Source organism: Oncorhynchus nerka, linkage group LG20, assembly GCF_034236695.1.
Source record: "Oncorhynchus nerka isolate Pitt River linkage group LG20, Oner_Uvic_2.0, whole genome shotgun sequence".
Lineage (NCBI taxonomy): Eukaryota > Metazoa > Chordata > Actinopteri > Salmoniformes > Salmonidae > Oncorhynchus > Oncorhynchus nerka.
Genome location: NC_088415.1, coordinates 80,858,672 through 80,986,327, shown reverse-complemented (window position 1 = coordinate 80,986,327; position 127,656 = coordinate 80,858,672). Strand labels below are relative to the sequence as shown.

The 127,656-nt window shown below is 42.9% G+C and overlaps 6 protein-coding genes across 6 annotated transcripts; 4 read left to right on the top strand and 2 right to left on the bottom strand.

Annotated features, from left to right (window-relative positions):
- The first annotated feature begins 10,036 nt into the window (after positions 1 to 10,036).
- zgc:153615 (uncharacterized protein LOC777747 homolog) lies at positions 10,037 to 30,607 on the top strand. The gene is made up of 7 exons (XM_065005846.1): positions 10,037 to 10,143; positions 12,646 to 12,758; positions 21,975 to 22,092; positions 22,348 to 22,551; positions 28,538 to 28,661; positions 28,957 to 29,050; positions 29,373 to 30,607. The coding sequence occupies exons 1-7, from the start codon at positions 10,114 to 10,116 to the stop codon at positions 29,422 to 29,424; spliced, it is 735 nt and encodes a 244-aa protein (XP_064861918.1). The 5' UTR covers positions 10,037 to 10,113; the 3' UTR covers positions 29,425 to 30,607.
- Positions 30,608 to 31,692: 1,085 nt separating this feature from the next.
- Positions 31,693 to 33,283, top strand: zmp:0000001127 (interleukin-12 subunit alpha). Its single transcript, XM_029621051.2, has 6 exons — positions 31,693 to 31,827; positions 31,925 to 32,011; positions 32,142 to 32,201; positions 32,373 to 32,489; positions 32,690 to 32,734; positions 32,928 to 33,283. The coding sequence occupies exons 1-6, from the start codon at positions 31,729 to 31,731 to the stop codon at positions 33,081 to 33,083; spliced, it is 564 nt and encodes a 187-aa protein (XP_029476911.2). The 5' UTR covers positions 31,693 to 31,728; the 3' UTR covers positions 33,084 to 33,283.
- A 1,704-nt stretch (positions 33,284 to 34,987) lies between these two features.
- LOC115103218 (zona pellucida sperm-binding protein 3-like) lies at positions 34,988 to 39,146 on the top strand. Its single transcript, XM_029624005.2, has 8 exons — positions 34,988 to 35,394; positions 36,923 to 37,035; positions 37,115 to 37,218; positions 37,499 to 37,676; positions 37,855 to 37,972; positions 38,052 to 38,137; positions 38,394 to 38,626; positions 38,908 to 39,146. Exons 1-8 carry the CDS (start codon positions 35,014 to 35,016, stop codon positions 39,144 to 39,146), a joined length of 1,452 nt encoding a protein of 483 aa, XP_029479865.2. The 5' UTR covers positions 34,988 to 35,013.
- Positions 39,147 to 48,226: 9,080 nt separating this feature from the next.
- Positions 48,227 to 50,141, bottom strand: arl14 (ADP-ribosylation factor-like 14). The gene has a single exon (XM_029624004.2). The coding sequence runs from the start codon at positions 49,255 to 49,257 to the stop codon at positions 48,643 to 48,645; it is 615 nt and encodes a 204-aa protein (XP_029479864.1). The 5' UTR covers positions 49,258 to 50,141; the 3' UTR covers positions 48,227 to 48,642.
- A 5,457-nt stretch (positions 50,142 to 55,598) lies between these two features.
- Positions 55,599 to 118,965, bottom strand: LOC115103216 (protein phosphatase 1L-like). The gene is made up of 4 exons (XM_029624002.2): positions 118,075 to 118,965; positions 61,272 to 61,446; positions 58,471 to 58,632; positions 55,599 to 57,794 (listed from the first exon to the last, which is right to left on the bottom strand). The coding sequence occupies exons 1-4, from the start codon at positions 118,471 to 118,473 to the stop codon at positions 57,442 to 57,444; spliced, it is 1,089 nt and encodes a 362-aa protein (XP_029479862.1). The 5' UTR covers positions 118,474 to 118,965; the 3' UTR covers positions 55,599 to 57,441.
- A 3,572-nt stretch (positions 118,966 to 122,537) lies between these two features.
- LOC115101813 (otolin-1-like) lies at positions 122,538 to 124,638 on the top strand. Its single transcript, XM_029621286.2, has 3 exons — positions 122,538 to 123,176; positions 123,385 to 123,474; positions 123,718 to 124,638. The coding sequence occupies exons 1-3, from the start codon at positions 123,101 to 123,103 to the stop codon at positions 123,897 to 123,899; spliced, it is 348 nt and encodes a 115-aa protein (XP_029477146.1). The 5' UTR covers positions 122,538 to 123,100; the 3' UTR covers positions 123,900 to 124,638.
- Positions 124,639 to 127,656: the final 3,018 nt, after the last annotated feature.

Sequence of the window (127,656 nt, the reverse complement as noted above, 5' to 3'; positions counted from 1 at the left end):
TATACATGGCATTATGACCAGCGCTCTCGAGAATAAATGCTATTGGCTAATTTCGGTTGACTGGTCTCTGTCCATTTTATGCAAATAAGGATCTTACTATGATCAATTTAAATAAATGCTGTATAGCTTTAAACTCCTGATCTTTGACACTATCTCTGACCTCCCAGAAGGACACTAAATATATGTTCAAAGACCTTTTCACATCAATGAATACATACATTTATTTAACCCACCACCATCCAGTATAATACAGATTTGTTCATACATTAAAGTTAATTCTCATTAAATGATTTCCCCCTTTTTATAATGTCATAAGTCATCAAATTACCGGCTTACACCGTGAATCTAATTACCGTGGTTAAGGAAGAGTGTTGTTAACCTTTCTGGTTATACCCTTTTTCGGCAAGACAGATCTTCCAAAGGTGGGGGAGTGGCAATCTTTACCAAGGATTACCTTCAGTGCTCGGTTGTCTCCACCAAGTCTGACCCCAAACAATTTGATTTGCTGGTTTTAAGCATTAAACTTTCAAATAGTTCTTTGTTGACTGTTGCTGGGTGCTATTGTCCTCCATCAGCACCGGCCTGTACCCTAAATGCCCTAAGCTCTCTCCTGGCCCCTTAGACTAAGTCTGAATTTGTCCTGCTAGGTGACCTAAACGGGGATATGCTTAAACCACCTGACCAAGTACTAATTATTACCAATCCCACAAGGTATGACTCCAAACACCCAGAAAGGCTACTCTCCTCGATGTTATCCTCACAAATAACCCTGATAGGTATCAGTCTGGTGTTATCTATAATGACCTTAGTGATCACTGTTTTACAGCCTATGTTCATAATGGCTGTTCAGTGAAACGACCTGTCCTCATTTGAAATAGACTCTTGTTAAAAAACTAATGAGCAAGCCTTCCTTCATGAACTGACCTCGGTAAAATGGTATAGAATCAGCTTGATCCCCTCTGTCGAAGATAGAGTGGTATTGTCAACAAACACTCCCCCATAAAGAAAATGAGAATTAAAAACAGGTTCTGCACCTGGTTCGACCGTGATCTTGCAGAGTTACTCCACCTTAAGAATTGCATTTGGCGAAAGGCTTGGCACACGCATACTCAGGCTGACTGGCTATCGTTCAGGCAAATTAGAAATAAGTGCACTCAGGCTATCTGGAAGGCCAGTTCTCTCTGTGGGTCTAAACCCAAGAAGTTCTGGAAAACGGTTAAAGACCTGGAGAATAAACCCTCCTCCTCACAGCTGCCCATGTTCCTTAATGTTGATGATATGGTTATTACTGACAAGAAGCAGATGGCCTTTTAATCACCCCTTCATTAAGTCAGGATTCCTATTTGACTCAGCCATGCCTCCTTGCCCGTCCAGACACAGTGTTTTATTCACTGCTTTAGCACACTCCGCCAACCCTGATGTCCTAGCCGTATCTGAATCCTGGCTTAGGAAGGCCACCAAAAATCCAGAATTTTCCATCCCTAACTATAACATTTTCCGACAATATAGAACTGCCAAAGGGGGCGGAGTTGCAATCTACTGCAGAGATAGCCTGCAGAGTTCTGTCATACTATCCATGTTTGTGCCCAAACAATTCGAGCTTCTAATTTAAAAAATCCACCTTTCCAGAAACAAGTCTCTCACCGTTGCCGCTTGTTATAGACCCCCTTCAGCCCCCAGCTGTGCCATGGACACCATATGTGAAATGATTGCCCCCCATCTATCTTCAGAGTTTGTACTGTTAGGTGACCTAAACTGGGACATGCTTAACACCCCGGCCTTCCTACAATCTACGCTATATGCCCTCAATCTCACACAAATTATCAAGGAACCTACCAGGTACAACCCTAAATCCATAACCATGGGCACCCTCTTAGATATCATCCTGACCAATTTGCCCTCTAAATATACCTCTGCTGTCTTAAACCAGGATCTTAGCTAAATGTAGTGGAAATTCAGTACTGAGAGAGACTTGGTCTTAGTCATTTCTTTAATCGATCATCTTTATTTAATATAGATTAATTATTGCAATAATGAGACCGTCAGTCCACCAGTCTTGACTGACTGCTGTCAGGCTGAGAGTCTAGACTTTACAGATGATGCACAGTTTTATATAGCTGATACCAAGATTGCTTAGTCAGTCACTTCTAACCTTCCCATTCACCATCTTAAATAAGCATGCCCCATTCAAAACATGTAGAACTAAGAACATATCGAGCCCTTGTTTCACCCCAGACTTGACTGCCCTTGACCAGCACAAAAACATCATGTGGCGTTCTGCATTAGCATCAAATAGACCCTATATCCATCCTGCCCTGCCTTTATAAAATCTTCGAAAGCCAAGTTAACAAACAGATCACTGACCATTTCGAATCCCACCGTATATTCTCCACTATGCAATCTGGTTTCAGAGCTGGTCATGGGTGCACCTCAGCCATGCTCAAGGTCCTAAACAATATCATAACTGCCATCGATAAAAGGCAGTACTGTGTAGCCGTCTTCATCAACCTGGCCAAGGCTTTCGACTCTGTCAATCACCGCATTCTTATCGGCAGACTCAATAGCCTTGGCTTCTCAAATGACTGCCTCGCCTGGTTCACCCAACTACTTCTCAGATAGAGGTCAGTGTGTCAAATCAGGGGGCCTGTTGTCCGGACCTCTGGCAGTCTCTTTGGGGGTGCCACAGGGTTCAATTCTCTTGCTGCTGGTGATCCAACATTAAACTGATTTTGCAACAAAGCCTCCTTCACTCATGCTACCAAACATACCCTTGTAAAACTGACCATCCTACCAATCCTTGACTTCGGCAATGTCATCTACAAAATAGCCTCCAACACTCTACTCAGCAAACTGGATGTAGTCTATCACAGTGCCATCCGTTTTGTCACCAAAGCCCCATATACTACCCACCACTGCGACCTGTATGCTCTCGTTGGCTGGCCCTCACTACATATTAATTGCCAAACCCACTGGCTCCAGGCCATCTATAAGTCTTTGCAAGGTAAAGCCCCGCCTTATTTCAGCACACTGGTCACCATAGCAACAGCCACCCGTAGCACTCGCTCCAGCAGGTATATTTCGCTGGTAATCCCCAAAGCCAACACTTACTTTGGCCGCCTTTCCTTCCAATTCTCTGCTGCCAATGACTGGAACGAATTGTAAAAATCACTGAAACTTGAATTTTATATCTCCCTCTCTAACTTTAAGTATCAGCTGTCAGAGCAGCTTACCGATCACTGTACCTGTACACAGCCAATCTGTAAATAGCACACCCAACTACCTCATCCCCATATTGTTATTTATCGTCTTGCTCTTTTGCACCCCAGTATCTCTACTTGCACATCATCATCTGCACATCTGTCACTTGTTAATGCTAAATATAATTATTTTGCCTCGATGGCCTATTTATTGCCTTACCTCCCTACTCTTCTACATTTGCACACACTGTACTTAGATTTTTCTATTGTATTATTGACTCTACGTTTGTTTATGTGTAACTCTGCTATGTTTTTGTCGCACTGCTTTGCTTTATCTTGGCCAGGTCGCAGTTGTCAATGAGAGCTTGTTCTTAACTGACCTAAAAAAAACAAAAGACCTGTCACGTTCTGACCTTTATTTCCTTTGTTTTGTATTTATTTAGTATGGTCAGGGCGTGAGTTGGGTGGGCAGTCTATGTTTGTTTTTCTATGTTTCGGCCTAGTATGGTTCTCAATCAGAGGCAGGTGTCATTAGTTGTCTCTGATTGAGAATCATACTTAGGTAGCCTGGGTTTCACTGTGTGTTTGTGGGTGATTGTTCCTGTCTCTGTGTTTTGCACCAGATAGGGCTGTTTTTGGTTTTCCACGTTTATTGTTTTTTAGTGTTCTTGTTTATCTGTTTTTATTAAACATGAGTCAATATAACCACGCTGCGTTTTGGTCCTCTACTTCACCACAGGAAAACCCTGACAAGACCTACTAGTTGATGCTTATTTATAAAACCCTCTTAGGCCTCACTCCCCCCTATCTGAGATATCTACTGCAGCCCTCATCCTCCACATACAATAGCTGTTCTGCCAGTCACATTCTGTTAAAGGTCCCCAAAGCACACATCCCTGGGTCGCTTGTCTTTTCAGTTCGCTGCAGCTAGCGACTGGAACGAGCTGCAACAAACACTCAAACTGGGCAGTTTTATCTCAAACTCTTCAAAGACTCAATCATGGACACTCTTACTGACAGTTGTGGCTGCTTTGTGTGATGTATTATTGTCTCTACGTTCTTGACCTTTGTGATGTTTGTGCCCAATAATGTTTGTACCATATTTTGCTGCTACCAGGTTGTATTGCTACCATGATGTTGTGTTGCTACCATGCTGTGTTGCTGCCTTGCAATGTTGTTGTTCTAGGTCTCTCTTTATGTAGTGTTGTCTCTCTTGTTGTGATGTGTGTTTTGTTCTATATTTATATTGTATTTGTTTTTATTTTTAATCCCAGGCCCCCGTCCCAGCAAGAAGGCCTTTTGCCTTTTAGTAGGCCGTCATTGTAAATAAGAATTTGTTCATAACTGACTTGCCTCGTTAAATAAAGGTTAAATAAAATAAATAAATAAAAATGATCTCCAAGTGTATATGACATGATACACTTCCAACACACATTTTTATACCATTCTGGTCTTGACTTTATCACTCGGAGGTGGTTTAGTCAATTGTTCAGTGAATTATGCTTGTGTTATTTTGCCAAAATAATGCCTAGGCTTTAGCTCAGCGGACTTACAGTTATGTTTTACAGTAACAACCTGGGTTTATACCCGGATGGACTTTTCCCTCTTCCCTTCCTTCAATTCCACATTTTGTCCACTATGGGAGAATCTGCATACTCCTCGCATCCTCTCGCTTTGCTTCCTTCTCAAAACCCATTGGAGGAGAAGGTCAGAGGGGCGGGACCTATGGATTTTCTCATCTTCTGGATTTTTCATCTCCTTTTGAGGAGGTGAGAAGAAAGGACACAAGGAGTATGCCATTGAGATTCTCCCTATTTTTAATACCGGTCTCTTTGTCTTCATTGTCACCTCCAGTCTTATCATTTCCCTCCTGATGATACTGCTTGACTGCACGGAGGCCCCTCTCGTTCACCCCATTCTGTCCACCACTATATATTTTCATATCTACTCTACAGAACACACACACAGACAATTGAACATCGCTGTGTCGTCATCCCTGGAATTGAGTCACAAGAACTACGGAACATGAAGTGTCTTTGAAAGTCTAGCATAGATCAGGGGTTTTGGTCTTCATGTATCTTTACTTGGAAGTCTTGAATGTCAGCTGGTTAGTTGCCGTAGGGCTTTGAGTCTCCGGCTCTAGTGATCCACAACGGATTCTGGAGATGACTGATATCCTTGGGCGATCACACTACATCTCTCCCTGTATCGTCCAGAAGCGGTCTTTACATCCGGCTCAATGGTTTCACTCTCGGCTCATCGCTGTCCCTCGGTGAGTTGGCATTTCGATCACTAGTCTCTTCAGAAGCAAGTGTGTCTCTCAAATGACTGTGTCTCTCAATTGACTGTAAGTACCATTTTTTTGTGTTATTTTTGGCATGGGTAATAGATATATCCTGTGATAGCATGTCAGAATTACATTATATGGCTCCATGATACTCGCATGGTAATTTGATTGTTTACTGACCGTTCTCTGTCTTTGAGTAACACTGTCGTAGCAACACTACCGGTTCTCTGTGAGCCATCACTCTGAAGGGATGTTTAAATACAGTATGTTCAGATGGAGATCCGGTCAGCTTTTTGCTGCTCTCTCAACGTCACATTAGATGTAATCACGTATGGGGGCCTATTTGTGAGCGACGTATGATGTTACACAAATGACATCAGAGCCTAGTGTAAACCTTTGCTGTGTTGCCTAATGAGAACATTTGCATACCAAAAGCACTCCTTTATCCATCCATCTTCATCCTCTTCCTCTCAGGAAAATGGGGGAAAGGTTGGAGATAAGAATTGACCTCTATCCCAGGCCTGCCTCAGGCCCCAACCAAGAATTCAGCCCCACCCCCATGCTTGAACCAGGCTCTTTCCATAGTCAGGGTCATTTAATGGAGGACTTTGACATGGATGTAGAGGAAGAGGGCTACAGCAAGAAGGTCACAGGGCAGTGGTGCGAGTGCAACAAAGATGCATGTGAGGAGATGGAGGAAGGAAGAAGAGAAAAGGGCAGAGGCAGGATGGTTAACAGTCTGAGCTGGGCTGAGGAGCTGCAGGACATTCTCATTCCTGTGGCTGAGGCTAACTGTCAAAGGAGAACAAGCAGATCATTAAACATTACTGTAAGTGCTCTCTCTCTCTCTCTCTTTATCTCTGTGTTATGATGGTGGTGATGAAAGGTAGAGTGTGTGTGTGTGTGTGTGTGTGTGTGTGTGTGTGTGTGTGTGTGTGTGTGTGTGTGTGTGTGTGTGTGTGTGTGTGTGTGTGTGTGTGTGTGTGTGTGTGTGTGTGTGTGTATGGATTGTCCAGTTGATGGCACTGTTTGTCTTTTAGTCCCTTCCACTCCAACACAGACTGAATATAACACAGCATACCTCAGCCAGCCAGTGATAGAATAGAGTAAGCAATTAGCTGGAAACTGATCCATCCTTTGACCAATCAGAGGTCATGAGGAAGTGGGGTACCATTAAAGAGTGTTGTGACATATTTATCTCATCACTGGGTTTCAATTGTACCATGTGGACTAGCATTTCCTCTAAAACTCTTTTATAGTCACAGTATATCGCTAATAGATGAGGGGAAGTGATGGAGTATGACTCATAGGTTCATTTGTTTAATCAGACACAGTGAGCCACTGCTGCATAGTGACACAGCAGCCTCCGTGTGCGTGTGCGTGTGCATGTGTGTGTGAGTGTGCGTGCGTGCGTGCGTGCGCGTGTGTGCGCGCGCGTGTGCGTGTTTGCCTTCTATGTGTCTTATGATTCACTACACGAGGAATGATGGTCAAGAAAGAAGAACAATTCTCCAGGAGGAAAACAAGCAAAGTGTACACTCAAAAACATACAGGAGCAGTCCAAAGTTTGGACACACCTATTAGCCTGGTCTCGCCACCATTGATTTTGTTTGTCTTCCATTCACTCCCATCCGAATTCTTTATCTATCTCAAAATGTCCTTGAATTTCTTCCTTCACATTTCTTCATCATGCCATGTTTCTGTGTCACGCTCTATCAATCATGGTGTTCCCATGGTGGAATGGAGAGATAGAAAGATGGAGGTATAGAAAGACAGAGAGATTTGAGTCAGAAAAGGATATTCATATGATAGGTAAGATACATAAAAACCTCTATGTAACTGACAATCTCTTAGAAAAAAATATAAACTATTCGAATCAAGACTTAAAAATCTCTAATAATGGCACAATCTAGAGGGAATATTGGAACATAAATAACGAAATTACAGTTAACAGAAAATGTAAGCTTAGTTCAGTATGCATTCATGTTTAAAATGTATTATAGAAGAGACGACGGCAGAGTCATGTCTTAATTGTAAAACTAACAATGACTCAATAATCCATGGCCTTCTGGGAATGCTGTAAGGTCAAAAAGTTATGAGCCGAGTTAGAAAGTTGTCTGTCAGAAGTATTCCAATGTAAATCTACTTTTAATCCGTCTGTCGGTATATTTCAAGACATGGCATATGAGGGTGCAGTGAGATACCCGATGGGTTGGACGATTCTGTTCTCGTCAATTCTCTTTAAAAATATATATCCTTAACTGTAACTCTAACAAATAATATGCTTCATTATCTAAATATTGAAAGGGTGTGGGCAACAGAGAGGAACAAAATGGTGCAATTTGAGGAGATAGGTGTGAAAACAGCTGGGTCTGGGTAGGTTTGATGTATGTCTGTTGTATTTTTTTATATCTTTCTTTAATTAGGCAAGTCAATTAAGAACAAATTCTTATTTACAATGACGGCCTAACCCGGTCAAACCCGGACAACTGTGCACCCCCCTATGGGACTCCCAATCACTGCCAGATGTGATAGAGCCTGGATTCGAACCAGGGACTGTAGTGACACCTCTTGCACTGAGATGCAGTGACTTCGACCACTGCGCCACTCGTGAGCCCTTTTACTTGTGTATGTTTTGTAATGTTAAAAAATGTAAGAAAGAAAGAGGGGAATGGAGGATACAGAGAAAGAGAAAGAGAGAGATGGAGGAGCAGATATCAGGTATAGAAAGCAGCAGCCATGCTAAACAGTCACACAGAGGAGAGTAGTGGAGAGCGCCTACGTCTTTCCATCAGAGGAGAGTAGTGGAGAGCGCTTACGTCGTTCCATCAGAGGAGAGTAGTGGAGAGCGCTTACGTCGTTCCATCAGAGGAGAGTAGTGGAGAGCGCCTACGTCTTTCCATCAGAGGAGAGTAGTGGAGAGCGCCTACGTCTTTCCATCAGAGGAGAGTAGTGGAGAGTGCCTACGTCTTTCCATCAGAGGAGAGTAGTGGAGAGCGCTTACGTCTTTCCATCAGAGGAGAGTAGTGGAGAGCGCCTACGTCTTTCCATCAGAGGAGAGTAGTGGAGAGCGCCTACGTCTTTCCATCAGAGGAGAGTAGTGGAGAGCGCCTACGTCTTTCCATCAGAGGAGAGTAGTGGAGAGCGCCTACGTCTTTCCATCAGAGGAGAGTAGTGGAGAGCGCCTACGTCTTTCCATCAGAGGAGAGTAGTGGAGAGCGCCTACGTCTTTCCATCAGAGGAGAGTAGTGGAGAGCGCTTACGTCTTTCCATCAGAGGAGAGTAGTGGAGAGCGCCTACGTCTTTCCATCAGAGGAGAGTAGTGGAGAGCGCTTACATCTTTCCATCAGAGGAGAGTAGTGGAGAGCGCCTACGTCTTTCCATCAGAGGAGAGTAGTGGAGAGCGCCTACGTCTTTCCATCAGAGGAGAGTAGTGGAGAGCGCCTACGTCTTTCCATCAGAGGAGAGTAGTGGAGAGCGCCTACGTCTTTCCATCAGAGGAGAGTAGTGGAGAGCGCCTACGTCTTTCCATCAGAGGAGAGTAGTGGAGAGCGCCTACGTCTTTCCATCAGAGGAGAGTAGTGGAGAGCGCTTACGTCCTTCCATCAGAGGAGAGTAGTGGAGAGCGCCTACGTCTTTCCATCAGAGGAGAGTAGTGGAGAGCGCTTACGTCTTTCCATCAGAGGAGAGTAGTGGAGAGCGCCTACGTCTTTCCATCAGAGGAGAGTAGTGGAGAGCGCCTACGTCTTTCCATCAGAGGAGAGTAGTGGAGAGCGCCTACGTCTTTCCATCAGAGGAGAGTAGTGGAGAGCGCCTACGTCTTTCCATCAGAGGAGAGTAGTGGAGAGCGCCTACGTCTTTCCATCAGAGGAGAGAGTAGTGGAGAGCGCCTACGTCTTTCCATCAGAGGAGAGTAGTGGAGAGCGCTTACGTCTTTCCATCAGAGGAGAGTAGTGGAGAGCGCCTACGTCTTTCCATCAGAGGAGAGTAGTGGAGAGCGCCTACATCTTTCCATCAGAGGAGAGTAGTGGAGAGCGCCTACGTCTTTCCATCAGAGGAGAGTAGTGGAGATCGCCTACGTCTTTCCATCAGAGGAGAGTAGTGGAGAGCACCTCCGTCTTTCCATCAGAGGAGAGTAGTGGAGAGCTCCTCCGTATTTCCATCAGAGGAGAGTAGTGGAGAGCGCCTACGTCTTTCCATCAGAGGAGAGTAGTGGAGAGCGCCTACGTCTTTCCATCAGAGGAGAGTAGTGGAGAGCGCCTACGTCTTTCCATCAGAGGAGAGTAGTGGAGAGCGCCTACGTCTTTCCATCAGAGGAGAGTAGTGGAGAGCACCTCCGTCTTTCCATCAGAGGAGAGTAGTGGAGAGCTCCTCCGTATTTCCATCAGAGGAGAGTAGTGGAGAGCGCCTACGTCTTTCCATCAGAGGAGAGTAGTGGAGAGCGCCTACGTCTTTCCATCAGCTGAGCAGAATCTCTCCCTTCCCTCTATCCATCCCGCTCCCTCCCCCTCTCCCTCTTCTTCCCCCCTCCCTTCTGCATGTAGCTGAGACATATGAGTGGGTCTCCTGGGTCTGGCTCACTGCAGTGTATGGAAGGGTAGGGCTGCTGCCTGTACAATGTGCTGAAGAATGGTGCACCAGGAGAAACGTGTTTACCAGGTGTGTGTTTGTATGGTGTGTGTATGTTCTTGTAGTATAATGTGTTTACATGTATTGAAATACTGTATGTTAGGTTCATATAGCTATGTTAGGTTAATATAGGTATGTTAGATTAATCTGTGGGTTATGTATTTATGTGTGTGTGATTGTATCACACCAGGGTGTGTCCGTGGGTATATTTGACAAGATTGCACGTCTATTTCCGACTACATATATTAGCCTGTAGTTTTTGGTTTGCCATCCTGTCTGTGTACATTTCTGCTGTTTACGTTGTTTGGAGGTGTGTATTTCTGTGTATGTGCTAGGTGTATGTGTACGTGTGAGGTATGTTCGTGTTTCGCCTAGGTGGTGTGTACATTTTGGTGTGTACATTTTGTACAATGCGTGCGACTTTGTTTGAGAGTATGTTAATGCCATGCTTTTTACAGTTAAGACATTCAGTATCATATACCAAAAACATCATACAGTGTGTGTTGTTTATGTTTCATATGTGGTGTAGATGTAGATGTGGTGTAGATGGTCTATCTACCCAGTAAGACAGTACCTGGCTGTGTGTAGATGGTCTATCTACCCAGTAAGACAGTAACTGGCTCGGTCTCCAGTGTGAGGAGACTAGAGGGGGTGGAGCGTTGGCTGCTTCTTCTACAATGGGAGCGTCCATCTGTGATTTATGACGTTACATCACAGCACCATCTAATCACTATGTGTGTGTGTGTGTGTGTGTGTGTGTACACAGCTGATGTGGCACAGTCTACAAGTGGGCTTGAGGAAGTGTGGGTAGAGTCTAAATGTGTGTGTGTGTGTGTGTGTGTGTGTGTGTGTGTGTGTGTGTGTGTGTGTGTGTGTGTGTGTGTGTGTGTGTGTGTGTGTGTGTGTGTGTGCGTGCGTGCGTCTGTGTGTGTATGTGTAACATACATGTGTGCATACGTGTGTGATGTCCCAAACTGTGAGTGGCCCTGTGTTAGGAAAATTATGATTAAATGACTGAACAAATCATTTTAAATGGAACTGTAACTAAGTAAACTTATACTCTGTTTTATTATATCTGATTAACAATATGAGTTCATAAGAAGGGATTGTGTGACACAGACAAGGAGTAATTAAAGTTAATGAACACCATTCCAACTTGGAAGAAAGAAATGGGTTGTGGATTAAGTAAACAGATAAGGTAGTTAACCTATGGTTGAACAGACGAAACTTAGCTCTGGGGTGTTTTAGATAAGGCTGTGAGTGCATTCCTAGGTTTGCTGTTAATTAGAACTGTCAGCTAAGTGGTGATCGATAATGTTGAGGGGTCAGAAGTTATTTCAGTTGTGTTGTGTGTCCTGTGTATGTGCTGGGGGGGTCAGAATGAACTCAGCTGTGTTGTGTGTCCTGTGTATGTGCTGGGGGGGGGGGGGGGGTCAGAATGAACTCAGAATGAACCTTTAAAGTTCCCTTTGTCTCGGTCTGGAGGAGGAGATTCTGTTAAGCAATGAAATGACGTCATGTTATTGTATATAAACTGTTGCTCGTGGTAACGTGGCAGTGCGCGCCGAGAATAAATTATGTTACCTATTATTGATAAGACCGGTCTCTGTCTATTTTATGCAAACAAGAATCTTACAAATTCTCATAAAATAGATTAAGGGAATTCAATTAATGAAAACACATTGGTATAATTAAATTACAGCAACACCTGAGGGATGTGGGCGCAGTCACAGACTGTAAACATAAAATCTGGAAAGGAAAGTCATGTTTACTGTTGCATGATGCATTTCCATTGGACCTCTATCTGTGTGGTTGCAGAAGCAGGCCTCTATGAAGAAAGGATCTGTATGTCAACCTAAAAGCTATTTGAACAGAAAGAACAGAAAAATAGAGATACAGGTAGATCAAAAAGTAGTCAGACATGGGAGATGGGACAGACCAGGTAAAGAGAGGAAGAGGAGAGAGTATATGAGAGTTAAGATGACACAAGATATTAAAGACGAGGACAAAGAAAGATGAGATAAAATCAATGCGAGGTGACTGGACATTCATCTCTGTGTGTGTTCCGCCTGGCTGCGTTGCTCTTTCCCTTCTCTCCACGACTCACTGAGTCCGCAGTGATTTAGCATCCCAGCCAGTCAGACTCCATTAAAACGCTCCATCCATCCCTTCTTCTTCATCCTCCCTCCATTCCTCCACCCATCTCTTCTCTTTGTGTGCTTGTATGACCATACCCCAACTCTACATCTCTCTATTCCCTTGGTTTAAGCAATAGTATACTAAGTGCTATTCGTTGTTATACTGACTATAGTTTTCACATTTTATTTAATTGGCCCACCTACTATATATTTTAATGTTTTAGGCTATATTTTAATGTTGTCCAGTCATCTTAGTTTTCTATGCCTCTTAAAAATGCCAATGAATTAAAATCCTTCGTCTTTATCATTGGGTTGATGCCTGTTTTTATCATCAGGATTTTTACTTCAGATTTATTGTGGTATTGTTGTATTTTCTTCGATATGCCTCCACTAGGCCCAGAGGAATGACAGAGAGTCCATCAGGCAGAAGCTAGCCTTTGGCAGTTTCTATGACGACGAGGAGCCAGCCATCTACACCAGCTGCAGCAAGAATGGCATTTCCTCCCGGTGGGTTTGTCTGATGGTGATAATGCATGAGTATACCAGATAGTGTGCGTGCATGTGTCTGTCTGCTTGCTTGTGCTCTTTATCTGAAATAGGTTAGGTTCATTTGGAATTTGGAGTTTAATATAGTGTGTGTTGTACTATTATGAAATATGGGATCGCCTATAGTTTTAGGACAGTTTTAGCTGCTGCGGTGTCAGTATGCGATAATAGCGCCATACTAAAAATATTGAGTCAGTTGTGTTGCACCCTTTCCACCACTAGATGGTGTGATGCTGTGGAGCTCAGTGAGTGGTTGACGTACTTTCTAGCGGAAGAGAACTAGGCACAGGTCTAGGATCAGCATTCCTTCTGTTAAAAACTGATAATCGTCTCTAGGGGTAGCCTCATTCTACTCCTTGAATAGAGAGCAAGAGGGTAGAAAAATCAATACACCCCACTCCCTATTTTTTAAATTTTTGGTGCGGGACCATTCTGGTCTACTTATTTCCCCAGGACAAAACATCTCAGGGGCGAACGAGAGGGGACAATAAGAGAGTGAACGTTATTTATAATAAGGTTTACATGGAGAAAATCAGACCTCTCTGAAATAGAAATGGATAGCCCTCCCTTCAGCAAAATATATTTTCCCTAAACCCTCCCTGAAGCTTAAAAACAAATGACCCTCCCCTATACAAAAAATAATAATAAAACATCAAGTGGATAGCAGAGAACATGCTTACCGTTTAACCTCACTTCTTAGACAGACCAGAGCCGTAGATATGCAGTTTTAGAAACTGTTCTTTATCCTGTAAGCATTAGATGGCAGCGCACAAATTTTGATAGAGCAAAGAACTGCAGGCCAGAAGGTTTTGGGTTTGCAGACAAACCATGGACAAGATTAGGGGTGGAAATATCTCCTTTATAGTAAAAGCATTGCTTGAATCTATCATCGTGTTTGCAGGTCCGAGAAAAAAATAGCCTTTTATAAAAATGTCATGCAATTCTATGCCATGTACATATTAGCTGATTTTTTAAAATTACCACACAAATTATCGAAATTACAGGCTAAGAATGGACGGAGAGATAGGCCTGTGTGTTCATTTGATCATATTTCTTAATGCCAAATCAGTGTGTCGTGTTTGCAACGAAACTGTCCCTTTTTGCAAATAATTTAATCTGAGACGTCATTAGGAATCTGAGCATGGTACTTTAAAAAATTAGGCCTATCTTTCCACCCCACACAGAGTAGGCCTACTGACGGAAACAAATGTAAGCATTAACTGCTGGCTAACGTTACTCTTCTTCTGTTGCTTAACAAAACAAGAGAAGGTCACAAGTGTTTCCCTGAAAGCTGTCTGGGTTAAAACATACTCCAGGCCTGTTGTACAGGAAGTGAATACCTTAATGATAGTGACATAATTATAATACTCCCAAGCAAAGTCCATGTTTTGTCTCCTCGGCTATAGAAGGTTGTAGCTCAGCATCTGAAAGAAACAAAACAAAATATCCCCATATGCATCCGAGTCACGTCTTACCGGGGTCTTTTACAGCTTGTTTCTAGCATAAAGCATTGCGGGCTAAAGCACTAATGAGATCTGTTTTATTTTCTTCAAAACTAACAAGGGGTAGGCCTGTACATTTTAAAATGTTCTTTAACTTTACAGCCCTTCACCGACAAGGAGGTAGGCCATTTAAAGAGTGTATGGCGGGTGGAGGTATTGACCGACAAATCTATGGATATAACAGTTTATAGCCTAATTTAATCTGTAAAACAGGTAGACCGACCTCATATTTCGTAAATAGGAAGAAACAGGCTCCAACACAAAGCCCTCTTGTCGTTAGTAAAGTCTAACTAAAATTAAGACAGTTTAAATGAATTATGCCTACTGGAATTGGACTACTTTCAGCACCATGAGCGGTCCATTTCGGATTCATTGTGCTGCGGCTGCTGCTTCAAGTTTCAGCACCACAATGTACGTTACTGAAATCTGGCTTAATTGTGAGGTCAATAACTCTGATAAATGCATCAATGGCAAGAAACATCTTGTTTTTATTCAAATCAGTTTTAGTTAGTAGCAAGCTATCAAAGTAGTTATCTTCACCTCTCCTTCTCAAACTGAACAGAACATAGGCTATAGACTAGTCTGCACGCAAGATAGTGCATTTTTTTTAGACTAGGCCTAATCATCAATTATTTTCTGGAGAAGCCTTTGACTCTACTCCTGAACTGCAACCGTAGGCCTATAAAGCACAGCCATTGGTTAGGCACAGAAAACATTTTTTTTGATCAGGAAGAGCAAACAGGCCAGGGCTCAGGGTTGTAATGTCCAATGCAGCCTAGTTTTATTTACACCATCCTAGCAGCTATCTTAGAAATACAACTTTGCTCTGTGCTTCTCCGAGCATGCACTTCGTAGCCTATAGGCTATGGATCATTTGATTGAGACCACACTAAATAGCCTATAGGCTATGGATCATTTGATTGAGACCACACTAAATAGCCTATAGGCTATGGATCATTTGATTGAGACCACACTAAATAGCCTATAGGCTATGGATCATTTGATTGAGACCACACTAAATAGCCTATAGGTGCACATGATAGCAGAGAATCAGAGATGAGGGGCGGCATTGGGCACACATCGATATAAATATCCTAATAAGCAACTAATTCTAAAACACTGAGAAATATAGACATTCCATCAATTACAATTACAAAATACTAAACCCTCCCCTTGACTGAAATGTAATAAGCGATGACCCTCGCCCATTTTCCTCCAGGTAACCATGCTGTAAATTCCAATCCCTCCCTAAGTAGACCAGAGCCAGGTGTTACATCTCTCACGTGAGCATGCTAGATATTATGGAGGATCCATAAACACACAGGAAAAGCATGTACACAGAACCAAAATATAAACACAACAGTTTTGCACCCATGTTTCATGAGCTGGAATAAAATTTCCCAGAAATATACCATACGCATAAAAAGCTTATTTCTCTAAAATTGTGTACACAAATTTGTTTACATCCCTGTTAGTGAGCATTTCTCATTGGCCAAGATAACCCATCCACCTGACAGATGTGGCATATCAAGAAGCTGATTAAACAGCATGATCAATACACAGGTGCACCTTGTGCTGGGGACAATAAAAGGCCACTCTAAAATGTGTAGTTTTGTCACACAACACAATGCCATAGGTGTCTCAAGTTTTGAGGCAGCGTGCAATTGGCATGCTGACTGCAGGAATGTCCAACAGAGCTGTTGCCAGAGAATTGGATGTTTATTTCTCTACCTAAGCCGCCTCCAACGTTGTTTTAGAGAATTTGGCAGTACGTCCAACTGGCCTCACAACCGCAGACCATGTGTAACCACGCCATCCTAGGACCTCCACATCGGGCTTCTTCACCTGCGGGGTTGTCTGAGACCAGCCACCTGGACAGCTGTTGAAACTGAAAAGTATTTATGTCTGTAATAAAGCACTTTTGTGGGGAAAACCTCATTCTGATTGGCTGGGCCTGGCTCCCAAATACCCTCCCAGGCCCACCCATGGCTGCGACACTGCCCAGTTATGTGAAATCCATAGATTACGGCCGAGTGAATTTATTTCAATTGACTGATTTCCTTATATGAACTGTAACTCAGTAAAATCGTTAAAATTGTTGCATGTTGCTTTTATATTTGTGTTCATTATAATTACCAAGCCATTGAGCGAGTTACTTCCGGGCAACAACAGAACCACTGGCCTAAGGGTTAGGGGGAAGTTTGGGATTGGCCCTTTGTCTGGAAGCAGCAGATGCCTTTTTTTAAATGTATATTCATGTCAGAGTGTTAGTTTATCCTCCCTGAAATGAGTCACTTAAGCGGAGAAAATCCCACAGGGGGAGACAAGAAAAGGTATAGAGAAAGAGCTTCCCGGAAAGCTACATTGTTTTCTCTGTTTTTCACCCAGTAACAGTAACACCAGAACTTCATTCTAAAGGGCAAGACGAGAGTCATTGACTGTAAATGGCTGAACGGGGAAGCATACAGATCAAATCAAATCAAATCAAATGTATTTATATAGCCCTTCGTACATCAGCTGATATCTCAAAGTGCTGTACAGAAACCCAGCCTAAAACCCCAAACAGCAAGCAATGCAGGTGTAGAAGCACGGTGGCTAGGAAAAACTCCCTAGAAAGGCCAAAACCTAGGAAGAAACCTAGAGAGGAACCAGGCTATGTGGGGTGGCCAGTCCTCTTCTGGCTGTGCCGGGTGGAGATTATAACAGAACATGGCCAAGATGTTCAAATGTTCATAAATGACCAGCATGGTCGAATAATAATAAGGCAGAACAGTTGAAACTGGAGCAGCAGCACAGTCAGGTGGACTGGGGACAGCAAGGAGTCATCATGTCAGGTAGTCCTGGGGCATGGTCCTAGGGCTCAGGTCCTCCGAGAGAGAGAAAGAAAGAGAGAATTAGAGAGAGCATATGTGGGGTGGCCAGTCCTCTTCTGGCTGTGCCGGGTGGAGATTATAACAGAACATGGCCAAGATGTTCAAATGTTCATAAATGACCAGCATGGTCGAATAATAGTAAGGCAGAACAGTTGAAACTGGAGCAGCAGCATGGCCAGGTGGACTGGGGACAGCAAGGAGTCATCATGTCAGGTAGTCCTGGGGCATGGTCCTAGGGCTCAGGTCAGTTGAAACTGGAGCAGCAGCATGGCCAGGTGGACTGGGGACAGCAAGGAGTCATCATGTCAGGTAGTCCTGGGGCATGGTCCTAGGGCTCAGGTCAGTTGAAACTGGAACAGCAGCATGGCCAGGTGGACTGGGGACAGCAAGGAGTCATCATGTCAGGTAGTCCTGGGGCATGGTCCTAGGGCTCAGGTCCTCCGAGAGAGAGAAAGAAAGAGAGAAGGAGAGAATTAGAGAACGCACACTTAGATTCACACAGGACACCGAATAGGACAGGAGAAGTACTCCAGATATAACAAACTGACCCCAACCCCCGACACATAAACTACTGCAGCATAAATACTGGAGGCTGAGACAGGAGGGGTCAGGAGACACTGTGGCCCCATCCGAGGACAGATGTAATAAGCATACAGCACATGCACACACTGATCGATGTAATCTTCTCACACTGACTTATAAATACTCATCAGCTCATAGCATAGTGCAAACACACAAAAACAAATGCACAATGTCACTTAATAACCTGCCCAGGGACTGTGGTTGAAAATGAGCCGGGCTGGCTAAAACCGGCACTTTTACTGAAACGTTGATTAATGTGCAGTGTCCCTGTAAAAAATCAAATGAACTCAAACTTCAAATGACACAAATGTCACACACTAAAATACTGTGCATTCACACGTAACCACTGAACCCACAAACCCAAAGCATACTACACCCACACACTAGGTTTATGAGTATAGACACACAAGGTTACGCCATGCCTTCAGAAACGGCAAGTCTCTCTGACGAGTGAACTTGAGTACCTACACCTACACATTTTCCTGGAAAAGTGGTTGGTGTTTATCCTAAATAAAGGGGACCGCCCCTTTTCAGTCCAGTTTAGGGAAGTGCTCATCTGTCTGTGGTCAAGCTACTGGAAATAAAGAAGTGTTGCCTCTTTCTGTCCACTGTTCCTATTGAACATTCTCTAGTCACATGACCCTTAGTGGAGGTCAAAGTGTACCTACCGGTACATTGTAAAGTGGAAATTCCAATGCTAACAGGCTTTTAGGGGTTGAGTGCGGTTCCTATTCCTACTTTGAAGCAAGGAGTCTAGGTTTCAACCAAATTCTCACATCTTGTTTAGTGAGAGCTTCTTGAATGAATGACGTATGGACTGTTATGATAACTGAAAGTCTTGCTTACTGAAGGTGACTGAGAGTCTGTTTGACTCGTCATCACTGTGGCTGAAAGATTTAAATGGTTCCAATTATTATGTAATTTTATGGGTCTGGTTGTTTAATTTACCTTTTTGTTATTGCTTGTGACGATATATGATGTTACCAAACGAAACCGCACAATGCCCAAGGTAACATAGTAAACAAAAATCCGGGACACTCAAGATAGTGTAATATGTTACTGTTGGCATGGTTGCATAAGACAGAAGTTAAATACAGCAAACTTCTAGCAACCCAAAAGTTGTGTGTTCGAATCTCATCATGGACAACTTTAGCAGTTTAGCTAATTAGCAACTTACTACTTTTTAGCCACTTTGTAACTATTTAGCATGTTAGCTAACCGTTTCCCTAACCCTAACCCTAACCTTAACCCTTTAACCTAACTCCTAACCCTAACTCCTAGTCTAGCTAATTTTATCCACCTAGCTAATGTTAGCAACAACATTTCGGGAATTCCTAAAATATAAAATATCAAACGTATTGCCAAATTCATAACATATTATATGAATTGCAATTCGTAACATATTATAGTTAATGGATGATGGACATCCACAAATTAATACATACCATACGAAACATAGCATATCATACTAAATGGAGGGAGATCAATTCACGTTGACTGTGTTACGTTTACCCCTGAGTCCAGGTTGCACACAATCCCTTCTGCCCTCATTCACTCCCCTGTGTGGATCTGAGTGAAGGGAAGGGGAAAGGGGGATACCTAGTCAGTTGTACAACTGAATGCCTTCAACTGAAATGTGTCTTTCGCATTTAACCCAACCCCTCTGAATCAGAGAGGTGCGGGGTCGCTTTCTTAATCGAAGGCTATGTTGTCGGGGGCTAACTGCCTTGTTGGCAGATTTTTCCACCTTTCCGGCTCGGGGATTCAAACCAGTGACCTTTTGGTTACTGGCCCAATGCTCTTCACAGCTAGGCTACCTGCCGCCTCCATGACTGGGTTACTGGTGTAAAAGCAATAGCTCCACCTTTCATGTTTTTTGAAAGTCAGACCTCAGATTAGCAAAGGACAGTGAATGAAATGCAGCCAGGATTTGTAGAGGTTATATGGATCAGGGGTGGGGTTATATGGATCAGGGGTGGGGTTATATGGATCAGGGGTGGGGTTATATGGATCAGGGGTGGGGTTATATGGATCAGGGGTATGGTTATATGGATCAGGGGTAGGGTTATATGGATCAGGGGTGGGGTTAAATGGATCAGGGGTAGGGTTATATGGATCAGGGGTGGGGTTATATGGATCAGGGGTAGGGTTATATGGATCAGGGTAGGATTATATGGATCAGGGGTGGGGTTATATGGATCAGGGGTGGGGTTATATGGATCAGGGTAGGGTTATATGGATCAGGGTAGGGTTATATGGATCAGGGGTGGGGTTATATGGATCAGGGGTGGGGTTATATGGATCAGGGGTAGGGTTATATGGATCAGGGGTGGGGTTATATGGATCAGGGGTGGGGTTATATGGATCAGGGGTAGGGTTATATGGATCAGGGGTAGGGTTATATGGATCAGGGGTGGGGTTATATGGATCAGGGGTAGGGTTATATGGATCAGGGGTGGGGTTAAATGGATCAGGGTAGGGTTATATGGATCAGGGGGTGGGGTTATATGGATCAGGGTAGGGTTATATGGATCAGGGTAGGGTTATATGGATCAGGGTAGGGTTATATGGATCAGGGTAGGGTTATATGGATCAGGGTAGGGTTATATGGATCAGGGGTAGGGTTATATGGATCAGGGTAGGGTTATATGGATCAGGGGTAGGGTTATATGGATCAGGGGTGGGGTTATATGGATCAGGGTAGGGTTATATGGATCAGGGTAGGGTTATATGGATCAGGGTAGGGTTATATGGATCAGGGGTAGGGTTATATGGATCAGGGTAGGGTTATATGGATCAGGGGTAGGGTTATATGGATCAGGGTAGGGTTATATGGATCAGGGGTAGGGTTATATGGATCAGGGGTGGGGTTATATGGATCAGGGGTGAGGTTATATGGATCAGGGGTAGGGTTATATGGATCAGGGGTAGGGTTATATGGATCAGGGGTAGGGTTATATGGATCAGGGTAGGGTTATATGGATCAGGGGTAGGATTATATGGATCAGGGGTAGGGTTATATGGATCAGGGTAGGGTTATATGGATCAGGGTAGGGTTATATGGATCAGGGGTAGGGTTATATGGATCATGGGTAGGGGGATCAGGTAGGGTTATATGGATCAGGGGTAGGGTTATATGGATCAGGGTAGGGTTATATGGATCAGGGGTAGGGTTATATGGATCAGGGTAGGTTATATGGATCAGGGGTAGGGTTATATGGATCAGGGGTAGGGTTTATGGATCAGGGTAGGGTTATATGGATCAGGGGTAGGGGGTAGGGGTTATATGGATCAGGGGTAGGGTTATATGGATCAGGGGTAGGGTTTATGGATCAGGGGTAGGGTTATATGGATCAGGGGTAGGGTTATATGGATCAGGGGTAGGGTTATATGGATCAGGGTAGGGTTATATGGATCAGGGGTAGGGTTATATGGATCAGGGGTAGGGTTATATGGATCAGGGGTAGGGTTATATGGATCAGGGGTAGGGTTATATGGATCAGGGGTAGGGTTATATGGATCAGGGGTAGGGTTATATGGATCAGGGGTAGGGTTATATGGATCAGGGTAGGGTTATATGGATCAGGGGTAGGGTTATATGGATCAGGGGTAGGGTTATATGGATCAGGGGTAGGGTTATATGGATCAGGGTAGGGTTTATAGGGTTATATGGATCAGGGGGTAGGGTTATATGGATCAGGGTAGGGTATGGATCAGGGGTAGGGTTATATGGATCAGGGGTAGGGTTATATGGATCAGGGGTAGGGTTATATGGATCAGGGTGGTTATATGGATCAGGGTAGGGTTATATGGATCAGGGGGGTAGGGTTATATGGATCAGGGGTAGGGTTATATGGATCAGGGGTAGGGTTATATGGATCAGGGGTAGGGTTATATGGATCAGGGGTAGGGTTATATGGATCAGGGGTGGGGTTATATGGATCAGGGGTGGGGTTATATGGATCAGGGGTGGGGTTATATGGATCAGGGGTAGGGTTATATGGATCAGGGGTGGGGTTATATGGATACATTTGGAATTGAGCGATTATCTCGCCCCCTTGCTTCATCTAACTGTATGCCTCTCCCTCCTGCTCTCCTTTTTTCAGGCTGTGATTTGATTTTTCAATCTATCTCTCCCCCTCTCCTTTTCTATCTCCTGTCTATCTCCTGTCCCTCTCTCTCTCTCTCTCTCTCTCTCTCTCTCTCTCTCTCACTGTCAGGCCTCAAAGTGGTGTGAATCTGCAGGTGTGTTTTGTGAATGACAGCAACAGTGACAAGGACAGCGATGCAGAGGACAGCAGGACAGAGACCAGCCTGGACACGCCTCTGTCACCTGTGGTACACGCTAAAGATGTAGATGTGTGTGTGGCGTGTGTTCTCATTCACACAACTGATACTTTGGAACCTGACATAACAGGACTTAACAGGAGAAAAATAAGCTAATTGACTGTGGAATGTGTGTGTGAGCACACACACCAATGTGTTTGGGTTTGATGACTATGAAGTATGCATGTATTTACATTACAATCTATGATTCTGTATAACTAGCACGTGTATGTGTACTTACTGTGGTGTATGTGGGCGTCCATCCAGAGCAAGCAGAGTTCATCCCTGTCGGACCGGGACACGGGAGAGGAGGACTCAGACCCCCTGGAGGATTGTGGCTTCTGGCGGGTGCAGCGGCGGCTCCAAGAGGAGGCACGGGTGGCCCTGGCGTTGGCTCGCCCTATGGCCCGCATGCAGGTAGAGGTGGAGAGACAGATCCAGATCCACCGCCGCTCGCCTGTCGCCGACCTGGTCAGTGTGTGTGTTGTAGACCTGTCATTTCTGATAAGTTGACTTGGCTGGAGAGAGAGGACACTTGAGGCCATGGTGCAGTCAGAATAACACATTTAATACCTAGGGTGGTGTAGCGGTCTAAGCCGCAGCTTAAGGCACACATGTCTAGTGTTGACATAGGTTAGAATCCAGGCTACTGCCATTTGACACAACCTCTATCTTTCCCCATGTCAGAAAAATATGTATTTAGAATTATTCTGGGTACATGCATTTACATGAAATATGCAAGATGCGAGATCAAGTTACATCTTAGATGCAAGGGCATAGTACAAAATGAATAGCATGGTATTTCCGTTTACAGTTGTTGGTGTTAAAAGCACTTGCTAAAAAGCCCTATAATGTAATGGCTAAGAAGCCAATTATTCTCAAGATCAGATGTTGGTTGAAATGAAACTGATACCACTTTCAGTCAAACAATGAGAACAATGAGACTTTTTCATGTTTCCTGGTACAGAGAGTGAAATTCTGCCGTCTCAGCCAGTTCCAGATTGGATTGTCATGAGTTCCTGAGGCCTTTGAGAACTCTTTCCTGTGTGATCTGAGGCCCAGGGTGATGGAAAAACACTTGTACTTCAAACCATTTGAACTTACACTACCGTTCAAAAGTTTGGGGTCACTTAGAAATGACCTTGTTTTTGAAAGAAAAGCACATTTTTTGTCCTTTAAAATAACATCAAATTGATCAGAAATACAGTGTAGACATTGTTAATGTTGTAAATGACTTGTAGCTGGAAACGGCTGATTTTTAATGGAATATCTACATTATTGTACAAAGGCCCATTATCAGCAACCATCACTCCTGTGTTCCAATGGCACGTTGTGTTAGCTAATCCAAGTTTATAATTTTAAAAGGCTAATTGATAATTAGAAAACCCTTTTGCAATTATATTAGCACAGATGAAAACTGTTGTACTGATTAAAGAAGCAATGAAACTGGCCTTCTTTAGACTAGTTTCTTCTGAAACTCGTCAGTCTATTCTTGTTCTGAGAAATGAAGGCTATTCCATGCAAGAAATTGCCAATGAACTGAAGATCTCGTACAACGCTGTGTACTACTCCCTTCACAGAACAGAGCAAACTGGCTCTAACCAGAATAGAAGGAGTGGGATGCCCCGGTGCATAATAAGAGGACAAGGACATTAGTGTCTAGTTTGAGAAACAGACGCCTCACAAGTCCTCAACTGGCAGCTTCATTAAATAGTATCCGCAAAACACCAGTCTCAACATCAACAGTGAAGAGGCGACTCCGGGATGCTGGCCTTGCTGGCCTTCTATGCTCGGAGTCGGGAAGCAAGTACAGGGAGTGAGTGTTTTAATAAATAAAACTATAAACACAAAACGCAAACAACGCCCCAACATGAAACAGAGTCAATAACACCTGAGGAAAGAACCAAGGGGAGTGACAGATATAGTGAAAATAATCAAGGAGGTGATGGATTCCAGGTTAGTGTCATGAGGTGCTGGTGCGCTTGACGATGGGGACAGGTGTGCGGGATAATCAGCACCCTGATGACCTAGAGGCCGGAGAGGGAGTATACGTGACATATTCCATTAAAAATCAGCCGTTTCCAGCTACAATAGTCATTTACAACATTAACATTGTCTACACTGTATTTCTGATCAATTTGATATTATTTTAATGGACAAAAAACATGCTTTTCTTTAAAAAACAAGAACATTTCTATGTGACCCCAAACGTTTGAATGGTAGTGTATGTGCAAGCAATTAACGTATGAGCAAGCAATTAACTTATGAGCAAGCAATTAACTTATGAGCAAGCAATTAACGTATGAGCAAGCAATTAACTTATGAGCAAGCAATTAACGTATGAGCAAGCAATTAACTTATGAGCAAGCAATTAACTTATGAGCAAGCAATTAACTTATGAGCAAGCAATTAACTTATGAACAAGCAATTAACTTATGAGCAAGCAATTAAGCAGGTTACTCTTATTATGATTGCAAACAAAGATAATTAGGATATGGTATCCGGATTGGATTGTCCTCCGTCCTCAGTATGTGTGACTTGTGTGTGTGACTATGTGTGTGTGACTATGACAGTGTGCGTGTGACTGTGTGCGTGACTATGTGTGTGTGACTATGACAGTGTGCGTGTGACTGTGCGTGCAAGAGGCCTGACAGGCAGCCGGGGCGGGACAGTGCGTTTATTAGCCTCAGCTGGTCGACCTAGTAATTTACTGGACTAAACTTTGTAGTCGACTTAGTGCTTTTTTGGAACAAGCTTTAGCACTTCTAAGAAATTGGTAGTTACCTAGATGTAATTTTTATATTTTCCCCACCCAAAGATTGTGGTGAATGAGTTGTAAATAGGACCATACAGTCATTGTGTGTCAGACCGAGCGAATTCCCCCCTGACTGGAGTTTTACTGAACTGTTGATGTGTATGTCAGTACCTAAACAAACAATGGTGAGATGATGGCATTTAACTCGCCCCGGTCTAAAGAAACTGCTCTAAGATCAGTATAACAGAAAGGATTGAATTATTTGCATATAGAGTGCATTCAGAAATTATTCACACCCCTTGACTTTTTCCACATTTTGTTGTGTTACAGCCTGAATTTAGAATGGATTAAATTGAGATGTTGTGTCACTGTCCTACACACAATACCCCATAAAGTCCAAATGGAATTATGTTTTTATTTATTTACCAATTCATTAAAAATCAAAAGCTAAAATGTCTTGAGTCAATAAGTATACAACCCCTTTATTATGGCAAGCCTAAATAAGTTCAGGAGTAAAAATGTGCTTAAGAAGTCACATAATAGGTTGCATGGACTCACTGTGTGCAATAATAGTGTTTAACATATTTTTTTACGACTACTTCATCGCCACACCACACACATACAATTATCTGTAAGGTCCCTCAGTTGAGCAGTGAATTTCAAACACAGATTCAACCATAAAGACCAAGGAGGTTTTCCAATGCCTCGCGAAAAAGGGCACCTAATGGTAGATGAGTAAAACATAAAATAAAAATCAGACATTGAATATCTTCCATCATCATGAAATTATTTATTACACTTTGGATGGTGTATGAATACACACAGTCACTACAAAGATACAGACGTCCTTCCTAACTCCCTTGTCAAAGAGGAAGGAAGCCGCACAGGGATTTCACCATGAGGCCAATGGTGACTTTAAAACAGTTACATGTTTTAAATGGCTGTGATAGGAGAAAACTGAGGATGAAACAACAACATTTTAGTTACTCCACAATATTAACCTAAATGACAGAGTGAAAAGAAGGAAACCTGGACTGGAAAAAAGTATTCAAAAACATGCATCCTGTGTGCAATAAGGCACTAAGATAAAACTGCAGAAAATGTGGCAAAGAAAATGACTTAATGTCCTGAATACAAAGCATTGTGTTTGGGGCAAATCCAACACAACACATCACTGAGTACCACTCTTCATATTTTCAAGCATTCTGGTGGCTGCATCAAGTTATGGGTATGCTTGTCATCAGCAAGGACTAGGGAGTATTTTAGAAATGGAATATAGCTAACCACAGGCAAAATCCTAGAGAAAAACCTGGTTCATTCTGCTTTCCAACAGACACTGGGAGACATTCATCTTTCAGCAGGACAATAACTTAAAACATAAGGTCAAATATACACTGGAGTTGCTTACCAAGACGACATTGAATGTTCCTGAGTGGTCTAGTTACAGTTGTGACTTAAATCGGTTTGAAAATCTATGGCAAGACTTGAAAATGGCTGTTTGATGATCAACAACCAACTTGACAGAGCTTGAATAATGTGAAAAATGATGTGCAAGTATTGTGCAGTCCAGGTGTGCAAAGCTCTTTGACATTAGAGAATTTTGTGCGTAAAATTGACAACAAAAAAAGACAATTAAATCCATTTCAATCCCACTTTTTAACACACAAAATGTGGAAAAAGTTGGGGGTGTGAAAGCACTGTAATCACCCTAACCTCAAAGGCCCAAATACAGTGCATTTGGAAAGTATTCAGACACCTTCACTTTTTCCACATTTTGTTACGTTTTAGAAATTTGTGCGATTTAAAAATATATATATATATATTTTTACACTGAAATATCACATTTACATAAGTATTCAGACCCTTTACTCAGTACTTTGTTGAAGCACCTTTTGCAGCGATTACAGCCTTGAGTTTTCTTGGGTATGACGCTACAAGCTTGGCACACCTGTATTTGGGGAGTTTCTCCCGTTCTTCTCTGCAGATCCTCTCAAGCTCTGTCAGGTTGGATGGGGAGGGTCGCTTCACATCTATTTTCAGGTCTCTCCAGAGATCTTCGCTCGGGATCAAGTCCAGACTTTGGCTGGGCCACTCAAGGACATTCAGAGACTTGTCCCGATGCCACTCCTGCGTTGTCTTAGCTGTGTGCTTAGGGTCGTTATCCTGTTGGAAGGTGAACCTTCGCCCCATTCTGAGGTCCTGAGTAGGTTTTCATTAAGGATCTCTCTGTACTTTGCTCCGTTCATCTTTCCTTTGATCCTGATTAGTCTCCCAGTCCCTGCCACTGAAAAACATCCCCACAGCAGGATGCTGCCACCACCATGCTTCACTGTAGGAATGATGACAGGTTTCCTTCAGACGTGATGTGTCACGAGTCCGACCGAGGGTGGCTTCCCTTCCCGGTCGGGTGGCGCTCGGCGGTCGTCGTCACCGGCCTATTAGCTGCCACTGATTGTCTTTCCTCCCCCTCCTTGTATGTTTATTGGTAGCACCTGTTTGTAATGATTAGTTGGGCTTCTTTAGACAGCCGGCCCGCCTGTTTGTTTTGCGGGATTAATTATTGTAACCTTCGGCTCTGTAGTAGAGGAAACGTGTTTGTTCCTGGTCATGCATTTTTCAGTTGTACATTTTTCATTCCCCGTGTTTGGGCCCGTTATTATTGTGAGCACCCTGTTGGTGCAATTAAAGAGCACAGCATTGCACTCTCTGTCTCCTGCGTTTGACTCCACACCCACGACACCCGGAGCATTACATGATGCTTGGCATTCAGGCCAAAGAGTTCAATCTTGGTTTCATCAGACCAGAGAATCTTGTTTCTCATGGTCTGAGAGTCATTTAAGTGCCTTTTTGCAAACTCCATGCGGGCTGTCATGTGCCTTTTACTGAGGAGTGGCTTCAATCTGGCCACTCTACCATAAAAGCCTGATTGGTGGAGTGCTGCAGAGATGGTTGTCCTTCTGGAAGGGTCACCCATCTCCACAGAGGAACTCTGGTGCTCTGTCAGAGTGACCATCGGGTTCTTGGTCACCTCCCGCCCCCAATTGCTCAGTTTGGCCGGGTGGCCAGCTCTAGGAAGAATCTTGGGGGTTCTAAACTTCTTGCATTTAAGAATGATGGAGGCCAGTGGGTTCTTGGGGACTTTCAATGGTGTAGAAAGTTTTTGGTACCCTTCCCCATATCTGTGCCTCGACACAATACTGTCTCTGACCTCATGTCTTGATTTTTGCTCTGAAACTAACTGTCAACTGTGGGACCTTATATTGACTGCTTTTTGCCTTTCAAAATCATGTCCAATCAATTGAATTTACCACAGGTGGACTCCAATCAAGTTGTAGAAATAACTCAAAGATGATCTCAAGGATGATCAATGGAAACAGGATCCACCTGAGCTCAATTTCGAGTCTCATTGCAAAGGGTCTGAATACTTACATAAATAAGGTATACATGTATCTGTTATTTATTTTATTTTTTTGCAAAAATTCCTAAAAAAAACTGTTTTGCTTTTTCATTATGGGTATAGTAGATTGAGGATAAAAAAATAAATACAATTTTTTAGAATAAGGCTGTAACATAACAAAATGTGGAGAAACTCAAGGCTGCACTGTATGTTGCCTTGTTTCTCTCTAAACATGACTGTACCTAATGTTCCCCTGCTTGTCTAGTTAATGTTCTAACCTTGTCCCCATGTCTGTTTGTGTGCAGCTGCCCCACCTGCCCCATATCAGCGAGGGTCTGATGAAGAGGAGTCTGAGGAGGGGAGACATGAGGGACATGAGCCTGGGCCAGCTTCAGGTCATCACCAACGACCTGCACTCGCAGATACAGAGTGAGTACACACATGTACGTATGCACACGCACCACCGGAGGCTGGTGAGGGGAGGACGGCTCATAATAATGTCTGAAATTGAATGACTGGAATGGTATTAAAACCCATAGAATGCATGTGTTTGATACTATTCCATTAATTCCTTTCCAGCCATTACTATGAGCCCGTCCTCCCCAATTAAAGTGGCCCCAGCCACCTGTGGTACACACCCAATCTACCTTTCATCACCACCATCATAACTCTGTTGTTCCAGGGGCTATGAGAATGTTAAGATAACGTTGTGGTGACGTTGCAGGCCTGAATGAGGAGCTGGTGCAGTTGCTGCTGATGAGAGATGAGCTCCATGTGGAGCAGGACGCCATGCTGGTGGACATAGAGGACCTGACTAGGTGAAGATCATATTGTACAATACTGTGAACATAGAAGCACACACACATACTATACATGCATTAAAAACACACACACACACACACACACACACACACACACACACACACACACACACACACACACACTTGTGCACCAACATCACTAATAGCACCACCATTAGGCCTCTGTAGTAACCTTAGTTCTGGAGGTCAAATGGCATGGAAAGTCTACGCTAAAATACAATCTTCTGAAAACAAACTAGTATTTTTTTAAAAGGATCTAATGATGATTTTTCATGCATTCTTTAATGTAACTGTTATCTGTTGTTCTTTCTTGTCACAGGCATGCTCAGAGCCTCCAGAGACACATGGCAGAGAAAACCCTCTCCAAATAAAACCCATAGTCACCTGTCCCCATCATCACCTATGTCACATGACAGCCAGAACCAACTCAGAGCAGTGGTCAACAACCCTGGTCCTGGAGACCAATAAGGCATGCAGGGTTTTGTTCCAGGACAGCACTTTCACACCTGATTTAACTGATTAATACATTTGATGACTAGGCAAATGGTTGATTCAGGGTTGTTTTAGTGCTGGAACAAAAGCCTGGATATGCTTTAACTCTCCAGAACGAGGGTTGTTGTCCACTGCTACAGAGGGACCAAACCCAACCGGGAGTCATACAAATCCGGGCCCCAGTCATAAACCATGTGTGGTAGTGACAGTTTGATCACAGAAGATGACTAGGGTTCTGTTTGTTGCCCCGCTCAGCCAGTCGTGGTGCTTTGTAGAATACTAAACACACATAGCTGTTTGTGCTGTTGCTAAGGAATTAGCTCCTAGGCTTCCCAGTGTATAAACATTGCGGCAACTACACAGATCTTGTATGAATAATTTATACACACAAATGGATGTAGTACAGCTGTTGTTGCATAATTCCACCTGTTTAAACATTCTGATGTATTGAAGCTTTACTGGTTGATCCTTGATTTTGCCAAATGTTTACAGACAGATTGCAATGACCTTACTTTTGTCTGCACTTTAAATTAAATGGAAGATAGGAGTCCTTTTGGTGTTTTTTGTGGCAGAGTTCAAATAATGGGGGTGCTTAACTAATATTGATACCCATATGTTCAAAATATTAACTGATTTTTAGGGCGCGACCAAAGGTCAGTATGTAATTCGATCCCTGCTTTGTGACCCAAATGCTACTCCACAGAAAAACAAATTATTTTAAGACAAAATATTATTGACAAAGTCAAATCTCAATGGTTAAGAACTAAAGATGTCTGAGCTGACTGTTCTTGACACTGGTAAAGTGATAGCTGGTCGGTCCGGACTAAATAAAAAACCCGTTGCTGAGCAGGAAAGAGACTTGGATGCCTTGTGGCCTGGTTCAAGATGGCATCTTTGTTCAGTATTATTAGTCCATCTTCAGCATTTAGAGAGTGTCATTTTCCATCAGCTCTTTTTATTTATTTATTATTCTCTGTCGTATTATACTAAGGTCCTTCAACTGTATTATGCTGCATTCTGAAAATGTTTTGTGTACAGAGATTAAAATTATAGATAAACGTTTGAAGTGCGTGTCTTTATTAGTTCAATGTTGTGTTCTTATGGTCAGTATTGATAGCCATCTGAACCAGTTCAACTGACAGTAGATGAGACAGTCCAAATGAATTAATTAATTGTACAGAAGGATGCTTGAGGGACCTAAGAAGGCTACATTAGCCTACATGTGCCTTGTAAATATATATAAACACATAAAACCTATAAATACAAACCAAACTACAAATTGGATAAGGTTAGGGTAGCCTACTAGCTATTTTCTTCTACGGGTGTTAACAATTACATAATTAAATTGGTATTAATGCTATGACATATCTGAATATAGGCAAGTGACTGTTGCATGTGTGTGCAAAACAGGCAGTTTCTTCCCTACTTTCTCATGTTGCACTACAATGCTCCAAACACTTATGTTATTGAGTTTTGGCCATAGTGAAAGCCCATACTGAATCATTACCTAGAACTAGGCCTAGCCAGCCACTAGAGAGCAGAGGAGGCGACCACATATTTTCTACCAAACTGTGAGAAACTGCTGTGGTTATAGTGGCCACAAAAAAAAACATCTAATACAATCAACTCAACTGCAGTTAATGTTAATTCCAGTTCCACTCTGGGAAAACGTTTCATTATATTGATATCACTGGCATCTAGGAAAATGACACACTGTGACATTGTTACCTGATTTACTTTCAATTTATATTTTCAAACATTGTTATTGTGGTAGGGAATTCCCTGCTCAGGAAAGTATAAAAACACTGAGAGATGAAGCAAGACACACAAAAGAATTAGGATAAACCAAGGATATACATTGTTACTACCATGATGCCAAACGCCAAGCTTTGTGAGTAATCTATAGCCTATATCTCTTTCTCTTCTAACAAAAGTATTGTTATTAAGTAGGTAGCCTATTTATTATTTGCTTAAAGTTAGAATAGGTCAGGTTATCTGGGAATATTTTTTCCTGCATGAGAATATTGCAAAATCATCTAAAAATTATTGCCATATTATTGACAAATGTATTTGTATAGAAAGTTTAAGTTTTAAGTATTTGTTCTACGTTGTTCTTGAACCTGTCAGATTTTGCCACTTGGCTGCTCTTGGTCGCGCTCACTTGTTCTCTCTGGCACGTGAACATGTCCAGCTCAGTGGTGTCGCGCAACCACCCGATAACTGACAACTGTCTTACTACTGCGCAAACACTACTTTGGAACATCACGGACGCACTTGCACAGGTGAGACACAGGCACATTTTCCAATACTGTTCTTGATGGTAGACTATTTATTTAATTCATATCTGCAGCCTATTCATTGAATTCGTATCAACACTAGGAACACCTGTTCAAAGGAATAAACTGCACGGACCAGGGTATGGAGTTGAACACGAGAACACAGACGGTGCAAGTGTGTGCGCCAAAGGTAAGAAAAATAACCCCATTCTGTGATCTGTATTCAATTTTTTCAGACAATAATGTGAATTTCCCTATATAAGGCTATATAAGATCAATGTTGAAATCCTTTGCTGAATAATCTATACTTTGTTTGACAGACCAAAAGCACTCAACAGCACTCAACATGTTCCAGAGTGACAAATGTAAAGTTTGATCAGGTAGGCTATTTGCAATTGTCTATAAATGACATATTACTGTTGTTGCCCAGAGCAACAGTTTTTCCCATAAGAAATGGCATGTTTATTTACAGTCTAAAGGGGGCAAATCTAACACACTGTCTGCCTATATTGGTAACTTTTTACATGTCATTTTTCCTGTGTATCACATAGGACAAGTGTCTGAGGAACATTGAGGAGGATCTGCGTTGTTATAGCGACATGCTACAAGCTATTGACCCTAAACTGCTTGGACCCAATGTGCTGCAGAGCCTCGGAGAGATTAAGGAGGTAAAATATGGGAATAACTATGCCAAAATACTGGCATGGAGAGGACATGACCTAAAAATATAGCCTTTTGAGATATTTCTAACACAACCAGTTTTGTATACGAAAGTCATTGTAGCTGCAGGTTTAGGATACACAAGTCTACTGACATATATTGCCTCTTCTCTCACCCTTTCATTTGCTTTCGTTTGTTTTTTAAACAGAACTGCTTCCCCTCATCTTGGTTGGGAGTCTGGTCCTCTCAGCAGGTAAGCAACCGTGACTAACATAAAGAGGCCTTTCACCGACTAAAATTAGCAGGGATTACATTGGGATGTGGGTGGTGGAATTAATGGTCCGTAAAATATATCCTAACCAAATATGGTCATTTGTATGTCAACTGTGTGTAACCAAATAGAGATAAAGTTAACTTGACACAGTGTGCACTATGTTTCTTTTCAGGATACACAAGGTTGTAGGCCTACTCAAGGTACTGCTGACCACAATTCCTTTGATGAAAGAGTACATTTGTGTAAAGTGCTGAAGGGGCTCCAGGTTCGCACCGTAACCATCAACAGAATCATTGGATATATTCATGCTGGAGAACACGATATGTAAGTTGGACCTCATCATGGACCTGGCAAGCGCCTACGCTGTTGGAGACTAATTCCTCATCGCCATCATCGTCGTCATCACCATTCTCCCAAGGGAAAAATAATAGTTTCCATGACCATAACAAAGTTGCCTTGTCCTGTGGACAAGTGTTCTTTAATGTTATCATCAAATAACAGTCTGATTAAGCTATTGAGGATTTTGAATTTACAGTCAAATATTTATGACTTAATATATAAGTATTTAATCTAAGTATTTATTTGTTGATTTTTTTTAACTTGAAAAGCTAAATAATATTAAATGTGATATTTATTATCAACCTAATGGGTTGTATTATTTATTTGCCTAATTTATTATTTAAAAATATTTATTTTCTACATATCAATATAACTTATTTCAATGTTTACACAGTTTTTGTTTGAACATCTCCAAAATAAAATGCATTTAAGCAATTAATTAAAATAGCCTAATGCCAGCTGTTTTATTTCTCTCTTTGTTTTCATGGTATTTTACTCAAACTCTCTCTCTCTATCTGTTTGTATGTGTGTGTGTTTTGCAGTTTTTACTATCCTTGTGAGGACCAGAAGTCCTCACAAAGTTAGCAAAACAAGGAAAATTTGGACAAGTGGGGACATATCACCGGTCCCCATTATTTTCATTTTAGGGGTTTAGGGTTACAATTAGGATTAGGATTAGGGGTTAAGGTTAGAGTTAGGTTAAGGGTTAAGGAAAATAGGATTTTGAATGGGAATAAATTGTTTGGCCCCCACAAGAATAGTGTGTGTGTGTGTGTGTGTGTTGCCATATATGGTCAATACATTAAACTGAGTTAAATGATGGGAAACAGTAAGATTTATTTCCAGGAAAATACACAGTGGTAACCCCATATCACTGATTTGGGTGGTGCCCAAACCACCCAATATGCTCGTTCTTGTAGGTCTACACTGGTCAATTCACTTGGAATCATAGCCTACTGTAACTGTGTGGAATATGTGGGCGGTTATTTTGAGGCCGAAGTGAAGACCCGAGAGAAAGTTCAGAAACGACCATACATTTGTGTAGGCGTATAGATTAAGCAGACATGATGACATGTAGCTTACTACTAGGCCTTCCTATACTCTATTATCGGGGTGGGGGGTGGTATGGTTTTAACTGAACACAGCCAAGTGACTCCCTCGCATTGGTCCTTTTTTCACTCTTGAGAAACGTGAGCCCGCATGCAGTCGAAAAGGCTGAATGACACATTGTTCGAAAGTCAGATTTTTGCATTCGGTTTGAGCTCACAAATGGCCTAATGTTCGGCTATATTGGCCTATGTTCTTCCCATTATTAGTAGCTAGGCCAGGGCGGACAAGTGCAATAATAAGTTCTCCTTCGGTTAATAAATGTCTTACCTCAATACATTCAAACAGGTGTGAATTTATAAAGACTATGTTGACGAGGAATAACATGTCTATTTGTGGGCATTGTCGGATGTTTTCGAACGATAACCATGCTAGGTTTATGTGATGGGCACGAGGACAAGGTTGGTACATTAGACTGCACCGTCGGTGAAGGGGTGCAGTTGGTCAGCAATTTAATGGAGTTGAGAAGATGGCGAGTACAAAGCAGTCTATATTTTGTATATTTGTATTACGACATGCTGCCTGGCCATAACAGCCTACACAGACAAATATCAGTCATTTTCATTCAATGGAAATGTACCACTGACACCCAGTGGAAGGTGCACGGTACTGTCAAAATAAATTCATCAGGTTACACAGGACTTTTTCATCTTTAATTAGCGCTGATTTGACACAGGTGCGGTAACACCACCTGTTCTCAATGATTGGTCTATGCTTGGAGATTTTTTGTCATATAAATGTTTGTAATTCGGTTTAGGCAATTCAGTGGGTCTGCGAAGCCGCCAAACTATATTCAGACTGCAAGCGCACAAATGGAGTTTATGCAAACATCTCCGTGGTGGGTCGCGACCCTGCTGTCAATTTCTTTCCTCGCTGATTGTTATCAGCCTTTTAATCCTCGTGGTTATAGTTATAAAGATGTCAGTCAGGCCAAATCCTTTAAACCGAGTGCAGAGCCAACCAGTCCTCCTAGGCCGAGAACAGTCCTCGTGAAGTGCCACGAAGATTCTCTTGAAGTCGTGGTGAATGCTGACCTATTTGACATAGGCATTCTGGTGGACGGCAGCGATTTGCACCTAGGTTTCAATCAAATGGGTAGCAAGGGCGTTGAAGATTCTTGCAGTGCGGTTCCAACGGGGGAGGCAGAGTTTATCATCTTTGCCCAGTTGACCGCATGTGGAACCAAACTCGCAGTAAGTTTTTCGAAAATTGCAGCTTAATTTTAAGTTAATCGTGCCACAGTTCTAAGTAGGCTAATTAGGTTCACGTATTAAACAATTTACACAAGGCTATGGGACTCTTGCAGGGGGGCTGAGCCCAAGGGCTATCTAAAGAATGTCCTGAAACGCTTCCATGGACAGGAAGGTAGCCATGGACTCCGCAGCTGCAAATGGTTTCGTGAATCCATGGCAACATGGATAGAAAGTGGCACACCGCCCAAGGCCATGATAAACGCAGCGAAAAAGAAACGTCCCTTTTTCAGGACCCTGTCTCAAAGAATTCTTAAAAATCCGAATAACGTCACAGATCTTCATTTGTATAGAGTTTAAACGCCGCTTCCCATGCTTGTTCAATGAGCCATAAACAATTAATGAACATGCACCTGTGGAATGGTCATTAAGACACTAACAGCTTATAGATGGTGGATAATTAGTCACAATTATGAGAACTTAGGACACTAAAGATGCCTTTTTACTGATTCTGAAACACCAAATGAAAGATAACTGGAGTCCCTACTCATCTGTGTGAACGTGCCTGAGGACTGCGGACAGGGCCAGGGAAATAAATTGCAGTGTCCATGCTGTGAGATGCCCAAGACGGGGATACAGGATGGACAGCTGATTGTCCTTGCAGTGACAGACCATGTGTAACAATACCTGAACAGGATCGGTACATCTGAACATCACACCTGTGGTACAGGTACAGGATGTCAACTGCACGAGTACACCAGGAACGCACTATCCCTATCAGTGCTCAGACAGTCCACAATAGGCTGAGAGGCTGGACTGCGGGCTTATAAGGCAGGTCCTCACCGGCAACAACGTTGCCTATGGGCACAAACCCACCATAGGACTGGCAAAAAGTGCTATTCACTGACGAGTTGTGGGTTTGTCTCACCAGGGGTGTTGGTCGGAATCGCGCTTAGTCGCTGGAATGAGCATTACACCGAGGCCTGTACTCTGGCGCATGATCGATTTGGAGGTGGCGGGTCTGTTATGGTCTGGGGCGGTGTCCCAGCATCAGACTTAACTTGTCATTGCAGGCACTCAACGCTGTGCGTTACAGGGAAAACATCTTCCTCCCTCGTGTGGTACCTGCAGGCTCATCCTGACATGACCCTCCAGCTTGACCATGCCACCAGCCATACAGGAATGTCAGTGGTCTGCCATGGCCAGCAATGAGCCCAGATCCCCATTGAGCAGGTCTGGGACCTGTTGGATTGGAGGGGCTAGCACCCCCCCCCACACACACACACACACAGAAATGTCTGGGAACTTGCAGGTGCCTTGGTGGAAGAGTGGGGTAACATCTCACAGCAATAATTGGCAAATCTAGTGCAGTCCATGAGATTCACTGCAGTACTTAATGCAGCTGGTGGCCACACCAGATACTGACTTGATTTTTGACCCCCCTCCTGTTCGGTGACACATTATTCATTTTCTGTTAGTCATGTCTGTGGAACTTGTTCAGTTTGTCTCAGTAGTTGCACCTCTTCCACAGTTTATGGAGACGGAGCTGGTTTATTCCAATATTCTCAGCTATTCGCCTGCACCCTCTTCTGGTGTCGTCAGATTTGATTCGGCTGTGATTCCCATCGAATGCCATTACGGAAGGTGAGTTACCTGTAGTAAACATTGATGCCTAGTATTTTGATGATGGGTTTTTAAACACTTAAATAATGTGAATGTGTAGGAGGTATGCTGTTGACAGTGCTGCCCTGGCTCCCACCTGGATCCCCTTTGCCTCAACAGTGACTGCTGAGGACCATCTGCAATTCAGCCTCCGCCTCATCACGGGTAGGATATTTGTATTGTTCACTTCATTAACTTGTACATTTTCAGTTATTCATGGTCCTTAACCTTTTCACACAAACATGCACTCTAGTGTGCAAGTTGCCAGTGTAGTCCAGTGTCCATATTATCAGCATAAACCATTTGATAATGTTTGCATCAATCTCCTTTCAATGTGACTGGTGTATTATGAAATTCAAACCAATAACATTGGGTATTAAACACTAGTATAAGCATCCCCAAATGGCTGTCTGGTTGCACATGCTCATCCCCACCTTCTCTACAGATGACTGGCGCTCTGAAAGGGGATCAAATGCCTACTTTCTGGGTGAAACCATACACCTGGAGGCAGCTGTCACCATGGGTAACCACATGCCCCTCCGCGTGTATGTGGACCATTGTGTGGCCACGGCAACTCCTGACGCAGACTCAAACCCTAGACACAACTTCATAGAGTACTACGGGTAAGGTCATCTAGAAGGTATTGACTGGTGATGGTTGCTTCAGCTTGCCGTAGGATACATTTAATTTTTTCCGATGCTTGGCTGTTTGCTCAACTGTGGTTGGGTAAACAACTGTAGAAAGCCATCTAGTTGGCCATTCCTTTCCCTAAACACCTAGCTCCCTGTCTTGCCTAATTAGATGCCTTACTGACGCCCAGCTGACCGGCTCTAATTCACGGTACATGCCCAGGGTCCAGGATGACAAGCTGCATATCATGCTGGACGCCTTCAGGTTCTACCAGGAGGATTCCAATTTGGCAAGTGCCCACTCCTGTGTTAAGTCTTGTCATGTTCTGCACCTTGTTGGCCATTCTGATATCCATTCCGTCACCACAGATCTTCATCACCTGCCATCTGAAAGCTGTCCCCGCCATGTTTTCTGGGAAATCAAGGAGTCGCGCGTGCTCCTTCATTGAGAACAGGTATGAGATGGAGAATGGGCATCCTGCCTCTTGTTAAAACTGAAATTTTGTATGTAGGCTGCAAACATGAATGGTTTCTTCATTAGCACTGCCAGGGGATTTCATTCTGTACAATATTGACTGTAGAATTAGACCTTAAAAATTATTGTCAGGTTAACGGATGGATACTGTAAAGTATTTACTGTGCATGGCCTTAATGAGGGCAAGTTATTTAACTTTGCGCTGCAATCGAACCAGATCTTCTTTCTCATTCCAGCTGGAGGTCAGCAGATGGGAACGACCAGGTATGTATAAGTTGTGTAGTCTCCAAACGCTTTGCGGAGCCTACTGCCCCCATGACCAGAACCAACACCAAGACTACTCCCAAACCAAATTCATCCAGCTTCCGCATTCGCCCAGGCCAGAGCACAGAGAAGTTCCAAAAGGTTGAGCCCAGATCCAAAAAGCCTTACTCTGGTGCCTGGAAGAGGGGAACGGACACAACAGAAGGTGGGTTACGGATGATGCAAAGCCAATTGGAGGCAACCTAGATGCATAGCATGTTTACTATGTACTGGCTTTTGCTCCAGCCTATGCTTTTCTCCCATGTGATTTTTTTTTTTTTTTTTTTTTTTGGTTGCATGTTAAGATTAACGGTCCAGCAATGTGCTCTAGCTAGAATTCAGGAAAGCTTTTGAACACTTATTGAACTGTTTGAATGTCATTGTGACAACCAATAAATGTTTTCTAAAATTAACTCAAGGTTTAGCTAAATCAGAATTTTATTTCAGAGTGGGACAAGACTACCATCTTGGGGCCCCTGATTGTTGTCCCTACTCAGGAAGTTATCAGCTTGGCAACGGACTCCACGACACTCCGCTCAAAATTGACACCGGGTGAGACCTTAGACTTTGCGGCAGTCCATTCCAAAGAGCTGCAGGAGGCTACAGCAGACATTCTATGGGCACCGGTGGTACTTGCAGAAGTGAAGGCAGGAAATGCACGCATTCTGAATGAGGCACTGCTGTGAACACTGAGTCTTTCCAGTCACACAAGATGGCATCTCACTGGATTGAAGGGTGCTGTGCAGGAAGTCGACTGTGGAACTTGAATGCAATTCACTCTATGATGGCAATTGACCAACCCTTGGCTTAAACCACTAACTAAGTTCTTGGTCCTTTTAAAGAATTATGTGAATTCAAATTGTTTAGAATGTTGCTCATCTGCTGTTCCATTTCACATTACCATGGCCAATGCAAATAAAAACGTTACATCCGTAGTTTGCTTATTTGATTTAGTTTTTAGCTCTTCAATTTATGAGTTTGCATCGATGCTTGCCCCTGGATCATTAAGTCAAGCAATGGGTGTGTCAAATTATGGTTCTGGGGTGGTTTAGCGGTCTAAGCCGCTGCCTCGGGAGCACGTACACTGTTCTGCTGCCAGCATGTTAGTCTGACCCTCTGCTCTCAGCAGTCCTGTCATGTAGCAGGTATAAAATATGACTCGTCTGTAGCATAGGAACTGCAAGATTGTGAAATGCATGACGCCCTGCATTCATGACCAAGCGTGACGGTGCCATTTACCATATACAACTGGGCAAAATCTATTCAAATGCCCATCTAGTAAATACCAGTGGGAAACGACTCATCCCTGAGCGCTTAAGTCACCTAAGAAAATTCCCTGCTTTTCGGCAGATGAAAGAAGCAAAGCTTTAAGGTTATTGAACGACAATTTATTTACAAACGTGATGGCTGTACTTTAAGTTTATGGTTGCTGTTGCCCATTAAAGCCATTTTATGCTTTAAATGTGCTCAAGGCTCTGTAGGGAGGGTGTGATGAAATAGCAGAACCTCCGTAGACATCAAGTGCCACATTGTGTGCTTCCCAAATGTTGCAATGTGAATGTAACCGGTGTCAAATGGCTAGCTAGTGGGGTGTGCCCTAATACCGTTTCAATCGGTGACGTCATTCTGAGACCTTGTAGTTCCCCTTGCTCTGCAAGGGCTGTGGCTTTTGTGGAGTGATGGATAACGTTGCTCCGTGGGTGACTAGTGTGCAGAGGGTCCCTGGGGTGAGGAGAGGGACGGAACCAATACTGTTACACGTAGAGCTTTGACTTGATGGTGGGTGAGAGGTCCTGTAGAAACAAAATCACTAACAGTTCGGTGTAGTGCACGACGTATGAATGCCCTGACTTCTGCAGAGGCCGTATCACTGCCAACGCAGACGGATTGACAATAGTGAATGTATCCAACTGATATTTAGAACTTCCAACTGGTAATTTCCACCTTCCCACTTGGTTACGAATGCAGCATTAGCACTTGGTCTTTGGAGCGGACCCAGAACTAATTTGATTTATTAGGATACCCATTAGCTGACACCAATGGCGACAGCTAGTCTTACTGTGGGTTGACACAGGAAAAGACATTGCGGATTGACTTTACAATTTACATATTTAACATGTTTTTACATGCTATATATATATACAAAAGTATGTGGACACCTCTTAAAATTAGTGGATTTGGCTATTTCAGCCACACCTGTTTGAGAAGTATAAGATCGAGCACACCGCCATGCAATCTCTATAGACAAACATTGTCAGTAGAATGGCCTTACTGAAGAGCTCTGTGACTTTCTATGTTGCACCGTCATAGGATGCCACCTTTCCAACAACTCAATTAGTCAAATTGCTGCCCCGGTCAACTGTAAGTGCTGTTATTGTGAAGTGGTAATGTCTATGAGCAACATTGGCTCAGCCACAAAGTGGTAGGCCACACAAGTTCACAGAACGGGACCACCGAGTGCTGAAGAGCGTAGTGTGTAAAAATCGTCTGTCCTCAGATGCAACACTCACTACTGAGTTCCAAACTGCCCCTGGAAGCAATGTAAGCACAATAATTGTTTGTTAGGAGCTTCATGAAATGGGTTTCCATGGCCGAGCGCTACTCTGGACCAATGGAAATGCGTTCTCTGGAGTGATGAATCATGCTTCACAATCTGGAAGTCTGACAGGCGAATCTGGGATTGGCAGATTCCAGGAGAACGCTACATGCCCCAATACAAAGTGCCAACTGTAAAGTTTGGTGGGGGAGGAATAATGGTATGGGGCTGTTTTTCATGGTTTGAGCTAGGCCCCTTAATTCCAGTGAAGGGAAATCTTAACGCTACAGCATACAATGACATTCCAGGCGATTCTGTGCTTCCAACTTTGTGGCAATAGTTTGGAGAAGGCCCTTTCCTGTTTCAGCAGTACAATGCCTTGGTGCACAAAGCGAGATCCGTACAGAAATGGTTTGTCGAGATCGGTGTGGAAGAACTTGACTGGCCTGCACAGAGCCCTGACCTTAACTCCATTGATGAGATGGTTTTGATTGAGCTGTTTTATATAAACTGCTGTACATTGAGCTACCGTACCGCAAGAGTTTGGACTTCTGTTTTGAAGACATTGTTAATTTTTATAAAAGGTACCGATGATAGGTGTAGTGTTGCTTCATGCGTGGTATGCGTGAAGCAACACTAAACCCATCAGTAGGCTAGTGCTTGTCAAGCAAGAGCAAGGGGCACTGTGTCCCGGTTTTGTTGCGTTCATGCCCTTCCCATTGAGTAGTAGTTTGTAGGCTATGCATGTATCAATGTGACATGTAGATGGTTATCAATATTTGTTATTTCTTGTGTAGGCTGCTATTCTACTTGAAAATAAATCATGGGAGGGGAAAAAAATGGCCACGTTAGCTCCCGCCGGCGACACGACCGCAGCCTAATACCCAGTAGGAAACTTCCGTCGGCAGGCAGGTTGATACATCACTGGTGCACTGGTTGCAGTCTTATTGACTTGTCGTGCAGCCCAATCAGTCACGCAAAACGGTCTTGAGTGGCAACAATTCTGCCCAATTAGCTGATTGATTTTCCATACATGCGCGCGCGCGCGCACGCACGCACGCACGCACGCACGCACGCACGCACGCACGCACGCACGCACACACACACACACACACACACACACACACACACACACACACACACACACACACACACACACACACACACACACACACACACACACACACACACACACACACACACACACACACACGAGCACAGTTTGACACACCCACTCGCCCATATTCTGGTTGCCATATTGCGCCGCCTCTACCCATACTTGGAAGTAACGGGGCGTGTTTCTCTGCCAAGGCGTTGCTGACGCCTGCCAGATCTTACAACGCCTGGATAGAAGTTATTAATTATTATTATTATTAATCTGCGATTGCTACAGTCGTAGCCAAAATATGGGAACCCTTTTTTTCAAGTAACTGCAATCAAAATAACTGCAATCAAGCGCTTCCTATAGCCATCGATGAGCTTCCTGCACCTTTGTACTGGCAGTTTGGTCCACTCCAAACTGGACAAACTGCTCTAGTTCTCACAGATTTTAAGGGTGCCTTCTCCCAACTGCTGTTTTCAGATCCCTCCATAAATTTAATAGATCTGGACTCAGTGATGACCACTTCAGAACAGTCCAGCGTTTTGTCTTAAACCATTCCTGGGTGCTTTTTGAAGTGTGTTTGGGGTCATTGTCCTGCTGGAAGACCCAATACCTTCAACGGAGACGCAGCTTTCTGACACTGGTTCTGACATTGCACTCCAAAATGCCTTGGTATTCTCCTGATTTCATGATGCCATGCACACGTTCAAGGCACCCAGAACATCTCCGATTTCATGATGCCATGCACACGTTCAAGGCCCCCAGAACATCTTTGATTTCATGATGCCATGCACACGTTCAAGGCACCCAGAACATATCTGATTTCATGATGCCATGCACACGTTCAAGGCCCCAGAACATCTCTGATTTCATGATGCCATGCACACGTTCAAGGCCCCAGAACATCTCTGATTTCATGATGCCATGCACACGTTCAAGGCACCCAGAACATCTCTGATTTCATGATGCCATGCACACGTTCAATGCCCCCAGAACATCTCTGATTTCATGATGCCATGCACACGTTCAAGGCCCCCAGAACATCTCTGATTTAATGATGCCATGCACACGTTCAAGGCCCCCAGAACATCTCCGATTTCATGATGCCATGCACACGTTCAAGGCCCCCAGAGCATCTCTGATTTCATGATGCCATGCACACGTTCAAGGCCCCCAGAACATCTCTTATTTCATGATGCCATGCACACGTTCAAGGCCCCCAGAACATCTCTGATTTCATGATGCCATGCACACGTTCAAGGCCCCCAGAACATCTCCGATTTCATGATGCCATGCACACGTTCAAGGCCCCCAGAACATCTCCGATTTCATGATGCCATGCACACGTTCAAGGCCCCCAGAACATCTCCGATTTAATGATGCCATGCACACGTTCAAGGCCCCCAGAACATCTCTGATTTCATGATGCCATGCACACGTTCAAGGCCCCCAGAACATCTCTTATTTCATGATGCCATGTACACGTTCAAGGCCCCCAGAACATCTCTGATTTCATGATGCCATGCACATGTTCAAGGCACCCAGAACATCTCTGGACCTTCATGTCTGACTGTAGGGAAGGTGTTGTTTTCTTTGAAGGCTTCATTTTGTTTTGTGTAAACAGAGATGGTGTGCTTTACAATATAGCTCTAATTTGGTCTCATCTGTCCACATCAAGGTCTCTGGAGATGAACTTGTAGCCTTGAGATTGTCCATGCTTGGCTACAATCTTGTGTCTGACTTCTTCCTCAGATAATTCTCTGGTTTTATTTATTTTCTCTATGCTCATTGCGGTACATACAGTGACACAAAACAGGAGAATGAGTCCTTTTCTCTATTCAAACTGGTTGAATTAGTCATTTTATATTGCACCTGCAACTCACCACAACTGACAAAAATATTGTCCTGGCCATTTTAGGATTTCTTTGTGTAATTAGCTAACATTTAGAAAATTCTGATTTTTTGTTTTGTTAAACTGCAAACCAAAGATGTACATACAGTATGTGGATACCAAAATATTGTTTTATTTCAACAGTTTTCCGAAAATAAATGGTGCATTATTTGAAAAAAAGTGCAAGGGTACCAATACTTTTGGCCATGACTGTACATTATTATTTTTTTTTACCTTTAATGAACTATATGTAGCCATTGATTCTTGGATAATATAGCTTATAAATAATGACTTATTAGATCAACTGTATACACCATCAGAACCCAAAATATCATCTTGTTTTACTCCATTATTTGTAAACAATGAAATTGTAAACAAACACTGTATAGCTTCAAACATTGTTTAAACTATCATTTTCATCTCATGGATGGTCAGTCCTTGCATCCATAGCTTTATATTGGATTTCTCCAGCTTCAACCCTAAACTATTTACTCAAAAGGTGGCGCAGAATCTGTTTTTGTTTGATCTGCAGAATGCACCTTTAAGTCCTTGTCATGCAGGTTGTTGATAGCCTACGAATGGAGACGCAGCATTACTTCTTCCCATCGTTTCTACATTGCATGGAAGACTGGCCTACGCTGTTTCTAATCTCTATAGAACATTGGCCTGCGCTGTTTCTAATCTCTATAGAACATTGGCCTACGCCTTTTCTAATCTCTATAGAACATTGGCCTACGCTGTTTCTAATCTCTATAGAACATTGGCCTACGCTGTTTCTAATCTCTATAGAACATTGGCCTACGCTGTTTCTAATCTCTATAGAACATTGGCCTACGCTGTTTCTAATCTCTATAGAACATTGGCCTGTGCTGTTTCTAATCTCTATAGAACATTGGCCTACGCTGTTTCTAATCTCTATAGAACATTGGCCTACACTGTTTCTAATCTCTATAGAACATTGGCCTGCGCTGTTTCTAATCCCTATAGAACATTGGCCTGCGCTGTTTCTAATCTCTATAGAACATTGGCCTACGCTGTTTCTAATCTCTATAGAACATTGGCCTACGCTGTTTCTAATCTCTATAGAACATTGGCCTACGCTTTTTCTAATCTCTATAGAACATTGGCCTATGCTGTTTCTAATCTCTATAGAACATTGGCCTGCGCTGTTTCTAATCTCTATAGAACATTGGCCTACGCTGTTTCTAATCTCTATAGAACATTGACCTACGCTGTTTCTAATCTCTATAGAACATTGGCCTACGCTGTTTCTAATCTCTATAGAACATTGTTTCTAATCTCTATAGAACCTACGCTGTTTCTAATCTCTATAGAACATTGGCCTACGCTGTTTCTAATCTCTATAGAACATTGGCCTGCGCTGTTTCTAATCTCTATAGAACATTGGCCTACGCTGCTATAGAACATTGTTTCTAATCTCTAGAACCCTATGTTTCTAATCTCTATAGAACATTGGCCTGCGCTGTTTCTAATCTCTATAGAACATTGGCCTGCGCTGTTTCTAATCCCTATAGAACATTGGCCTGCGCTGTTTCTAATCCCTATAGAACATTGGCCTGCGCTGTTTCTAATCCCTATAGAACATTGGCCTACGCTGTTTCTAATCTCTATAGAACATTGGCCTACGCTGTTTCTAATCTCTATAGAACATTGGCCTGCACTGTTTCTAATCTCTATAGAACATTGGCCTGCGCTGTTTCTAATCCTATAGAACATTGGCCTGCGCTGTTTCTAATCCCTATAGAACATTGGCCTGCGCTGTTTCTACTCCCTATGGAACATTGGCCTGCGCTGTTTCTAATCCCTATAGAACATTGGCCTGCGCTGTTTCTAATCTCTATAGAACATTGGCCTGCGCTGTTTCTAATCCCTATAGAACATTGGCCTAATCTCGCTGTTTCTAATCCCTATAGAACATTGGCTATAGAACATTGCCTACGCTTTTCTATGGAAATTGGCCTGCGCTGTTTCTAATCCCTATAGAACATTGGCCTGCGCTGTTTCTAATCTCTATAGAACATTGGCCTGCGCTGTTTCTAATCCCTATAGAACATTGGCCTACGCTGTTTCTAATCTCTATAGAACATTGGCCTGCGCTGTTTCTAATCCCTATAGAACATTGGCCTGCACTGTTTCTAATCCTTTAGAACATTGGCCTGCGCTGTTTCTAATCCATATAGAACATTGGCCTGCACTGTTTTTACTCCCTATGGAACATTGGCCTGCGCTGTTTCTACTCCCCTTTGGAACATTGGCATGTGCTGTTTCTAATCCCTATAGAACATTGGCCTGAGCTGTTTCTAAACCTATGGGACATTGGCCTACACTGTTTTTAATCCCTATAGAACATTGGCCTGAGCTGTTTCTAATCCCTATGGAACATTGGTTTCTACTGTTTCCACTCCCCATTTAATATTGGCCTGCACTGTTTCTAATCCCCATGGAACATTGGCATGCGCTGTTTCCACTCCCCATTTAATATTGGATGCTAGAGTGCTTGTTCTAAACAGGTAGACAATTGTCAAGAATGAGAACGTAAAAACAACACACATGAAAATATACTTCTGGGTAACCAAGATTAGACTACCACTAAACGGGTGTCAGGACCGTGGAGAGCCAGTCACTCACGATCGCCGTCGTAGGCCTATATCGGATAGGCTTGTTGTAGTTGCACCAGAGTTATCACTCATCTACAACAAGACCGAACATAAACTGTAGCCTTTCGATTTCTTGGTTTATCATTACTGATCTTGAGTACAACTCAGACAACAAATGGATCTCTCCGTCCGCCAGCGCCAACTGTTTACCTGTAACAGTTACTGTATCTAATGACAACCCTCCAACAATTGGCCATTGGGTGCTCGCTAACGATTTAATAGCAGGCAGATAATTGCTCATTTGGATTTAATGCCCTGAAAGTGGACACTGAAGTGCACTCTAAAGGCACTTAGTCTTCGGATGATGCAATGAGTTGACTATTTCAACAAAGCACATTTTTAAAAGGCCCGTAGCCTAGATATGTATTCCAGTCAATACTATCTACAATGGTCTGGCGATGGTTGTTTTGAACCAAAAGAGAAAATTGACCAAAATTAACGCTCTATATGCATAAAAGGCCTAATTTGATAAACCACAACCAATTTTGTACCCTAGTGATGGAGGTCATCCGTTTATAATCAGACACAGAAATTAGATTACAAGCATTTGGCTCAGTGAGCTTGCTATGTAAACACGTTCGGAGAGACAATATGGATGACAATTCCAGATTCATTTTTCAACACCGCATGTTCAGATGCTACGGCTCACCCAGTGCCATCGATCTATGGTTTTGGCTCATTGCATATTGCCTCTAGTAAACTATAGCGTACGTCGTTCCAACCAACTTGACATGTTTACAATCCAAACAGAAGACTTCTAGCATTTTCTTTAAGAATAATGTGTCTTTATCTCAAAGGTCACACGCCGAGTTTGACATTTTTCTCCTTATTTGTTATAAACATTGGACATGCGCTCCGAAACTGTGGAGAGATCCTTTGCAGAGACGACCAAATATGCTGCGCGCACGGTAACGACAGTGTCGTCGTCGGCTGTTGCAGGCACACGGTTCACAGCACCTTCTACAACATCGCAATGGTTACGCGGAAACTCTCCGGGGTCCTCCTTTTGCTCCTTCTGTTTGCCCTGGGCTACTTCATCCAGCGGATTGCCTGCTCGAGACCCAGGCGACAGCTTGACAGCCATGATCCGCACCCGCTCCTGAACGGACGGATAACCGTATCTCAGGACCCGCTCCTGGAGAGCTACACATCGCATAGCCTTGCTACTGACCTAGCTCCCCCTGTCTCTCTACCCGCCTACGATGAGGTGAAGTACTTGCCAACATATGAGGAGACCGTGCGGGAGGGGGACAGAGGTCGGTTGGAGACCACGGAGCAAGCAGGACAAGAACAGGAACCGGACACGTCCACCTGCGCCTCTCCAACAGTATGTCATCGCTGAGAGAACCAGGCTAACTGACTGACTTCACTGTCAGCATAATGACGTTTGATAACTCTCACACGTGTTGTTTAGAGCCTATTATGTTAAACTAACACAGATTAATCAAATCGGTCACTCATGAGTGTTAGTACGCAAGAAGTGCCATATAGCCTTACGCAAAAATGTAATACGTGTGAAAGAGGCCTTAAATGTTTAGGTGGGAAAAAGATATAGCATGTAGGGAAGACATTTTATTAGATACAAGACATATATATTAGGTTATAGGTCTACATAAAAGATGAAAAGTAAATTTGACCATTTGGGGTGCGTTTTTACGCATTGCTCCCCAAAGTCCATAATGACATGTTAATTATTAGGTCTATAGGCGACTTAACATTATTTATGACCATATTTCTCAGAGGAAATAATCTGATACAAACGTATTAAATTTAGTTGGAAAAAATGTCATAGGCTGATTTAAAGTCAATTGAATAGCTTCGTGGATTGATTTCGTTTCCATGTAGTCTATTGCACTGTGACAACCTTTTCAAGAAACACATTGATCATAGTGAAATGTGATCTTCATCCGTAAACAATAAAAACAAATTATCATCATTTGTCAATAACTTTTGACATATCCTATCATTGCAAACATTACAAACCCCTTGACGTGACTGATTTTGATCGTAGATACTGCACTGTCTCTTTAATATTGTCTTGAACGTCCTCTGATGGTAGTTTGAGCAGGTGTGCCACCTTTTGGAAGCCCTCTATAAGCCCAGCACCGGTCACGGCAGAGCAGGGCTGAACGAACCAGTCCCGCTCAACGCTCATCGTCCTCAGGTGAAAGCGCTCTGTTATCTCCGTAACGGATACGGCCTCGGGAAGGTCCTGCTTGTTGGCGAGGATGACCACAGGCAGACCCCGTAAGAATTCACTCCTCAGGGCGTGATCTAGTTCCCGCCGGGCCTCGTCCAACCGGCGCCTGTCTGAGCTGTCCACCACGAACACCAGTCCAGCAGTGTCCTGATAGAAGCTCTTCCAGTAGTGCCTCATTGTATTCTGGCCGCCCACGTCCCACACGGTCAGAGCAACTGTCTCCCTCTTCTTCTTGGCTTCTATCATCTCCACATTGAAACCGATGGTGGGAACGGTATTGACCGATTCGTTATATTTCAGTTTGTAAAGAAGGGTTGATTTCCCCGCTGAGTCGAGACCCAATAGGAGAACTCGGGCCTCGGGTTGGGGTCTCGATCCCCGCTGTCCCATGTGTGGTAAAGCGTAACCCGACTACTTGGCAAAGACGCAAGTCAGGGAGAGGCAGTGATATCACTGTTCTCTGCCTCGAGCTGCGGTGTTTACCCAGTGCGTTGCCTTTCTGTTACCAGGTAAGCGATTACATGCTACCTATAAACCTTTCGTTCACCGATAAGCAAGGGTCAAAGTAGGTCCTATATGAAGCAAGATATGACTGTTGTTTGGTTAGGAACTTATCCACCAAATGAGCCAGTCTAGCGTGACTCAAATCAGTGCGCTGTTGACACAAACAATACAACAATGTGACACATGCGCAGGTTTGATAGCCTAATGTTTTTATCACACTTCACATGGTAAAATCCCCCATGTGCATGGTATTTAACCTGCTCTAAAGACACATTGAAGTGTCACCTCGAATGGTCTGACCTTTACGTAAAGTTGAACAAAGTGTACGCATGGAGACGAACGCACACACCCTCTATATCATCAGATAACAGTATATCATTATGTCATTCAGATGTACTTAAGGCCAAGGCAACCATTGGTTATGTCATGTGTAGCCTAGCCTATAGCTAAAATAATATATGGGCCATTAGGACACCATATAGAATATATTGCATTTTCCACTTCAATCTGACAGATACAGACACCTTAACTCACATTAAAACCATCAGGCAGGCAATATAACTTACATTATAGTTACATATCAAACAATGGAGAACAATTCCAAAGGTGTTTAGATGAAAGAGAGAGAAATAAAGAAATAACACATTTTTGCTTGGTTCTCAGTTGCTGCCTGTAGCCTTCAGGCCTAGTATTACATTTAAACTAACTGGTCATATTCAGTTGCAACACAATTTTACACTCAATTAGTGCAAATATGTACAAAAAGTATTTCAGCAGATTTTGTGCGTTTTTGTGTGGCTTAATAATTAGTGTGAAAATACAAAAAAAATTGTGTGACTTAATTCGTTGCAAAAGACACATTTTTCGACTTCATTCATAGGAAAATTCATTTTTTTAGGGGCAAACTTAGGAAAAATCTTTTGAAAGTTATTGGAGCAGTACATTTGGGGCAGTGCTTATTTTTGTCCCACATTTATTTATATATATAAAAAACGTTAACAACCCAATATTGTTAATCGACCAGGTTATCACTGAAATACTTATAATAAAATAGTAGCATTATGTTTTTTTTGTTTTTTATTTATGCCTATGATGTTTTCTATGCTTTGGGATACTGGTGCTATGTCAGATTTTATGAGGGTTGCCAGATTGGAGAAAAGCTGTATTTGCCAGTTTTTTTGTGGTATCGATACAGTTATTTGATTGAAGATGGGGATACATTTTCATGATGGGAAATTAATTAATCAATAAATGTGGGGAAACAGAATACCTGCAAAGAAAAACATGTTTAGTTTATATTCCCCTGGTGCAGCTGCATAGTATTTGCAACTATAACAAGTCTGGACTATGATCAATTAAGCCATATCATTGCAGTTGAACAGGTTCATGTAAAATAATGAATTATGTTGGTTTACACTTATGGCACTTCCAAGGCCGTTTCATGATGATTATTACCACCGTGTCAATCATGTTATGTACTTAGGCTATTGTAACAAGGCATTATAGGCCTACTGCCTCTGCCCAGAGGAATACTAGGCTTTCATGGTAATGGCCGTTAGAGTTCACTTTGCCACGTATGAGCCCTGTCTAGAGTCCCTGTTGAAGCTTTCACTTTTTCTGCTACGTTGGTGGCAGCGGTGGGATCACGTCCAGCTCATGCCTATTTATGTGATCTAGTGTTGGGAAGCATTCTGTTTTTCAACATTGTGTTGGGTGTAATTACATTGATACACTTAGTGAACAATGGTTAAGAAACAATGGGTGTGACGGATAAAAGTAGTAATTACAGGTGTGATCAAGCCTTACATCTAAGTTGCCCGAAGCTGAATGGAAAGTGCTTTGCCCTGAACAGTTATTCAGAAGAAAATCCTCTGTGACTGTCATTTAAATAAGTTAACTCACTAGTGTGGACCCAAAACAAACATATTTTACACATTTACAAACTACCTGTTTAAAGTGCTATTACAAACCATGGTGTTCTGTTATTGAAGCTTATAGAGCTAATAACCTGACAATGATCCACACCATATGGATAGACAATAATGGAAGTGTTTGTTATGCAGCAAAACACAACTATCCTTTTAATTGGATGCAAACCAGTAATATGAATCACTGTTGATCCATCCTGTTCTGTTCTAATGAGATGGATGTAGGAATTTCTACGGCCTAGAATGGAGTCAGGATGGACGAAGCTAGGTCCCTCTTGGTTTCTCATTGGTGAAGACTGAACTCAAGTTAGGGGTTATATGTCAAATTCCCCTATACCACTTTGCCCAACATCTTATACCCCTGAGGTTATAAATAAACATTTTTTTAAGGTGATATAACTTGTATCATTATTATAGGCCTGTGAAACCCATATCCCAATAACGGCTTTCAGACTGAGAATTTCTCACTGGAAATTGCTGCTGACATTGAACATAGCCTAAGGTTAGGGTATTTAATTCATTGTTACATGTTATACCCCATAGGTTGTAAATAAACCCCTTTTTAAAGTCATATAACTTGTATCATTATTATACTGTAGGGCTGTGAACCCCATAGCTGAATGGCTTCAGACTGAGCTTTTTTTATGGAGAGCAATTTCCGTTTTATAACGGGCGGTGTCCATTTATTTACAGTAGTGTGTTGGTTAATTATTGCTTTCTTCAGTGGAAATACAGAATGTGTATAAAAATGCCAAATATACCAAAAGCTAAATCAAGCAGAGATTTACGACTATTTAACCATGTTAATCATTACTGAAAAATGCAAACTACAAACATGTAACCAGTTATAGATAATGAAGACATGAATACATGACAACTAGATACAGATATTTGATAAATTATTCATGCAACATTCTAGGAGTTGGCTATAACATGAGTACAAACAATGTGAGTGTGTGTATGTGTGTAAATGTTCGTGTGTGTGTTTTATCATTTCCCATCATAAAAATGTATCCCCATTCCCCAATCAAGTATCTTCATCGATACACACAAAAAACAATTAAAAAGTGGAGCCTTGTAACATAGAAAACAGTATTGGTATATAAAAGAAAAAATAAGAACATAAGGCTACTGTTATATTACAATTATTTTGGTGACAACCTGGTTGATTGTGTTGTTAACGCGTTACTATTGCGTTTTATTGTGTTGTTAACGCGTTACTTTAAATATATAAATAAACGTGGGACACAAAAAAGGCAGTGTAGAACACCATTGACCATCATCTCTCTAACAACTTTCAAAAGATATTTCCGAAGTTTGCCCTCCAAAAATATATTTTCCTAATGAATGAAGTCGCACAAAAATGTGTATTTTCCTAATAATTAATTTGCACCAAAAAGTGTATTTTCACACGAATTAAGACACACAAAAACCCACAGAATCTGCTGAAATAGTTTTTGTACATATTTGCAAGAATTGAGTGTGAGATTGTGTTGCCAGATTACTTATGCTTGGTTTAAATATACACGTGATCTTTCCATACTCACTGGGCGCAGTTGTCAACTAATGTGAAATGTCAATGTGAAATCAACAAAAAATGTTCCCATGTCATTGGATTTAGGTTAAAAGCTGTGTGAAAAAATACGAAATTCCCTTAAATCCAATCCGTTTCCCACGCTGATTCAATGTCATCACATTTCATTATTTGGTTGAAATGTCATGGAAACAACGTTGATTCAACCAGTTTTTGCACGGTGGAATTTCTATCTTCATATTACTGTAAATGCCAAACGGTCCCATCAAGTTGCTGACTACAAATACAGCCCACCACAAAACAGAAATAGATGAGTGTATTTCCAAACTCAGGCTGGAAAGAGAAAAAATACATATCACAATCAAACCCTGGTCGTGTTGATTGATTTCGATGCAGTAGTAGGCTGGTAGCCTAAAAAGGTAAAGTCGAAGTTCATGGGTGTGGCTCCTGCCCTTGGCATATCTCTTCAGTTTTACTGATACCATTGTTTCCCTTACAAAAAAAGATTGCAGTCAGAGTGCAGTTTAACTGCAGTATGCTGAAAATACTGCATCCAAATAATACCACAGTCGACCGCAGTTACTGCACTTTTACAGTTTCAAAACTGCAATCTTTTTGTGTAAGGATTGCGATGAGAAGACTAGTAACATAAATAAATAAATAAATAAATAATAAGTATCTTTGCTGTAGTCATTGTGGACATAAATGTTCTCATCCACATGACGGCGGCATTGTTCCTTTTTCTGCCAGCAGGTGGCATAGGACTGCATTTATGTGCCAAGATAATCCACTTTATCGAGCCTATTATGAAGTCCGTTCCACAGGGTTTTAAATAGTTGACACCTGAATTGTGCTTAAATATGTTTTCACTGAAAACCTATGAAGCCTATGAACATACTGGTTAAAATGAAACTTGCTCATGCTGGATAACACGTCAAAGAAAATGTAGGATAAAAGTGCGCAAAGAACAATGGCACAATGAATGGACTAAGGCGACTCCAGAGTGGAGGCACCTGTTTAGGCTGTGCTTCCAAGCATGCATTTTCATCCACAAATGTTAGATTAATTAATGATAATACAACGTTTGGTGTATTAACCTTAGGACAGTGGATGATAACAATCTGCTGGATAACATGCACCCAGAGAGTAATCAATCCAATGTAATCATTTTTCTCACTGGTCAGTGCAATGTGGTGCGGTCAAGCACATCCCCCTGAAATTTCTCTCAACACTGATCTTCTGTCCACTTGAGAGAAACACCGCACAAGTACGTGGCGGCGATTACCCACGATTGCACAGAAGCCGAGAAGCACCCTACTAGAGAATGCTAAACTTTCTCATGAATAGAGACCAATTTAAAACCATAGATGTCACTATGTTTCAGGATCTTGTCCATTTCTCTCTCGGCTTCATCCAAACTCCACCCGTCGGGTCATCCATTACATATATGAGTCCCGTGTCCCGGCGGCTGTAGTGCCATGAGTGGGGTCGCGTACTCCTCTCATGAATCCCGGCGTCATACGAGAGGTCCGGCCTCTTCACCGTCTCTTGGAACCGGATAGTAAGGGCACGCGTGGAGCTTTCGTTCATTTTTTGATACACTGAATTGCGTTTCACGGGCACCTGAGCACCAAAGCACTGGAACAGCTCCCACACCTCTACTACAGTGGGCTTGGAACCGCGCTGACCCATTCTTCAAAACTAAGACCAAATTCACCTCAAAAGCAGATATGAGTCAGCTCAGATAGAGACCCTAATTGCAAACACCCTCAAAGGTCCTGTCTTTCCTCACTTGTGCTGTTGTTTGCTACACACTTGTCTCGCTTGGCCCAATGACCGAATACTTCTTATAGAGGCTCAGTATCCCAAATAATGAGCTTAGCTTTCCTGTAAGGCGGCGTTAAGTACAGTGACTTTGGTTTACGGAAAACCTGTTGAATGTTACCACACGTCTCTGGCATTTTGCACATTCGATAAGACTATTTTACCAATGTAGACCTACATGCTATTCTAAGGCCGGATCCACCTGGCACCGGCCGTCAGTTTTGACTTGGCCCCTAGCTTGCGCGCTGTCTAGGCGAGGCACGCCAGCAACTGCCAAGCCTCTGTAGCTAGTGGTAGGGTGTTTGGTTACTAGAGTTATAGCGCAGATAGAACTATGTGTGCCTGTGTCTAGCAGTCCCAGAAGTGTATCAACAACGTCATATGTTTTCTTTCTGGCTGTGATCTCACCAGCCCGAACATTCTTATGCTTGTTGTCATCATTGAGGATTTTCAAATAAAACCCAATCAATTGTTTAGTGTCATGACGTGACTGATGGGAAACGTATTCAATGTGTGACAATCCAGCACACTGGTGAAGCAAGAAACATGAATACAGAGATATGATTGTTCGTGCGTCATTGTGGTTTCTCACGGGCCCCAGAGAATAGTGCACAATACTGTTTCTTGGCGGCCATACTTGGTTTGTAGGCTACAGAAAGGTCACATACACATTGCCATACATGAATAAGCAACAGAGGTCAGACAAACCCGTTTATTAATCCCTTTGCTGTATTATATTTTCAATAAATTATTGGACCTATAATGTTAAAAAGTAATTTACTGTGTTAAATCACAGAGTGCAGTGGCAGCTAAATAGACTGTCTGCACAGTCTGTCAAATTGGCAGGAATAACAAACAAAAACAGCAACATTTGACATGGCTAAATAGACTGTCTGCATAGTCTGTCAAATTGGCAGGAATAACAAACAAAAACAGCAACATTTGACATGGTAGCATTGGATTTTAATACTGACAGACTGCATTCAGCAAATTCATACATTTTGTGTTTGGCAGATTATATGAGTGACTTGTTGGTGAACTGTCTACAACTGATGCTTGTTTCCTTATCAACATATGCATACTGTATGCACAGGTGAACAATAAACATCTGTGTATGTTTTGTTTTGACAAGATTAAAACTGAAAAAATAAGGCAATTAAGGTACATTGTGAATGATAAACGGTTTGCCACATCATAGGGCAGCAGGTAACCTACCCGTTAGAGCGTTGTGCTAGTAACTGAAAGGTTGCTGGTTTGAATACCCGACCAGACAAAATAAAACATCTGTCGATATACCCTTGCGCAAGGCACTTAACCTTAATTTGCTACAAGGGCACCGTACTATGGTTAACCCTATAAACAACACCTATTCGGTGTATATGATAATATAACATATATATATTTTTTAATTCAAATGATGTACCTATGAAATAAATTCCAAGCAGGTCACCCCTTATACAAGTCAGTATTCAATGTCCATCCACGTCTGAGGACTCCGGGAGATAAAAGAGGAAACCAGCCACTAAGGACAACAGTCCCCTGTTCCCTTCCAGTAGGTTTGGGTTTTGCTAGGACGTTGTGAATGGGGATGGCGTTGGGTGTAAACATCTGCATTTAGTTCCAAAAGTTGCATATTCGAATCCAGCGATAGAAAGCTGTTTTTATATTTTGGTTTTAAGCCTATCCCAAACCTTCATTCTGAAAGGTTCATGTATAACCGTAATAATTCTGAGTTAATGCCTAAACATTACCCTAACCTAAAAAATGTGGAGTTAAAAAAACCTTAAACACTTTGAAATTTGATGTTTGGAACAACTTCGAAATTTGACGTTTGAGAAACATGAATGAACGTCAAATTCTGAGGTGAGCCTGTGAGAAATTGTTGGAAATACAGTCATAATAGTAGTATTCAATACAGTAGCACACTTGTAAAACTAACACACGGGTGGCCATATTACTGTCAATTAGCCTTCCTGTTTCAGCTGTGTAGCCTTTAACTCAGTCGCCATGGGTAACGGTGCTTTAATAAGCAATCTGAGATGCACCTCCCAGTCTGTACGATTCCCATGATCGAAGGCATCAACACCTGAGTGCTAAAATCCACAGATCTTTCCTAAACACGGATAGGCTAAACAAATGTCCTATACAGGTCCAGTACCATAATACAGTAACTTAACATCAGCCCTGTTAAGACTATGTTGACGAAAAAGGCAATGGCTGGAACTAGATCAGGGTATAACTGATCCTGTATATGACCAAGAACATTTTTATGGGCCGATACGTAAGGGCTTATCATTCCACCAAAATGAAAAGTCTCAACAGGTGCTTATTCTTTTACAATTTTCTTTAGGACAGTATCAGTCCTGTGACAGCGTGCAGAGAACACTAGATCAGTTTGCTTTACTGTTTGAGTCAGAGAGTCATCTCAGTGATGAAGAAGAGGTGATCTCCAGTTGTGTGTTCGTGCTGAATGCCAATGTGTGAGACGGCAGATGGACGTGTGTATGTGTGAGTGTGTCAAGATGATCAAGCACTCCAGCTTCCGAGTTAAGGCCATAATTCAAGCAAAAATACTTCTCTATCCAGTCAGAAATGTCAAACAAACTACATAGTTTAGGATGTTGGTGTTGGTGTGGTTATACATGCGTTTCAAAGAGAATGCCAGGTATGCATGTTGCAACAGTTCCCAATCCTCCCCATTGATTGCTTGCTGCACTATCCATACGGGAGGAGAGTCTATCTATAACATAATAACCCCATCACAAACTTGTGACATCACCGCCTCTACTCCTCAGCCTTGCTCCCCACGGGGCCGCTCTTGAACTTGACCACCATGACGGTGATGTTGTCGGGGCAGCCGCGGTAGAAAGACTGCAGCACGATGCTCTTGGCACCGTAGTGCGGCTCGTCCAGGCGCTCGCGCACAAAACGCACTGCCTCCTCGTTGCTGAAGGCGTCCCACAGCCCGTCCGACGCCAGGATCATGAACTCGGGCTGCAGCTTGTCCAGGTCAAAGGTCAACACGTCGGGGTCGGGGATGACCACGTTGAGGTTCTTTAGGGGGTAGTCGCCCAGCGAGCGAGACATGGCCAGGATGCCCTGGACGCGCCATGAGCCGTTGAAGCTGATGAAGCCCCCTGGTGGTGAAGGAATGGAAGTGCAATGCCCTATGATTATACTCTCAGTAACTTTATTATCTCACACTGGGACATTGGTCATTGATTTTGTACACGGGAAAAAAGTGCAGATGGAGCAAGGGAATTTCTGTATCACAGTCAAATGACATATCTATATTTTTATAGATATTCTATTTACCAAATCCACCTCAGCATATCAGTGCTTCCTATCATTTGTCAGACCAAGTAATGTATTCAACTTCTCTTGCACTTCAAAAGAGGGCCAATAGGTGGTGAGTCAAGGCTACAATTCTGCAGTCTCTCCTTTTGACACTAATTCGTTCTAGTGAGTCCTCCTAGCGTGCCATTGTCATCTGCTCAAGTATGGGAAACATTTTATGTCGTCATGACGTTTTGCACTACCTTCCACAGCCAAGAAAATGGTATGTGTGTTTTGTTTCTGTGCTGAACACTAAGGGCCGGTTTGCTGGACACAGATTAAACCTGGTTCTGGACTAAGAAACAGTTCTCCAATTAAAGTGGTCTTTAGTTTATGAGTAGGGCTAATCTGATTCAGGAAACTCACCCCAATATGTGAGTTCACTGTGTTGAGTTTAGCTAGGTTTGACACAAACACATCTTTTTAACACCCCCATAGCGTTGTGGTGCTGTTCATCCATGCTGGTGGTCCGCTCACCTGCCCTCTTGATCCTCTTGCGCTCCTTCAGCTGGTATGGCTTGTGGTCATGTGACAATGCCACAGCGTTTCCGTCCTTGTCACACAACACGCCTCGTGAGTCCCCAACGTTGGCCACCGTCAGCTCCCTGTCCGATAGCAGGGCCACCAGACATGTAGTACCTGAGAGAGGGAGACAGAGGTGATATTTCAATTTAAAGGGACATTACATTCCAAAACCATAGATGATCTAAACAAGGGATGGCCTGGGACGGGGGCTCATCTTGACATTAGACTACTGTTATTATCTGAAAACATCTGAGTGTAATTAACCTTTACATGTTTTTCACCTGTGATTCTCATTCTCAGAATACCACAAGTGTATCAAAGTCCGCTAACCAACCACAATACCGAGAGCCATACTGTATTTCCATCACAGCTATGAAAGTCCAGGTAACAGGAGAAGGCCCAAATAACGTATCTGACAAAGGTCTACCTTTTCATGTCCTCCTCCTCCATTGAAAAATCCAGTGATTTATAAGGTACTGTTTCCAGTACATTCATCTAATCAATCTCTCAGGGCAACAAAGCAGCTTTGTGTACTCCGTGACACTGACTTTGTGTCTTGACCTTCCAAAGGTTGTCTCCATGGAGACATTTCACCCCCGCCATAATAAATAATACTACATTTGATGTATACAGCTTTACTTTTACAGACCAAATCTGTAAAAAAAAAAAAAAAAAGTACTTTACATTTCCATTTTAATTTTTTTCTCCCTTTAGGCATAAAGTGATTGGGATATTTTAAAGAGGGTCAACTCTGACCTGTTTTAACCCTTGTGTTGTCTTAAGGGTAAAAAATGACCCGCCACTATGTTTAACAGCAGAGAAAACTTGAATTTGATGACTTCTCCTAGAGTGCCCAACAGGTCGTATATCAGATTTTTTCAGATGTCCAGGAGGAACAAGATAACAATGATTTAGAAGAGGAGGAGGTATCTGAAGAAGAAGATGGGGAAGAATACAACCCAGAGCACGATGCATAATCTTCAGATGAAGAAGAAATCCCCCAAGCTGAAAGAGAGACAGTTTTGTCAAAGAACAGCAAAATAACATGGTCCTTGTCACAATATGACAGCCAGGGCAGGATGGAAGCACAAAATGTCATAAGGATGACCCCAGGGCCCACAAGACATGCAGTTGCCCATGCCCAGGACATCTACATCACACCAGCCATAAAAAAAAATCCTCCTGGAGATGACGCACAATCCAGATACGCTTGGAAGATGCAAGTCTACACAGGGAAGCCGACCAGTGGAGGCCCGGAGAAGAACCAGGGGATGCGGGTTGTGTTTGATGTGACAGAAGGACTGAGGGGGCACAATGTCACGTGTGACAATTTCTTCACCTCTTATGAACTCAGCCAGCAGCTCATAAAGAGGAAGATCACCATGGTTGGCACAGTTAGAAAGAACAAGCCTGAACTCCCCCTGCACTCCTCGCAACAAGGGGAAGACAGGCCTTCTCATCAAAGTTTGCCTTCACCCCCACCACCACTCTAGTTTCTTACCTCCCAAAGAGGAACAAGAGTGTGGTCCTCCTGAGCATACTGCACAAAACGGCTGAGATCAGTGATCGTGAGGACAGGAAGCCAGCCATCATCCTGGACTACAACCACAACAAAGGACAATCTGAACAAGTTGATTGGAATTTACAGCTGCAGGAGGATGACTGCCTGCTGGCCCCTGGTCGTCTTCCATAACATCATTGATGTGTCCTCATACAATGCCTTTGTGTTATGGGACCAGATCAACCCTACCTGGAGGCCTGATAAGCGGAACAAGAGGGTGTTGTTCCTGGAGCAGCTGGGAAAGGCACTTATAACCCCACACATTCAAAGAAGGGAGCGCCTCCCCCTCACAGCAGCCTCTGCAGCACTTGTGAAAGCTGTTCAGTGGGCTGAATCTAGTCCTGATCCACCTGAGGCTGCAGCTGGGGCAGGCAAGAGGAGGAGATGCCAATTCTACCCCCCAAAGAAGGACTGTAAAACAAATACTATGTGCTGAACATGTGAGAAATACATCTGCAAAGTCCATGCACACACACTTGCATACTGTCCTATATGTGCTAATTAGAGTTGATTGATTTATGTTCTTCATATTTTTGTATCTATTATCCTATTTTATTTGTATTTATTGTTGTTGTTTATACACCTTGTGGGTGGGGGCAATATTTAAACAAATGGGAGAAGACTAGTATCTTGTAGTTGAATTCCTCATTGTACAGTATATAAGAATATATCACTATGTTGCCAAAAAAGTTCAAGACTTTCAAGACTTGTTTCCCTTCAATAAAATGCATTCAAAACTACTTTCTGCATATTTCTGCTACTTTCTTAGGCTATACAAGTGCTATCTCTTGCTAAGAAATGTACGTTTACACCTATGTAGTACCCTTAGCAATAATAAACCTCTACTTTAGTAAAGAAAAAAATGATGCCAGAAAAAAATGACAGGTGTGGTGTCCACTGATTAAATGCAGTCTTTCTGCATTGTAAAGAGGCAAAACCCAGATATTCAAAGTTTGTGATGAATGACAGGTTGTTTCTTCATGCAAAATAGATTTGGGGTTTAAAATTCGCTTCTCCCCCTCTGACCCATCTCTGTCCGAGTGTATCGGACTTAATGTCTTAACCAATCTGCAGTATTGCCACATTTTTAACCCGTCCGACCTCGTACTCATAAACATCTCAGAGAAGGAGTGCTGATCCAGGTCCTAAAAGGCTAAACTGATCTTAGATCAGCACTCCTACAGTCCCTCACCTGCTTCGTCGTGATTGGCGGAGAGCTTGTCCACCATGTCTCGGTCTACAGCCAGGATACGCTGCTCCAGGATGCTGGGGTAGGAGGGAACGCTCTCCCTCTTCTCCCTCTTATAGGACAGCAACTGCTGCCTCAGAGCCTCCGGAAGGTGGGCCTTTACATAGTCCGCTGCAGCCTGTGAGAGATGGAGAGAGAGAGGGGAAAAGGGTGGAGAGAGAGAGCAACATAAGTATTTAGAAAGTTTTTCATCGCGGTTGTGGTTGAATTTCAGTTATTTGACCGGTCAACTTTCTGATGATTGGTTGATACAATTCTGTGCTTTTACTTGTACAGCGGTACAGAATGCTTGTTTTTTGGCCTGTAAATGAATCCAGATTAAATGTTTGAACGAGGCACATTTATTTTTTCTGTGTTCAGCAGTGTGGTGAGCCTCCGATGCTGTAAATGACTGATAGCCTATTTCTCAAGGACACAGGTTGTCTTAGTGCCCATATTTTGCAAGAATACAGCCAGGAGATAGCCGTCTGTTTATATAATGGAAATTGTTCAATCTGAATTCAAAGTCCAAACAAGTTCCTCATCTTATAATACATTGAGCCCAAACTACAAGTTTAAAACACAAAAAAGTATTATTGAAATACACACCAAAAGGCATGACACCAATGTTTTCTAGGACCTACCAGAGATATCCAAACAAAAGCTATACATAGTGCAAGACCAGAGAAATTATATTTGACGAGCACATTTTATACCATATGTAGAAAGGGTTTCAATGTGGCAGGCTGTCTACAGATAAATCATGTGTCTACATACAGCACTGGGTGAATGGAGGCAATATGTAAGAGATTTTAAAATGCATGCTCAAATGCACACTTGGTGGCTTTGCTCATTTCCAATATGAATTAATTGATGAATAATGACTAATCAATTACCATGGGCCAAACCCGGGGGGCATGAAGGTTAACACTGGTTTCCAGTGCTGTTAAAGAGACGGTCTGTTTCTCTTTATATATTCAAATTAGAACAGTAAATATCCTTGGTTTTACTACACGTAGAAATGTGATTTCAGTTGGATTTAAAGAGGTGTATTTTCAGTATTTGACTGATTATTTCTATTCTGATACGTGGAAAAGAAAACGGAGAAGGAAGGTTCGCCAGGTGTTCTGTGCTGAATTATTCAACATCCTCTCTTCCTCTCCATTCCTCCCTCCTTCCTGCTCTCTTTTTTAGCCCTTTTCTTTATGTTCACTGCCTCCTTTCTCCTCAGATCATGTTCATCATATTGAATATTAATTCAGCTGCTGGAAGTTTATATATTTCATTATAGAAGCGTTCAAAACTCTTAAGACTTGAGACTCGACACACTCATGTCATCGTTTGCATATTCTTACACTTTGCAATCAATAGTTCTTGTGTTTTAATCAGTCCTGTAATCAAGCCATCCAATTAACCAAGGCAGATGAGATATTAACGAACAAACTCATTTCACTCATGGTGATAATTGTAGGAGCAGATTGATTTGAGAGAGAGGAGAGGAGCATGTAATTAGGAAGTGAAATTGAATAAAATAAATGATTAAAACAGTCTTCATTAGTCACCAGTGTAAGTAATCTCTCACTCTCTCTGAGTGTAATCATTAATTAGTTCAATTTGTTTGGGAGGAACACAGGGAGCCTTGAATAGTGAATGTAAAGTTACCCATCCAAGAGCCCAAATGACTAAGCCATGTAAAAGTAAATTTACCATTCAACCTTTTTTCATTCAATTCAATGTATATTTTGCATCTTGAAATTATCTGACTTTGGTGATGAAGACCATTAAACTGCGAAAAGATTGAAAAAGGATAGAGTTGAGAATTTGCAACATATTTGTAGTTTAAGGACACACTGCTCAGACAGAGACAAGCTGTTCTGTACACAATATTTGTTAAGGAGACATTTGGCTCCTTTTGATACCAGGGGAAAGCAAACATTTATTTGAACTCGCAGAAAAGAATTTGTAAAAAAGCAATTGAGCATGTGTCCTCACATTGACCACAAACCCCTCCTGCGACTTGAAGGCGGACTGCTACAGACTTGGGTAACTGAAAGGTTCATACTGAAAAGGTGAACATTTAGTCCTCTGAGTGTGTTGGGTTTGGTGCTCTCTCCAACTAACACATCTCTGTTACTCCCACCACATGTTTGCCAAAAGAGCTCAGCTCAGGATAGGTTAATTCAACACTCCCCCCAGCCCCTTCTGATAAAAAGTTCCACAACACAAACCCATATGCATGAGCTTATAACTCATTCACTCAGCAACCTAGTCTACTGTGCATGTTTCTCTTGACGTGCCTCTGGCAGTACTGACAATGTTGTGGAACCTTCCCCTCGTGATTTCTCAGGAGGACCAGGCCTTCCTTGTGAACCAACTCTACAATCAAGGGGGCCTGCCCGATGTAGGCATCGACGACTCCCTCCTGCGGTATTCTGGGCTCAACTCGTCGGTCGTGCTGCAGGACCACTCTGCCCAGCTGCTGGCCTTTGTGGGCAGCCAGGCCCCATCCTACGTGGCCAGCCTGGGTGCGGTTCTTGCCGGCCTGAGCAGTGTGCCCAACGCAGTGGGCATTGGTGCTCTGGTGGTCTCCATGATCTTAGAGATCAGCACAGCAGGTCACGGAGAGCCCCAGCGAGACGTGTCCCACCTGCTCCGCCGTGTCTTTGCTGAAGAGAAAGCTTCAGAAGTGCGTGACCTGATGGAGGAGTACCTGAAGCGCTACCGGATGCATGTGGGGGCTAGTGAGCACCTGCTGAAGGACACGCGCCGTCTGGAGGCTGAGCTCAGCGTGCAGCTGACTCGTCTGAAGAACTCCATGCTGCACGACGGCCACATTAGCACGCGGGCACTCAAGCACTGGGTCAACGGAGCCGCCTTCCACTCCCAGATGCTGGTGCACCAAGCCCGTCTGGAGCAGGACAATGGGACAGCTGCCCATGCAGCTCTGGGCTCCTACCTGCAGGAACTACACCCCCTGCTGGCCGAGTACAGGAGGTACAGAAGCTCCAGCCTGGAAATGGTGAAAGATTGGTATGGTTCTTGTCACAAGCGGGAGCGAAGGAGGAGGCAGATGTGTTCCGGGGATTGTTGGCCATCATGTTCAGTTTGTGACAAAGAGACTGGCGAGACACGAAGCGTTCCACTCCTAAACAAAGATTCATGGTATCTACCAAGAAGCTATTACAAACAGATCAAAGAGGCCTACATCAATCTCACATTCTCAAACTATGACCAGATCACAGGTATGAAGGGTTATTTCACAGCCATCCAGGTGAACCTGACCAACCTTAGAGCTCAGCGTGGCATCTTCCATGTTCCCACACAACTGTCTCTAGCAAACCAAACCCAACCCAGGCAACAGGGTTGGAGTCGATTCACTGGTGTACAGAAGGAAAAGTATTAATAAAGATGATCAAGTTACCCAGAAACCCCTGGATTTCAGATAAGAAGTTCTGACTTGAACGTGTGTGTGTTTGGGGGGGGGCTCTGATTTGTGTGTTCCTGGCAAAACTCCCACTGAGAACAAGGTCCACCTTCATAGTCATAGCTCATGCATGTCACTCAGTCACCATGACCACAGGAAGGGTAACAGGATCATGCACGCGTGCACACACACACACACCCAGCAGGGGTGGTAAGGGGACCCGACAGGAAGGTTAAATATTTAAGGATAGGAATAGTCTGAAAGTTCCAGATAGATATGTAAACAGCCTGCCCTTTCAGACTCCACTACACAAGGCCATGCACTTCCCTTATCTTAAAGGGTAGGTAGCATAAACGTAACCACATGTAACATATGGGTTTGCATTAGAATATGCATTAAAAGTCCCAATGCAAAGTTACACCTCACTTTTCTATTTGTTTTAGTTATATAAAAAAATCAGAATTCTGAATGCTGCTTACTCCCTATAAAGTAAACTGTAACAGAAATAACTTCAAATTAAACCAAATCGATTACACTCAGCAAACTTACAAGCAAATACTTTGTGTGTATTGTTTCTTGCAAGGTTGCTAGCCAACTAGCCTGCTAACGTTACATTGCTATCAACACCTAGCGTACAGCGACATTAAAGTAAACCAAAGTTTTCTAAATATATAACGGCATCTAACCAGTTATCAAATAATGTTACTGGTATATGCAGTTATCTTAGCCAGCAAGCCATCCAGCTAAAGTTAGTCATTTTAGCCTGCTAACTAACCAGCTAACTAGCCAACCACCACGGTCTATGTAAGTAGTAAACCAGAGAACAACTAGTCTAGCACAGACAGGAACTCCCATTCCAAATCCTGCCCTCAACTGGTTAAACTAAACCATCAAAGTCCTCCTGGGTGAAATGATTACTGCATACAGTAGACGTGCGCAGGGTTCCCATGCTCGAAACTACTCGCTTCAACCTGACAAATCGTTCCGACTTCAAAGCTTGCTTCTCAGTTTTGAGCCACAAATGAGTCATAACCCCGTCATTGTAGGTATTACTGCACTATGTGGTTATTACTGCATTAGCTACAAACAACGGAAAACGACTACAATACTCACTCGACTACCGATACCAAACGCACAGGAGAAAAAGAGTTGCAGTTTTTCCACATTATTGCATGTTTTTTTTTCTTTGTAGATGTACATAGTAGCTCACCAGCGCTAACACTTGGGCAGAAATATGTAAAAACACTAAAACATAACTGTTTGTAGTTATGTAAGGAAGTGCTATTTCTTATGCAGGTGACCAGCCTACTGCTATTACATTGCTATAACTGAGACAACGTATTTTCACAGTAAAACATGTTAGGTCCCATACAGGATAGCTCCCACACACACAGCACACACACATTACACACACTAACTGCCGAGGACACACAGATAAGACATACACCCACACATTGGGAGGAAGAGACAGCCTTGACTTGCAGACACAAGCACACACACACAATCTCCTTCCTAGCCGAACATTGTGTGACTGAGAACGACACGACGAGACCCGGAGGAACGACGGACGGCTCAACAGGACCAATCCAAGAAGACAACACCTCAACTGTGGCCAATCAAAAGCCAGGGACTTTCAGACTCAACCCACTTTTTTGTACTGTACATAACATGCTTACAATCTGTTATCGGGGCTTCTTTCTGCTGGTTCTTTGGTAGCCAAATGAATGAGCCCGTATACGTTGTACCAGATATCTTTACTCTGAATAAACTGTCGCTTGTCATACAATTGACCACCTTGTCCGAATCGATCCTTGACCGACTCGCCCTATCTACATATCCCATCATCAACAGTTATAGGTAACCAGATTGTGACTACAACTCAGTTACTGAGTCTTTGACCACACTGTGTTGTTGCTAGAAATTCATGCTTCCTTCCCTTTAACAGGATCTATTTGTAAATGTTTTTTTTTAACCTTTATTTAACGAGGCAAGTCAGTTAGGATCAAATTCTTATTTACAATGACAGCCTAGGAACAGTGGGTTAACTGCCTTGTTCAGGGGCAGAAGGGCAGATTTTTACCTTGTCAGCTTGGGGATTCGATTGGGTTACTGACCCAGCACTCTAACCACTAGGCTACCCGCCTCCCAACCACTAGGCTACCCGCCTCTAACCACTAGGCTACCCGCCTCTAACCACTAGGCTACCCGCCTCCAACCACTAGGCTACCCGCCTCCAACCACTAGGCTACCCGCCTCTAACCACTAGGCTACCCGCCTCTAACCACTAGGCTACCCGCCTCTAACCACTAGGCTACCCGCCTCTAACCACTAGGCTACCCGCCTCCAACCACTAGGCTACCCGCCTCTAACCACTAGGCTACCCGCCTCTAACCACTAGGCTACCCGCCTCTAACCACTAGGCTACCCGCCTCTAACCACTAGGCTACCCGCCTCCAACCACTAGGCTACCTGCCTCCAACCACTAGGCTACCCGCCTCCAACCACTAGGCTACCCGCCTCTAACCACTAGGCTACCCGCCTCCAACCACTAGGCTACCTGCCTCCAACCACTAGGCTACCCGCCTCCAACCACTAGGCTACCCGCCTCTAACCACTAGGCTACCCGCCTCCAACCACTAGGCTACCCGCCTCCAACCACTAGGCTACCCGCCTCCAACCACTAGGCTACCCGCCTCTAACCACTAGGCTACCCGCCTCCAACCACTAGGCTACCCGCCTCTAACCACTAGGCTACCCGTCTCCAACCACTAGGCTACCCGCCTCTAACCACTAGGCTACCCGCCTCCAACCACTAGGCTACCCGCCTCTAACCACTAGGCTACCCGCCTCTAACCACTAGGCTACCCGCCTCCAACCACTAGGCTACCCGCCTCTAACCACTAGGCTACCCGCCTCCAACCACTAGGCTACCCGCCACCCCGTATTAGAATGTCATAGAGTGGAACTTTCAATGGTTGAAAGCAGGGCCTGGAACCGGTTCAGGGTACACAACCGAAAACCGAAAAATACAATTTTTCAAGGAACAGAAATGGTTAATAACATTCCGTCAAGGCATTTTCTTCTATTCCCACAAAAAACGCCTATCCAAAGCCCTCAATCTGTCACTCAGAATGTTATTCCAGTGTCTGCCTGCCAGCTGAAAATCTTTGCCTGTGTGTGTGCGCGTGTTTGGGCTACCTGCCCCCCCAAAGAAGTATAGTCTACTGTACTGATGTTACCATAGTCTACTGTACTGACGTTACCATAGTCTACTGTACTGATGTTACCATAGTCTACTGTACTGATGGCTACTGTACTGATGTTACCATAGTCTACTGTACTGATGTTACCATAGTCTACTGTACTGACGTTACCATAGGCTACTGTACTGACGTAACCATAGGCTACTGTACTGACGTTACCATAGTCTACTGTACTGACGTTACCATAGGCTACTGTACTGACGTTACCATAGTCTACTGTACTGACGTTACCATAGGCTACTGTACTGACGTTACCATAGGCTACTGTACTGACGTTATCATAGGCTACTGTACTGATGTTACCATAGGATACTGTACTGATGTTACCATAGTCTACTGTACTGATGTTACCATAGTCTACTGTACTGACGTTACCATAGGCTACTGTACTGACGTTACCATAGTCTACTGTACTGACGTTACCATAGTCTACTGTACTGACGTTACCATAGTCTACTGTACTGATGTTACCATAGTCTACTGTCCTGGCGTAACCATAGTCTACTGTACTGATGTTACCATAGTCTACTGTCCTGATGTTACCATAGTCTACTGTACTGATGGCTACTGTACTGACGTTACCATAGGCTACTGTACTGACGTTACCATAGTCTACTGTACTGACGTTACCATAGTCTACTGTACTGATGTTACCATAGTCTACTGTACTGATGTTACCATAGGCTACTGTACTGACGTTACCATAGGCTACTGTACTGACGTTACCATAGGCTACTGTACTGATGTTACCATAGTCTACTGTACTGATGTTACCATAGGCTACTGTACTGATGTTACCATAGGCTACTGTACTGACGTTACCATAGGCTACTGTACTGACGTTACCATAGTCTACTGTACTGATGTTACCATAGGCTACTGTACTGAAGTTACCATAGGCTACTGTACTGACGTTACCATAGGCTACTGTACTGACGTTACCACAGGCTACTGTACTGACGTTACCATAGGCTACTGTACTGATGGCTACTTTACTGATGATACCATAGGCTACTGTACTGATGGCTACTGTACTGACGTTACCATAGTCTACTGTACTGACGTTACCATAGGCTACTGTACTGATGGCTACTTTACTGATGTTACCATAGGCTACTGTACTGATGGTTACTGTACTGATGTTAGCATAGTCTACTGTACTGACGTTACCATAGGCTACTGTACTGACGTTACCATAGGCTACTGTACTGACGTTACCACAGGCTACTGTACTGACGTTACCATAGGCTACTGTACTGATGGCTACTTTACTGACGTTACCATAGGCTACTGTACTGACGTTACCATAGGCTACTGTACTGACGTTACCATAGGCTACTGTACTGATGGCTACTTTACTGATGTTATCATAGGCTACTGTACTGATGGCTACTGTACTGATGTTACCATAGTCTACTGTACTGATGTTACCATAGGCTACTGTACTGACGTTACCATAGGCTACTGTACTGACGTTACCATAGTCTACTGTACTGACGTTACCATAGTCTACTGTACTGACGTTACCATAGGCTACTGTACTGATGGCTACTGTCCTGACGTTACCATAGGCTACTGTACTGACGTTACCATAGGCTACTGTACTGACGTTACCATAGGCTACTGTACTGATGTTACCATAGTCTACTGTACTGACGTTACCATAGTCTACTGTCCTGACGTTACCATAGTCTACTGTACTGATGTTACCATAGTCTACTGTACTGATGTTACCATAGTCTACTGTCCTGGCGTAACCATAGTCTACTGTACTGATGTTACCATAGTCTACTGTCCTGATGTTACCATAGTCTACTGTACTGATGGCTACTGTACTGACGTTACCATAGTCTACTGTACTGATGTTACCATAGTCTACTGTACTGACGTTACCATAGTCTACTGTACTGACGTTACCATAGTCTACTGTACTGATGTTACCATAGTCTACTGTCCTGATGTTACCATAGTCTACTGTACTGATGGCTACTGTACTGATGTTACCGTAGTCTACTGTACTGATGTTACCATAGGCTACTGTACTGACGTTACCATAGGCTACTGTACTGACGTTACCATAGGCTACTGTACTGACGTTAACATAGGCTACTGTACTGACGTTACCATAGTCTACTGTACTGACGTTACCATAGTCTACTGTACTGATGGCTACTTTACTGACGTTACCATAGGCTACTGTACTGACGTTACCATAGGCTACTCTACTGACGTTACCATAGGCTACTGTACTGACGTTACCATAGGCTACTGTACTGATGTTACCATAGTCTACTGTACTGACGTTAACATAGGCTACTGTACTGATGTTACCATAGTCTACTGTACTGACGTTACCATAGTCTACTGTACTGACGTTACCATAGTCTACTGTCCTGACGTTACCATAGTCTACTGTACTGATGTTACCATAGTCTACTGTACTGATGTTACCATAGTCTACTGTCCTGGCGTAACCATAGTCTACTGTACTGATGTTACCATAGTCTACTGTCCTGATGTTACCATAGTCTACTGTACTGATGGCTACTTTACTGATGTTACCATAGGCTACTGTACTGATGGTTACTGTACTGATGTTACCATAGTCTACTGTACTGACGTTACCATAGGCTACTGTACTGACGTTACCATAGGCTACTGTACTGATGGCTACTGTACTGATGTTACCGTAGTCTACCGTACTGATGTTATCATAGGCTACTGTACTGATGGCTACTGTACTGATGTTACCGTAGTCTACTGTACTGATGTTACCATAGGCTACTGTACTGATGGCTACTGTACTGATGTTACCGTAGTCTACTGTACTGATGTTACCATAGGCTACTGTACTGACGTTACCATAGGCTACTGTACTGACGTTACCATAGGCTACTGTACTGATGGCTACTTTACTGATGTTACCATAGGCTACTGTACTGATTACTACTGTACTGATGTTACCATAGTCTACTGTACTGATGTTACCATAGGCTACTGTACTGACGTTAACATAGGCTACTGTACTGACGTTACCATAGTCTACTGTCCTGATGTTACCATAGTCTACTGTACTGATGGCTACTGTACTGATGTTACCGTAGTCTACTGTACTGATGTTACCATAGGCTACTGTACTGACGTTACCATAGGCTACTGTACTGACGTTACCATAGGCTACTGTACTGACGTTAACATAGGCTACTGTACTGACGTTACCATAGTCTACTGTACTGACGTTACCATAGTCTACTGTACTGATGGCTACTTTACTGACGTTACCATAGGCTACTGTACTGACGTTACCATAGGCTACTCTACTGACGTTACCATAGGCTACTGTACTGACGTTACCATAGGCTACTGTACTGATGTTACCATAGTCTACTGTACTGACGTTAACATAGGCTACTGTACTGATGTTACCATAGTCTACTGTACTGACGTTACCATAGTCTACTGTACTGACGTTACCATAGTCTACTGTCCTGACGTTACCATAGTCTACTGTACTGATGTTACCATAGTCTACTGTACTGATGTTACCATAGTCTACTGTCCTGGCGTAACCATAGTCTACTGTACTGATGTTACCATAGTCTACTGTCCTGATGTTACCATAGTCTACTGTACTGATGGCTACTTTACTGATGTTACCATAGGCTACTGTACTGATGGTTACTGTACTGATGTTACCATAGTCTACTGTACTGACGTTACCATAGGCTACTGTACTGATGTTACCATAGGCTACTGTACTGATGGCTACTGTACTGATGTTACCGTAGTCTACCGTACTGATGTTATCATAGGCTACTGTACTGATGGCTACTGTACTGATGTTACCGTAGTCTACTGTACTGATGTTACCATAGGCTACTGTACTGATGGCTACTGTACTGATGTTACCGTAGTCTACTGTACTGATGTTACCATAGGCTACTGTACTGACGTTACCATAGGCTACTGTACTGACGTTACCATAGGCTACTGTACTGATGGCTACTTTACTGATGTTACCATAGGCTACTGTACTGATTACTACTGTACTGATGTTACCATAGTCTACTGTACTGATGTTACCATAGGCTACTGTACTGACGTTACCATAGTCTACTGTACTGACGTTACCATAGGCTACTGTACTGATGGCTACTTTACTGACGTTACCATAGGCTACTGTACTGACGTTACCATAGGCTACTGTACTGATGGCTACTGTACTGACGTTACCATAGGCTACTGTACTGACGTTACCATAGGCTACTGTACTGATGTTACCATAGTCTAATGTACTGACGTTAACATAGGCTACTGTACTGATGTTACCATAGTCTACTGTACTGATGTTACCATAGTCTACTGTACTGATGTTACCATAGTCTACTGTCCTGGCGTAACCATAGTCTACTGTACTGATGTTACCATAGTCTACTGTCCTGATGTTACCATAGTCTACTGTACTGATGGCTACTGTACTGATGTTACCGTAGTCTACTGTACTGACGTTACCATAGGCTACTGTACTGACGTTACCATAGGCTACTGTACTGACGTTAACATAGTCTACTGTACTGACGTTACCATAGTCTACTGTACTGACGTTACCATAGTCTACTGTACTGACGTTACCATAGGCTACTGTACTGATGGCTACTTTACTGATGTTACCATAGGCTACTGTACTGACGTTACCATAGGCTACTGTACTGATGTCTACTGTACTGACGTTACCATAGGCTACTCTACTGACGTTACCATAGGCTACTGTACTGACGTTACCATAGTCTACTGTACTGATGTTACCATAGTCTACTGTACTGATGGCTACTGTACTGATGTTACCATAGTCTACTGTACTGATGTTACCATAGTCTACTGTACTGACGTTACCATAGGCTACTGTACTGACGTAACCATAGGCTACTGTACTGACGTTACCATAGTCTACTGTACTGACGTTACCATAGGCTACTGTACTGACGTTACCATAGGCTACTGTACTGACGTTACCATAGTCTACCGTACTGATGTTATCATAGGCTACTGTACTGATGGCTACTGTACTGATGTTACCGTAGTCTACTGTACTGATGTTACCATAGGCTACTGTACTGACGTTACCATAGGCTACTGTACTGACGTTACCATAGGCTACTGTACTGATGGCTACTTTACTGATGTTACCATAGGCTACTGTACTGATTACTACTGTACTGATGTTACCATAGTCTACTGTACTGATGTTACCATAGGCTACTGTACTGACGTTAACATAGGCTACTGTACTGACGTTACCATAGTCTACTGTACTGACGTTACCATAGGCTACTGTACTGATGGCTACTTTACTGACGTTACCATAGGCTACTGTACTGACGTTACCATAGGCTACTGTACTGACGTTACCATAGGCTACTGTACTGATGTTACCATAGTCTACTGTACTGACGTTAACATAGGCTACTGTACTGATGTTACCATAGTCTACTGTACTGATGTTACCATAGTCTACTGTACTGATGTTACCATAGTCTACTGTACTGACGTTACCATAGTCTACTGTACTGACGTTACCATAGGCTACTGTACTGATGGCTACTTTACTGATGTTACCATAGGCTACTGTACTGACGTTACCATAGGCTACTGTACTGATGTCTACTGTACTGACGTTACCATAGGCTACTCTACTGACGTTACCATAGGCTACTGTACTGACGTTACCATAGTCTACTGTACTGATGTTACCATAGTCTACTGTACTGATGGCTACTGTACTGATGTTACCATAGTCTACTGTACTGATGTTACCATAGTCTACTGTACTGACGTTACCATAGGCTACTGTACTGACGTAACCATAGGCTACTGTACTGACGTTACCATAGTCTACTGTACTGACGTTACCATAGGCTACTGTACTGACGTTACCATAGGCTACTGTACTGACGTTACCATAGTCTACCGTACTGATGTTATCATAGGCTACTGTACTGATGGCTACTGTACTGATGTTACCGTAGTCTACTGTACTGATGTTACCATAGGCTACTGTACTGACGTTACCATAGGCTACTGTACTGACGTTACCATAGGCTACTGTACTGATGGCTACTTTACTGATGTTACCATAGGCTACTGTACTGAGTACTACTGTACTGATGTTACCATAGTCTACTGTACTGATGTTACCATAGGCTACTGTACTGGCGTTACATAGGCTACTGTACTGACGTTACCATAGTCTACTGTACTGACGTTACCATAGGCTACTGTACTGATGGCTACTTTACTGACGTTACCATAGGCTACTGTACTGACGTTACCATAGGCTACTGTACTGACGTTACCATAGGCTACTGTACTGATGTTACCATAGTCTACTGTACTGACGTTAACATAGGCTACTGTACTGATGTTACCATAGTCTACTGTACTGATGTTACCATAGTCTACTGTACTGATGTTACCATAGTCTACTGTCCTGGCGTAACCATAGTCTACTGTACTGATGTTACCATAGTCTACTGTCCTGATGTTACCATAGTCTACTGTACTGATGGCTACTGTACTGATGTTACCGTAGTCTACTGTACTGACGTTACCATAGGCTACTGTACTGATGTCTACTGTACTGACGTTACCATAGGCTACTCTACTGACGTTACCATAGGCTACTGTACTGACGTTACCATAGTCTACTGTACTGATGTTACCATAGTCTACTGTACTGATGGCTACTGTACTGATGTTACCATAGTCTACTGTACTGATGTTACCATAGTCTACTGTACTGACGTTACCATAGGCTACTGTACTGACGTAACCATAGGCTACTGTACTGACGTTACCATAGTCTACTGTACTGACGTTACCATAGGCTACTGTACTGACGTTACCATAGGCTACTGTACTGACGTTACCATAGTCTACCGTACTGATGTTATCATAGGCTACTGTACTGATGGCTACTGTACTGATGTTACCGTAGTCTACTGTACTGATGTTACCATAGGCTACTGTACTGACGTTACCATAGGCTACTGTACTGACGTTACCATAGGCTACTGTACTGATGGCTACTTTACTGATGTTACCATAGGCTACTGTACTGATTACTACTGTACTGATGTTACCATAGTCTACTGTACTGATGTTACCATAGGCTACTGTACTGACGTTAACATAGGCTACTGTACTGACGTTACCATAGTCTACTGTACTGACGTTACCATAGGCTACTGTACTGATGGCTACTTTACTGACGTTACCATAGGCTACTGTACTGACGTTACCATAGGCTACTGTACTGATGGCTACTGTACTGACGTTACCATAGGCTACTGTACTGACGTTACCATAGGCTACTGTACTGATGTTACCATAGTCTACTGTACTGACGTTAACATAGGCTACTGTACTGATGTTACCATAGTCTACTGTACTGATGTTACCATAGTCTACTGTACTGATGTTACCATAGTCTACTGTCCTGGCGTAACCATAGTCTACTGTACTGATGTTACCATAGTCTACTGTCCTGATGTTACCATAGTCTACTGTACTGATGGCTACTGTACTGATGTTACCGTAGTCTACTGTACTGACGTTACCATAGGCTACTGTACTGACGTTACCATAGGCTACTGTACTGACGTTAACATAGGCTACTGTACTGACGTTACCATAGTCTACTGTACTGACGTTACCATAGTCTACTGTACTGACGTTACCATAGGCTACTGTACTGATGGCTACTTTACTGATGTTACCATAGGCTACTGTACTGACGTTACCATAGGCTACTGTACTGATGGCTACTGTACTGACGTTACCATAGGCTACTCTACTGACGTTACCATAGGCTACTGTACTGACGTTACCATAGTCTACTGTACTGATGTTACCATAGTCTACTGTACTGATGGCTACTGTACTGATGTTACCATAGTCTACTGTACTGATGTTACCATAGTCTACTGTACTGACGTTACCATAGGCTACTGTACTGACGTTACCATAGTCTACTGTACTGACGTTACCATAGGCTACTGTACTGACGTTACCATAGTCTACTGTACTGACGTTACCATAGGCTACTGTACTGACGTTACCATAGGCTACTGTACTGATGGCTACTTTACTGATGTTACCATAGGCTACTGTACTGATGGTTACTGTACTGATGTTAGCATAGTCTACTGTACTGACGTTACCATAGGCTACTGTACTGACGTTACCATAGGCTACTGTACTGACGTTACCACAGGCTACTGTACTGACGTTACCATAGGCTACTGTACTGATGGCTACTTTACTGACGTTACCATAGGCTACTGTACTGACGTTACCATAGGCTACTGTACTGACGTTACCATAGGCTACTGTACTGATGGCTACTTTACTGATGTTATCATAGGCTACTGTACTGATGGCTACTGTACTGATGTTACCATAGTCTACTGTACTGATGTTACCATAGGCTACTGTACTGACGTTACCATAGTCTACTGTACTGACGTTACCATAGTCTACTGTACTGACGTTACCATAGGCTACTGTACTGATGGCTACTTTACTGACGTTACCATAGGCTACTGTACTGACGTTACCATAGGCTACTGTACTGATGGCTACTGTACTGACGTTACCATAGGCTACTGTACTGACGTTACCATAGGCTACTGTACTGACGTTACCATAGGCTACTGTACTGATGTTACCATAGTCTACTGTACTGACGTTACCATAGTCTACTGTCCTGACGTTACCATAGTCTACTGTACTGATGTTACCATAGTCTACTGTACTGATGTTACCATAGTCTACTGTCCTGGCGTAACCATAGTCTACTGTACTGATGTTACCATAGTCTACTGTCCTGATGTTACCATAGTCTACTGTACTGATGGCTACTGTACTGACGTTACCATAGTCTACTGTACTGATGTTACCATAGTCTACTGTACTGACGTTACCATAGTCTACTGTACTGACGTTACCATAGTCTACTGTACTGATGTTACCATAGTCTACTGTCCTGATGTTACCATAGTCTACTGTACTGATGGCTACTGTATTGATGTTACCGTAGTCTACTGTACTGATGTTACCATAGGCTACTGTACTGACGTTACCATAGGCTACTGTACTGACGTTACCATAGGCTACTGTACTGACGTTACCATAGGCTACTGTACTGATGTTACCATAGTCTACTGTACTGATGTTACCATAGTCTACTGTACTGATGGCTACTTTACTGACGTTACCATAGGCTACTGTACTGACGTTACCATAGGCTACTCTACTGACGTTACCATAGGCTACTGTACTGACGTTACCATAGGCTACTGTACTGATGTTACCATAGTCTACTGTACTGATGTTACCATAGTCTACTGTCCTGGCGTAACCATAGTCTACTGTACTGATGTTACCATAGTCTACTGTCCTGATGTTACCATAGTCTACTGTACTGATGGCTACTTTACTGATGTTACCATAGGCTACTGTACTGATGGTTACTGTACTGATGTTACCATAGTCTACTGTACTGACGTTACCATAGGCTACTGTACTGACGTTACCATAGGCTACTGTACTGATGGCTACTGTACTGATGTTACCGTAGTCTACCGTACTGATGTTATCATAGGCTACTGTACTGATGGCTACTGTACTGATGTTACCGTAGTCTACTGTACTGATGTTACCATAGGCTACTGTACTGATGGCTACTGTACTGATGTTACCGTAGTCTACTGTACTGATGTTACCATAGGCTACTGTACTGACGTTACCATAGGCTACTGTACTGACGTTACCATAGGCTACTGTACTGATGGCTACTTTACTGATGTTACCATAGGCTACTGTACTGATTACTACTGTACTGATGTTACCATAGTCTACTGTACTGATGTTACCATAGGCTACTGTACTGACGTTAACATAGGCTACTGTACTGACGTTACCATAGTCTACTGTACTGACGTTACCATAGGCTACTGTACTGATGGCTACTTTACTGACGTTACCATAGGCTACTGTACTGACGTTACCATAGGCTACTGTACTGATGGCTACTGTACTGACGTTACCATAGGCTACTGTACTGACGTTACCATAGGCTACTGTACTGATGTTACCATAGTCTACTGTACTGACGTTAACATAGGCTACTGTACTGATGTTACCATAGTCTACTGTACTGATGTTACCATAGTCTACTGTACTGATGTTACCATAGTCTACTGTCCTGGCGTAACCATAGTCTACTGAACTGATGTTACCATAGTCTACTGTCCTGATGTTACCATAGTCTACTGTACTGATGGCTACTGTACTGATGTTACCGTAGTCTACTGTACTGACGTTACCATAGGCTACTGTACTGACGTTACCATAGGCTACTGTACTGACGTTAACATAGGCTACTGTACTGACGTTACCATAGTCTACTGTACTGACGTTACCATAGTCTACTGTACTGACGTTACCATAGGCTACTGTACTGATGGCTACTTTACTGATGTTACCATAGGCTACTGTACTGACGTTACCATAGGCTACTGTACTGATGTCTACTGTACTGACGTTACCATAGGCTACTCTACTGACGTTACCATAGGCTACTGTACTGACGTTACCATAGTCTACTGTACTGATGTTACCATAGTCTACTGTACTGATGGCTACTGTACTGACGTTACCATAGTCTACTGTACTGATGTTACCATAGTCTACTGTACTGACGTTACCATAGTCTACTGTACTGACGTTACCATAGTCTACTGTACTGATGTTACCATAGTCTACTGTCCTGATGTTACCATAGTCTACTGTACTGATGGCTACTGTACTGATGTTACCGTAGTCTACTGTACTGATGTTACCATAGGCTACTCTACTGACGTTACCATAGGCTACTGTACTGACGTTACCATAGGCTACTGTACTGATGTTACCATAGTCTACTGTACTGACGTTAACATAGGCTACTGTACTGATGTTACCATAGTCTACTGTACTGACGTTACCATAGTCTACTGTACTGACGTTACCATAGTCTACTGTACTGACGTTACCATAGTCTACTGTACTGATGTTACCATAGTCTACTGTACTGATGTTACCATAGTCTACTGTCCTGGCGTAACCATAGTCTACTGTACTGATGTTACCATAGTCTACTGTCCTGATGTTACCATAGTCTACTGTACTGATGGCTACTTTACTGATGTTACCATAGGCTACTGTACTGATGGTTACTGTACTGATGTTACCATAGTCTACTGTACTGACGTTACCATAGGCTACTGTACTGACGTTACCATAGGCTACTGTACTGATGGCTACTGTACTGATGTTACCGTAGTCTACCGTACTGATGTTATCATAGGCTACTGTACTGATGGCTACTGTACTGATGTTACCGTAGTCTACTGTACTGACGTTACCATAGGCTACTGTACTGATGGCTACTGTACTGATGTTACCGTAGTCTACTGTACTGATGTTACCATAGGCTACTGTACTGACGTTACCATAGGCTACTGTACTGATGTTACCATAGGTCTACTGATACTGATGTTACCATAGGCTACTGTACTGATTACTACTGTACTGATGTTACCATAGTCTACTGTACTGATGTTACCATAGGCTACTGTACTGACGTTACCATAGGCTACTGTACTGATGTTACCATAGTCTACTGTACTGACGTTACCATAGGCTACTGTACTGATGGCTACTTTACTGACGTTACCATAGTCTACTGTACTGACGTTACCATAGCTACTGTACTGACGTTACCATAGGCTACTGTACTGACGTTAACATAGGCTACTGTACTGACGTTACCATAGTCTACTGTACTGATGTTACCATAGTCTACTGTACTGATGGCTACTTTACTGACGTTACCATAGGCTACTGTACTGACGTTACCATAGGCTACTGTACTGACGTTACCATAGGCTACTGTACTGACGTTACCATAGGCTACTGTACTGATGTTACCATAGTCTACTGTACTGACGTTAACATAGGCTACTGTACTGATGTTACCATAGTCTACTGTACTGACGTTACCATAGTCTACTGTACTGACGTTACCATAGTCTACTGTCCTGACGTTACCATAGTCTACTGTACTGATGTTACCATAGTCTACTGTACTGATGTTACCATAGTCTACTGTCCTGGCGTAACCATAGTCTACTGTACTGATGTTACCATAGTCTACTGTCCTGATGTTACCATAGTCTACTGTACTGATGGCTACTTTACTGATGTTACCATAGGCTACTGTACTGATGGTTACCTGTACTGATGTTACCATAGTCTACTGTACTGACGTTACCATAGGCTACTGTTACCATAGGCTACTGTACTGATGGCTACTGTACTGATGTTACCGTAGTCTACCTGTACTGATGTTATCATAGGCTACTGTACTGATGGCTACTGTACTGATGTTACCGTAGTCTACTGTACTGATGTTACCATAGGCTACTGTACTGATGGCTACTGTACTGATGTTACCGTAGTCTACTGTACTGATGTTACCATAGGCTACTGTACTGACGTTACCATAGGCTACTGTACTTACCATAGGCTACTGTACTGATGGCTACTTTACTGATGTTACCATAGGCTAGTACTCTACTGTACTGATGTTACCATAGTCTACTGTACTGATGTTACCATAGGCTACTGTACTGACGTTAACATAGGCTACTGTACTGACGTTACCATAGTCTACTGTACTGACGTTACCATAGGCTACTGTACTGATGGCTACTTTACTGACGTTACCATAGGCTACTGTACTGTACTGATGGCTACTGTACTGACGTTACCATAGGCTACTGTACTGACGTTACCATAGGCTACTGTACTGATGTTACCATAGTCTACTGTACTGACGTTAACATAGGCTACTGTACTGATGTTACCATAGTCTACTGTACTGATGTTACCATAGTCTACTGTACTGATGTTACCATAGTCTACTGTCCTGGCGTAACCATAGTCTACTGTACTGATGTTACCATAGTCTACTGTCCTGATGTTACCATAGTCTACTGTACTGATGGCTACTGTACTGATGTTACCGTAGTCTACTGTACTGACGTTACCATAGGCTACTGTACTGACGTTACCATAGGCTACTGTACTGACGTTAACATAGGCTACTGTACTGACGTTACCATAGTCTACTGTACTGACGTTACCATAGTCTACTGTACTGACGTTACCATAGGCTACTGTACTGTTACCATGGCTACTTTACTGATGTTACCATAGGCTACTGTGACGTTACCATAGGCTACTGTACTGATGGCTACTGTACTGATGTTACCATAGTCTATAGTCTACTGTACTGATGTTACCATAGTCTACTGTACTGACGTTACCATAGGCTACTGTACTGACGTTACCATAGGCTACTGTACTGACGTTACCATAGTCTACTGTACTGACGTTACCATAGGCTACTGTACTGACGTTACCATAGGCTACTGTACTGACGTTACCATAGTCTACCGTACTGATGTTATCATAGGCTACTGTACTGATGGCTACTGTACTGATGTTACCGTAGTCTACTGTACTGATGTTACCATAGGCTACTGTACTGACGTTACCTGTACTGATGGCTACTGTACTGATGTTACCATAGGCTACTGTACTGATTACTACTGTACTGATGTTACCATAGTCTACTGTACTGACGTTACCATAGGCTACTGTACTGTTACATAGGCTACTGTACTGACGTTAACATAGGCTACTGTACTGACGTTACCATAGTCTACTGTACTGACGTTACCATAGTCTACTGTACTGACGTTACCATAGGCTACTGTACTGACTGATGTTACCATAGGCTACTGTACTGACGCTACTGTACTGACGTTACCATAGTCTACTGTACTGATGTTACCATAGTCTACTGTACTGATGTTACCATAGTCTACTGTCCTGGCGTAACCATAGTCTACTGTACTGATGTTACCATAGTCTACTGTCCTGATGTTACCATAGTCTACTGTACTGATGGCTACTTTACTGATGTTACCATAGGCTACTACTGATGGTTACTGTACTGATGTTACCATAGTCTACTGTACTGACGTTACCATAGGCTACTGTACTGACGTTACCATAGGCTACTGTACTGATGGCTACTGTACTGATGTTACCATAGTCTACTGTACTGATGTTATCATAGGCTACTGTACTGATCTACTAGGCTACTGTACTGATGTTACCATAGTCTACTGTACTGATGTTACCATAGGCTACTGTACTGATGGCTACTGTACTGATGTTACCATAGTCTACTGTACTGATGTTACCATAGGCTACTGTACTGACGTTACCATAGGCTACTGTACTGATGTTACCATAGGCTACTGTACTGATGGCTACTTTACTGATGTTACCATAGGCTACTGTACTGATTACTACTGTACTGATGTTACCATAGTCTACTGTACTGATGTTACCATAGGCTACTGTACTGACGTTACCATAGGCTACTGTACTGATGTTACCATAGTCTACTGTACTGACGTTACCATAGGCTACTGTACTGATGTTACCATAGGCTACTGTACTGACGTTACCATAGGCTACTGTACTGATGGCTACTGTACTGACGTTACCATAGGCTACTGTACTGACGTTACCATAGGCTACTGTACTGATGTTACCATAGTCTACTGTACTGACGTTAACATAGGCTACTGTACTGATGTTACCATAGTCTACTGTACTGATGTTACCATAGTCTACTGTACTGATGTTACCATAGTCTACTGTACTGGCGTAACCATAGTCTACTGTACTGATGTTACCATAGTCTACTGTCCTGATGTTACCATACTCTACTGTACTGATGGCTACTGTACTGATGTTACCGTAGTCTACTGTACTGACGTTACCATAGGCTACTGTACTGACGTTACCATAGGCTACTGTACTGACGTTACCATAGGCTACTGTACTGACGTTACCATAGTCTACTGTACTGACGTTACCATAGTCTACTGTACTGACGTTACCATAGGCTACTGTACTGATGGCTACTTTACTGATGTTACCATAGGCTACTGTACTGACGTTACCATGGCTACTGTACTGATGTCTACTGTACTGACGTTACCATAGGCTACTCTACTGACGTTACCATAGGCTACTGTACTGACGTTACCATAGTCTACTGTACTGACGTTACCATAGTCACTGTACTGATGGCTACTGTACTGATGTTACCATAGTCTACTGTACTGATGTTACCATAGTCTACTGTACTGACGTTACCATAGGCTACTGTACTGACGTTACCATAGTCTACTGTACTGACGTTACATAGGCTACTGTACTGACGCTACTAGGCTACTGTACTGACGTTACCATAGGCTACTGTACTGACGTTACCATAGGCTACTGTACTGACGTTACCATAGGCTACATAGTCTATTGTACTGTTACCATAGGCTACTGTACTGATGTTACCATAGTCTACTGTACTGATGTTACCATAGGCTACTGTACTGATGTTACCATAGGCTACTGTACTGAGCGTTACCATAGGCTACTGTACTGATGTTACCATAGTACTACTGATGTTACTGACTGTTACCATAGTCTACTGTACTGATGTTACCATAGTCTACTGTACTGACGTTACCATAGGCTACTGTACTGATGTTACCATAGTCTACTGTACTGATGTTACCATAGTCTACTGTACTGATGGCTACTGTACTGACGTTACCATAGGCTACTGTACTGACGTTACCATAGTCTACTGTACTGACGTTACCATAGTCTACTGTACTGATGTTACCATAGTCTACTGTACTGATGTTACTAGGCTACTGTACTGTTACCATAGGCTACTGTACTGACGTTACCATAGGCTACTGTACTGATGTTACCATAGTCTACTGTACTGATGTTACCATAGGCTACTGTACTGATGTTACCATAGGCTACTGTACTGATGTTACCATAGGCTACTGTACTGACGTTACCATAGTCTACTGTACTGATGTTACCATAGTCTACTGTACTGACGTTACCATAGGCTACTGTACTGACGTTACCATAGGCTACTGTACTGACGTTACCATAGGCTACTGTACTGATGGCTACTTTACTGATGTACCATAGGCTACTGTACTAGGCTACTGTACTGACGTTACCATAGTCTACTGTACTGACGTTACCATAGGCTACTGCTACTTTACTGATGTTACCATAGGCTACTGTACTACTGTACTGATGTTACCATAGGCTACTGTACTGACGTTACCATAGTCTACTGTACTGATGTTACCATAGTCTACTGTACTGACGTTACCATAGTCTACTGTACTGATGTTACCATAGTCTACTGTACTGGATGTTACCATAGTCTACTGTACTGATGTTACCATAGTCTACTGTACTGATGTTACCATAGTCTACTGTACTGATGGCTACTGTACTGACGTTACCATAGGCTACTGTACTGACGTTACCATAGGCTACTGTACTGACGTTACCATAGTCTACTGTACTGATGTTACCATAGTCTACTGTACTGTTACCATAGGCTACTGTACTGACGTTACCATAGGCTACTGTACTGATGTTACCATAGTCTACTGTACTGATGTTACCATAGGCTACTGTACTGATGTTACCATAGGCTACTGTACTGACGTTACCATAGGCTACTGTACTGACGTAGTCTACCATAGGCTACTGTATGATGGCTACTGTAGTTACCATAGGCTACTGTACTGACGTTACCACAGGCTACTGTACTGTTACCATAGGCTACTGTACTGATGTTACCATAGTCTACTGTACTGTACTGATGTTACCATAGTCTACTGTACTGATGTTAGGCTACTGTACTGATGGCTACTGTACTGATGTTACCATAGGCTACTGTACTGATGGTTACTGTACTGATGTTACCATAGGCTACTGTACTGACGTTACCATAGGCTACTGTACTGACGTTACCATAGGTCTACTGTACTGACGTTACCATAGTCTACTGTACTGATGTTACCATAGTCTACTGTTACCTGTACATAGTCTACTGTACTGATGTTACCATAGTCTACTGTACTGATGTTACCATAGTCTACTGTACTGATGGCTACTGTACTGATGTTACCATAGGCTACTGTACTGACGTTACCATAGTCTACTGTACTGATGTTACCATAGTCTACTGTACTGATGTTACCATAGTCTACTGTACTGATGTTACCATAGGCTACTGTACTGATGTTACCATAGGCTACTGTACTGATGTTACCATAGGCTACTGTACTGATGTTACCATAGTCTACTGTACTGATGTTACCATAGGCTACTGTACTGATGTTACCATAGGCTACTACTGTTACCATAGGCTACTGTACTGACGTTATAGTCTACTGTACTGATGTTACCATAGGCTACTGTACTGACGTTACCATAGGCTACTGTACTGACGTTACCATAGGCTACTGTACTGACGTTACCATAGGCTACTGTACTATGGCTACTTTACTGATGTTACCATAGGCTACTGTACTGATGTTACCATAGGTACTGATGGCTACTGTACTGATACCATAGATGTTACCATAGGTCTACTGTACTGATGTTACCATAGGCTACTGTACTGATGGCTACTGTACTGATGTTACCATAGGCTACTGTACTGACGTTACCATAGTCTACTGTACTGATGGCTACTGTACTGACGTTACCATAGTCTACTGTACTGATGTTACCATAGTCTACTGTACTGACGTTACCATAGTCTACTGTACTGATGTTACCATAGTCTACTGTACTGATGTTACCATAGTCTACTGTACTGATGTTACCATAGTCTACTGTACTGACGTTACCATAGTCTACTGTACTGACGTTACCATAGTCTACTGTACTGACGTTACCATAGGCTACTGTACTGTTACCATGTACTGACGTTACCATAGGCTACTGTACTGATGTTACCATAGGCTACTGTACTGCGTTACCATAGGCTACTGTACTGATGGCTATTGTACTGATGTTACCATAGGCTACTGTACTGACGTTACCATAGGCTACTGTACTGATGTTACCATAGTCTACTGTACTGATGTTACCATAGTCTACTGTACTGACGTTACCATAGGCTACTGTACTGATGTTACCATAGTCTACTGTACTGATGTTACCATAGTCTACTGTACTGACGTTACCATAGTCTACTGTACTGATGTTACCATAGTCTACTGTCCTGACGTTTAGTCTACTGTATGATGTTACCATAGTCTACTGTACTGATGTTACCATAGTCTACTGTACTGATGGCTACTGTACTGACGTTACCATAGGCTACTGTACTGACGTTACCATAGTCTACTGTACTGATGTTACCATAGTCTACTGTACTGATGTTACCATAGTCTACTGTACTGATGTTACCATAGGCTACTGTACTGGCGTTGTACTGCGTTACCATAGGCTACTGTACTGATGTTACCATAGTCTACTGTACTGATGTTACCATAGTCTACTGTACTGATGTTACCATAGGCTACTGTACTGACGCTACCATAGGCTACTGTACTGACGTTACCATAGTCTACTGTACTGATGTTACCATAGGCTACTGTACTGACGTTACCATAGGCTACTGTACTGACGTTACCATAGGCTACTGTACTGACGTTACCATAGTCTACTGTACTGATGGCTACTTTACTGATGTTACCATAGGCTACTGTACTGATGGCTACTGTACTGACGTTACCATAGTCTACTGTACTGATGTTACCATAGTCTACTGTACTGATGGCTATTACTGATGTTACCATAGGCTACTGTACTGATGGTTACTGTACTGATGTTACCATAGGCTACTGTACTGACGTTACATAGTCTACTGTACTGACGTTACCATAGTCTACTGTACTGACGTTACCATAGTCTACTGTACTGATGTTACCATAGTCTACTGTACTGACGTTACCATAGTCTACTGTACTGATGTTACCATAGTCTACTGTCCTGATGTTACCATAGTCTACTGTACTGATGGCTACTGTACTGACGTTACCATAGGCTACTGTACTGACGTTACCATAGTCTACTGTACTGACGTTACCATAGTCTACTGTACTGATGTTACCATAGTCTACTGTACTGATGTTACCATAGGCTACTGTACTGACGTTACCATAGGCTACTGTACTGACGTTACCATAGGCTACTGTACTGATGTTACCATAGTCTACTGTACTGATGTTACCATAGGCTACTGTACTGATGTTACCATAGGCTACTGTACTGACGTTACCATAGGCTACTGTACTGACGTTACCATAGTCTACTGTACTGATGTTACCATAGGCTACTGTACTGACGTTACCATAGGCTACTGTACTGACGTTACCACAGGCTACTGTACTGACGTTACCATAGGCTACTGTACTGATGGCTACTTTACTGATGATTAGGCTACTGTACTGATGGCTACTGTACTGACGTTACCATAGTCTACTGTACTGACGTTACCATAGGCTACTGTACTGATGGCTACTTTACTGATGTTACCATAGGCTACTGTACTGATGGTTACTGTACTGATGTTACCATAGGCTACTGTACTGACGTTACCATAGTCTACTGTACTGACGTTACCATAGTCTACTGTACTGACGTTACCATAGTCTACTGTACTGATGTTACCATAGTCTACTGTCCTGGCGTAACCATAGTCTACTGTACTGATGTTACCATAGTCTACTGTCCTGATGTTACCATAGTCTACTGTACTGATGGCTACTGTACTGACGTTACCATAGGCTACTGTACTGACGTTACCATAGTCTACTGTACTGACGTTACCATAGTCTACTGTACTGATGTTACCATAGTCTACTGTACTGATGTTACCATAGGCTACTGTACTGATGTTACCATAGGCTACTGTACTGACGTTACCATAGGCTACTGTACTGATGTTACCATAGTCTACTGTACTGATGTTACCATAGGCTACTGTACTGATGTTACCATAGGCTACTGTACTGACGTTACCATAGGCTACTGTACTGACGTTACCATAGTCTACTGTACTGATGTTACCATAGGCTACTGTACTGAAGTTACCATAGGCTACTGTACTGACGTTACCATAGGCTACTGTACTGACGTTACCACAGGCTACTGTACTGACGTTACCATAGGCTACTGTACTGATGGCTACTTTACTGATGATACCATAGGCTACTGTACTGATGGCTACTGTACTGACGTTACCATAGTCTACTGTACTGACGTTACCATAGGCTACTGTACTGATGGCTACTTTACTGATGTTACCATAGGCTACTGTACTGATGGTTACTGTACTGATGTTACCATAGTCTACTGTACTGACGTTACCATAGGCTACTGTACTGACGTTACCATAGGCTACTGTACTGATGGCTACTTTACTGACGTTACCATAGGCTACTGTACTGACGTTACCATAGGCTACTGTACTGATGTTACCATAGGCTACTGTACTGATGGCTACTTTACTGATGTTATCATAGGCTACTGTACTGATGGCTACTGTACTGATGTTACCATAGTCTACTGTACTGATGTTACCATAGTCTACTGTACTGATGTTACCATAGTCTACTGTACTGATGTTACCATAGTCTACTGTCCTGATGTTACCATAGTCTACTGTACTGACGTTACCATAGTCTACTGTACTGATGTTACCATAGTCTACTGTACTGACGTTACCATAGTCTACTGTACTGATGTTACCATAGTCTACTGTACTGACGTAACCATAGTCTACTGTACTGATGTTACCATAGTCTACTGTCCTGATGTTACCATAGTCTACTGTACTGATGGCTACTGTACTGATGTTACCGTAGTCTACTGTACTGATGTTACCATAGGCTACTGTACTGACGTTACCATAGGCTACTGTACTGACGTTACCATAGGCTACTGTACTGACGTTACCATAGTCTACTGTACTGACATTACCATAGTCTACTGTACTGACGTTACCATAGGCTACTGTACTGACGTTACCATAGGCTACTGTACTGATGGCTACTGTACTGACGTTACCATAGGCTACTGTACTGATGCTACTGTACTGACGTTACCATAGGCTACTGTACTGCGTTACCTAGGCTACTGTACTGACGTTACCATAGGCTACTGTACTGATGTTACCATAGTCTACTGTACTGACGTTACCATAGTCTACTGTACTGACGTTACCATAGTCTACTGTACTGATGGTTACATAGTCTACTGTACTGATGTACCATACCATGAGTCTACTGTACTGATGGCTACTGTTGACGTTACCATAGTCTACTGTACTGATGGCTACTGTACTGACGTTACCATAGGCTACTGTACTGACGTTACCATAGTCTACTGTACTGACGTTACCATAGTCTACTGTACTGATGTTACCATAGGCTACTGTACTTAGTACGTTACCATAGGCTACTGTACTGACGTTACCACAGGCTACTGTACTGACGTTACCATAGGCTACTGTACTGATGGCTACTTTACTGATGATACCTAGGCTACTGTACTGATGGCTACTGTACTGACGTTACCATAGTCTACTGTACTGACGTTACCATAGGCTACTGTACTGATGGCTTTACTGATGTTACCTGATGTTACCATAGATTACTACTGTACTGATGTTACCTAGTCTACTGTACTGATGTTACCATAGGCTCTACTGTACATAGGCTACTGACTGTTACCATAGGCTACTGTACTGATGTTACCATAGGCTACTGTACTGATGTTACCATAGGCTACTGTACTGACGATAGGCTACTGTACTGACGTTACCATAGTCTACTGTACTGATGTTACCATAGGCTACTGTACTGACGTTACCATAGGCTACTGTACTGCGTTACCACAGGCTACTGTACTGACGTTACCATAGGCTACTGTACTGATGGCTACTTTACTGATGATACCATAGGCTACTGTACTGATGGCTACTGTACTGACGTTACCATAGTCTACTGTACTGACGTTACCATAGGCTACTGTACTGATGGCTACTTTACTGATGTTACCATAGGCTACTGTACTGATGGTTACTGTACTGATGTTACCATAGGCTACTGTACTGACGTTACCATAGTCTACTGTACTGACGTTACCATAGTCTACTGTACTGACGTTACCATAGTCTACTGTACTGATGTTACCATAGTCTACTGTCCTGGCGTAACCATAGTCTACTGTACTGATGTTACCATAGTCTACTGTCCTGATGTTACCATAGTCTACTGTACTGATGGCTACTGTACTGACGTTACCATAGGCTACTGTACTGACGTTACCATAGTCTACTGTACTGACGTTACCATAGTCTACTGTACTGATGTTACCATAGTCTACTGTACTGATGTTACCATAGGCTACTGTACTGATGTTACCATAGGCTACTGTACTGACGTTACCATAGGCTACTGTACTGATGTTACCATAGTCTACTGTACTGATGTTACCATAGGCTACTGTACTGATGTTACCATAGGCTACTGTACTACTAGGCTACTGATGTTACCATAGTCTACTGTACTGATGTTACCATAGGCTACTGTACTGACGTTACCATAGGCTACTGTACTGACGTTACCATAGGCTACTGTACTGATACCACAGGCTACTGTACTGATGTTACCATAGGCTACTGTACTGACTGTGATACCATAGGCTACTGTACTGATGGCTACTGTACTGACGTTACCATAGTCTACTGTACTGACGTTACCATAGGCTACTGTACTGATGGCTACTTTACTGATGTTACCATAGGCTACTGTACTGATGGTTACTGTACTGATGTTACCATAGTCTACTGTACTGACGTTACCATAGGCTACTGTACTGACGTTACCATGGCTACTGTACTGATGGCTACTTTACTGACGTTACCATAGGCTACTGTACTGACGTTACCATAGGCTACTGTACTGATGTTACCATAGGCTACTACTGATGTACTGATGTTACCATAGGCTACTGTACTGATGGCTACTGTACTGATGTTACCATAGTCTACTGTACTGATGTTACCATAGTCTACTGTACTGATGTTACCATAGTCTACTGTACTGATGTTAGTCTACTGTCCTGATGTTACCATAGTCTACTGTACTGATGGCTACTGTACTGTTACCATAGTCTACTGTACTGATGTTACCATAGTCTACTGTACTGACGTTACCATAGTCTACTGTACTGATGTTACCATAGTCTACTGTACTGACGTAACCATAGTCTACTGTACTGATGTTACCATAGTCTACTGTCCTGATGTTACATAGTCTACTGTACTGATGGCTACTGTACTGATGTTACCGTAGTCTACTGTACTGATGTTACCATAGGCTACTGTACTGACGTTACCATAGGCTACTGTACTGACGTTACCATAGGCTACTGTACTGACGTTACCATAGTCTACTGTACTGACGTGTTACCATAGTCTACTGTACTGATGTTACCATAGGCTACTGTACTGATGTTACCATAGGCTACTGTACTGGCTATGTTACCATAGGCTACTGTACTGACGTTACCATAGGCTACTGTACTGACGTTACCATAGGTCTACTGTACTGATGTTACCATAGTCTACTGTACTGATGTTACCATAGTCTACTGTACTGATGTTACCATAGTCTACTGTACTGATGTTACCATAGTCTACTGTACTGATGGCTACTGTACTGACGTTACCATAGTCTACTGTACTGATGGCTATGTTGCGTTACCATAGGCTACTGTACTGATGTTACCATAGGCTACTGTACTGACGTTACCATAGTCTACTGTACTGATGTTACCATAGGCTACTGTATACGTTACCATAGGCTACTGTACTGACGTTACCACAGGCTACTGTACTGACGTTACCATAGGCTACTGTACTGATGGCTACTTTACTGATGATACCATAGGCTACTGTACTGATGGCTACTGTACTGACGTTACCATAGTCTACTGTACTGACGTTACCATAGGCTACTGTACTGATGGCTACTTTACTGATGTTACCATAGCCTACTGTACTGATGGTTACTGTACTGATGTTACCATAGTCTACTGTACTGACGTTACCATAGGCTACTGTACTGACGTTACCATAGTCTACTGTACTGACGTTACCATAGGCTACTGTACTGATGGCTACTTTACTGACGTTACCATAGGCTACTGTACTGACGTTACCATAGGCTACTGTACTGACGTTACCATAGGCTACTGTACTGATGGCTACTTTACTGATGTTACCATAGGCTACTGTACTGATTACTACTGTACTGATGTTACCATAGTCTAGTGTACTGATGTTACCATAGGCTACTGTACTGACGTTAACATAGGCTACTGTACTGATGTTACCATAGTCTACTGTACTGACGTTACCATAGTCTACTGTACTGACGTTACATAGTCTACCGTTACCATAGTCTACTGTACTGATGTTACCATAGTCTACTGTACTGATGTTACCATAGTCTACTGTACTGGCGTAACCATAGTCTACTGTACTGATGTTACCATAGTCTACTGTCCTGATGTTACCATAGGCTACTGTACTGATGTCTACTGTACTGATGTTACCATAGTCTACTGTACTGACGTTACCATAGGCTACTGTACTGACGTTACCATATGGCTCTACTGTTACTGACGTACTGATGTTACCATAGGCTACTGTACTGATGTTACCGTAGTCTACTGTACTGATGTTACCATAGGCTACTGTACTGATGGTTACCATAGTCTACTGTACTGATGTTACCATAGGCTACTGTACTGATGTTACCATAGGCTACTGTACTGATGGCTACTTTACTGATGTTACCATAGTCTACTGTACTGATGTTACCATAGGCTACTGTACTGATGGTTACCTAGTCTACTGTACTGATGTTACCATAGGCTACTGTACTGATGTTACCATAGGCTACTGTACTGTACCATAGTCTACTGTACTGATGGCTACTGTACTGACGTTACCATAGTCTACTGTACTGATGTTACCATAGTCTACTGTACTGACGTTACCATAGTCTACTGTACTGATGTTACCATAGTCTACTGTACTGACGTTAACCATAGTCTACTGTACTGATGTTACCATAGTCTACTGTACTGATGTTACCATAGTCTACTGTACTGATGGCTACTGTACTGATGTTACCGTAGTCTACTGTACTGATGTTACCATAGGCTACTGTACTGACGTTACCATAGGCTACTGTACTGATGTTACCATAGGCTACTGTACTGACGTTACCATAGTCTACTGTACTGATGTTACCATAGCTACTGTACTGATGGCTACTTTACTTACCATAGGCTACTGTACTGACGTTACCATAGGCTACTGTACTGGACTGTTACCATAGTCTACTGTACTGACGTTACCATAGTCTACTGTACTGTTACCATAGTCTACTGTACTGATGTTACCATAGTCTACTGTACTGACGGTCTACTGTACGTTACCATAGTCTACTGTACTGCGTTACCATAGTCTACTGTACTGACGTTACCATAGTCTACTGTACTGATGTTACCATAGGCTACTGTACTGACGTTACCATAGTCTACTGTACTGATGGCTACTGTACTGACGTTACCATAGGCTACTCTACTGACGTTACCATAGGCTACTGTACTGACGTTACCATAGTCTACTGTACTGATGTTACCATAGGCTACTGTACTGACGTTACCATAGGCTACTGTACTGACGTTACCACAGGCTACTGTACTGACGTTACCATAGGCTACTGTACTGATGGCTACTTTACTGATTAGGCTACTGTATATGGCTACTGTACTGACGTTACCATAGTCTACTGTACTGACGTTACCATAGGCTACTGTACTGATGGCTACTTTACTGATGTTACCATAGGCTACTGTACTGATGGTTACTGTACTGATGTTACCCGTTACCATAGGCTACTGTACTGACGTTACCATAGGCTACTGTACTGACGTTACCATAGTCTACTGTACTGACGTTACCATAGGCTACTGTACTGATGGCTACTTTACTGACGTTACCATAGGCTACTGTACTGATGTTACCATAGGCTACTGCTACTGTACTGATGGCTACTTTACTGATGTTACCATAGGCTACTGTACTGATTACTACTGTACTGATGTTACCATAGTCTACTGTACTGATGTTACCATAGGCTACTGTACTCTACATAGGCTACTGTACTGATGTTACCATAGTCTACTGTACTGTTACCATAGTCTACTGTACTGACGTTACCATAGTCTACTGTCCTGATGTTACCATAGTCTACTGTACTGATGTTATAGTCTACTGTACTGATGGCTACTGTACTGACGTTACCATAGTCTACTGTACTGATGGTTACCATAGTCTACTGTACTGATGTTACCATAGGCTACTGTACTGATGGCTACTGTACTGATGTTACCATAGTCTACTGTACTGACGTTACCATAGTCTACTGTACTGATGTTACCGCTACCATACTGCTACTGTCTACTGTACTGATGTTACCATAGGCTACTGTACTGACGTACCTGATACCATAGTCTACTGTACTGATGTTACCATAGGCTACTGTACTGATGGCTACTGTATTGATGTTACCGTAGTCTACCATAGGCTACTACTGTACTGACGTTACCATAGGCTACTGTACTGGCTACCATAGGCTACTGTACTGACGTTACCATAGGCTACTGTACTGATGTTACCATAGGTCTACTGTACTGACGTTACCATAGTCTACTGTACTGACTGTTACCATAGTCTACTGTACTGATGTTACCATAGTCTACTGTACTGATGTTACCATAGGCTACTGTACTGACGTTACCATAGGCTACTGTACTGACGTTACCATAGGCTACTGTACTGATGTTACCATAGTCTACTGTACTGATGTTACCATAGGCTACTGTACTGATGTTACCATAGGCTACTGTACTGACGTTACCATAGGCTACTGTACTGACGTTACCATAGTCTACTGTACTGATGTTACCATAGGCTACTGTACTGACGTTACCATAGGCTACTGTACTGACGTTACCACAGGCTACTGTACTGACGTTACCATAGGCTACTGTACTGATGGCTACTTTACTGATGATACCATAGGCTACTGTACTGATGGCTACTGTACTGACGTTACCATAGTCTACTGTACTGACGTTACCATAGGCTACTGTACTGATGGCTACTTTACTGATGTTACCATAGGCTACTGTACTGATGGTTACTGTACTGATGTTACCATAGGCTACTGTACTGACGTTACCATAGTCTACTGTACTGACGTTACCATAGTCTACTGTACTGACGTTACCATAGTCTACTGTACTGATGTTACCATAGTCTACTGTCCTGGCGTAACCATAGTCTACTGTACTGATGTTACCATAGTCTACTGTCCTGATGTTACCATAGTCTACTGTACTGATGGCTACTGTACTGACGTTACCATAGGCTACTGTACTGACGTTACCATAGTCTACTGTACTGACGTTACCATAGTCTACTGTACTGATGTTACCATAGTCTACTGTACTGATGTTACCATAGGCTACTGTACTGATGTTACCATAGGCTACTGTACTGACGTTACCATAGGCTACTGTACTGATGTTACCATAGTCTACTGTACTGATGTTACCATAGGCTACTGTACTGATGTTACCATAGGCTACTGTACTGACGTTACCATAGGCTACTGTACTGACGTTACCATAGTCTACTGTACTGATGTTACCATAGGCTACTGTACTGACGTTACCATAGGCTACTGTACTGACGTTACCACAGGCTACTGTACTGACGTTACCATAGGCTACTGTACTGATGGCTACTTTACTGATGATACCATAGGCTACTGTACTGATGGCTACTGCGTTACCATAGTCTACTGTACTGACGTTACCATAGGCTACTGTACTGATGGCTACTTTACTGATGTTACCATAGGCTACTGTACTGATGGTTACTGTACTGATGTTACCATAGTCTACTGTACTGACGTTACCATAGGCTACTGTACTGACGTTACCATAGGCTACTGTACTGATGGTTACCATAGGCTACTGTACTGACGTTACCATAGGCTACTGTACTGACGTTACCATAGGCTACTGTACTGATGGTTACCATAGGCTACTACTGTACTGATGTTACCATAGTCTACTGTACTGATGTTACCATAGTCTACTGTACTGATGTTACCATAGTCTACTGTACTGACGTTACCATAGTCTACTGTACTGATGTTACCATAGTCTACTGTACTGACGTAACCATAGTCTACTGTACTGATGTTACCATAGTACTGTCCTGATGTTACCATAGTCTACTGTACTGATGGCTACTGTACTGATGTTACCGTAGTCTACTGTACCATAGGCTACTGTACTGACGTTACCATAGGCTACTGTACTGACGTTACCATAGGCTACTGTACTGATGTTACCATAGTCTACTGTACTGATGTTACCATAGGCTACTGTACTGATGTTACCATAGGCTACTGTACTGTACTGTACTGACGTTACCATAGGCTACTGTACTGACGTTACCATAGGCTACTGTACTGATGTTACCATAGTCTACTGTACTGATGTTACCATAGTCTACTGTACTGATGTTACCATAGGCTACTGTACTGACTGACGTTACCATAGTCTACTGTACTGATGGTCTACTGTACTGATGGCTACTGTACTGACGTTACCATAGTCTACTGTACTGATGTTACCATAGGCTACTGTACTGACGTTACCATAGGCTACTACTGACGTTACCTAGTCTACTGTACTGATGTTACCATAGGCTACTGTACTGACGTTTAGGCTACTGTACTGACGGCTACTGTACTGACGTTACCATAGGCTACTGTACTGATGGCTACTTTACTGATGATACCATAGGCTACTGTACTGATGGCTACTGTACTGACGTTACCATAGTCTACTGTACTGACGTTACCATAGGCTACTGTACTGATGGCTACTGATGTTACTGATGTTACCATAGTTACTACTGTACTAGTCTACTGTACTGACGTTACCATAGGCTACTGTTGACGTTACCATAGGCTACTGTACTGACGCGTTACCATAGTCTACTGTACTGATACCATAGGCTACTACTGTACTGACGTTACCATAGGCTACTGTACTGACGTTACCATAGGCTACTGTACTGACGTTACCATAGGCTACTGTACTGATGGCTACTTTACTGATGTTACCATAGGCTACTGTACTGATGTTACCATAGTCTACTGTACTGATGTTACCATAGGCTACTGTACTGATAGGCTACTGTACTGATGTTACTGTACACGTTACCATAGTCTACTGTACTGTTACCATAGTCTACTGTACTGATGTTACCATAGTCTACTGTACTGATGTTACCATAGTCTACTGTTACCTGATGTTACCATAGTCTACTGTACTGATGTTACCATAGTCTACTGTCCTGATGTTACCATAGTCTACTGTACTGATGTTACCATAGTCTACTGTACTGACGTTACCATAGTCTACTGTACTGATGTTACCATAGTCTACTGTACTGATGTTACCATAGTACTACTGTACTGATGTTACCATAGTCTACTGTACTGATGTTACCATAGCTACTGTATTGATCTACTGTACTGATGTTACCATAGGCTACTGTACTGACGTTACCATAGTCTACTACTGATGGTACTGATGTTACCATAGTCTACTGTACTGATGTTACCATAGTCTACTGTACTGATGGCTACTTACTGATGTTACCGTAGTCTACTGTACTGATGTGACGTTACCATAGGCTACTGTACTGTTACCTGCGTTTACCTGTATAGGCTACTGTACTGACGTTACCATAGGCTACTGTACTGATGGTCTACTGTACTGGACGTTACCATAGTCTACTGTACTGATGTTACCATAGTCTACTGTCTACCATAGTCTACTGACTGATGTTACCATAGTCTACTGTACTGATGTTACCATAGTCTACTGTACTACTGTACTGATGTTACCATAGGCTACTGTACTGATGTTACCATAGGCTACTGACGTTACCATAGGCTACTGTACTGACGTTACCATAGGCTACTGTACTGACGTTACCATAGTCTACTGTACTGACATTACCATAGTCTACTGTACTGACGTTACCATAGGCTACTGTACTGATGGCTACTTTACTGACGTTACCATAGGCTACTGTACTGACGTTACCATAGGCTACTGTACTGATGGCTACTGTACTGACGTTACCATAGGCTACTCTACTGACGTTACCATAGGCTACTGTACTGACGTTACCATAGGCTACTGTACTGATGTTACCATAGTCTACTGTACTGACGTTACCATAGTCTACTGTACTGACGTTACCATAGTCTACTGTCCTGACGTTACCATAGTCTACTGTACTGACGTTACCATAGTCTACTGTACTGATGTTACCATAGTCTACTGTACTGATGGCTACTGTACTGACGTTACCATAGTCTACTGTACTGATGGCTACTGTACTGACGTTACCATAGGCTACTCTACTGACGTTACCATAGGCTACTGTACTGACGTTACCATAGTCTACTGTACTGATGTTACCATAGGCTACTGTACTTACGTTACCATAGGCTACTGTACTGACGTTACCACAGGCTACTGTACTGACGTTACCATAGGCTACTGTACTGATGGCTACTTTACTGATGATACCATAGGCTACTGTACTGATGGCTACTGTACTGACGTTACCATAGTCTACTGTACTGACGTTACCATAGGCTACTGTACTGATGGCTACTTTACTGATGTTACCATAGCCTACTGTACTGATGGTTACTGTACTGATGTTACCATAGTCTACTGTACTGACGTTACCATAGGCTACTGTACTGACGTTACCATAGGCTACTGTACTGACGTTACCATAGTCTACTGTACTGACGTTACCATAGGCTACTGTACTGATGGCTACTTTACTGACGTTACCATAGGCTACTGTACTGACGTTACCATAGGCTACTGTACTGACGTTACCATAGGCTACTGTACTGATGGCTACTTTACTGATGTTACCATAGGCTACTGTACTGATTACTACTGTACTGATGTTACCATAGTCTAGTGTACTGATGTTACCATAGGCTACTGTACTGACGTTAACATAGGCTACTGTACTGATGTTACCATAGTCTACTGTACTGACGTTACCATAGTCTACTGTACTGACGTTACCATAGTCTACTGTCCTGACGTTACCATAGTCTACTGTACTGATGTTACCATAGTCTACTGTACTGATGTTACCATAGTCTACTGTCCTGGCGTAACCATAGTCTACTGTACTGATGTTACCATAGTCTACTGTCCTGATGTTACCATAGGCTACTGTACTGATGGTTACTGTACTGATGTTACCATAGTCTACTGTACTGACGTTACCATAGGCTACTGTACTGACGTTACCATAGGCTACTGTACTGATGGCTACTGTACTGATGTTACCGTAGTCTACCGTACTGATGTTACCATAGGCTACTGTACTGATGGCTACTGTACTGATGTTACCGTAGTCTACTGTACTGATGTTACCATAGGCTACTGTACTGATGGCTACTGTATTGATGTTACCGTAGTCTACTGTACTGATGTTACCATAGGCTACTGTACTGACGTTACCATAGGCTACTGTACTGATGGCTACTTTACTGATGTTACCATAGGCTACTGTACTGATGTACAGTACTCCTACTGCTCTCTCTTCGTCCGCCCACGTGCTCTCGCACACCCCGAGAGCTTCTGGTCAGCGGGGTGGTGGCACCGGGATCCTCATCTCTCCCAAGTGGTCATTCTCTCTTTCTCCCCTTACCCATCTGTCTATCGCCTCCTTTGAATTCCATGCTGTCACAGTTACCAGCCCTTTCAAGCTTAACATCCTTATCATTTATCGCCCTCCAGGTTCCCTCGGAGAGTTCATCAATGAGCTTGATGCCTTGATAAGCTCCTTTCCTGAGGACGGCTCACCTCTCACAGTTCTGGGCGACTTTAACCTCCCCACGTCTACCTTTGACTCATTCCTCTCTGCCTCCTTCTTTCCACTCCTCTCCTCTTTTGACCTCACCCTCTCACCTTCCCCCTACTCACAAGGCAGGCAATACGCTCGACCTCATCTTTACTAGATGCTGTTCCTCCACTAACCTCATTGCAACTCCCCTCCAAGTCTCCGACCACTACCTTGTATCCTTTTCCCTCTCGCTCTCATCCAACACTTCCCACACTGCCCCTACTCGGATGGTATCGCGCCGTCCCAACCTTCGCTCTCTCTCCCCGCTACTCTCTCCTCTTCCATCCTATCATCTCTTCCCTCTGCTCAAACCTTCTCCAACCTATCTCCTGATTCTGCCTCCTCAACCCTCCTCTCCTCCCTTTCTGCATCCTTTGACTCTCTATGTCCCCTATCCTCCAGGGCGGCTCGGTCCTCCCCTCCCGCTCCGTGGCTCGACGACTCATTGCGAGCTCACAGAACAGGGCTCCGGGCAGCCGAGCGGAAATGGAGGAAAACTCGCCTCCCTGCAGACCTGGCATCCTTTCACTCCCTCCTCTCTACATTTTCCTCCTCTGTCTCTGCTGCTAAAGCCACTTTCTACCACTCTAAATTCCAAGCATCTGCCTCTAACCCTAGGAAGCTCTTTGCCACCTTCTCCTCCCTCTTGAATCCTCCTCCCCTCCCCCCTCCTCCCTCTCTGCAGATGACTTCGTCAACCATTTTGAAAAGAAGGTCGACGACATCCGATCCTCGTTTGCTAAGTCAAACGACACCGCTGGTTCTGCTCACACTGCCCTACCCTGTGCTCTGACCTCTTTCTCCCCTCTCTCTCCAGATGACATCTCGCGTGTTGTGACGGCCGGCCGCCCAACAACCTGCCCGCTTGACCCTATCCCCTCCTCTCTTCTCCAGACCATCTCCGGTGACCTTCTCCCTTACCTCACCTCGCTCATCAACTCATCCCTGACCGCTGGCTACGTCCCTCCCGTCTTCAAGAGAGCGAGAGTTGCACCCCTTCTGAAAAAACCTACACTCGATCCCTCCGATGTCAACAACTACAGACCAGTATCCCTTCTTTCTTTTCTCTCCAAAACTCTTGAACGTGCCGTCCTTGGCCAGCTCTCCCGCTATCTCTCTCAGAATGACCTTCTTGATCCAAATCAGTCAGGTTTCAAGACTAGTCATTCAACTGAGACTGCTCTTCTCTGTATCACGGAGGCGCTCCGCACTGCTAAAGCTAACTCTCTCTCCTCTGCTCTCATCCTTCTAGACCTATCGGCTGCCTTCGATACTGTGAACCATCAGATCCTCCTCTCCACCCTCTCCGAGTTGGGCATCTCCGGCGCGGCCCACGCTTGGATTGCGTCCTACCTGACAGGTCGCTCCTACCAGGTGGCGTGGCGAGAATCCGTCTCCTCACCACGTGCTCTCACCACTGGTGTCCCCCAGGGCTCTGTTCTAGGCCCTCTCCTATTCTCGCTATACACCAAGTCACTTGGCTCTGTCATAACCTCACATGGTCTCTCCTATCATTGCTATGCAGACGACACACAATTAATCTTCTCCTTTCCCCTTCTGACGACCAGGTGGCGAATCGCATCTCTGCATGTCTGGCAGACATATCAGTGTGGATGACGGATCATCACCTCAAGCTGAACCTCGGCAAGACGGAGCTGCTCTTCCTCCCGGGGAAGGACTGCCCGTTCCATGATCTCGCCATCACGGTTGACAACTCCATTGTGTCCTCGTCCCAGAGCGCTAAGAACCTTGGCGTGATCCTGGACAACACCCTGTCGTTCTCAAATAACATCAAGGCGGTGGCCCGTTCCTGTAGGTTCATGCTCTACAACATCCGCAGAGTACGACCCTGCCTCACACAGGAAGCGGCGCAGGTCCTAATCCAGGCACTTGTCATCTCCCGTCTGGATTACTGCAACTCGCTGTTGGCTGGGCTCCCTGCCTGTGCCATTAAACCCCTACAACTCATCCAGAACGCCGCAGCCCGTCTGGTGTTCAACCTTCCCAAGTTCTCTCACGTCACCCCGCTCCTCCGCTCTCTCCACTGGCTTCCAGTTGAAGCTCGCATCCGCTACAAGACCATGGTGCTTGCCTACGGAGCTGTGAGGGGAACGGCACCTCACTACCTCCAGGCTCTGATCAGGCCCTACACCCAAACAAGGGCACTGCGTTCATCCACCTCTGGCCTGCTCGCCTCCCTACCACTGAGGAAGTACAGTTCCCGCTCAGCCCAGTCAAAACTGTTCGCTGCTCTGGCCCCCCAATGGTGGAACAAACTCCCTCACGACGCCAGGACAGCGGAGTCAATCACCACCTTCCGGAGACACCTGAAACCCCACCTCTTTAAGGAATACCTAGGATAGGATAAAGTAATCCTTCTCCCCCCCCCTTAAAAGACCTAGATGCACTATTGTAAAGTGGCTGTTCCACTGGATGTCATAAGGTGAAAGCACCAATTTGTAAGTCGCTCTGGATAAGAGCGTCTGCTAAATGACTTAAATGTAAATGTAAAAATGATGGCTACTGTACTGATGTTACCATAGTCTACTGTACTGATGTTACCATAGGCTACTGTACTGACGTTACCATAGTCTACTGTACTGACGTTACCATAGGCTACTGTACTGATGGCTACTTTACTGACGTTACCATAGGCTACTGTACTGACGTTACCATAGGCTACTGTACTGATGGCTACTGTACTGACGTTACCATAGGCTACTGTACTGACGTTACCATAGGCTACTGTACTGATGTTACCATAGTCTACTGTACTGACGTTAACATAGGCTACTGTACTGATGTTACCATAGTCTACTGTACTGACGTTACCATAGTCTACTGTACTGACGTTACCATAGTCTACTGTCCTGATGTTACCATAGTCTACTGTACTGATGTTACCATAGTCTACTGTACTGATGTTACCATAGTCTACTGTCCTGATGTTACCATAGTCTACTGTACTGATGGCTACTGTACTGACGTTACCATAGTCTACTGTACTGATGTTACCATAGTCTACTGTACTGACGTTACCATAGTCTACTGTACTGATGTTACCATAGTCTACTGTACTGACGTAACCATAGTCTACTGTACTGATGTTACCATAGTCTACTGTCCTGATGTTACCATAGTCTACTGTACTGATGGCTACTGTACTGATGTTACCGTAGTCTACTGTACTGATGTTACCATAGGCTACTGTACTGACGTTACCATAGGCTACTGTACTGACGTTACCATAGGCTACTGTACTGACGTTACCATAGTCTACTGTACTGACGTTACCATAGTCTACTGTACTGACGTTACCATAGGCTACTGTACTGATGGCTACTTTACTGACGTTACCATAGGCTACTGTACTGACGTTACCATAGGCTACTGTACTGATGGCTACTGTACTGACGTTACCATAGGCTACTCTACTGACGTTACCATAGGCTACTGTACTGACGTTACCATAGGCTACTGTACTGATGTTACCATAGTCTACTGTACTGACGTTACCATAGTCTACTGTACTGACGTTACCATAGTCTACTGTCCTGACGTTACCATAGTCTACTGTACTGACGTTACCATAGTCTACTGTACTGATGTTACCATAGTCTACTGTACTGATGGCTACTGTACTGACGTTACCATAGTCTACTGTACTGATGTTACCATAGTCTACTGTACTGACGTTACCATAGTCTACTGTACTGATGTTACCATAGTCTACTGTACTGACGTTACCATAGTCTACTGTACTGACGTTACCATAGTCTATTGTACTGATGTTACCATAGTCTACTGTACTGACGTTACCATAGTCTACTGTACTGATGTTACCATAGTCTACTGTACTGACGTTACCATAGGCTACTGTACTGACGTTACCATAGGCTACTGTACTGACGTTACCCTAGGCTACTGTACTGATGTTACCATAGGCTACTGTACTGACGTTACCATAGGCTACTGCACTGACGTTACCATAGTATACTTTACTGATGTTACCATAGGCTACTGTACTGACGTTACCATAGGCTACTGTACTGACGTTACCATAGTCTACTGTACTGATGTTACCATAGGCTACTGTACTGACGTTACCATAGGCTACTGTACTGACGTTACCATAGGCTACTGTACTGATGGCTACTGTACTGATGTTACCATAGTCTACTGTACTGATGTTACCATAGGCTACTGTACTGATGGCTACTGTACTGACGTTACCATAGGCTACTGTACTGACGTTACCATAGGCTACTGTACTGATGGCTACTTTACTGATGTTACCATAGGCTACTGTACTGATGGCTACTGTACTGACGTTACCATAGTCTACTGTACTGACGTTACCATAGGCTACTGTACTGATGGCTACTTTACTGATGTTACCATAGGCTACTGTACTGATGGCTACTGTACTGACGTTACCATAGTCTACTGTACTGACGTTACCATAGGCTACTGTACTGATGGCTACTTTACTGATGTTACCATAGTCTACTGTACTGACGTTACCATAGGCTACTGTACTGACGTTACCATAGGCTACTGTACTGATGGCTACTGTACTGATGTTACCATAGTCTACTGTACTGATGTTACCATAGGCTACTGTACTGACGTTAACATAGGCTACTGTACAGACGTTACCATAGTCTACTGTACTGACGTTACCATAGGCTACTGTACTGATGGCTACTGTACTAACGTTACCATAGGCTACTGTACTGATGGCTACATTACTGACGTTACCATAGGCTACTGTACTGACGTTACCATAGGCTACTGTACTGACGTTAACATAGGCTACTGTACTGACGTTACCATAGTCTACTGTACTGACGTTACCATAGGCTACTGTACTGATGGCTACTGTACTGACGTTACCATAGGCTACTTTAGGGGTTCCCAAACTTTTTCACTCTGGGTCCCCCTTCCAGAATTGGGGAACAAGTAGCGCCCCCCGTGCGTGCATGAGCCCAGTCAATTTTTATGTGCACAAGCACTGTTCATGACAAACTGTTCACACCCCTCTTGTTGGTGGAGAGAATTGTGCAGGTTTACATTTACATTACATTTAAGTCATTTAGCAGACGCTCTTATCCAGAGCGACTTACAAATTGGTAAGGTTTAAAGCTTATTTCCTGCAATTCTACACATTTTGTCATGGAGTGCAAAGAAAATGTTGCAGTTTTGAAGAAACATTTATTGCAATTCTATACATGTCTAACATGTATACATGTATTGATGTGATATTTAAGGCAACAAAAAAATTACAACAATATTTATGGGAAACCTAAATAAAAAAACGTTAGCTGACATGGTCTAGTTGATCTGGACATTTATGACAAGTTATAAATAGCTCTCTAAAGTATGCAATGACTAACATGACAAGAGGAACTGATGTCGAAATTGCAGTTTGTGCATTCTACTATTCCAACTTTCACACTGACTGCTGCAGTAATTTAATTAGCTAACTACTGACTAACTACTGAGGAAGACCAGCTGAATACATGATGAGGGAGGAAGACCAGCTGAATACATGATGAGGGAGGAAGACCAGCTGAATACATGATCTATAACAGAGGAAGGAATGATGAGGGAGGAAGACCAGCTGAATACATGATGAGGGAGGAAGACCAGCTGAATACATGAATGAGGGAGGAAGACCAGCTGAATACATGAATGAGGGAGGAAGACCAGCTGAATACATGATGAGGGAGGAAGACCAGCTGAATACATGATGAGGGAGGAAGACCAGCTGAATACATGATCTCTCCACTGGCTTCCAGTTGAAGCTCGCATCCGCTACAAGACCATGGTGCTTGCCTACGGAGCTGTGAGGGGAACGGCACCTCAGTACCTCCAGGCTCTGATCAGGCCCTACACCCAAACAAGGGCACTGCGTTCATCCACCTCTGGCCTGCTCGCCTCCCTACCACTGAGGAAGTACAGTTCCCGCTCAGCCCAGTCAAAACTGTTCGCTGCTCTGGCCCCCCAATGGTGGAACAAACTCCCTCACGACGCCAGGACAGCGGAGTCAATCACCACCTTCCGGAGACACCTGAAACCCCACCTCTTTAAGGAATACCTAGGATAGGATAAAGTAATCCTTCTCACCCCCCCCTTAAAAGACCTAGATGCACTATTGTAAAGTGGCTGTTCCACTGGATGTCATAAGGTGAAAGCACCAATTTGTATGTCGCTCTGGATAAGAGCGTCTGCTAAATGACTTAAATGTAAATGTAAACTACTGTTGATTTCACAGGTTAAAAAAGGACCAGAAAGGAACACTATAAACCGGTTTCTTTTTTTGTCTCAAACCGGTTGAGAACATTATATTGCTGGTCAAAACAGTGGAATGGAACGGGAAAAAACTGTGATTCTGTTAACAACAAAAAGATTGGAAAATAATTTTGGTTCCAACCCCTGGTTGAAAGTCAAAGTTGGTTTGTTTAACTGGCTTTGGGTTTCAGAGTGCTTTTTAAATTGTTAGAAAATGCAATGTAACAACAAGAATGCATGAAGCATGCATGAGAGCATCAGCTGTTCAGGACAACTGTGTGATCACCCTCTCCGTAGCCGATGTGAGTAAGACCTTTAAACAGGTCAACATTCACAAGGCCGCTGGGCCAGACGGATTACTAGGACGTGTATTGCGAGCATTCGCGGACCAACTGGCAAGAGTCTTCACTGACATTTTCAACCTGTCCCTGACTGAGTCTGTAATACCAACATGTTTCAAACAGACCACCATAGTCCCTGTGTCCAAGAACATTAAGGTAAGCTGCCTAAATGACTAACGGTGTCTATAGCCATGAAGTGCTTTGAAAAGCTGGTCATAGCTCACATCAACACCATTATCCCAGAAACCCTAGACCCACTCCAATTTGCATGCCGCCCAAACAGATTCACAGATGATGCCATCTCTATTGCACTCAACATTGCCCTTTCCCACCTGGACAAAAGGAACACCTATGTGAGAATGTTATTCAGTGACTACAGCTCAGCGTTCAACACCATAGTGCACTCAAAACTCATCACCAAGCTAAGGACCCTGGGACTAAACACCTCCCTCTGCAACTGGATCATGGACTTCCTGACGGGCTGCCCCCAAGTAGTAAGGGTAGGTAAAAACACATCCGCCACGCTGATCCTCAACACGGGAGCCCCTCAGGGGTGCGTGCTCAGTCCCCTCCTCTACTCCCTGTTCACTCATGACTGCATGGCCAGGCATGACTCCAACACCATCATCAAGTTTGTCGATGACACAACAGTGGTAGGCCTGATCACCAACGACCATGAGACAGCCTTTAGGGAGGAGGTCAGAGACCTGGCCATGTGGTGCTAGGACAACAACCTCTCCCTCAACGTGATCAGGACAAAGGAGATGATTGTGGACTACAGGAAAAGGAGGGCCGAGCACGCCCCCATTCTAATCGAAGGGGCTGCAGTGGAGCAGGTTGAGAGCTTCAAGTTTCTTGGTGTCCACATCACCAACAAACTAAGACAGTCGTAAAGAGGGCACGACAAAGCCTATTCCCCCTCAGGAGACTGAACATATTTGGCATGGGTCCTCAGATCCTCAAAAGGTTCTACAGCTGCACCATCGAGAGACTGGTTGAATCACTGCCTGGTATGGCAACTGCTTGGCCTCCGACCGCAAGGCACTACAGAGGGTAGTGCGTACGGTCCAATACATCACTGGGGCTAAGCTTCCTGCCATCTATACCAGGTGGTGTGAGAGGAAGGCCCTACAAATTGTCAAAGACTCCAGCCACCCTATTCATGGACTGTTCTCTCTGCTATCACATGACAAGCGGTACCGGAGTGCAAAGTCTACGTTCAAAAACCTTCTTAACAGCTTCTACCCCCAAGCCATAAGACTCCTGAACAGCTAATCATGGGCTACCCAGACCCCTCTTTTACACTGTTGCTACTCTCTGTTTATTATCTATGCATAGTCACTTTAACTCTACCTACATGTACATATTACCTCAATTACCTCGACTAACCAGTGCCCCCGCACATTGACTCTGTACCGATAACCCCTGTATATAGCTTCGCTATTGCTATTTTACTGCTGTTGTTTAATTATTTGTTACCTTTATTTAAAAATTTTTTACTTAACACTTTTCTTGAATCTTTTTTTTCTTAAAACTTCTTAAACCATTGTTGCTTAAGGGCTTGTAAGTAAGCATTTCACTGTAAGGTCTAGACCTGTTGCATTCGGCGCATGTGACAAATAACATTTGATTTGATAACAGCCTAGAGAGAACTGCTAATTCAGCCAAAACAAGATGCACTTCTTGTTGAATAGCCAACAATTACAACTAAATTAAACTTCTCCCACAAAAGATAAAAAGGTAGAGAGGATGAATCTACATGAATCTCAAATTTGATCAATTTTAAAAATGGAAGACTCGAATACCTGTTACAGTGGTCACCAAACGGTCGATCTCCAAGCCACTTCTAGTCGATCACCAAACATTTCTGTAAAAAAAACAGCGATAAAGCCTTGCCTTCTTATTTTATTTTTTTCTCTCTGTTGGCGGTAGGTGCACTTGATTCAGAAGCCCTGCGCCGGGAAGGCAAAGAGTTCTCATTAAAAACCATGACTAGAGAGAGACTAAACGAATACAACAAAAAGCTGCTGTTTTCATTAGTAAGTTCATGTTTAAGTTGTTATTCAGCACTGTCAACAATTTGTCAACATTTATCAAATGCATGTTCTCCGTAATTCCACTCACGCTACAACCAGCACTGCAGCTGCAATGAATGAGTGTAGTAAAGTGTTTCGATAAGCTTGCGTTGTTAAAACTTGTTAGGGGTAGGGTCCTTTTTTCTGAATTTCCGCCTGACTGATGTGCCCAAAGTAAACTGCCTTGTTACTCAGGCCCTGAAGACAGGATATGCATATAATTGGTACCATTGGCGAGAAGACACTCTGAAGTTTGTAAAAATGTTCAAATAATGTATGAGACTATAACATAATAGATATGGTAGGAGAAGATGCAAAGAAAAATCAACCAGAATTTTTATTTTTGAGAGCCCATGCTCTTCCATTATAACGTATAGGGACTAAGTTAAATCCAGCTCCCAGATTGCAATTCCTATGGCTTCCACTAGATGTCAACAGTCTTTGTTCAAGGTTTCAGGCTTGTTTAATCCAAAACGAGGAAGAATTCTGTGTTTTGATACAGGAACACAGAGCTGGAAATCAGTCTGTGTGCGCACGATGAAGAGGATGCGCACCTGCTAATATCACTTTTCTATTGAACATACTTCTTTCCGTATGAAATATTATAGTTTAATTACATTTTAGGGTACCTGAAGATTACATAGAAACTTATTTTGACTTGTTTTAACTTCTTGACGCTACCCATCCCTTAAGCGGGATAATTGTCATCAGAAACCGCTGAATAGCATAGCGCCACAGTCAAATAATATGACTAAAAATATTCATATTCATGAAATCACAAGTGCAATATTGCAAAACACAGCTTAGCCTTTTGTTAATCCACCTGTCGTCTCAGATTTTGAAATGATGCTTTACAACGAAAGCAATCCAAGCGTTTGTGTAAGTTTATCGATCGCATGATAACTTTAAGTGCACTTAGTATCAGGTAGCTTGGTCACGAAAATCAGAAAAGCAATCAAATTAATCGTTTACCTTTGATGATCTTCGGATGTTTTCACTCACGTTATGTTCAGAAATCCACAAGAAAGAGCGGTCACGACAACGCAGACGAAAATTCCAAATAATATCCATAATGTCCACAGAAACACGTCAAACATTTTTTAAAATCAATCCTCAGTGTGGTTTAAAATATATATTCGATAATATATCAACTGGGAGTTTAGGTTTTTCAATGGGACAGGGAGAAACAATGGCCGCTTTACTCTGTTGCACAAACCTCACTTTGAGAGCCCCCACCTATCCACTTACGCAATGTGATCTTTCTCGCTCATTTTTCAAAATAAAAGCCTGAAACTATGTCTAAAGACTGTTGACACCTTAGGGAAGCCATAGAAATAGGAATCTGGTTGATATCCCTTTAAATGGAGGATAGGCATGCATAAGAACAGAGAGGTTTCAAAATAAGAGGCACTTCCTGATTGGATTTTCCTCAGGTTTTCGCCTGCAATATCAGTTCTGTTATACTCACAGACAATATTTTGACCGTTTCGGAAACTTTAGAGTCTTTTCTATCCTAATCTGACAATTCTATGCATATTCCAGTTTCTGGGGCTGAGAAATAAGCAGACACTACATGTTGTAGCTGGGACCCTTTAGATTGGAAATCATAGGAACATTTTCAAAAAGTAATATTTAATCGCTATTTGTGAATTTATGAAACGTGCTGGTTGAAAAATATTTGGATGTGGGGCGCCGTCCTCAAACAATTGCATGGCATGCTTTTGCTGTAAAGCCCATTGTAAATCGGACAATGCAGTTAGATTAACAAGAATTTAAGCTTTTAACCGATATAAGATACTTGTATGTACCTAAATATTAATATCCATAATTTATTTATTTATTTGAATAGCTTTCATAGCTTGATTATTTATTTGAATTGCGCGCCCTCCAATTACACCAGAAGTTGTTGACAGGTGTCCCGCTGACGGGACGCCTATCCGTCAGAAGTTTGAACTTTTTATGGCTGCAGGGGCAGTGTTGAGTAGCTCGGATGAAAAGGTGCCCATTGTAAACGGCCAGCTCCTCAGTCTCAGGTGCTAATATATGCATATTATTATTATTATTGGATAGAAAACACTCTAAAGTTTCCAAAACTGTAAAAAAATATTGTCTGTGAGTATAACAGAACTGATATTGCAGGCGAAACCCTGAGGAAAATCAAAACAGGAAGTGGCTTCTATTTTGAAAACTCCATGTTCCATAGCCTTCCATCGCTCCATTTAAAGGGATATGAACCAGATTCATTTTCCTATCACTTCCTCAAGGTGTCAAACAGTCTTCAGACATAGTTTCAGGCTTTTATTTTGAAAAATGAGCCAGAACGATAACATTGCATCAAGTGGTCACATGAGTTTTGCTCGCGCAACAGAATTTGGATAGGTATTGCTTTTCCCTCTCCTACTGTGAAAGACATTTGCGGTTGATATATTATCGATTATATATTTTAAAAACAACCTGAGGATTGATTATAAAAAACATTTAACATGTTTCTGTGGACATTATGGAAACTATTTGGAATTTTCGTCTGCGTTGTCGTGACCGCTCTTTCCTGTGGATTTCAGAACATAACGCGACAAACAAACTGAGGTATTTTGGTTCTAAAAATAATCTTTATGGAACAAAAGGAACATTTGTTGTGTAACTAGGAGTCTCGTGAGTGAAAACATCCGAAGATCATCAAAGGTAAATTATTAATTTGAATAGCTTTTTTTTTTTGCTTTTCTGATTTTCGTGACTGAGCTACCTGATGCTAAGTGTACTTAATGTTTCATCGTGCGATCGATAAACTTTCACAAACGCTTGGATTGCTTTCGCTGTAAAGCATAATTTCAAAATCTGACACAAGAGGTGGATTAACAAAAGGCTAAGCTGTGTTTTCCTATATTGCACTTGTGATTTCATGAATATAAATATTTATAGTAATATTTATTGTATGCTATGCTATTCAGTGGTTGTTGATGACACTTATCCCAATCGGGATTGCAGCCATAACAAGTTAATAAAGGAATATTTTACTTTCTCTGGTCATAGGAGTAACAACATGAATTGGTGCATGAGGCAGAAATAATGCAATGCGACTTAAGTTTCACCATCAGCTGGAAGACTGTGTCCCATTTTCTCAGTGGAGGAAGGGAGAGAGGAGGGACGGTGAGTCTGGTGAGAGGCAGCCTCATCACTGCTCCCTCCCTCACCTCAGACTGACCATCAGCTGGAAGACTGTCTCCTTTTCTCAGTGGAGGAAGGGAGAGAGGAGGGACGGTGAGTCTGGTGAGAGGCAGCCTCATCGCTGCTCCCTCCCTCACCTCAGATTGACCATCAAATGCAGAAAAAAAGTGAATTATTATGCTTACTCAGCTGTGCCTCACAAGAAATACAACAAATGATCTATTACCAATGTCTTCATACACCTTAATTGTAGTAATATCATTTCAAAATGGTCAGAGGAACCACATTGCCAGGGCAATTCAAGCATACATAGCCAATGATCATGTATTGGGCCTATAGCCTACTGCACAAACCTCATGGCTATATACAGTAACTGTTTTTAATTGGATGATGTTGAATAGGCTTACTTTTTTAAAGTCATGTAAAAAAAATCTGAGTGGTAGATCTTGGCTTGCATTTTGACTCAGAAAGTGATCTTGACTCCAATGATTCCCACAGTTGTGTCAAGTCCATTCTTGATACACACAGGAAACTTTTGAGCGTGAAAAACCCAGCAGCGTTGCAGTTCTTGACACAAACCGGGGCGCCCGGCACCTACTACCATACCCCGTTCAAAGGCACTTAAATATTTTGTCTTACCCATTCACCCTCTGATTGGCACACATAGACAATCCATGTTTTAAGGCTTAAAAAACCTTTAACCTGTCTCCCCCTTCATCTACTCTGATTGAAATTGATTTAATAAGTGACATTAATATGGGATCATAGCTTTCACCTGGTCGGTCTATGCCATGGAAAGAGCAGGTGTTCTTTAGGTTTTGTCCACTCAGTGTAAATCTTTTAGTATTTTGATTTGGTGGAGATAGACAGTCACAATACTAAAGTGGCATTTGTGACTTCTAAAACACAAATGTGTAACAGTGTGTAATAGAGTAATAGTATTCTAATAATGTGTAATAGTGTTTGTGTAATAGCTTTGTTATAGTGTGTAATAGCTTTGTAATAGTGTCTGTGAGAAAGAGAAACCTGGCTACAAGCTCACTGTGGACACTGAATTGGCAGATGGCTCCCTAGACATGTGGTCTGAAGGCTACCTTGGGCATTCCCTGACCCTTGACAGTCAAAGGACGAAAAAATGGTTCACACCATGTGCGACACACAAAGCTTCAAGACTGGTTCTTTGTATGGGTTTGCAATTCTATTCCTATGTCTTTGAGCTGAGGACAACACACAAAAACACAGAGGGTGATTCTAGTTTCATCAAAGGGTAGTAGTGGTAGGCGACATACACAGGGCCTTCTACTAAATAGTGAATAGGCCAGCGGAGAGACCCTGTAAATCGTACTGCAGAGGATTTAGATGCTGCCTACTCAACTTAGATTCTGGTCATGGTTAGGATGGCCTAAGACCGTGACTTTTAAAATGCTCTGTTTGATAGTGTAATGTACCCTGAAAGCTGGAGTGGGAAGATGTTTTGTTTGGACTTAACTCTCTCATTCCAAATCCAATGAGGATGCTGTGCTGACCACAGACGCTAATGATGTTCAACAGCATCCTTTGTGTTTTAAGCTAATATTTCTAATTAATGGTGATAAACATATAGGCCTCTTTTACTAGGCTATGGATTTGAGAAACACCTACCCCGTGGGACCCATCATTCAGGGCAAGTGGGGCAGTGCCCCGCCTGTTTTGAGATCCACCTGTTTAGCTAAAAAAATTATGGGTTGCCTGTTTTGCATGTTATTTTGGCATTAATATGTGTCACATAACAGTTCGCAAACAATGTAAAAACGAAATAATTTAGTTAATTAAGCTGCATACAAACATGGTCTCTTTTTTTGCTTTCTTGAGTAAGGCAGCTTCAAAATCTAGGTGTTTTAGCCTTGCTCAGTGATTTCTGTGGTGGTGGGTCAGCCAGCGGAAAATACGGAGCGTAGGGGTTGGTAATGTTCTCTAGTTGCGATGTGATTGGCTCAGTGTTCTGTCACTCATGGGGACACTACTTCACCGCAAAATCTACGGGGAGAGCTCATAAATTCAAGCCCCTTGGGTGCTGCCGTAGATTTACATTAGAATTACCCATCCAAGAAGGCTCAAGGTCATTGGCCACAGATAAATTACGTCAAATCCCGTTATATCTACCGTAACTTTGGTTGGACTGATCATGTCAACATCATACTTTCAAAATCTTAGCTAGCAAGCTAGACAAGCAGTCATCTTCATGAATCAAGTTGACAATCTATTGGAAAATCCTTTTCAATCCTTGTCATACGAAGAGAAATTATAGATCAAACGTATTGGTGCTCACCGGCCACAAGTTGTAAATCGCAAATTCAACAATGAGTGGTTTGGAAGGAATCAGTGGCTAACTGTGAGTGTTTCAATCACTAGCCTGCTATTCAGTGGAGTGGGTGTGTGTTCCAAGTCTGAGTTTAATATGGCTGCAGGGGCAGTATTGAGTAGCTTGGATGAAAAGGTGCCCATTGTAAACAGCCAGCTCCTCAGTCTCAGTTGCTAATATATGCATATTAATATTGAATAGAAAACACTCTGAAGTTTCTAAAACTGTTTGAATTATGTCTGTGAGTATAACAGAACTCATATTGCAGGCAAAAACCTGAGAAATTCCACTTCCTGTTTGGATTTTTTTCTGGGGGTGGCAGATTTTCAACCAAGCTCTCATTGAAATTACAGCGAGATATGGATGAGTTTTCACTTCCTACGCCTTTAACTAGATGTCAACAGTCAATAGAACTTTGTCTGATGACTCTAATGTGAAGGGGGGGTCGAATGAGACAGGAAATAGTCACCACTGCCACGAGTTGACCATGCTTTCACTATGCGCGTTCACAGAAGAAGGACCTGCGTTCCACCGGTCATCTGAAGTCATTCTAATTCTCCGGTTGGAATGTTATTCAAGATATATGTAAACAACATTCTAAAGATTGATTCAGTACATCGTTTGACATGTTTCTACTGACTGTTACGGAACTTTTGGACATTTCATCACGTTATAGTGGACGCGCTTTGTGACTTTGGAATTGTTTACCAAACGCGCTAACCAAAGTAGCTAATTGGACATAAATAACGGACATTTTCGAACAAATCAAGCATTTATTGTGGACCTGGGATTCCTAGGACTGCATTCTGATGAAGTTCATCAAAGGTAAGGGAACATTTATCATGTATTTTCTGGTTTCTGTTGACTCCAACATGGCGGCTAATTTGGCTAATATTCTGAGCTCCGTCTCAGATTATTGCATGAGTTGCTATTTCCGTAAACTTCTTTTGAAATCTGACAAAGTGGTTGCATTAAGGAGAGCTATATCTATAATTCCATGTGTATTATCATCTACATTTATGATGAGTATTTCTGTTGAAACGATGTGGCTATGCAAAATCACTTGATGTTTTTGGAACTAGTGAATCTAATACGCCAATGTAAACTCAGATTTTTTTATATAAATATGAACTTTATCAAACAAAACATGTATTGTGTAACATGAAGTCCTATGAATGTCATCTGATGAAGATAATTCAAGGTTAATGATTTCTGCTATTTCTGCTTTTTGTGGATGCTATATTTAGCTGGAAAATGGGTGTGCTTATTGTGGTTTGGTGGAGACCTAACATAATCGTTTGTAGTGCTTTTGCTGAAATGCATATTTGAAATTGGACACTTTGGTGGGATTAACAACAAGATTACCTTTAAAATGATATAAAACACATGTATGTTTTTGGAATTGTAATTATGAGATTTCTGTGGTTTGAATTTGGCGCCCTCTATTTTCACTGGTAGTTGTCATATCGATCCCGTTTGCGGGATTGCAGCCATAACAAGTTATTAACTTCTTCGATATAGGGGGCGCTCTTTTAATTTTTGGATGAAAAACCTTCCCGTTTTAAACAAGATATTTTGTCACGAAAAGATGCTCGACTATGCATATAATTGACAGCTTTGGAAAGAAAACACTCTGACGTTTCCAAAACTGCAAAGATATTGTCTGTGAGTGCCACAGAACTGATGTTACAGAAAAAACCCAGATAAAAATACAATCAGGAAGTGATGCATGTTTTGAAACCGCCTCATGGCAATGACTCCTTATATGGCTGTGGAGGAGCTAGGAGTCAGCTTACCTTTAACACGTTTTCCCTAAGGTGTCTGCAGCATTGTGACGTATTTGTAGGCATATCATTGGAAGATTGACCCTAAGAGACTACATTTACCAGGTGGTCGCTTGGTGTCCTCCGTCGCAATTATTGCGTAATCTCCAGCTGCAGTATTTTTCCGTTTTCTTCGGATGAGAAGCCAGCTGCCACCACTGATAGATTATCGAATAGATATGTGAAAAACACCTTGAGGATTGATTCTAAACAACGTTTGCCATGTTTCTGTCGATATTATGGAGCTCATTTGGAAAAAAGTTTGGCGTTGTAAGTGACTGCATTTTCGTTTTTTTTCTTAGCCAAACGTGATGAACAAAACGGAGCTATTTCTCTTACACAAATAATATTTTTGGAAAAAATGAACATTTGCTATCTAACTGAGTCTCGTCATTGAAAACATCCAAAGTTCTTCAAAGGTAAATGATTTTATTTGAATGCTTTTCTTGTTTTTGTGAAAATGTTGCCTGCTGAATGCTAGGCTTAATGCTATGCTAGGCTATCAATACTCTTACACAAATGCTTGTGTAGCTTTGGTTAAAGCATATTTTGAAAATCTGAGATGACAGTGTTGTTAACAAAAGGCTAAGCTTGTGTTTCAATATATTTATTTCATTTAATTTGCGATTTTCATGAATAGGAAACGCTGCGTTATGGTAATGAGCTTGAGGCTATGATTACGCTCCCGGATACAGGATCGCTCGACGCTAGAGGTTAAGGGTCTCTTTTCCAACCTTAAAAGGATAAACATTAATATGCTATGGGACAGAAAAGGTTGAATAGATTGTCCATGCTGTCAATCCAGCATTACTTCTGCGGCGCTCATAACAACTGGAAACTGAAACTGGGAAATCTCATTCTTCAGTGAGTTCAAGACAACTGCGGAACTCTGGAAAAAAGTGAGCTCTGACTGGGAAAATAAGTTTTGAAAGGTCATCCAACTCGGAATTCCAAATCGGGAACTCGGGCCTCTTTCTACAGCTCCGACCTGAAGTTCACCGACATCATGATTGTTTTTTTTTCAGTTCCCAGTTGTCTTGAAAGCACCATAAATCCAGAGAACGGCAGTCATTGATTACAAAATTTGGCCACAAGAACGACCGCCGTGCCAACTTCCTGTTCAAGCTAGCACAGCAGGTGAGTCCAAAAATGTATTTTATGCTGCTGCATAAATGGTGTAATATGAAAGTAATACTAAGTGCATGTTGTGTAGTAAGCTGTTAGTAGCCCATGTGCCTCACCCTAATAATTTGGTCCCTTTCCCCCTCATAATTTAGCCTACTGTTCTGACTTGGTGGTGCACATGTAGCCTATAGCCTGTTTTAGAGAAATGTCATCAAACATTGTAAGAGCTTTCATTGTCTGCTTATATGCCTCCTTTATTTATCCTACGGTTCTGACTTGGTGTTCTGGGAGAATACTGTAAGGACGGCCCATGTTCTGAATTATTTTGCTGTACATTTCAAAAGTAGTTATTGACAATGACAGTCCTAGCTCGGATTGCCTCTTATTCGCTCCCTTATGCCATAGTTTGTACATCTCAATTGTCAGTAGAAACCACATTTGTTTAAACAAGTCATATCAGTTGTTTTTTTAAAGGCAGTAAAGGAGGCTGAATGAACTGTTTCGCTGCCAGACAAGACTCCGCTGATAGCCAGGTGTAGCGGTGGAGAGGATTCATTCACTCCATAGTGCTGTTGGGACAGCTTTATGTAGGCCCTAACGGTTGTAGTGCAATGAATGTATTGTTTAGTGTTGTGTTGTGGCTGCATCTAAAGACATTTGGGGAGTTTTCCCCATCAAGATTTACATGCTAAAATAGCCACTGCACCTACCTCACCACCGTGACCGTCAAATATCCCGAATATAGACGGGTGACTCTTGTTGGTGATGTCGGTGAGCACCTCGAATCGGTCCTCCATGTGGTCGCGCCGCCCCTGAATGGAGTACACTGCTACATTGTTGTTTTTGAAGTCCCAAGTTTTGGAGAACTCCGCATCTAGGACATTCAGGCCCCCCAACCTGTCGTTTTGCATCATCTCCGCCACTTTCCCCTTCACCATGTTCACGGCATCCCGGCTGGACTTGACGATGGTCTTCACCTCGTCCGTGTGGAAGAAGTAACTCCATAAGGCCAAGCTAATGCATAGCAGAAACAATGTCTCTGGCCTGAGGAGGAAATAACGCATGATCCGACCCAAAAGAGACAACAGCGTCATTGTGTCTCCTATCATCACACGCAAGAAAACTGTTGACGGTTGCCTCTCTCGTGCAGGTCAATTCACTCCATTATATCCGTTCAAGGGAAAAATAAAAAACGTCCACCATCAATGTTTGATGTCAGAACTGCTATAAATATATCAAACTGGCTTTAAATTGTCAATGCAGGCTATTTCCAGCCTTAACGCTCAACGGAATGTAACACTGAAGAGCGAATGACGAAAGCGGGCAGAGTCATTGGCTTGAAAGACAAGTGAGACTGTCCTGGCTCGCGAAATAACAGCTGAAGCACGAGGATTCGCCGAAAAACTCGTAATGAAGTCGCTGTAGTCTGTAGCCCATTGTAGGCTTCGCGAATAACGGGAGACGACCCACCGGAATGTGAGGAGGAGTTGTCACCAGGGGCGGAGTAGGGGTTTCAGTTTCGGTGGCCTGTTTTTGCGGTGACCCCGTTTCTTGTGTGGGAAACGCTCCCATTCAGCCTCTACTCATCCGCGTCAACAACAACCCCCTTGCGCACCCCCCCCCCGTCTTCAACTCTATAGTCAGTGATGACAGTGTGCGCAGCTGCTGCACAACGTCCTATGATGGATCATGATCACAACAGCTGCAGCAAGCGAGGGTGTTTATAATAGTCTTAATATTCAGGATTTGTAATGCAGCGTTCCTCTTTGCACATTTTATTATCAAATGTATTTTAAAATGATTAGGCCTAATACGCATATTACACTGGTATCAGTTGTTAGTGATAGGAGGGAACAAAAGCCTGCACGCCCACCAAAGGCTGCCCGGGGAAACGGTTGGTGACCATTGAATAGCCACTAGCCTATAAACTGTATCCAAAGCACAACATGAGGAATGTTGTAGCTCTCTGGCGGCTGACTCCAGTCCTATTTTTTTATTTATTTAACTAGGCAAGTCAGTTAAGAACACATTCTTATTTACAATGACGGCCTAGGAACAGTGGATTAACTGCCTTGTTCAGGGACAGAATGACAGATTTATACCTTGTCAGCTCGGGGATTCGATCTAGCATCTTACTGCCAGCAGCATACCACCCTGCATACCACTGCTGACTTGCTTCTGAAGCTAAGCAGTGTTGGTCCTGGTCAGTCCCTGGATGGGAGACCAGATGCTGCTGGAAGTGGTGTTGGAGGGCCAGTAGGAGGCACTCTTTCCTCTGGTCTAAAACATATCCCAATGCCCCAGGGCAGTGACACTGCCCTTTGTAGAGTGCCGTCTTTCGGATGGGATGTTAAATGGGTGTCCTGACTCTCAGTCATTAAAGATCCCATGGCACTTATTGTAAGAGTAGGGGTGTTAACACCGGTGTCCTGGCTAAATTCCCAATCTGGCCATCAAACCATCACGGTCACCTAATAATCCCCCGTTTACAATTGGCTCATTCATCCCCCTCCTCTCCCCTGTAACTATTCCCCAGGTCGTTGTTGCAATTGAGAATGTGTTCTCAGTCAACTTACCTGGTAAAATAATGGATAAATAGCAACCTCGCCCAACACTCTAACCACTAGGCTACCTGCCGTCCCACAATTGGGATGAAACAGAACTGGTCCCACTTTAAAACCTATGTATTTACATCGCAATTACATAGACATATACATTGCATATTGTTACATAACTCCTATAACATATATACCAGTTTGTGGCTTGCACAATTTCAAAGATGTGCAAATAAGCTCACAGTGGACATAACTGTAACCTAACCAATCATTCTCAAGTAAAGGGAGGTCTTACCACAGCTAATTTAATTATTCTAACAAACATAAACAAATGATTCTGTACTTCCACAAACTGCAAACAAATTTTCACAGGCTAATGTACTATGCAACAATGTGACTGTGAACATACACATTGTAATACTGGCCTATGTACCATGTGAATATAGTTTCTGAAACATAGACCTAGGAGCAACAGGTACATTGGTACATTGTTTTGGGAGGCAACCCTGTCTGTCTAGAGAGACTAATGTGAAAACACACTTTTTAGCACCATCACGTAATGTTATATGGGACCACATTATTAGGAAACGGTCATTGACATATTGGGGTGTCAAACTCAATTCCTGGAGGGCAATTTTACACGGCACAGTGGTCACACAGGCATATTCATCAGACATTCTTACTTGCAAGAATAACATATTTAGGCAAGAGTCACTACATGTCAAATGTGGGCCTAGATGTTTTGATAAAGGTCCCTCAATGTTAACTTCCTTCCTTTGGACTCTCTTATTTTCTCCCTCTCTGTTGCTTGAAGAACATAATTCCAGAAGGTCAAAATGACATTATTTTGTTTAATATGTTTGGGCCTACCCCCACCCTGTAGTACATGGCTAGTAGACATTCAGAGACTGTAGTAAAAAAAAGCACATTGGGAATGTGATTAAAAATCCATGTAGGTCGACCCAAGGCTGGTACAAAAAATTCCTTCACCAGGAGACTTCACCAGGTGACTATCCCATGAAATATATAGAAAAAGGAGCACTATGTGTCTGCATTGATCGTGAGTTTATTCATGGGACAAACAAGTCATATATGAGGCTTTCATCTGAGTCTTAAATAGGACCATAGATATAGAACACAGTAACATAAACAGTGCATTCGGAAAGTAATCAGACCCCATGACTTTTTACACATTTTGTTACGTTGCAGCCTTTTTCTAAAATGGATTAAAAATAAATAAAAAAGCTCATCAATCTACACACAATGACCTATAATGACAAAGTGAAAACAGGCTTTTAAAAATGTTATCCAATTTATATAAACTCCCCAGAAATACCTTATTTACATAAGTATTCAGACCCTTTGCTATGAGACTCGAAATTGAGTTCATGTGCATCCTGTTTCCATTGATCATCCTTGAGATGTTTCTACAACTTCATTGGAGTCCACCTGTGGTAAATCCAATTGATTGGACATGATTTAGAAAGGCACACACCTGTCTATGTAAGGTCCCACAGTTGACAATGCATGTCACAACAAAAACCAAGCTATGAGGTCGAAGGAATTGTTCGTAGAGCTCCAAGACAGAATTGTGTCAAGGCACAGATCTGGGGAATGGTACAAAAACATTTCTGCAGCATTGACGGTCCCCAAGGACACAGTGTCCTCAATCATTCTTAAATGGAAGAAGTTTGGAACCACCAAGACTCTTCCTAGAGTAATTTGGGGAGAAGGGCCTTGGTCAAAGAGGTGACCAAGAACCTGATGCTCACTCTGACAGAGCTCCAGAGTTCCTCTGTGGAGATGGGAGAACCTTCCAGAAGGGCAACCATCTCTGCAGCACTCCACCAATCAGGCCTTTATGGTAGAGTGGCCAGATGGAAGCCACTCCTCAGTAAAAGGTACATGACAGCCCGCTTGGAGGTTGCCAAAAGGCACCTAAAAGACTCCCAGACCATGAGAAACAAGATTCTCTGGTCTGATGAAACCAAGATTGAAAAACTTTGGCCTAAATGCCAAGCGTCACGCCAGGAGGACACCTGTCACCATCCCTATGGTGATGCATGGTGGTGGTAGCATCATGCTGTGGGGATGTTTTTCAGCAGCAGGGACTGGGAGACTAGTCAGGATCAAGGAAAAAATGATCAGAGCAAAGTACAGAGAGATCCTTGATGAAAACCTGCTCAAGAGCGATCAGGACCTCAGACTGGGATGAAGGTTCACCTTCCAACAGGAAAACGACCCTAAGCACACAGCCAAGACAATGCAGGAGTGGTTTCAGGACAAGTCTCTCAATGTCCTTGAGTGGCTCAGCCAGAGCCCGGATCTGCAGAGAAGAATGGGAGAAACTCCCCAAATACAGGTGTGCCAAACTTGTAGTGTCATACTCAAGAAGACTTGAGGCTGTAATGTGGTCACTGTCAAAGGTGCTTCAACAAAGTAAAGGGTCAGAAAAGCTCATGGAAATGTGATATTTAAAAAACATTTTTTATACATTTGCAAATAATTCTAAAAACCTGATTTTGCTTTGTCATTATGGGGTATTGTGTGTAGATTGACAAGGAATAAAAACAATTTAAATACATTTTAGAATAAGGCTTTAATGTAACAAAATGTGGAACAAGTCAAGGGGTCTGAATGCTTCATATATATGGTATATCTCTATGTGTAGGATCCTGTCATGAGGCACCTATACAGCCTCAGAGGGGTGTGTTGTGTACCTATTGAGGAGGTGGTGTTGGGTTCACTGACCAGGCCACAACACAGCACACTAGGGGGCTCAATTGTCCAACTTCAAGCCACACCCAACCAGTGTCAAGATAGGTGGACATCCTATCCATGTATCTTGGCAGTATATCCATAATCTTTGGTTTCCTAGGATGTTGCATCAAGGTGGTCACTGGTCATGGAGGCTCGTTTGAGACATTCATCCCTCCCTCTGGGATTGTGTTTGGGACCCTTACACTTTGAAGTGGTGCCAGCGTGGTGTGGTCGTTGTGACGCCTGAGTGTACAGGTCCTGCCTCCATCTCAGGTCCAGCCAGACACACCTGCTGGCCCAAGCCTCAGAATACCAAGAAGTGCCGTCGCGGAGGTGGCACTGGAGGAGGAGGTGGTGGAGTGGGAGGTGGTGGTTCACTGCCGGCCCGTCTGGGCTTCAGGCAGACCAGAGTTCCAACCAGATGCCATGTTGTCCCCCGGGAAGGGCCACAGGGGAGAGGGGACCCCCAGGGCCGAGAGGAGAGAGGGGACTTCCAGGTAGACTAAAGAATATACATTGTGTTTATTTCAGTATAGGTTGACTAAAAGTATACATAGTACTGTAGTGGCTTGTGACCATGACTGTAGGTTGTGTGTGGTGTGCTTGCAGTTATATTGTCTTCATGGTGTGTACTCCTAAATATCTCCTCATATCCCCATCCCTCATACCTTTGCTCTTCCCCTCCTTCCCCCTGTTTTCTTTCAGGTGTACCTGGAGTGACAGGGGATGTTGGACTCATGAGACCTCCTGGACTGGATGGAATGGCTGGAGCTACTGGACTGGAAGGAGATAAAGGTAAGCTTGTCAATTCTCATGTACAACTTTTAAAGGAGGTAATCTGGGTTTATACATTTACAGTCCAAAGTGTGAGCTGCTATGCTATCTGTTATCTCATTCCTGAATACGTCGTTATCTGGTGCTGTTTTTAATCAAATCGCAAATTTTGATCTAAAATAGAATATTCATGTTTGAGACTGATATCTATCCTCATATGTTGACATGTTTCAGATACCAATCCTTCTCTCTTTCTTATGATAGGTGAGAAAGGAGATCAAGGAAACATGGGTCTGCCTGGTGCTCCGGGGCTACTTGGGAGACAAGGGGAGAAAGGTCTACTCCAGAAGCGAGAACGACAGCATCTTCACCTTCTTCCTGCTCTATGCCGACCCCAAGGCCTGACCTACGACTTCGTCTGTAAACCGGGCTTGACCTCTGCATGAGCTTTATCTGACAACTTATGCTGACTGGATCGCCTCCAAACTCTTTTCACTACTCTGATGAATCATCTATTTCAATATAGCTACTGCTGCTAACTTTGTTCCTGCTTATTGCTATCAAAATAATCTGACCAAATGCTTGCTCTATTTTGATGGTAAAGGCTGTAACACTGTATCCAGTGGTTCCCAAACAGTGGGAAAACTTTTCAGTGTAAACTTAAATGACTTAAACCAAATAGAATGTATGTTTAAAAGATAATGGACCTATATATTTTTCAATAATAGCCTATAATTTTTGAGAATTTACAATCAAGAAAATAGCGCTAGACAATCAGGCCCCCATTGATTTAGTTAAAATGCTTGAACATAAGAACACCAGCCATGTCAAAATTTGGAAATTAGCTTAAAAACAGAAAACAAAATATCTCAGCTCCGTGGCAAAACGCATAGAATTGCAGGGAATTGACTTTAAAATTGCAAAATGTTCTTTCAGCTCCATGGCAGGATGTGTGGAATTGCAGGAGAGTAGCTTTGAAACTGCTTCATTTTCTTATCTAGATGCCAAGATAATATTTGTTACTTATTCTTTGGTCTGTGTATGTTTTTTCTTTTTTAACAGCTCAACCCTTATGTTGGGTCACGACTCAAAAGACACCTCAATCGGTGGGTCAGTTTGGGAACCCCTGCTTTATACAACGCTTACAGTTTCTATCAATGCAATAAAACACTGCTAATGCTTGAAGTTAAAATTGCTTGAATTTTGTGAGTTTAGGTCTGAACCTATCTAGACTTTACTACGACTGATTTTAGTTTTGTCAACTGCCCAATCCCAGCTGTGCTTAGGGACAATCTCACCCATTACTACTTGAATGTGCTCCTAAGAGTAAAAAGCCGTCATCATTGTTGTGCCATAGAAATATAGCTCCAAGGTCTGTGGGTGATGGTGAGTGATGTATGAATGCATTATGTTTTACAGCCTACTGATGTACTAGTCACCACCAAAATATATCTGACTGAAACATGCATGTTATTTCCCCCACTAGAGGGCACTGGGACATCACAGTTTGAAGAGGAGGGCTGAATGAGGATTGTATTAATTCTACAGTATCATTAATTTTTAAATACACTAAAATAATGTTGATATTCAAGCAAATGTAAAGGGGGAAAACACACACATGCTATAATTATTTATGTTACACCACCCAATCACAGATAGACACATACATTTAAATCAAAATAAAGCAGGTTTGTACTAGCACAATTCCCCCCTGGCATGCTTCATCCCTGTGACCTGTGATGTTGCCTCCCAGCACTCAAGCCATTGTTTGATGCTACCAAGACAAATAGCTTCAGCTCCATCCCTGACTTCCTGATTTACTGTTTTTTGTTTCATTGTTTAATGACTTGTTGGTGTTGTATACATAATTCAGGTTTTAGCTGCCATCTACCACGGCCTACATGTAAATGTATCAAAACTACTACTACTACAAAGTATGTGATATTGATAAAAAACTAAGAGGAGGCCTTCTACAGTTAGAAAATGTGAAGTCACAAAGCAGCACTGTGATGTCACTGGCCCTCTTTTAGAAGAGTAAATCTCCATGGAAACTACAAGTTATACAACATTCTAGAATTCAGTAGCAATCACAGTGGCAGACAGAAACATTTGATTTCTATCAGTTTTCTCTACTGTGAGACCTTTGAGAAGTAACATAATGTTTATATAAATATTGTCTAATCTTCACTCCATAGAGATGGTAAGGACAGGTGGATGGGGAGAATCCTGCCCCTGAAGAGTCCCAAGAGGGGAGCAGGATCATGACAAACATCCTATAAGAGACCACCATGAAGATGTCAGTGAATCACCATCTCCTCCAATAACATCTTGCCAAGATGATCAGCTGGACAACCAATATGACACCCAGTCAGTCAGCCTGCATCTAGACCTCCAAAAAGGTGGCAGGTCTAATCACCAGCAAGACATACACGTTATGTATGATCCAAAGCAAGTTGAAATGCAGAATGATCATCAAGACATGCACCAGGATGTCCAGCAAGATGCAATGCCAAATTACCAGCAAGACATGCAACAAGACCAACAGCAAGATTTAAGCCCTTCCCTTCCAATAATGATGGCTTTCTCACAGCATGGGCTTAGAAGTCTGTTGATATCCTTCACTTCCCTTACAGACACCATCATCACGGGATGAACTAGAAGACTCAAGTGATTCCTCACCTCCTACTCTGGTTCCCATCTTCAGGGATCACTATGTAGAACTAGTGTTTCAGCCACTGTCAACAACTCATCTTGGTCAGCGAGTCAGGGGGAATATAGCGACTCAGACTCTTCCACATCCGAAATAGGTGGCATATAAGCTATTCTGCCCCACTGATGCCAAAGAGTGAGGATGGTACAATTGATTTGGCCCCACTTCTAAAAAGAGCTAGGGTGGTATTAGTGAAGACTCCACAACCAATTCTGCTTCCATAATACCTAAGAGCAAAAGAGATCTCAGCAATTTGGACTTCTCGACATCGGAGAGTGAGGTGGACATGATCGAAGCTGCCACCCAAACAGTCAGCAGAGATGCTTTTCCACTGGCTTCTGATGGCTTAACCAGGGACCAAGATCCCTCCTGGAAGTGGTGTTGTTCACCCTCTCTTCTGGAGACCCTAGCCCCAGCCTGGAGGAGTCCCAGCCTGGCTGTGAGGCTGTGGAGGTACGGTGGCGTTGTCTATCGCCTCTGTGGGAACACCAAGACCCTCAATCTGGATCCCAGTCTGTCTGTGGATGATGCCCCACCAGTGGCCCCAAACACTGCTGCTGACTCACCCCAGGATGGGACTGCTCTACCTGGGCAAGCAGGAAGCAGTAGTAGCCCCCGGCGTGGTGTAAGGGCAGGTAAACACACCATCAGATGCTGCCAAAGCTCCTTGAATTGCTTCAAGAGGAAGGCCGACATCCAGCAAGAGACAAAGCCAGAAGAGACCCTCTGAGAACTCTGAGCCGAGCACAGAGCAGGGAGGAGAAGCGAGCTCCGAGCAGGGGAATGGACAGAGCTCTGAGGAGACACTCTTCCCCAAAACAAGAGGAGGAAGTTGTCATCAGAAGGAAAAAAGAAAAGGAGACAGTTATCAGGTGTGGCCTATGACCTTCCAAGACCTCCATGATGTTATCTCCTTGGAGTTGGATTGAGGGAGAGCAGGATATTATTAGATTAACTATTTAAAAAGGTATGGAAAAAGCCAAACATCGATGTGTGGAATATAATCTCAGCACCATGATAATAGTGTTGTGTTCTCATTCGGATTAATTTAATTTCAATTTCACGTATTTTTGTTCTGAATATTTAAGGTGATGTATAATATAATTTTTTATACACTATTTTACAATGGTGGACTCACATGCATGTATATCAGAACAGGGCTCCGGGCAGCCGAGCGGAAATGGAGGAAAACTCGCCTCCCTGCGGACCTGGCATCCTTTCACTCCCTCCTCTCTACATTTTCCTCCTCTGTCTCTGCTGCTAAAGCCACTTTCTACCACTCTAAATTCCAAGCATCTGCCTCTAACCCTAGGAAGCTCTTTGCCACCTTCTCCTCCCTCTTGAATCCTCCTCCCCCTCCCCCCCTCCTCCCTCTCTGCAGATGACTTCGTCAACCATTTTGAAAAGAAGGTCGACGACATCCGATCCTCGTTTGCTAAGTCAAACGACACCGCTGGTTCTGCTCACACTGCCCTACCCTGTGCTCTGACCTC

Bases quoted from the DNA above. Each gene is read 5' to 3' on its own strand.
- LOC115101813 (XM_029621286.2), top strand. From the start codon at position 123,101: ATGCCATGTTGTCCCCCGGGAAGGGCCACAGGGGAGAGGGGACCCCCA. The intron at 123,177-123,384 runs GTAGACTAAAGA...GTTTTCTTTCAG, and splicing joins AGGAGAGAGGGGACTTCCAG to GTGTACCTGGAGTGACAGGG. The intron at 123,475-123,717 runs GTAAGCTTGTCA...TTCTTATGATAG, and splicing joins TGGACTGGAAGGAGATAAAG to GTGAGAAAGGAGATCAAGGA.
- zgc:153615 (XM_065005846.1), top strand. From the start codon at position 10,114: ATGGTGCACCAGGAGAAACGTGTTTACCAG. The intron at 12,759-21,974 runs GTGGGTTTGTCT...TCTCACTGTCAG, and splicing joins AAGAATGGCATTTCCTCCCG to GCCTCAAAGTGGTGTGAATC. The intron at 28,662-28,956 runs GTGAGTACACAC...GTGACGTTGCAG, and splicing joins CCTGCACTCGCAGATACAGA to GCCTGAATGAGGAGCTGGTG.
- zmp:0000001127 (XM_029621051.2), top strand. From the start codon at position 31,729: ATGTCCAGCTCAGTGGTGTCGCGCAACCACCCGATAACTGACAACTGT. The intron at 31,828-31,924 runs GTGAGACACAGG...TATCAACACTAG, and splicing joins TCACGGACGCACTTGCACAG to GAACACCTGTTCAAAGGAAT. The intron at 32,202-32,372 runs GTAGGCTATTTG...TGTATCACATAG, and splicing joins CAAATGTAAAGTTTGATCAG to GACAAGTGTCTGAGGAACAT.
- arl14 (XM_029624004.2), bottom strand. From the start codon at position 49,257: ATGGGACAGCGGGGATCGAGACCCCAACCCGAGGCCCGAGTTCTCCTA.
- LOC115103218 (XM_029624005.2), top strand. From the start codon at position 35,014: ATGGAGTTTATGCAAACATCTCCGTGGTGGGTCGCGACCCTGCTGTCA. The intron at 37,036-37,114 runs GTGAGTTACCTG...GTGAATGTGTAG, and splicing joins ATCGAATGCCATTACGGAAG to GAGGTATGCTGTTGACAGTG. The intron at 38,138-38,393 runs GTATGAGATGGA...TTCTCATTCCAG, and splicing joins TGCTCCTTCATTGAGAACAG to CTGGAGGTCAGCAGATGGGA.
- LOC115103216 (XM_029624002.2), bottom strand. From the start codon at position 118,473: ATGATAGGAGACACAATGACGCTGTTGTCTCTTTTGGGTCGGATCATG. The intron at 61,447-118,074 runs GTAGGTGCAGTG...CATCTCTCACAG, and splicing joins TTGACGGTCACGGTGGTGAG to GCTGCAGCGGACTATGTAAA. The intron at 57,795-58,470 runs GTGAGCGGACCA...CTTCACCACCAG, and splicing joins CAAGAGGATCAAGAGGGCAG to GGGGCTTCATCAGCTTCAAC.